Source organism: Monodelphis domestica, chromosome 5, assembly GCF_027887165.1.
Source record: "Monodelphis domestica isolate mMonDom1 chromosome 5, mMonDom1.pri, whole genome shotgun sequence".
Classification (NCBI taxonomy): Eukaryota; Metazoa; Chordata; class Mammalia; order Didelphimorphia; family Didelphidae; genus Monodelphis; species Monodelphis domestica.
Genome location: NC_077231.1, coordinates 243,214,883 through 243,359,061, shown reverse-complemented (window position 1 = coordinate 243,359,061; position 144,179 = coordinate 243,214,883).

Genomic DNA, 144,179 nt, shown 5'->3' with positions numbered 1-144,179 from the left:
CCTCCAGGTAACTTGCTTTATTGCATATTTTACTGAAAACATTAGCTGCCCCCCCAAATTAGACAATCAGAAGAAAAGAGTTACTTGCAATGGTGTCAGCATTTGAGACTTGACAATATTGCTTGGAGGGAGACCAGATTAGTATACGCAGAATATAAAAACCTGAAAATTCTGCAACACACAAGAAAATTAAACCAATGACAGTTAAGTCTCAGGTGGCTCCAACTTTCCCACTGTGTAAATTCCCTACTGAGGTAAAATGCACCTCTACACCTGTGTAAGTGATGCTGCAGCTGAGAAATTTTGTAATCTCCTTGTGGGTTTTAAAAGCAGATACCAAACAGCAACAACTATTAAAAAATAGGGGAAAGATGTACACAGACAGGAAAGAGTTATGTGAACACATAGTATTATATACACTAAAACTTCACCAGAGTATACTACCTCACACATGTATGAGATAATATAGTAGAGTGAAAAAGGATCCCAACTTGCAGTTACTGAGGACTTGGGTTCAATTTCCTAGTACGACATATTCTGGATATATGATTCAGAGCAAAACACTTAAACTTTCAATGCCCCAGACAATTCTCTAAGATTTTAAATTGCAGAGGAGGTTCCTGTCTACTTCAGTAAAGATTTTCTACATCAATTATTCTCTGTACTGACAAAATTGTGAATTTGAACCATAAGACACAGATATACATAAATATGTTTCAACATAGACACATATGTGTGTGCATATGCATGGATCATATATATATATATACATATATATATATATATATGTAAGCATGTGCAGGAGGTAGTGTATATCATACAGATTAAATCACCATGACCACTTTGAACATTACCTCTTACAAATCCTGATGCAGAAAGCACAAAATTCTAATCATAAGATCCTTCAATGTAGTGGTACCCAACCAAACAACTTGAATTGTTTCTAGGCCAGGTCCTACACCAATCAATGAAGGCCATTTTGGTAAAGTAGATCAATTTCCTCATCATCACAAATGCTGACCAACTGTCACCAACAAGAAGACAGGCAAAAGGATCCCCAAAGTGGTAGTAACAGCATGACCACTCCCTGTACTAATCCCACTTTAAGGTTACCCCTCACAACCATACTGGGAAACAATTTCCACAAAGAAGGAGCTAGCTACTTCACCAACTACAACCCACAAGCCAGTCAAGGCCACCTAGCTAAAGTGCCAAGCCACTAAGAAGGAGAAGAAGAAATCAGGTAGTGCAAGCAAGTCTACAACTACCATCATCACATTGACTATATTATCTCCCTTCATTCCCTAATGAAGACAGACTTGAGAGCCTTGTAAATGGTGATACTTTCACCTGAGCACCCTCCACCATAATCCTGGGATACTCCCTTAATAGAGATGAAGCTTAAAAGTTGCTTTTACAGGTACTACAGCCATGGCTACTGAGGCCTCAGAAATGATGGTTTTATCACTAAAGTCCTTGGCATTATTTATGGCTCAACAATAAAAACTGATAGCAATAAAAAATGGAGATATTTTAAAAGAGTCATTGACATCTGGTTTGCCAAAATATCCTAAAGTAATTAGACCTTTCCATATGACTTAAAATTGGAATCTTCCATATAGGTTGTCTCTCTAATTAAAATGTTAGCTCTTGTGTGAAAATTTGTTTTTCATACACTGTACTAATTCTTTTTATCAGGGCACAGGAGTAAAAGGTCTCTGTATATTAGAGAAAATTATTGTGTCAAAATCTTGGACCTCAGGCATCATCCAGTCTATAGATTTTTTCATTTTCTTTGTTCTTAGGAATATTTTTCTCTCACAAACTCCAGTTAATGGGAATATTTTACAATTATTATTTTCCTGTGTATGTGATAATCACCACCCCTCTTAACCATCAACATAGAAAAGGACTGAGAATTTGATAGACTAACAACCAATTAACTATTTAGATATATCTTGAGGGGTAGAGTCAAGATGGCGAAATAGAGGCAGTGAAAATTCAGACCTCTGAAAACCCTTCCTTACCAATTTCAAACTAATTTCTCCCAGGGGACTGAAAATCAAACCTAAAAACAAGACAGAACTGAGGAACCCTCCTGCTGGCCTCAATTTAAAAGTTACACACACCTCAAAAGCGGGAATTCAAGAACACTTGGGTTTAAGGGAGGTTTTGACCTCAGGGCATATCCAGACCAACCCAACAGGACTTAATCCCATCAACAGTCTTCAGAGGTCAGGGAAGCTCAAGTTCCGACACCCCTCCCTCAAAGACTGATGGACTTTAATCCATTCAAAGCCTCCAGAGCCCAGGGAAGCAAAAGCTCCAATACCATTACCCCACAGACTGCAATGAGAGACTTGCTGACAAAACTCCAAAAGGGAAGACTGACAGAAAAACCCAAACACACAGATTCAACACATAATTCAACACAGATTCAACACATAAAGGAGCAAGACTGCAGGCAACTAGAATAGTAAAAGAAGGGGAAAATATGAGCAAACAACAGAAAAAGAAAAAAAAAGAAATTACAATAGACAGCTTCTATATAGGCAACGAACAAAGAGCAAATGGAACAGAGCAGGAGGAAACACTAAACAATAAAAAAGAAATCCCAGCAAACTGTACACAGGCTTTGGAAGAAATCAAAATACAATTCAAAACCCAATTAAATGAGGTTGAAGACAATTGGGAAAATAACTTAAAAACTAAGATAAGTCATATGGAAACAAAGGCACTTGAACTAAAATGAGAAAATAGTGACCTGAAAGCCAAAATCAACCATCTTGACAATGTGGCAAAGGAGATGAAAGATGAGGCAAAGAAGATGAAAGAGGATCTCCAAATAAAATCAGACCAGAAAGAGAAAGATGACCAAAAAGCCTGGGATGAAATCCAGTCTTTAAGAACCAAAATAGAACAACTAGAATCAAGTGAAACAAAATTTAATGCATGAAAAAATTGAGGAAAATATGAAGCATGTCATTTACAAAACAAAAAATTTAGAAAATCATTCCAGGAGAGACAATTTAAGAATCATTGGTTTACCAGAAGACCATGGAATAAGGAAAATCCTGGACATCATACTACAGGAAATTAACCAAGAAAACTGCCCTCATATTCTAGAACAATAGGGAAAAATGTAGATTGAAAGAATCCACAGATCACTTCCTGTACTTAATCTCTAACTGACAACACCCAGGAATGTTATAGCCAAATTCAAGAACTATCAGACCAAGTCAAATATATTACAAGCTACTAAGAAGAAGTCATCCAGATGCCATGGGATAGCAGTGAGGATAACACAGGATCTGAGTGCATCTACACTGAAGGACCAAAAGGTATGGAATATGATATTCTGGGAAGCAAGGGAACTAGGTCTACAACCAAGAATCAACAAGCCAATAAAACTGACTATATTATTACAGGGGAAAGTATGGTCATTTAACAAAATAAAACAATTCCAAGCATTTGTAAAGAAAAGACCAGACCTGAAAAGAAATTTTGATATCCAACCACAGAATTCAAGAGAATCATCAAAAGGTAATTTAAAAAGAGGGAAAAATAAAAACAAAACAAAACAGAAAAAAAAAACTAAAAACTTTTATAAGAGACCCAATAAGATAAAATGATATGTATCCCTATAAGAAAAGAGATCATTGGTAACTCTTAAAAATTGTTATTGCCACATGGGCAGCTAGAAGAAATATACTTAGAGGGAATAGTGACGAACTATATAGAATGAAATGACAAGACATAAATATGTATATAGATATATTTATGTATAAATACATATATGTATATTTACATGTATATGTATATATGTGTACATATATATACATATATATATATACAATAGAGCTAAAAAAAGAGGTTAATACTAAAAGAAATGGGAAAAGAAACTGAAGGGAGTAAATTTATATGTCACAAACAAACACATGTTGGGGGGGCATCAATATACTGGAAGGGTAAAGAGGTTGGAGAGAGGAAATACTCAACTCTATGTGCATTGAAATTGACCCAAAGAGGGAAGAATAATCCAATCCATTAGGGCAGAGAATTGATTTGCGTCCTATAAGGAAATGGAAGGGTAACAAATGGACTGGTGGGGAGGGAAGCAGGACAAGGGTGGGAGAGGTTATGGGGTAGTTTAAAAGGACTATAAAGAAAATAAGAGGGGAATAAGAAAGGAGGGGTTAGAAAGGGAAGTAAAATAAGGGTGGGAATTAGGGGAAGTGATTAAAAAACAAAATATTGGTGTGGAAGGAAATAGTGACAGAAGAAAAGGCAGGACTAGGAGTAGAAATCAAAATGCTAGGAAATACACAGCTGGTACTCATAACTCTGAATATGAATGGAAATAACTCATTCATAAAATGCAAGCAAATAGCAGAATGGATTAGAATACAAAACCTTACCATATGCTGTCTACAAGAAACACACATGAGGAAGGTAGATATGCATAAGCCCATAGTAAGAGGATGGAGCCATATCTATTGGACATCAACTGATAAAAAGAAGGCAGGAATCTCAATCATGATATCTGACAAAGCCAAAGTAAAAATAGATCTCATTAAAAGGGATAGGGATGGTAATTACATCCTGATAAAAGACAGCATAGACAATGAGGAAATATCAGTATTCAACATGTATGCACCAAATGGCATAGCATCCAAATTTCTAAAGGAGAAACTAGTGGAGCTTAAGGATGAAATAGATAGAAAAACTATATTAGTGGGGGACCTGAACCTTTCTCTGTCTGAACTAGATAAATCAAATAAAAAAATAAATAAGAAAGAGGTAAGATAAGTGAATGAAATCTTTGAAAAATTAGAGTTAGTAGATATGTGGAGAAAAATAAATAGGGAAAAAAAGGAATACAGCTTCTTTACAGCAGCACATGGTACATTCACAAAAAAAATGACCATGTATTAGAACATAAAAGCATTGCAAACAAGTGCAATATAGCAGAAATAATAAATGCAACTTTCGCAGATCACAATGCAATGAAAATAATAATTAGTAAGGGTACATGGAGAGGCAAATAAAATTCAACTGGCAATTAAACAATATGATTCTCCAAAATCAATTAAAGAACAAATCATAGAAACAATTAATACTTTAATTGAAGAAAATGACAATGATGACCCCTTATTTCAAAACCTATGGGATGCAGCCAAAGCAGTTATTCAGGGGAAAATTTATATCCTTGAGTTCATATATTAAAAATTAGGGAGGGCAGAGGTCAATGAAATGGGCATGCAAATTAAAAAACTAGAAAGTGAACAAATTAAAAATCCTTGATGAAGCCCAAATTAGAAAATCTAAAAATCAAAGGAGAAATTAGTAAAATTGAAAGTCAAAGAACTATTGATTTAATAAATAAGACTAGAAGCTGGTACTTTGAAAAAAAAAACAAATAAAATAGACAAAGTACTGGTCAGTCTAATTAAAAAAAGGAAAGAATAAAACCAAATTGACAGTATCCAAGATGAAAAGGGAGACCTCACCTCTAATGAAGAGGAAATTAAGACAATCATTAAAAACTATTATTCCCAATTATATGGCAACAAATATGGCAATCTAGGTGATATGGATGAATATTTACTAAAATATAAATTGTCTCAACTAACAGAGGAGGAAATACTTTACTGTGAACTTTAAATTACTCCACCCTACATTAGATCTTACTTTATGATGAAGATAAAGTTGTAATCTCCTGATTGAACAATGAAGGTACTTAGTTGTTACTTCATAGTGAAGCTAGAAATCTAAGTTGTCTATTTTAGATCTTAATACAAAAAGACATTAAGTAACTATGAAGGGTAAATTAATCACAAAAAGGTCAAGTAACTAACAAAAGGTAAACTTAAAGAAATTTTAAGTAACTCAAAAGATATAATCTAATCAAAAAAGATGGGAACTAAATAATAGGCATTTAGAGGAGGGGACACAAGGGTAAAAGGTCTATATATTTGGCTCACTTCCTCTCTCCGGGACCTTTTGGAGGTGGAGATTTGGCTAGTGGCAGTGTGCTGGCCCTTTTGACATCTTGACATGGCTAAAAGGTATTGTCTGGTTCAGTGGTGAGTTTTTGGCTGAGATTTTTCTCCTTTACTTTCCAAACTTATCATCTTAGAAGCCTCTAATCTCCTTCAGAGACCTAGCAGCAGGAATCATGAACTCCCCCTGGCACAGGCCAGGCAGGAGAAATTCTATACCCTCTTCCCTCTTTCTCCTTAAATCCTTCCCTCGATATTAATTAAAATTACCATGAATTTCCAGGTATTTAAATTCAAGGTGATTATCCCCCTGGTGACCAATTAATTTAGATTTAAGAAATAACCCTAAAATTATCTTTACATTATGTAAACAAGCCCATATAAGAAAAAGAAATTGAACAAGCCATCAAAGAACTCCCTAAGAAAAAATCCCCAGGTCTATATGGATTCATAAATTAATTCTATCAAACATTCAAACAAAAACTACTCCAAATATTATACAAACTATTTGACAGAATAAGCATAGAAGGAGTTCTACCAAATTCCTTTTATGACACAAATATGGTTCTGATTCCATAGCCAGGCAGGTCAAAAACAGAGAAAGAAAATTATAGACCAATCTCCTTAATGTATATAAATGCAAAAATCTTGAATAGGATTCTAGCAAAAAGGCTCAAACAAGTGATCAGGATTCATTATGACCAGGTAGAATTCATACCAGGAATGCAAGGATGGATCAATACTAAGAAAACCATCCACATAATTGACAATATTAACAAGCAAACTAACAAAAGTCACATGTTTATCTCAATAGATGCAGAAAAAGCCTTCGACAAAATATAACATCCATTCCTATTGAAAACACTAGAAAGTATAGGAATAGAAGGGTCTTTCCTAAAAATAATAAAGAGTATATATCTAAAACCATCAGCAAACATCATCTGCAATGAGGATAAACTAGAAGCCTTCCCAATAAGATCAGGAGTAAAACAAGGATGTCCATTATGACCTCTATTATTTAACATTGTACTAGAAACACTAGCTGTAGCGATTAGAGAAGAAAAAGAAATTGAAGGTATCAAAATAGGCAATGAGGACACCAAGCTATCACTCTTTGCAGATGATATGATGTTCTACTTAGAGAGTCCTGGAGAATAAACCAAAAAAGCTGGTTGAAATAATCAACAACTTTAGCAAAGTTGTAGATACAAAATAAACCCACATAAGTCATCAACATTTCTATATATCTCCAACACATCTCCGCAGCAAGAATTAGAAAGAGAAATTCCATTTAAAATCACCCTAGACAAAATAAAATACTTAGGAATCTGTCTGCAGAGACAAACACAGAAACTATTTGAACACAAGTACAAAACTCTCTCCACACAATTAAAATTAGATCTAAACAATTGGAAAAACATTACACATTGGTAGGATGAGCTAACATAATAAAAATGACAATCCTTTCCAGATTTATTTACCTATTTAGTGCCATATACATTGAACTACCAAAAACCGTTTTTACTGAATTAGAAAAAAAACATAACAAAGTTCATTTGGAGGAACAAAAGATCGATGATATCCAGGGAAATCATGAAATAAAAATGCTAAGGAAGGAGGACTTGCAGTCCCAGATCTCAAACTATAATACAAAGCAATGGTCATCAAAACAATTTGGTACTATCTAAGAGACAGAAAGGAGGATCAGTGGAATAGACTTGGGGTAAATGACCTCAGCAAGGCATTCTATGATAAACCCAAAGATCCCAGCTTTTGGGACAAAAATCCACTATTTGATAAAAACTGCTGGTTTTTTGATAAAAAAAAAATTGGAAGACAGTGTGGGAGAGATTAGGTCTGGATCAACACCTCACACCCTACACCAAAATAAATTCAAAATGGGTGAATGACCTGAATATAAAGAAGGAAACTATAAGCAAATTAGGTGAACACAGAATAGTATACATGTCAGATCTTTGGGAAAGGAAAGACTTTAAAACTAAGCAAGAGTTAGAAAAAATCACAAAATATAAAATCAATAGTTTTGATTACACCAAATTAAAAGTTTTTATACACACAAAACTAATGCATCCAAAACTAGAATTGAATCAACAAACTGGAAAATGATCTTCAAAACAAAACCCTCTGACAAAGGTCTAATTGCTGAAATTTATAAAGAGCTAAATCAATTGTACAAAAAATCAAGTCATTCTCCAATTGGTAAATGGGAAGGTACATGAACAGGCAATTTTCAGTTAAAGAAATCAAAACTATTAATAAACACATGAAAAAAGTTCTAAATCTCTTGTAATCAGAGAAATGCAAGTCAAAACAACTCTGAGGTATCACCTCACACCTAGCAGATTGGCTAACATGACAGCAAAGGAAAGTAATGAATGCTAGAGGATATGTGGCAAAGTAGGGACATTAATTCATTGCTGGTGGAGTTGTGAATTGATCCAACCATTCTGGAGGGCAATTTGGAACTATGCCCAAAGGGCGATAAAAGACTGTCTGCCCTTTGACCCAGCCATAGCACTGCTGGGTTTGTACCCCAAAGAGATAAAAGAAAAAGACATGTACAAGAATATTCATACCTGTGCTCTTTGTGGTGGCAAATAATTGGAAAATAAGAGGATGCCCTTCAATTGGGTAATGGCTGAATAAATTGTAGTATATGTTGGTGATGGAATAGTATTGTGCTAAAAGGAATAATAAAGTGGAGGAATTCCATGGGAAGTGGAACAACCTCCAACAATTGATGCAGAGAGAGAGGAGCAGAACCAGGAGAACATTGTGCATAGAGACCAATACACTGTGGTACAATCAAATATAATGGACTTCTCCATTAGTGGTAATGCAGTGATCCTGAACAACTTGGAGGAATCTATGAGAAAAACCACTATTCACATTCAGAGGAAAAACTGTGGGAGTAGAAACAAAAAAGAAAAGCAACTGCTTGAATACATGGGTCAAGGGGATATGACTTGGGATGTAGACTCTAAATGAACATCCTAATGCAATCACCAACAACATGGAAATAGGTTCTGATTAAGGATACAGGTAATTCCCAATGAAATTGTGTGTTGGCTGAGAGAAAGAAGGGAGGGGGGGAAATGATGTGATTATTTTAACCAAGGAATAATGTTCTAAATTAACTAAATAAAAAAAAAAAGAAACATCTTGGCATATTCAAGGAAGGAACTGAATAATGAACTCCCAAAACTTGTATATTGGCTTAGGGATATCTAGGCTTTTCAGTGGATTGAGAGTTAGTCCTCGAGACTCGAGGCCCTGGGTTCATATCTGGTTGCAGAGACTTCCTGGATATGTGATACTGGGCAAGTCAAGTCACTTAAACCCCAAATCCTAGCCCTTACTGATCTTCTGCTTTGGAACCAATACATGGTATTGATTCTATATTGAAAGGTATGTGTTTTTAAAAAGTTCATTTAGGTATCTGATACAGGACCTTCAAACTCTGGTCAATGAGATGGCAAGTGACATTTCACTTTATTATGATGTTAACCTAATCAATAAACTGAATTCTTTTCTGAAATTCATAACAAATAGTTTTATTTTCCTATTTTCATCCCCAGCTCTTAGCATAGTGCTTTGTACACAAATGCTTATTTTTTTAATTCACTAATTCATATACAGCAACTATATAGTGTCTAGAAAGTTGGCCTCAGAAGAGGAGGAACTGAGTTAGTCTTACCTCTGAAACAAATTGTGTGAGAATTAGTAAGTCATTAAAGGACACAATATTATAAGTAGCTCCTAGAATCCAAGAAGGTAGTGACCTCCACTGGTAGACTGATAGACAGAATTTTGTCATTTGGAATTTCCTTATGTCATGTCTACTATTCACATGTGGCATCTTACATCTATCTTTTGCTATTAATCTTAGTTAAGAACTAAGAATTTTCATAAGTTTTTATGATGTACCACATAGATATAGCAAATGACACAGCGTTTGGAGATACATTAAAACTTTCATGGCTTTTAAAGTTGTAATATCTTAAATCTGAATTAAGACCTTAAAATTAGCATTTACAATGAAATTCCTCATTTACATTGGCATTTATCTTTTCTTTGCTAGTATTTGGTTTCTGATCCTTTTTTTTTAGAGCACTGAAATGACTTCGTTTTGGGTCTGACATCCTTTCACATTTTCCTTTGAGACTTCACATATTTTCATTTTTGTATGGCTGTCTTCTTCTGAGCTTGCATCTGGTCATCTCTGTTGCTGTGTTTTCCAGTGTAAGGCTTTTGTTCTGACTTCTACTCATTTGGAGGTCTTTTATGCAGATTCTGCCTATATGTTGAAACATAGCAACATTCCTGAGGTGGAGAGAGTAATGCCCTGAGTTTGTACTATGGTCTATTTTAATACTTGGGGTTGGCTCAGCTGTCTATTATCCTAGAATGACCATTCAGCAAAGGCAGCAGTGTTGGCCTGCTATGGGGTGGAGGGAATTGCAGCAATTGGGTCTATGTGGTGTTTGCACTGGATTGTATTGGATTCCATCCTCTTCTGATGTGGTTGGACTTTAATGGGCCAAGTTCCTCTGATTATACCTTTTTTTCAATATATATCTTAGTTGGAAAATATTTTCACTTTACTTGCCATAATTGCTTTTCCCCCCACAGAATCCTGGTGCCCAGGTGCTCTGTACCTTCTTTTTAATTCTTCAGATGACCAACAAATAGTTTCTATATATACTATTATGAGTAACATTTAGAGATAGCACCTGAACTTTGTACCCAATGCAATTGAGAAGATAAGGATGTAATACAAATTCATCTCAACTTTATAAGATTTCCAGCCAGATAGAGCCTTGGAGATGACCTAATCCAACCCTATTACTGCAACTAGGAAAGAGAGGCCAGGAATATAGGCAAGTTGTCTTCATGGTTAGAGTCATGAATATCTGAGGTATGGGGAAAGGCAAGAGACAGAGGCTTTGGAAACCTGAATCAAAGATCTGTTTCCAAAATCCAATTAGGGATGAACATTATTAGGAATATTGAATAGAGAATTTTAAATTATATATAACCTTATTTTCTCTTTCTCTTTCCTCTTTCTTTGTTTCTATTTTATTTCCTTTTTCCCTTCCTTCCTTTCTCTTGCTTGTCATTCTCTCTTTGCTTCTTTCTCCTTTTTTTTTCTCTTTTCTCAGTCATATTTTTTATCTGGGCACTCTTCTTGCCCTTTCTCCCAAGTCTAGTATGATTTTGGCATTATAAATTCATGTTCTCCCCATCCTAGTTTTTTATCTGTAATATTCCTAGAGATATTCCATGTTCAGGGACTTAATTTCTTATTTAGATATATGTGGGGAGAAAAGAAAGGAAAGTTCCTTCAAGGGGAATGCTGACAAGATGGCTATTTTTAGTAATAATAAAAATTTTAATTACATGAAATTGTGCAGTAAAATCTATGGAATCCATAAATCATTCAAATGTGACATTCCAAAATAACAGAAATAATCCACAAATTTAAAAAAATATATACTTTTGATATCTAACGCTTAATAAAATATCCAAACAAACATATTTACACACACACACAGAAGCACAAACTTCCAAAATCTATCAGGGATGTTACACAGAAACAATGTTATCACAGGGTTTCCTTGTTCCTATTTCTTTTAGTTGCACTCATCACAAGGAAGGAATACACTGCAAAAGCTACAATCACAAAGTAAAACTGATAGGTAACTTAGATTCTCAGTCTCTTTCTATGACTGAGTTTATTCTTCTTCTTCTGGAGTAGGCCACAGGGTTACGATTCTACCATTCTATTTATACACTTATATTATTGCTCTTGTCAGCCAAAGGCAAGATATTTATTTACTTCACTGCTTTCTATTTTTTCCTCATGTATCTTCCTCCAAAACCACACATGTTGTATTTCCTTTGGTTTTTATCCCTTTACTTTTTTTATTTGGGGGGGAGGGGTAGTTGGGAGGAAAATCTATATATATATTATCATCTTGATTATGCTATAGTATATATTAATAGCACATAAATGACCACAAAATTCATTTATTCATTTAACATATACTTATTGTGTGCCTATAACATGTAATTCTTTGGCATTTGTAAGACAGATATTTTGGTAGATTAGTGACCTTAATTATTCATTTGATTACTCCCTTAATCACAATACAGCCTATGCATTCCATCTTACTTATTGTCCATGTCCTTCCATAGATCTTCTATAAAGGAAGTAAAATATTAGAGCCATTCCTTTGGACTTTTAAATATCTTATACATAAATATGCTCCCTCAAGCTGCTTATCCTTTACTGACACTACAAGATTGCCTTTGTCTTTTTTTAGTTTTATGATTTCCTAATGTACTTTGCCATCACTTCTTTTACTTGTCTTCAATGACAACATGGTAGTCAACTTTTATCTATTGAGTGCTTTTCATTGCCCTTTGGGACAAATGAAGTTTTTATGAGTTGAAGGTTATATTATTTCTTAATTTGCCATTCCATAGCACACATGAAAAGATATTCCTCTAAAAATGATGATTTTTTCAAAAGGGAAGAGTTTAATTAAGCAAAAAATATGTATAATTATTCAAAGTATTCTGCCTTAATCTTTAACTTCACTCTGAACTCACATTCAATTTGGTGCTTAAACTTTTGTCCACTTTTAATGTCTCTTAAAACTATATCAACTTATATACTCAGTAGGTTATCTATTCGATTCAATGCTTAATTAGGGTATGGGAAGCAGTATGCCAATCATCTGCTTGCATGCAAGTATAGGTAATTTTTCTTTACAATGGCTGTTGTGGCTTTTCCAGGGGATGAAAACAACATTATTATGATAGGGTAAATGTACAGAGAGTCTAACTCTTGCTTCTCAGACCAATGTGAGCTTTGAAGGCTCTATCATAGATCAAAAGCAGAATGCCCATATGTTCATTTGGGATAGAGATGTCTCTAAAATTTCATATCTCAGGTTTCTTTTGGATTTTTTTCAATTCTTTACTCATGGATCACAGTGTCTTCTTTAAAAACAAGCAAGCAAACAAACAACACCTTTAACTTTCATCTTAGAATCAATATTATTATTATAATATATATATTATATAATATAATATATATAATATAATATAACTATTAGTTCCAGGGCAGAAGAGTGGTAAAGGGTATGCAATGGGGGTCAAATGACTTGCCCAGCCTTACACAGCTAGGAAGTATCTGAGACCAGATTTGAACCCAGCTTTCCATCTCTGATCTGGCTCTAAGCCAACTAGTTTCCCTTGCACAGTGCTTTCTTTGATGCAGGCATACCATGCTGGATACTCCTGTGACAATATCTCCCAAGTCTCACAATTGATTTCAAAGTTCTTCAGAGAGGTCTTCTGTGTATAGATTCTTCTGACCTCTCTATGAGCACTTGTTTTGTGTGAGTGCTCCATAAAATAGTATTTTAGGCAAATATATGTTCTATAATTCAAACCACATAACCAACCCATCACAATGAGATATTCTGCAATAGAGTTTGAATTTTTGTAGTTTAACTCCAGAAATGGCCCCCGCATTATTTACTTTTTTGCTACCACAAAGAGAGCTATAACTATATGTTTTTTGTACAAAGAGGTCCTTGCCAATTTTTTTTACATCACTTTGGGATATAAATACAGTAGAGATATTGCTGGATCAAAAGTTATGCATTCTTTTAAAGCCCTTTGGGCATAATTCTAAACTGAACTCCAAAATGGTACAATCAATTCACAAATCCACGAACAATGCATAAGTATCCCAGGTTTGCCACAACACATCCAACATTTATTATTTACCTATTCTATCATATTGGCCACTCTTATTAGGTAAGAGGTGGTGCCTCAGAGCTGTTTTGATCTGCATTTCTCTAATCATGAGGTATTCAAAACATTTTTTCATGTGATTATTGATAGTTTTGATTTTTTCATCTGAAAACTGCCTATTCATATCCTTTGTCCATTTTTCAATTGGAGAATGATTTGATTTCTTTATCTTTTAAAAATTATATAATAGGAGCATGCATGCCTATATATATATATATATATATATATATATATATAATCCCAGTGGTTAAGTTTTTTTTTCCTATTAGATTTAGTATTATTAACAACAAAAATATACCATGGCTATGATTTTCACTGAATTTGCTTAATTATAAATGTCAATTTTTATGGTGTTGGAGGATAGGAAATAAATATGAGAGTGTGGAAGGGCGTCTATTTTCATTTAGGAGGCTAAGCTCAAAATCAGGTACCAAAATGTAGTTCAGAAAAACTTTGCAAGTAATTATTGGAAGAAATGTGTTTCCTGGTTACACAATCCAAAAAAATAGCCAAAGTTCTGGGATTTCAGAAATATATAGGAACTCTTCTACTCACCTCATATCAGACCCATTTACTTGTTGATAATTAAGATATAAAATTACATATTTTTTGTCTAAAGACTTTCATTTTATTGGCATGCAGAATCTTCTGGGAGTCAAAGAAACTTTAAACTTATTATTTTTGTATTATAGTATTGATATACTACAGAGTAGACTTTCCTAGGAGAATAGAGCAATAGAACTAAACTCTTTATTTAAAAGTGTATAATTAGGATTTGCTCCACAAGACTCTAAATCCCGATTTCCCATGTTCCATCTGATGTTATATCCTCATGTTTTGGAGATAAAATTTTGTGGGACCTTGTCCCTCTCTCTTTTCCCATGAACATGGTTGGGAAAGATTGCTTTTACTCAGGTTTTTACTTTTGTTCTTGTATTTCTTTCTACTTCAAGTTAACATTAATAATATATATAATACTTGGAGTTATTGTATATTAATTTTATTTTTACAACAGGAAGAAAGACAAGGGAAAGGCTATGGTTAAGTAGTTCCTGAGAAAAGTAAGAAAACAAAACAATGTAGCTTAATAAACAATTTTTTCTCCTTTTGAAAAGTGGTACATGCACATTGTTTTGATCACCCCAAAAGAAAATCACTTCCAACAAATATCTAAACAATGTGAAGAAATAGATTTCTTTAATGCAGTTATCTTATAAATTATGCATTTTTCCTTTTGACTGAATGATGCTCACATTGACCCATTTCTATGTGTCACAGAAAATGAATCTCTTGTTCTGTCTGTCTCTTTCTCTGTTTCTGTCTGCCTCTCTCTCTTAGTGTCTTTGTCTCTCTGTCTCCCTTTCTTCCTCCCTCCCCTTCCCTCACTTTCTCCCTTACCACCTACACCCTCTCTGTCTCTGTCTCTCTCTGTCTCTCTGTCTCTCTGTCTTTCTCTGTCTCTCTGTCTCTCTGTCTCTGTCTCTCTCTGTCTCTGTGTCTGTCTGTCTGTCTGTCTGTCTGTCTGTCTGTCTGTCTCTCTCTCTCTCTCTCTGTCTATCCCCTTGATCAGACATCCTTGATAAGAAAAGCTAAGCTTTTGATTGTTTCATCTTTTTGGCAAATACTACTTTGCTTTAGTGAATTTCAGAGTATAAGGGTTACTTCCATACATAATAATATTTTAAACTGTATTCTCATAGTGTTATGCCTCTTTCTAAAAGGCTTGCACCAAGAATTGTTGTCAGGATTATACCAACATTTATAAAAGAATTTTAATATTTGAACATTAGCAATCAGTCTTCCAGACTTAAGAACTTATGTGTATATATGTATGTATTCCAGATTTTTAAGCTACCATCATTTCCCATTAGAAAATTTCCCTCACAATTTTTCTGATATTTTTGTCACAAATAGAAATAAACAAAATCAAATGACAAATATTCTATATGTTGAAAAAGATACAATATTCTTAACTAACAATTTTCTACTTCTCTTCCAACAAAAGAAGAATATATCATTATCTTTTCTTCTGGCTCAAGACAGTCACTAAAATTACCTTGATTTGCCATCTTTTCAAATTTTGATGGAATTAGAAACATTATATATGCTCTTTTTGATCTCAAAACCTAACTGAAAATGACATTAATCTCTTCAAGTTATTACCTTTGATAAACATCCAAAAAAGCCTAACCCAACCATGTCTTGGCTCTCTTGTTCCTGGTTTACAATGCTATTTTGGCAACACATAGCAATTGAAAACTCAGTGTTATGATGAACATTATTTCATGTTAGCAGAAAGGTTCATCACACAAACAACCTCAGAAATTTATGCAAATGATCCATCAGTGAGATAGTAAAGGCAGCTATTAATTTCTAGCCTCCTCAGTGTTGTACTGGGAAAACAAAAGGCAGCTGTCAGTCAGTGTGTAACATGATATACTCTGTCATCACTTCTATCCATCATCTGTCATAACCTTGGATAACAATTTCCCCTCTACATAATTCACAATGCAAAGGACAATTAAAAATAAGTATAAAGAATGGTATTTTAAAAGGCTTTGCCACAATCTTAAGCATCTTGCAAGAACAATTTTCATAGAAATTACAATGTATATTTATCAAGCATTGCAATTATGTAGGCCCCTTATTAAAGAAACAATTTGGGACTTTCCCCCTTGCTTTCTCAATCTAAACATGTAAAAATCTTCTTCAGGAATGATTAAACTTTAAGCATATAGTTTAGTATTACATTAGTGTTATGGGAATAGAAACTGATCACTTTTTAGATTGGGTTCAGAAGCTAGTTTAAAATTTATATCAGGAACATCAACTTTTTTCAATAAAATAGAGTAAGAATTAGAAGGAATCTCAGGGATCATTTAGTCCAATCTTCAACCAAGGAACATATCCTCTCTATGATATGCCTTATAAGAGAGCTTACCTGGCTTTTACTTAATGAAAGATAGGGAACTCCTTAACTGCATTCTTTATGAAGTAGTCCATTCCATTTGAGACTATCCCTAATGGTTTATTATATTAAAACTTAATTTTCCTCTAAAGAGTTTCTATCTATTGATAATTCTTTTGCCCTCATAATCAAACAAAATCAAGAGGACATTCTGTTCTTCGTATCAATGTCATGTTTATTATCTCAAATTTATCCTATATTTTGTTTGTACATAGTCATTTGGCTTGTTTGTGGCCAATGTAAAATATGGTAATAAGAATTAATTGTCATACTGCTGAGGTGGTACAACAAGGGGTGACTAGTTTTATTTTTATTATTCTTATTTCTATTGTTATTAATTTTATTATTTTAACTGAGATTACATTAGGAGTCTTGACTTCTACATCATATTGTTAATTCATTTCAAATTTACAGTTTATAAAGATTCTCAGATTTCACCACTTCCCTTATAGGCTCCTTTATATTAATGTTTGTGTCATATTTTATTGGTATAGGTAAATTTTTAAATTCAAGTTAGGCTATTATATTTATTCCTCTTATTTTAAAACTATTTATTATTAATATATTTTTAACATTTATTTTAAAATTAGATTTCAAATTTCTTTCTCTTGACCTAGAATATTCCCCAACTATTGAGAAGACAATGTGAGCATTTAATACTAGCCTGGGCCCTATTGTTTGGAACCTCAAGACCTGAGAATTAACTTTGGATTTTATTTATTTATTTTTTTTGACAATGACAAAATTTTATTTAATTTATTTGCTGGTCATTAGAAGTGGAGCTGTGGGAATCAGGAAGGTTGACTGAGAGATCCCTGAAAACTTTCAGCCATCTTGGAGTGGGAAATACCAAAGGCCATGAGCCCAGACTACTTATGAGAAAAAGTCTTAGCAGAGTATAAAGGAACTTCCAGGGGGCAGCAAGGTAGCTCAGTGGATTGAGAGCCAGGCCTAGAGAAGGGAGGTCCTAGTTTCAAATCTGGCCTCAGACACTTCCCAGCTGTGTAACCCTGGGCAAGTCACTTAACCCCCATCCCATTGCCTAGCCCTTACCACTCTTCTGCCTTGGAGCCAATACACAGTATTGACTCCAAGATGGAAGGTAGGTAAGGTTTTTTTTTTTTTTAATTTGATCATTTCCAAACATTATTCATTGGAGACAAAGATCATTCTCTTCTCCTCCCCCCCCCCCCACCTCTCCCATAGCTGACACACGATTCCACTGGCTATCACATGTGTTCTTGATTTGAACCCATTTCCATGTTGTTGGTATTTGCATTAGAGTGTTCCTTTAGTCTCTCCTCGGACATGTCCCCTCAACCCCTGTAGTCAAGCAGTTGCTTTTCCTTGGTGTTTTTACTCCCACAGTTCGTACTCTGCTTGTGGATAGTAACTTTGGATTTTAAAAAGGGAGTTTTGCTATTAAGTTTTAAATCACTCCTTGATTGGTTTAAGTTGTAACTTGACCCACCTTTTGAATGAATTAAGATGGTGGTTAGGGGATAGATAGAGGAGGAGGAAATGAACAGACATGTGCTCTGGGGGGTCAGACTGAAGATCTATTGACTCCTGGAATCCAGAAGACTCATGTCTCTTGTTCTTCATTATTCTCTGGCATCCAGAAGAACAGCCTCTTGTTCAGAGTAAGGTCTGAGTCCTCCAATAAAAGAGACCTTGAGAAAGGATGCCACAAAGAGCATATGTTTGAGTTGAGAGATGAATGAGGGCTCATTTGGCTAGGAATTGAGAGAGAGAAGGTATGCATGGTCTAATGACCTGGACTCAAGAGAGGTTTAATAAGGGAACTGCCAGCCACATGTGGCTAGAGGCCTTTTCTTTTTTTCTGATCCCCTTTTTTATTATTTAATAAATAATTTTGAGTTAAGATACATTGTCTCCAGAGAATTTTAATATTACCAGTGACCATGAAGGTGGTGGAATTATGAAATCATATGAAACATACACCCATATTAGCTTATTTTTGAGAAATAAAAATAAAAAGTATATTTCAATTCACATTCAGAATTTATCAGTTCTCTCTTCGGAAGTGGATAGCATTTTTCATCATGAGTCCTTCAGAACTATCTTTAAACATTATATTTTTCAGAGTGGTTAGTCACAATTGATCATCCTGTGTGTGAGATAAAACATGATGAGCACAAGTGCCCCCCCCCCAGTCACTCAAATAAACAAAACCTGGAATCAGAAGGTAGGAGTAAAAATGATGCAGTTGTTTATTCCCTTCATGAAAGAGAGCTCATTGATGATGGGCTAAGAAGTGCCGACTATATAGAAAACAAGCAGGCAATATGTACAGAAAGTTCCTCCCCTATCCCCTGTTAGCCACCCCTCTTTCTCCCGCTACACCAGGTCTTGACTTACAAATCAAAAAACCCTTGTTTCTAACCCGATTCAGGTGAGGTTAGGGGAGTAATTGAGCTGTTTGTTGCCATTTCCGTACTTCATCAGTCTGCCTTCTAAGCTTGTCTTGGAGTCCTCAATCAATGAAAGGTAATAAACTAGCCTTTGTAATCTGAATGGTCATTCTAAAACTAGCACACTCAATTCTGTCTCACACAGTCACCCCTTTTTATTTTCAGATATGTGTTATTCTCAAAGATGAGTGTGCGTCAATGGGGGAGTGGCAATGCAACAGGGGGAGGTGACCACTGGCAGTTGTAGTCACGATTCTGCACATAGGCGGACCATGGACCAGTGGTCGTTTGGCCCTATACCTGGGCAGCAGAGTCGTTTGGCAGCATCCTGGGCGACTGAGCAGCCCTCTCTAGGACAGCACTGCTCACCCTAATCAAGGGAGAGGACTAGAAAAGGTGTCCCAAACATTGCCTGCCCTACAAACACCTCGTCAGCACACCACGGCTGGCGGGTCATCCCTTTAAGTGGTCAAAACCAAAGAAAACATAATACAAGAAACTCCTACTAGGAGCATGAAACATCAGAACATTACTTGATAGAGTGACTACCCTAAGACCTGAGAGAACATCTCTAATCGGTAAAGAACTGGCATGATATAACATCGACATCGCAGCCCTAAGTGAAACACGCTTACCAGAAGAGGGATCACTCAGCGAACCCACTACTGGATACACCTTCTTCTGGAAAGGTAGAACCACAAGTGAAGACAGAATCCATGGTGTTGGCCTGGCTATCAAGACCAGTTTGCTCAAACAGCTGCCAGACTTGCCTGTGGGCATCAGCGAGAGGCTCATGAAGATCCATTTGCCTCTCAGCGAAAACCTTTATACCACAATCATCAGCGCATATGCCCCAACACTGACCAGCACAGAGGAGACCATTGAGCAGTTCTACTCTGACCTGAGTGCCATCCTGCACTCAGTGCCCACAAATGACAAGCTGATACTACTGGGAGACTTCAAAGCCCGCGTAGGCCAGGACCATGTAAGATGGAAAGGAGTGCTTGGCAAACACGGTGTGGGCAAAATGAACAACAACAGCCTACTGCTACTTAGCAAATGCTCAGAATTTGAAATCACCATCACGAACACTGTGTTCAGAATAGCAAACAAATAAAAAACAACGTGGATGCACCCATGATCAAAACGGTGGCATCTCATTGACTACATCATTGTAAGCTGGCAAGACATTCAGGATGGTACAGATCACCAGCGCCATGAGAGGAGCTGAATGCTGGACAGACCACCGATTGGTTAGAGTGACTCTTCAAATGTGCATTGCACCTCGCCATCCAAAACATGCCCAGACAGTTCATGCATCTTGCAATGTGTGTCGTCTCAGAGATCCACTTCATCTGCAAACATTCCAGGCCTGTATGGATGACAAACTGTCTGCCAAGGGACCACTCATTGGACGCCCAACCAAGAAATGGAATCAGTTCAGAGACTTGGTGACAGAAACATCAAAGGCAGTCCTAGGCCCCAAACAACGCAACCACCAGGACTGGTTCGAGGAGAACAACACTGCTATTGAAGACCTATTGAACAGAAAGAACAAAGCCTTTATGGAGTGGCAAAATAACCCAAACTCTGCTCCTAAAAAGGACAGATTCAAGTCTCTCCAAGCCATGGCGCAGTGTGAGATCAGGAAAATGTAAGACCAATGGTGGGGAAAAAAAGGCAGAAGAAATCCAGTGCTTTGCTGACACGAAAAACTATAAACAATTTTTCAGTGCCCCCAAGACTATCTATGGGCCATTAAAATCCACCACCTCCCCCTTGCTATCCTCTGACGGTGACACTCTCATAAAAGATAAAAAAGGCATCAATAATAGGTGGAAAGAATACTTCATCCAGCTCTTCAACCGACCCTCTTCAGTCAACCAAAGGGCCTGTGACCAGATCCCCCAAAACCACATCATCAAGCAACTTGATGTCCCTCCTTCATTAGAAGAAGTCCAAAAAGCCATTAAACAAATGAGTGCAGGCAAGGCACCCGGTAAAGACAGGATCCCAACCGAGGTGTACACGGCCTTAAATGGAAAGGCACTTCAGGCATTCCACATAGTGCTGACCAGCACATGGGAAGAGGAAGACATGCCCCCAGAACTCAGAGATGCCTCCATCGTAGCCCTATACAAGAACAAAGGTGCACGAGCAGCCTGTGACAACTACAAAGGCATCTCACTACTCTCCACTGCTGGAAAGATCCTCGCCCATGTTATACTCAACAGACTCCTGTCATCTGTTTCAGAGCAGAACCTGCCTGAATCACAATGTGGCTTCCGACCAGATCGCAGCACCATCGACATGGTCTTCACAGTGAGGCAAATGCAGGAAAAATGCCTTGAGCAGAACCTGAGTCTCTACATTGTCTTCATAGACCTGACAAAGGCGTTCGACACAATAGACAGGGATGCATTGTGGGTGATCCTTAGCAAGCTCAGTTGCCCAGCGAAATTCATCAAACTGATCCAGCTCTTTCATGTCGACATGACAGTGGAAGTCCTATCTGGTGGAGAGACTTCCGGCCCCTTCAACATCTCCAATGGTGTGAAACAAGGCTGCATTTTTGCTCTGGTGCTATTCAAGCTAATCTTCACCAAAGTATTACGACATGCCGTGATGGATCTAGACCTGGGCGTCTACATCAAATACAGACTGGATGGCTCACTATTCGACCTTCGCCGACTGACTGCAAAAACAAAGACAACAGAGAGACTCATCCTGGAAGCTCTCTTCGCAGATGACTGTGCTCTCATGGCCCACCAAGAAAATCATCTCCAAACCATTGTGGACAGGTTCTCCACTGCAACAAAACTGTTTGGCCTGAATATCAGCCTCAGCAAAACAGAGGTGCTGTTCCAACCTGCACCAGGGAAGCCAACTAACCAGCCGTGCATTACAATTGATGGCACTCAGCTTTCTAACGTGAACACTTTCAAGGACCTGGGCAGCACCATCGCCAACGATGGGTCCCTAGACCACGAGATTAATGCCAGCATCCAAAAGGCCAGCCAGTTGGAGCAATTCCACCAACGCTCTCTTCCAGTCAATCATGAGGATCCGATGGCAGGACCTTATCACCAACCAGGAAGTTCTTGACAGAGCCAACTCCACCAACATCGAAGTCATGGTCCTCCAAACCCAGCTACGATGGTCTGGACACGTCATCCGCATGGACCCACAGTGAATACCAAGACAGGTATTCTATGGTGAACTGTCAGCTGGACTCAGGAAACAAGTTCGACGAAAGAAAAGATTCAAGGATCAGCTAAAGTCAAACTTGAAGTGGTCTGGCATTACACCAAAGCAACTAGAACTTGCTGACTCTGACAGAAGCAGCTGGCGAACACATATTAGCCTTGCTGCAGCCACCTATGAAGATGAGCGACGTCGACGTCGACGTCTTGCCACTCCACATGAATGCTGACACCAGGCCACAACTGCACCTCCTGTAACAACTGGCGTTCCATGCCCCATGTGCCACAAACTCTGTGTCTCAGCTTTTGGACTTCAAAGCCATATGAGGGTACATCAATAGATGATAATGCACAAATAAAATAGTCATTCTCAGCTTCTGAGAGACTACTACTACTATATGTTATTCTCACTTGCCTCAGCTTCCCCTGCTCAGTTCAATATAACAAACGATACAAATTAATATGCCTTAAAGTTCAAAAATTCCCTGTCCAAATATAGTCAGTACAATCTCATCACCAGTCGCCAGTGTCTTTCTGAATGTCATCTTCAGGGCTGCCCCTCCAAAGCTTCAGCTGTCCAGGAGATAAGTGGAGCTTCTGGCCCTTTCACTTGGGTGCAATGAGTCCATCTTTTTTCAGCCATCTTCACAACTATGTCTGCTGCTAGGAGAATGTGGAAGGGCACCTCTCAAATTGGAGTTCAATCCATTGTCTTTATCAGGACCCAGTCCTCTAGCAAGAGAATCCCCTTCTTTTCACTAATAACTTCAACATTTTTCTGAAACCATCCTGATAATAATTTCTTATAGCACAATAAAGTTTTTTCACAGTTGTATAATGTAAATTGTACAGCCATTCCCCAATTGATGAGAATCCTCCCATTTTCCAGTTCTTTGCCACCACAAAAAGAGCTACTATAATTGTTTTGTACGTAAAAGTCCTTCTCCTTAAAACAATTTTTTTTCTTGGTTGTTGCTAGGTCATTTGTTTTTTATGTATACTCTTGCCATTGATAGTTATGGACAGCTGGTTAGTTGGCCTCCCTGTTGTGGGTTTGAGTTATCCTGAATTCATGTGTTATTGGGAATATTTAAGTCATTCATAGTCAATCATCATACATTACTGTTGTTATTTTGTACAAGTTTTCCTGGTTCTGCTCACTTTACTTTGCATCACTTCATTTAAATCATACCAGGTTTGATTTTTATTTTGGTGATCATTTATTTTTTATTTCTTATAATTCTCTTATACCTCTTTTTCAAAATAAAAGATTTTTGCTTTTCATATACTTTTAGTATTCCTTCATGGGTCATCCTCCAGAATTGGAATTTGTCATATGACTAATATGGACCTTATTCTACACTCCCTTTTAATTTCTTCCACTCTCTACCAATTCCCATCTGAATCATTGTAATAATTCATGTACATCTCTTTAAAAATATTTGACTATATTCAATTTTCACAAATCCAGGTGTAAAAATTAAATTATATCTCTACTAATAAAATATTATATTTTAGAGGTTTATTAAGAATTATGAGAAATCCAGGATACAAAATAAAAACCACATGCCCATGGCTGATTAGCCAATTCAGAATCCCCATACTTAGTTTATCACTAACTTCCTTCATCATTGCAATTGAAGAGAAGAGAGTGTGGGCTGTGTTACTGCCAGTTAAATACCAATTGTGATCTCGCCAATGTGGAGACTCAGAAGAGATTATAGGGAATTCTGGGAAATACCAAGGACTTCTGAGGATTGAAGTCTAGGGTTCAAAATCTCCATTTATACATATCACCCTATGATCCTATTGGGAAACCAGTTTCTCCAAAAGGATCATGGAAATATAATCAACTTAAAGATTATAATAATTTATGGATAAAAGGAAAAGAGAACAAAACCAATGATTACTAGGTGCTTTGACAAAAAGCCAGTAAAAGGGCAGTCCTCTTTGGCATAAGAGTATACATACAAAACAAATGCATTTAAACCCCACACAGTTCAAATCACCACAACCCAAAGTTCACTCTGGATCTTTTGGTGCAGTTTGTGGTCTGTGGAGGCATCTTCATGATGTCTTCTCCAAACAGTTCACTTTCTGGATTCGGAGAGGTATCATGTTTCTTAACCTAAAATTACTCTCAAAATGAATTTAAACTTCACAATTTAACTTAGCAAATAATAATATTTTATACATTCCCCCACTGAAGAGGGTGATTGAAAACCACAGGGGTAATTTAGGGATGCATAGCTGAGTTATGAGGTATATGAATCAATTGTCAAGAGAAATCAAAAACATCAAAAAAATAACATGTCTGTTGAAGGCCATCCTCCTAGATACTTAATCCTTGAGTATGGGTGCAGACATTATTGACCTTGTTAGTAGGGTGGAGCAATGAAGAATTCACAAGACATTCCTGATTCTGTTAGATCAAGTGTCTCCATAGTCAGGAGATTACAAATTTATCTTCCCATAAAGTATGGTCTGAGTAGGGTGGAGTAGTTTTCAAGTTCAAAATCCCCTCTGATGATCATTGGGAGACTAGTCTTCACATTGATCATTTAACATAATCATTTTGTAGTCCTAAAGCACTTCTAACTACATATGTATACAATATTCAATTTCTAAGAGGAAATAACAATAGTTAGATAAAAGAGGGAAATAGAAGAAAGACAGACAGGAGGATGGCCTTCAACAGACATGTGCAGAAAGAGCTGACAGACCCTGGGCTGGAATAACACAAGCTAAGCTACCATTAGTACAAATGAGATGCAGGAAGTGATGTAAAACCGTCTATATAGGGCGCTTCACTTCCTCTCTTCGGTCTATTTCCCCAGAGAGGTGAATAGTTCTGGTGATTTCCTGTGAGCAGGCCTGGGCACCAGTTTGATCCTGGAACTCAAATCTGGAGAAGCTCCCTCAGACAGCTTCCTTGAGATGGTCTTGTGGTGACTTATAAGACTGACTTCCCTTTCCTTTGGCTCTCAAGGGAGGCCCCATTGGCCAAGGTCTTTAAATCCTGCCTGGCTCAGCCTGAGCTAGAGCAGTTTAAATTAACCCTTTCCTCTCCCTCTCACTTCTCCTTATTTCCTTCTCTCTATATTAATTCAAACAATCATAATTTCCAGCTGACATGGGTATTTTAATATTTGGGGTATCCCATGGCGACCAATAAGTAATTTAGATTTTAAGTCACAATTATCCTTACACAGTTCATATGACAGTGAGGTTCTTACAGAGCTTGGTCCCCAGCTATTACTCCAGTTGGTGTTCTTATTATGCAACCTAACTATACAATCTATTAGTTTTTCTCTGTTCCTTTTCCTCGTTCTAGTATATGCCTTATTTCTTCTCTTTTCTTTTTTATTCCATCAAAATATAATAAAAAATTCTCCCAACCTTTTTGCCTTTCTTTCTTTATTAGCCCTGAACATATCAGTGCTTCCAGGGGATGATTACTTATTCTTTTCTAATTAAAATATAAACATTTTTATTAAACTGTTGCACATAAAATAACATACTCATTTACTTTTATACGTTTTCCCCTTGAATATTGAGCTTTCATTTTAAAGTACCCACTTAACCACAGTATCTTTATCAAGAGTAACTAGAAAACCTCTATTTTAATAAAGAACATATTACAATCATATTTATTGGGTAAGATTTGTTTGGTTGAAATACCTTTTATTTATTATTTGTTAAAACATTTACAACTCTCTGTTTTGTATGCTACTCCTATGTCATGAATTTCCATGACTATAGCTTATTGGTACTTGCACATTTTTTTCCCATTATTTTTTTCTTTAATCTGAAAGTTCTGGCTATGAAATCCTTGGTACTTTTAATTTATGGGTCACTTTTCGGCAGTGACCAGTACATTATGTCTATTTGCCTTGGAAACTAATAAATTTTAACATTTTTCATTCATTTTTTCTTTAAATATGTTATGCAACTTTTATGGTAGAGTTTTTTTCAGCTATTATTTTAGTCAGTTGTTTATAATAGCAATCTTGCATTTTCTGCTTGTTTTTTGGCCATATTTAGACTTTGTATCAATATTTTATGATGTCTTGAGAAATTATTTATCCCTTTTATATCTAATTTAATATTTCATGTTTGTGGTATTGGTAGATTGTTATGATATTTATAAAAGGACTTTCTGTGTCTATATTTTTTACAATTTTTGGTATAAATTAGTATTGTACTTTGTCACAGGACTTTTTTCTGTATGTATCAAAAGTAGCTTATAATTTTATATATTAAGGGTTTTAGTATTATTAACTGTCACTTGTTTTCCTAATGCTGAACCAGTCTTTTATCCTGCTATTAACCCAACTTTGTTATAATGACTGATTTCTGGGCTCCACTTGTCAAGATGATTTTAAGGTTGTGACTTAAAATCTAGATTTAATTGGTTGCCAAGGAAAATCCCAAATAAAATACCCATGTCAGTCTGGAAATTTATGTTAATTAAATTAATGTAGAGGGAAGGAATTTAAGGAGAAGGAAGGAAGAGGATATAGGATTACTCCTGCCTGGCCTGTGACAGGATAGTTTAAAATTCCCTCCTCTAGATCTCTGAAGAAAATTAGAGGCTTCTAAGGGGATAAAGTTAGAAAAGTAAAGGAGGAAACTCAGCCAGAAACTCACCACTGAACCGGACAAATAGTTTATAGCCACACTAAAATGCCAGAAGGTTCAGCACACTGCTCTCAGGTAACTCTCCACCGCCAATAAGGTGCCAGAGAGAGCAAAAATCCCAAATATATAGACCTTTCACCCTTGTGTCTCCTGCTCTAAATTTCCATGTCTACCAATCATATCAAAGGCTTTTCTCCAGGATTGTCCATACTTTTAGTTCTCATCTTCTTTGATTTGATTATATCTTTAGAGTTACTTAACACTTCTTTGTTAAGTTCACCTTTTGTGAGTTATTTGATATTTTTGTGATTAATTTAACCTTTATAGTTACTTAACACCTTTTTGTATTAAGATCTAAAAATAGACTTAGCTTAAAGTTCTAGCTTCACTATAAGGTGAGAACTAAGTACATTCATTGTTCAATCAGGAGATACAACTTTATCTTCCCCTGAAGTACAGTCTAAGTAGGGTGGAGTAATTTAGAGTTCCCAAGACATTCCTGATTTTGTTAAAATACGTATCTTCATTGTTACAAACAGAAAAGAGCTAAATCCAATATTTACACACTGCAGTCCATTCTGCAGTCTGCTTGACATGATTTTGTTTAAATTTTTCAATCAATATTCCTAAAGAATATTGGTCTATCCTTTTCCTTCTTTTTTATTGTTCCATGGTTTAAGCAGTAGGATTCCATTTGTCTAATACATATAGGAAGAGGTAGAGTATATTCTTTCTCAAATTTTGTGAATAGTATTTAAAATTTGGTTATTAATTATTCTTTAAAAGTTTGACATGAGTCTTCTGTGAATGTATTAGAATTAGGGTAGTTTTTTGGTATTTCCTTTGCAAGTTGATCTCTTTCCTTCCTTATAATGAGTTTAAGATCTCTAGGTGATCTTCAGAAATTTGGGATGTTTTATATTTTTGAAGTTATATTGCTATTTCTTTTCTGTTCTCAGTTTTGTTACTATTTGTTTGCATAAAAAGTGTGATGTTTCTTCACATTTCTTCTGGTTTGGTTGTGACATATCCCAGTTTCCTTTCATCATAAAACAGTTCCCCTTGGGCTGCATTTTGAGCAATATTTTTCTTTGAAAAACACTTTTCTATTCCTTCCTATATTTTCTGGTGGTTGTAAATTAAACTAGTATTATCTGAATTTCCTTATATGAAGATAATTTTCCTGGTTACTTTCAGAATTTGTTGCTTCTGATTTAAATTGTTAAATTGAACTAGTGTGTACTTGAGTTTATGTTCTTTTTATTTTTTATTTTTTCAAAGGCAATCTATAAATTCTTTCAGATAATATTTTGACTTGTGTCTTCAGGAATTCCAGACAGTTCTCAATCTTTTCTTGAACTGTGCTTTACAGGAGGATTTTTTTGGCAATTTTATTCCAGGAAACATATGATCCTTAGGAGTTCCTATGCATCCTAATATTAAGATATTTTTTGCTTAAATTGAGAGTATGTTTTTATTTAGTAGCATTTTGTTTTTGCTTCTTTTCTTTTAGACTGTCCTTCACTTGTATGTGCTTTCATTCTGAACCAATTGTCCTCTCTCGTGTTTCTGCTGTGAGACTTATCATCATATGTTTAAGTTTTTCTAATCTACAAATTATTTCTGCTAACAAGGCCATAAATTTTGTTCCTTAATTCTCTCAAACCCCTCAGGAACATTTTATTTTGGTCTTTGACATAGAATTCACATGTTATAACTATGTCTAGCAAAGCTGACTTTTGAGCTGACAAAACTGGATTTAAATGCATGATGGATGCTTTCTCTCAGTCTTAGTGTAGTACTGTAGTATCACATAATTACTGATCTATTGAATTTCTATATGTATATTTGTCAAGTCATTTATTTTTTGGAGAAGTTTGAGGATCATCAAAGATGGATAATTCTCTGCAATGTTGGTTATGTAACCTAGAAATCATATCTTATTCTTTTTTTTTTAATATAACACTATCTCTATTCCCTTTCTTGATATTTGTTTAAGATTTATCTTTTTTATATTGTATGGTCCACTTATTTGTTCATTGTGTTAGTGTTAATATATACTTTTACCACTGGAAAAAAAAACCCAAAACCTTACATGTATGAACCACTGGGTGTAAAGGACTAAAATGCTAAAAATTTCTACTTAGCTATTAGATGTTTTCAATTAAAGATCATTACTTAGGTTTACTTTGGATAGACTAGGAAGTTCATATTCTCAGCACTATAGGACAATATTTAACTTCATTTTGAGTTATAATAGACTTTTTAAACACCAAAAAGGCTCTAGGTATAACTTTTATGTATAGCTTTGGTCAGAAGATGTACTCATAGTGCTTTGTATCTCAGACAAAAGGTAGATACTCTTGTACCTATTGGACTTCCATGATATCAATTGTCTATTTCCTTCTGCTGCGTGCAGATGGGAGAAAATAGGGAAGGGTGTAGAAGGTTAGGATGAATGTGACATAACTATGTGACATGGAATCATCCTCATCCAAGCATTCTTTCTTGTAGATGAGGCATCTTGCCATCTTAATATTCAACATTTTCCCAGGAAAAAATATGAACACTTCCCTTTCCCTCTACCTCCCAGCCCATAGTTCCACTGCTGTCATAAGAGTATGGATTTTCAAACAGAAAGATACTTAAAGATCAATAAGTTCAGTGATGTTAAACTCAAATATTAACAAGTTCCAATAATTCCTGAATAAGGATCCTTGTGAATCTCATATTAACTTGCTTAGTCATATATTAATATGACCTATTATGAGCATTATTGTTTTGTTAAATGTTTTCCAATTACATTTAATGTGGTTACATTTAATCTGGTAGCACTAAGAGTCACTGATGAAGTGTTTGATACCTTTAATCTAGACCAAACTCCAACATCACTGCCACCTTCATTTTACATATAAAGAGATTGAGGTCTAGATATAACTAAGGTTCAAATTCAAATCATTATAAAGATTCAAATTCAAGTTATTTTATGTATCCACCCATAGGCTAATACCTAGGTCTTTCAGCTGATTTTGACTAAGCTGCATATTTCCTCTATGTAACTATTCATTTACATATCATTTCTCCCCATTGATGATCTTTAAATGAAGGGACTATTTTGTCCTTTCTAGCTACATTACTAAATACAGAGACTAGAACATAGTAAATGCTTACTTTTTGTTAACTAATCTATACAGTATTCTTTTTCTTTCTTCTAATGATAGATAAAAAGATCTCACCTTGGCTGTCTTGCTTATCTTTCTTGGACATGGCATAGAGAGTGGAGTGGTTAGAAAGTTGGCCTCAGCTTCAGTAGAATCTAGAGGTAAGTCTTGTTTATAATTTATGTCACTTTTGTGATCTTGACCATGGCCTTTATCCTCTCAGTTTCCAGGCAACTCTTGAAGGCCAATGATATAAAATAATTATCATTTTGAAATAATAGAGGGAGTTTCCTGACTTTGAATTCTCTTTGTCATTGAAATCACAAATCTATGCCAAAAAAAATTTCATAGAGTATCAGCCAAGAACTGGTTGGTCCGTGCTTCCATATACTGTTCATAGAAGACTTAGAATATATGAGAAAGTGATACTCTTTCCAGGGCCTTCAGGCAGCAGCTTTTCTCAGACCAATGAGATTAACTTAATTGTCTTCTTTCTGTTAGTAATTATGACTTCTGTTTCAGTTTTTATTTATAGATGATCCAGAAGACATGTATTCTTTAAGGATTTACTTAGCTCTTAAACTAATATTATATATATGCATATATATATATATATATATACAAATCAATATGCTAATAGTCAAATAGATTTTGCTACTGTAACAAATGTATATCTGTATGACTTACAAAAGTCAATGCAATATATTTAAAATTCATATTAAGAAAAGGCCAACTGCAGTAATTTGTAAAGGAAATAGGACTGAGCTTGGATGGGAAAGTTACAGGAATATATTAATTCCTTAAATCATTTCTAAATAATTTTAATTTTGTTTTTGATCTTTATCTTCTGTCTTAGAAGCAATACTGTGTATTGATTCCAAAGGAGAAGAACGGTAAGGACTAGGCAATGGGGGTTAATTTGATTTATCCAGTTTCCACAAAGAGCAGAAGCCCGGATGCTAGATTTGAACCCAGATCTTCCATTTAGCCACCTTTCTGCTCTCTCCATACAATTTTAAAATAACAACCCAAATTGAATTCTGAAGTGGCAGAACCAACAAAAGGAAGGAATGAAACAATTTTCTGACTAAAAACAGCTTCAAGAAGTTGGCAAGAAAGTTATATCTGACCTGGTGATTGTGGTTCCAGGAGTCCTGCATCGGTAGTGCCTTGGTTGAAGCTGCTCGAGCAGTGCAGCAGCTTCTAGAGAAGAGAATACAGAAGGAATAGAGGTCAGGCCAGTTTTCAGCAGGAGATTACAATGGAATCTTTACTGGAAGTGGATACAGGACCCTGTTGAATTATCCATGCACGGTTATGGGTCAACGTCCCTGGAATAGGAAAAGGAATACTCCCTCATTAGATCCTGAAGCCTCATGGGGCTGTGATCTTTGTTGCATAGTTCCCAGATAAAAGAAAAAAAAAATTACAAGGAGATAGAAAGAAATGATTCAAGTATTATAGAGTCAAAGAAAGGATATTAGAAAAATCATTTAGACATTTAAGGAAAGAAGAGAAGATGGATGAGTGGTGGGCAACCCTTGAACATTACTCTCATCAGACTTGGCTCAAAGAGGGAAAAACACATACTATTTGGTTATCAAAATCGTTTTTTTCCCCTTGCAGCGAAGTAGAAGAGGAAGGGAATAAAGAGAGGAATGGAAAATGGAATACAGAGGAGATGGCAGATTTATGGAGGCAGTAGTAAGAAGCAAAAACAACATTTGAAAAGTAATGTTAAAGAAATAAAAAACAAAGGGGAAAACAAGATGGAAAGAAATACATAATAAATGTGATTGAACTCACTCATCAAATGAAAAGAATAGATTAAAAACAAATTTCCACAATTTATTTATTTTATTTTTATTTTTAAAAATTTATCAATTAATTTAGAATATTTTTCCTGTGGTTACATGAATCACATTCTTTCCCTTACTTTCCCCCATCCCCTCTCATAGCAAGGAATGCAACTGGGTTTTACATGTGTTTTTGATCAAAACCTATTTCCACATAGACATTTGCATTTGGATAATCATTTAGAGTCTACATCCCCAATCATATTCCCAACTACCCATTTGGTCAAGCAGTTGTTTTTCTTCTGTGTTTTTATTCCCACAGTTTTTCCTCTGAATGAGGATAGTGTTCTTTCACATGAATCCCTCTGAATTGTTCTGGATCATTGCATTGCTAATAATAGAGAAATTCATTACATTTGATGTTACCACAGTGTATCAGTCTCTGTGCACAATGTTCTCTTGGTTCTGTCCTTTCACTCTGCATCAATTCCTGGAGGTTGTTCCAGTTCACATTGAATTTCTCCAGTTGATTATTCCTTTGAGCACAATAGTATTCCACCATCAATAGATACCATAATTTGTTCAGCTATTCCCCAATCAAAGGGCATCCTCTCATTTTCCTTTTTTTCTTTTGCCACCACAAAGAAAACAGCTATGAATATTTTGGTACAAGTCTTTTTCCTTATGATCTCTTTAGGGTACAAACCCAACAGTGAAATGGCTGGATCGAAGGGTAGGAAATCTTTTAGCACCCCTTGGGCATAGTTTCAAATTGTCATACAGAATGGGTGAATCAATTTACAACTCCACTGTTGTTGGTTGTCTCTCGAACTGAGGATGAAGATTGTCTTTGTGCTTTTTTTGTGCACAAAGACACCTGTGCATGAAGATTTAAGTGGAAAAGTTGATGCACAGAGACAGTCCCACTCTCTCAATGTATTAATGTCCCAATTTTATCACATCCCTACCAACATTTATTAATTTCCTTTGCTGTCATGTTAACCAACCTGCTAGGTGTGACGTGATACCTCAGAGTTGTTTTGATTTGCATTTTTCTGATTATAAGAGATTTAGAGCACTTTTTCATGTGTTTATTGATAGTTTTGGTTATCTGAAAATTGCCTATTCATGTCCCTTGCCCATTTATCAATTGGGGAATGGCTTCATTATTTTATACAATTGATTTAGCTCTTTATAAATTTGAGTAATTAGAACTTTGGTACAGTTTTTTGTTTTGAAGTTTTTCCTCCAATTTGTTACTTCCCTTCTACTTTTGGTTGAATTGGTTTTGTTTGTACAAAACCTTTTAAATTTAATGTAATCAAAATTATTTATTTTGCATTTTTTTAATTTTTTCTAACTATTGCTCTTGGTCTTAAAATCTGTTCTTTCCAAAAAAGATGACAACTATATTTTCCTGTGGTCACCTAATATACTTATAGTTTCCTTCTTTATATTCAAATCTTTCACTCATTCTCAATTTATCTTGGTGTGATAGGGTATGAGATGTTGACCTAAATGTAATCTCTCCCATACTGTTTTCCAATTTTCCCAGCAGTTTTTGACAAATAGTGGATTTTTGTCCAAAAAGCTGGGATCTTTGGGTGTATCATAGACTGTCTTACTGAGGTCACTTACCCAAAGTCTATTCCACTGATTCTCCTTTCTGTCTCTTAGCCACTACCATATTGTTTTGATGACCACTGCTTTATAGCATAGTTTGAGATCTGGTACTACTAGACCACCTTCCTTCACATTTTTTTTCATTATTTCCCTGGATATTATTGATCCTTTGTCTTCCAAATGAATTGCTTTTTTTATAATTCAGAAAAAAATATTTTTGCTAGTTCAATAGGTATGGCACTACATAAGTACATTAGTTTTGGTAGGATAGTCATTTTTATTATGTTAGCTCATCTTACCCATAAGCAATTAATGGGTTTTTTTTCCAATTATTTAGATATAGTTTTAATTGTGTGGAAAGTGTTTTGTAGTTGTGTTCAAATAGTTCCTGTGTTTGATTTGGCAGGTAGATCCCTAAGTATTTATATTGTCTAGGGTAATTTTAAATGGAATTTTTTTCATAAATTTTGCTGCTGAGATGGGTTGGAAATATACAGAAATGCTGATGACATTTCTGGGTTTATTTTGTATCCTATACCTTTGCTAAAGTTGTTGATTATTTCTACTGGCTTTTTGGTTGATTCTCTAGGATTCTTTAAGTAGACTATCACATCATCTGCAAAGAATCATAACTTGATCTCCTTATTACTTATTTTAATACCTTCAATTTATTTTTTTAATCTCTTAATTGCTACTGCTAGTGATTCTAGTACAATGTTAAATAATAGAGGTGACAATGGGCATCCTTGTTTCACTCCTGACCTTTTTGGGAAGGCTTCTACTTTATCCTCATTGCAGATGATGTTTACTGATGGTTTTAGATATATACTGTTTATTATTCTTAGGCAAGGTTCTTCTATTCCTATACTTTCTAGTGTTTTCAATAGAAATGGGTGTTGTCCTTTGTCAAAGGCTTTTTTCTGCATCTTCTGGGATAATCATGTGTTTATCTTTTTTTGGTTTGTTTCCTTTTTGATATGGTCAATCATGTGGATGGTTTTCCTAATATTCAACCATTCTTCCATTCCTGGTATAAATCCCACTTGATCATAATGAATAACTCTAGTGATCAGTTGCTGGAGGCTTTTTGCTAGTAGTATATTTAAGATTGTTGCATCTATGTTCATTAAGAAGATTGGTCTATAGTTTTCTTTCTCTGTTTTTGACCTGCCTGGCTCTGGAATCAGAACCACGTTTGTGTCATAAAAATATTTGTTAGAACTCCTTCTTTGCTTATTCTGTGAAATAGTTTTTATAATATTGGGATTAGTTGTTCTTTGAATGTTTGATAGATTTCACTTATGAATCCATCAGGCCCTGGGGATTTGTTCTTAGGGAGTTCTTTGATGTCTTGTTGAATTTTTTTCTGATACAGGATTATTTAAGTGTTCTATTTCTTCTTTTAATCTAGGTAGTTTATATATATTTTAAATATTCATCCATATCACTTTGATTGCCATATTTTTGCCATATAATTGAGCAAAATATTTAATGATCCCTTTTATTCCTCTTCATTAGAGGTAAGGTATCCCTTTTCATCTTTGATACTGTTAATTTGGTTTACTTATTTCCTTTTTTATTAGTTTGACCAGTACTTTGTCTATTTTATTTATTTTTTAAATACCAGGTTTTAGTCTTATTTATTAATTCAATAGTTTCAATTTTATTAATTTCTTCTTTAATTTTTAGGATCTCTAATTAATTTTTGATATGTTTACAAGAATCATTGAAACTGAGAGACATATATAGAGTAAACATAAAGAGCTGTAAGAGAATCAACTTTTATTCAGCTAAATTAAAAAAAAGCAATAGTAGCAATTGTAATCTCGGACAAAATAAAACCTAAAAAAGATATCTATTTTAAAAAGAAGCAAGGAAGCTAAATTTTACTAAAAGGAACCAGAGTGTGAGTCAATATTAAAATATATTGGAATAATATCCAAATTGTTCAGTATCTAAATTATATTTTTAAAAGTTCAATAAATTATAGGTGGAAATAGGAAAACAATATGAATGAGGATTGACTTTCCCCTGCTATATCTAGAAAAATCCAATAAAAAAATAAACCAGAAGTTAAGTAAATGTATAGAATTTTTGAAAACTTGGATATTATAGACTTCTGGGCAAAATTTATGAAATGGAATGAATGAAGTACTTGGAACAATTTATATCTCCAAATGGCTTCATTAATAAAATAGAGTAAGAACAAATCAATAAATTGGGAAAATATCTAAAACAGTTCTTAAAAGAATAATCCCAAATTAGATATCAAATTTGGAATCCTGAAAGTAAAAGGAAGTGTTAATAAAACATTGAATGTAAGAAAACAATTGAACTAATAAATGAATCTAGGAGCTAGTTTTTATTTAAAATATTTATTTCATTTTTTAATTTGATTTTTAAGAATGAAAGAAGAAAGCCAAATTACCAGTATTAAATATGGAAAGGGTGAATTCTTCACCAAAGAAAATGTAAATAGAGACATTATTAGGAAATATTTTGCCCATCTTTATGTTAATAAATTAAATAATGTAAGTAGTCAATCTAGATCAAAATGAATAAATATTTACAAAAATATAATTTCTCAGATTAATAGAAAATTAAATGGGATATGTAAATGGTCCTATGTTAGGGGAAAAAAGTGAACAAACCATAAATGAGCTTTTTAATTAAAAATCCCTAAAAACCAGTGGATATGAAAGTGAATTTTATCAAACATTTAAAGAACAATTCATTTTAATACTATATGAACAACTTAGAAAAACAGTAAAAGAACAATCCAAGTTTCTTCTATAACAAAATAATTGTGCTCACAACTAAAACAGGAATTTTTTTTAAAGAGAGAAATAAAATCCATTTTCCCCATTGAATACTTATACAATAATTTAAATAAAGCATTAAGAAGGAGATTATAGAAATATATCACCAAATCATACATATGACTAGGTAGGATATTTGCCAGATATGAAGCTGGTTCTGTATCTGGAAAACTATATGCATAGTTGAGCTTAGCAATAATGAGAGTATACCATCTGTTAACAGTGATAACTTTTGTTCTCTCATTGCATTCATTTTTTTTTCTTCTCTTTTTGTTCCAGCTAGCATTACTAGTACAATACTGAATAAGAATCATGATAATGGCCATCCTTGCTTCACCTCTGATCTTACTGGGAAGAATTCTAGCTCATCCCTATTAAAGAAAATGCTTATTGATAATTTTAGATAGATTCTATTTATTATTTTAGGGAAAGCTCCATTTATTCCTCTGGTTTCTAAAGTTTTTCTTTTTTAATAGAAATGAGTTTTGAAATTTATTAAAATATTTTTCTGCAACTGTTGAGATAATCATATGTTTTTTGTTGCTCTGGTTATTGCTATACTTGACTATACTAATAGTTTAAATAATTAACAACATAAGCATATTTGTAGGATATAAAATAAATGCACATAAATTATCCACATTTTTATATATTACCACCAGCTGGCAGGGGATTTTGGATTACTCCAAATTTTCTTTCATAAAGGCCTCATTTCTCAAATATATAGAAAATTGAATCAAATGTATGAAAATATATTATTTCTGAATAGATAAATGTTTAAGGGATTAGGAAAAGCAGTTTAAAAAAAGAAATCATATATCTATATGCATATAAAATATGCCCTAAGTTATTATTGATTAGAGATTCAAATTAAAATAATTCTTGAGGTACCACTTCATACCTATAAGATTAATATGATATTAAAGGAAAATGGTCCCACCTGGTAGTTCTAAGAAAAATAGAAGCCATCTCAGGTCCTCAACCAGAGCTCCTCCAAGGTCAAGTTGAAGATGACAGACCTAAAAGTCTCTTCACAAGAAGTTCTTGGCCTTTTTAAAGATCATTCCTTTCTGTCACTTCTTGTGTCTTCCTTCCATTTTATGTGTACCACTTACAGCTAAAGCTTTGCTTAGGACTGCCTAGGGGGCAGTCAGTCAATTCTGATTCATCACCCACTATCGAACACATAGGTCACAGACCTCCCCCATTCAAGTGTAAGTGGGGTGTTTACACTTCTTGTGATTAAATCTAAAAATGGGCAGGGGAGAGTTAATTTAATCTGCAGAATACAAAAATATTTAGATCAGTTCTTTTGGTTGTGGCAAATAATTGGAAATTAAGGGGTTACCCATTAATGTGGGAAAGTTTAAATGACATTATTATGATGGAAAACTATTTTGTTCAGGGGGAAAGAGTGGCAGACATCACCAATGAATTATAACCAGTTAAGTGCTATCAAACTATTTTTTTATAAAAGATATGGTAGTGACTTGCATATATATTCATAGATCACAGATCTATCCCATGAATGGTTTTGGAAAAACACACACACACATTTCATTCATTTCCCTAGTTTTAATATATGGGACATAGAAAACAACTTGTCCATGATCACATGGGCAAAAGTGGATTTGAATCCAGGTCCCTTGACTCTAGAGCCAATCTTTTTTCCATATTTCCTGAAACTATATTCTTAGGACTAGATTAATTCTACAATTACATCTAGGGCTCATTTTATGTTCAATCATGGTTCTTGGCCAAGGCACCTAATTTTAAAAGTTCACAATGTCAGAGGGGATAATACAATTCATCCATTATGATTCTGGTAATTTATTTTGGCATGTGATAAAAGACTGGCAGCTGGCTGGTCATAATAGAGTTACATTTGAATATGATATTTACATACTGAAATCACCCGAAACCATGACCCCTAGACTGAATGTGAAAATATCCCTACATGGCCCTAGCTACAAAGTTCTTTAAAAAAGTGGTCTTGATAATGAACATTTTAACCATACAGTGCATGCCACATGTGAGATATATGTACATGCACTGGAAGAGCCACATGAATTTGTGCCTTTATAAAAAGGAAATATTTAGAGTCCACAAGTAACCTTGAAATTTATAGTAGAGAATGGGAAGTATTGAAAACATATTCAAGGAGATCTTAACTCTGAAGTCAGAACTTTTTTTCAAATTCATCTTTCAGAATAGATGCTAAAACAAAATAATGATTCATGTACTTAATTTTCTTTTCTCCACCCCTTTCCCAGGCATTAAACTATAGTAACATCAGTTACAACATCACATCCAATCATGCAGCAACTTTTATCTAGATTTCTTCTTTAGTTTGAAAACATTGCAAAGGGGCATGGTACTAAGGGTTGGAGGCCAAAATAGGAATATACCCAATAAGCAACAATCAAAGCTAAAAGCCAAAAGATGATCTTTAATTCTAAAACAATTATTAGTCAGGCATTGGGCTTTTCATATCTATTAAATGATCATCATGGATAGAAGTCACATGCCATTTTACAGAGGAAGAAACTGGGATCAAAGGATAATTGACTTTGCTGTCAGAAAAAAGCTATTAAGCCACTAGAGCCAGGTTTAAATTTTGGTCTTCATAATTCCAAATCTAGTACCCTATACATTATATCATGCAATATAATTTTAAAAGAGTAACAGACATATAAATTACAATATATTTTTTAAATTTCTTATAACACTAATAAAAATGAATAACAACAAAATTATAGCCCTAGTCCAATAGTGTGCTCATTTCATTTTGTGTATCTAATTTGAAAGAACCCAGAATACCAATACAATGTGGACCATCCTTTGGTATTCTTTGTATTGAGATTTGACCTGAAGAATAAAATAAAATGTTGTTATAAAATGAACCATTTTCTTGTGGAAAAAAATATGTAATTTACTATCAGTGGATATACAGACTTGAATCCTGGCTCCTGGATATACTACTAGTGTGATCTTCATTGAGTAACAATCTTTCCGGGCCTCATGTTTCTTCCTCACAAATTAAATGGCTTAGAGATGACATATACAATCCCTCCCAGTTCTAAGCCTTTTGATTCTATGTCCCCAGATACAAGTACTATGTCAGATAATTCAGAGTAATTCTCTGCTCTTTTGTGAAGGAATGATTTAAAAAATATATTGTGAAGTAATTCCATTATAAGAAGTGCTGCTTACCTTGGCTAAATTAATTAGGAAGCAGTTTGTCTCCAAGAATTAAGAACTTTAGATTCTAAAACTACTGAAAAAGATCGAGGTCTTCATTTTCCATCAGTACAGCTCCACTTGAAACTTTTTTCCTGTAAAAAAAAATTGGGACTTTTCCATCATCTGATTTAGATTAGTAAGCCCAGAGTAAAATGAAATGACTATGCATTATAAGAATAGCTAATATTGACAGCCTCAATTGGGAATATATAATATACAAGGAAAATAAACTGTCTAAAACAATAGCTGAAGCAATTATGCCTACCAATAACCCTTTACCCACTAACACACCTGCTTTCCAAAGACTCTTATAAATGAGACTAATTTTAAAACAAGAGATAATAGAAAGCAAAATACCAAATAACATTTGGTACATACAAATATCAAAAGGGAAACAGTTCAGCTGGATTATCTGAACTTGAGACAAACCTCTAAAGTATGAGGCAGATGTTTGGAAAGTCTTACTACATGACAATAAGGAACCATTGGTTACATCCCCATAATGACATGGTATAGCATCATCTTTAAGGGAACTCTGGGAGAACAAAAGACTAAAAAAATAGAGTAACCCAATTCTCTTCCTAAATTTTCTCATTATAATATGAGAATATTTATTATTGACCCATTTTTTCCTTTACTCAGTCTTCAGAAGTGAGATGGATTTTCATGTGCATAGTTCTCTAATATCATACACCATCAGGCAGATTTAGCATCAACAGGAAACAGTGAAGCTTAACATTTCTTACAGAGCTCTTGTACCTTGCAGTCATTGTTAAAAGAGGAATGATGGCAACAAGAACATTTAACATGGCATCATTGTCTTTCATAATTCTGAAATGGACATGTTACCAACTTAATCAAACATTTCAACCAGAAGGATCACAAAGTTTCAGAAAGACTCACAGTGAGAATAGAATGTGGCCTAATGGTTTTATTTTGATTTGTATTTTCTTGGTAAGCATTCCACTAGTCTTATTGGGTGGGAAAATATTTAAAAGTTGTTTTTATATAAAGTACTCTGATCAATATAAACTCTCTAAAACAATTTACTAGGCTAAGATTTAAAAAAAAAACACAAAATTTGAGATAGGGTTTTTCTGGTACTTAACACATTGAAAATCAGTTATTTTACTAATTATACATGATTTGTTATGTGCATTTATGTGGATTCAAGAATCCCCCCATTCTCTCCCAACCCCCTGTAAAATGCCTTTGAACTCAATCTTTACATAGTATTGTAAAATTGATTTAGTAAGTTAAGTGATTGACTCACAACCATACATGTAGAAAATATCAGAGGCAGAATTTGAACAACTGAGGTCTTCTGACTCCAAAGCTTTTTCTTCATTATGCCATGCTGCCTTTCTTAGTTCCCTGAACGTTAATGAACTAACTCATTTAATTATATTGCGATTTATACTCTATATGCACTTATAACTAACTTTCATTTCCTTGATCTGTGTGCATGTGACATTTCTGCCTATTGGATTATGAGTTCTATGATGCAGATACTGCTTCTGCTTCAGATTTGTTGTCTGAGTGAACACATCTAAATAGAAAAGAACTGTCCTATATACAATAAACCAAGAACCCCAGGATACTCTTCTTAGTAATTTTCTGTATCTCTCTAGGTGGGAAAAATCACATACTCTGCATAACCTGAAAATTAAAATCCTTGAACTATCTCCTTCCAGTCTGCTATAACACATTCATTGACTTGCCCCTTTCTCGATCCATTCCTCGATCATTCCTCCATTTTCTAGACAAAATAATATTTTTCTTTGAATTTATTACTTCCATGCTTTAGCACAGGCTTTTGCCTATGCATAGAATATGCTGTCTGCCCCAAACTGTCATTTCAAATCCGTTGCTCACTCTATGTTGTCATGCATTGTAGGAAGCCCCACTTAATCCCCTTAGTTCTTATTTTCTACTCTGAAAACTATCAAAAATTTACTTTTCTATTTCTAACTTGTATTGCCACAATAGAATATAAGTTCCTTGAGGGCAGTAATTTTTTTATTAAACATTCTCAGAGTCTTACAGATTGCCTTGTATAAAGTGTACATTTAACAAATGATTGTTGTATTGGATTAAACAAGCAATTTGCTGAGAAGCAACAACCACCTACAATCTTCCACTTTTAACAAAACACAGATACAATAGATACACTTCTATATGAATTCATACTACCTTGCTATGATAAACCAGATGGACACTATTTTCTAGATGCATCCTATTTAATTCTGGAATATCATTTAGAGGCAAAAACTGGTATGTCAAAATACTTTGAAAGAAAAATTACAGTGGCACAAAGACACCTGATCTTTGATTTAAGCTAAGCACAATTAACAAAATGAACTCTAGATTTGCAATCAATCTAATTCAGAATAGATTTCAATTTTTGTGAAATATGCATAGTGTCAAAAAAAGGACTCCAGAGAAATTTTATGAGCAATTTACATAATTGATTCATTTATTTTTGATTTGTAAAAGTGTTAAATATTTTTACCCTAGAGAGCTGGCATTTCCTTGACTCAAATCTAGAATTCTTTATATTAATGTACAAAATTCTGCCTTTGCCATTCATTAGCTCTGTTACTTGGCATTCTGAGGTCCTGAAAAGTTGGTAACTAAGATATCTGTTGAATAGAAATTGAAGAGTTTGTACACATAAAGCCAGAGTAACTTAAGATGTTACCATATATCCTAGTTTCTGTTTTCCTCACTTAAGATATAGATTCCAGGGCAAAACTGAGCTCTATTCAAAAAAAATGCACCAAATGTTTCATCATTAATAACTACATATATATATATATACATACATATATATATTATTGGATGGAAAGAGCAATTGGTAGATATTTGATTTCTCAATGTTACTCATGTAAAAAAAAACAATGAAATTACATCTTGATCCAATTGTAAAAATATTGGGCCTTTGATAATTTTAACTTTATCTGTGCTAAATAGATGGAATAAAGATCAAATATCAACAAAATAAAAATTACTCTATACATTCAATAATTATAAAAGCAAAATCAGTATCATAATTATCTAATTATATGCTTGAGGCAAGAATATAAAATTGTGACCTCTCATATAGAAAAGATTGCATACTTATAACAGAAGTTAATCAATTTCATATATCTTCTGAGTTCTACTTTGCATATTTGAGCTAAATATGTCTCTTGGATCATAATTGTCATGGTTCTGTCATGGCATCTCAATATTCTCCTTTGATATTTTCTAAAGCTTTTGAAGGAAAGGTTCAAAATCCCTTTTTATCCCTTTCGATATGAAAATTGCTAGCAGAACCAAGATGACCAAAATGAGGGGATAGGGGATCTTAATAAAATTATACAGGATTATTTCATCATATATATATATAAATATATATACATATATGTATTTGTAGAAATAAGCCACAAATAATAAAAAAATCTTACAATAAGCTTAGGTAAATATTTCAGGATGTGGCTACCTTGGAAAATTCCCTACATAGCTTTGGCTATAATGTTCACAAACTTATTTGAACAATAAAATTTTGAGAAGGATTACTTTTGGTTTTTACTTGATGATTTGGCATTTGAAATAACAAGGATCATATTCAGGATACAATCCAGCAGATAATGGTAAGTTTTTTATACATACACAGAATGAATGCAACTCCTATACTACTTGGCAATACAGTGGGCCATCTTTATGATGAAATCAACTCCTACACTCCAAGAAGGGGACATTTCTACATTGAATTTTACTTCCTGATACTTAGTACAGTTAGTTAATTTTTCAGGTTATGTGATGGAATTAACCACTAAAAGCTATCTTTGCTATGTAATTAAAATATTAATGTTAAATGTATAATACAGTGAATCAAAATATGGGCTTAATGTTTTCCTTAAATTCTAAAAAGGTAAAAGATTGAGATCATGTGTCTCACATAAATCATTCATATTAAATTATTTATATTTTTAGTAATAAACAGTCCATATCCATAAATATTATGTTTAGATTGATTTATTTTTGTATTTCCACACAGTCTGTTCTTCAAGCTCCTGGACTTTTAATTAATCTGGATTTGGGGCATAAATTCTTTATGCCTTGATTAATACCAAGCAGGTTTTATTTAATTAAAGAGACAGACTGTTGAGAGACATTTTAATCAAAAATTTCATATGCATAACAGGACATCTGTATTTTTAATACAATTTCAAGCATATTAAAAATCATTCCTTCTCTCATATTTATTGTTTTAAGCAATTGAATATTTCTAGTTCATTCAAACTTTACTTTTATGTTGTATTTTCACTTCAATGACTATTATGTCACTGAAGGAAACTGATTAGCACAAGGAATATTCAGTTATTGAGACATCCAGGACAGATATCCAAGAAAAGGTTAAGAATGTTTCACCAGAAGAGAAAAGGCTTTTCAGTGTTTGGTTGACTTTCTTTCCTTAAATTAGGAATTCTTAACCTAGGGTCCATGTGTACCTAGTGGATTTATGAGTACACTGCAATGACTTCTAAATGTGAATGGGTGAAAATATTTTTTCATTAACACCTAAATGATATTTAGGACTTTACTGATTTAAATATTGTGCTCAGAAGGGGTCGATATGCTTCACAAAAGTGCCAAAGGGGTTCATTGTACAAAAAGTTAGGAAACTTTTCTTTAATTCAAGATTAATTAATTGAGGCAATTAACAATTTTGTTTAAGTGTTGAAGACATTTCTTTCCAGGAGGAATGGAGTATAATAAATATATTACTTGTACTTAGTTCTTTGGAGGAGTTGGTATTTGAAGACATATATCTTCCTATGTGACCTTGGAAAAGTAACTTTACTTCCTTGAGTATCAGCTTATTTTTTTTTTCTGAAATGTTGAATGGACTACATGAAATCCATGGTACCCCTTTCTCTAAACCATAGAGTTCTATGTAAACCAAGGATGAAAGTAACAGTTTATTCCTGAAATTTTAAATGTTTTACATCAAGTAGGTTTTGGAATTGCATTTATTTCACCATTATCATTATCATGAAGTTAAGAAAAATACATGAAAGCATAGTAAGGAGTGGATTGGAGAAAGTGGTAGGTATTTGTAAAGGATGTCAATAGAATGAGTGATGGAAATCACAAAAGGAAGAGCCAGTCATACATGAAGACCTGTTTTAGAAAATTGAAGAGAGTTGAAGATCAAGTCACATACCTTATCAGAAGGAATGTAATGAAGTCCCTCGGGGAATGGCTGTAAGAATTAAATTTTGAGATTGGCCTTAACAAATAATTTTATTAAATCAAAATTATTAGGAGGAAAAGGAGGGGAAAATAGGGGAGAGATATAAAAGTTATCCTAAGGCCAACATAATGGGTCTTTTAGCTAAACTCATGAACAGGTCCAATCAGATGTCTATTGACATTACAACACAAAAGCCAAGAGGCTGACTTCCCCCTTACCTCAGTTTATAAAATTTTTGCTCTGTCTACCAAATCTCCCATGTAACATCTCTAGAGCCAACAATAGCTCTTTTTTTTGCCTGCAACTCCTAGAGGGGGCAAACAAAGGGATTGTTCCTGCTCTCTATCCTGTGACCTCTGACTCTAGACTGCCTTTTTCTGGCTGCAATTCCATCCTCTGACCTAATTTACCCAATTATTTTTCTCACACAGTCCTGGCTCTCAGATCAAATCATCTGCAGGAGATGAGGGTAAGTATGAAAAATAAATTTCCTTCATACTTGGCCATATAAAAAGACATCACATACAGTATTTTTCTTCTTGCAAAATTGATTTTTAGCAGATTCTGTTTAATGAGATATCATACCAACTGATATTATTACAGTACTCCTCCCACAAAAGACCCTATGAGATATTATAGTCATAGGGTTTGGTTTTTTATCCCCATTTGATAGGAGAACCTGAAGCTCAGAAGTTTTTTACTTCCCCAGTGCCATACAACTAGCCCATATAAAGGCCTTTATTCAAACTCCAGTTTTCTGACACCAAATCTAAACCTTTTTTTTTTAACTTTCCCCAACATGGATCTAAAGGAATACTGGATTTTGGAAACCATGGTTTGGGTGTCAACTTTATCACTCCTTTCTGAATTTACTAACACCTGGAATTTACTTTTTCCCCACTGAAAAATGGAAGTAGTAATCACACTTTTATAATATTCTTCATAAGATTGTTATTAAAGAAACTATTTTATAGAGCCAAACTTTATAAGTGGAATTAATTGCTCATTATTGTACCTTTCCCCACCTATTAAGATCTTAAACCATGCTGTATTTTATAGCATTGGTAGACAATTATAACAGCAAAGAGATGAGCCATGCCACTCAGATTCAAGAATAGAGAGCCAAATCTATATTGGAAAAATATTAACAGCTCATATTTAGGCCTTCTCTTTAATAAAATGAAGTGAAATTCAAGTTAATATTGTCTCATAAATACATTACTATATGATCCCTTCATGTCATTTAAGTTCAGTGCTAACTTTAATGCTGACTGACATATTTTTATACATCTCTGATTAACTCCTTAACAAATTTGGTATAATGACCATTACAGTGCTTCTCATATCCTTTGACCAACTTGTCTTTCCAACTCGAACAATTGAACACACTGAAGTAAATCAATATGAAATTCTTTTCTAAGATTATTTCCTCCACATGTACACTATATACAGCTCCTCTTTTTCATCTATAACATTATGCATCAATCCCCTATTCTCTCCCTTACAGGCAAGTTTTTCCTCTGTTTAATTATCCCTCACTGATTAACCAGCATGAAAAGATCTAATATATCTTAAAATATCCTCCCATGTATTTTTTCACCCTTTAATCTCTATGTCTTCTTTGATTCATTATTAAAAACAAAACAAAATTTTACACAAAATAATTACAATTCACATCCTCCACTTAATCACTCCAAACTCAATGAAATCATCCATTAAAATGTTTCCATTAAGAATTGCTTGGGGTAAGTGACCTCATCTAGACAGTCTATGATAAGCCCAAAGATCCATCCTTTTGGGACCAAAATCCACTATTTGATAAAATCTGCTGGAAAAATTAGAAGGCAGTGTGAGAGAGATTAGGTTTGGATCAACATTTCACACCCTACACCAAGATAAACTCAGAATGGGTGAATGACTTGAATATAAAGAAGGAAACTATAAGTAAATTAGATGAACACAGAATAGTACACATGTCAGATCTTTGGGAAAGGAAAGATTTTAAAACCAAGCAAGAGTTAGAAAAAAATCACAAAATGTAAAATAAATAATTTTGATTACATCAAATTAAAAAAAATTGTATAAAGAAAACCAGTGCAACCAAAAGTAGAAGAGATGTAACAAATTGGGAAATAATCTTCATAACAAAAACCTCTGACAAAGGTATAATTACTCAAATTTATAAAGAGCTAAATCAATTGTACAAAAAATCAAGCCATTCCCCAATTGATAAATGGGCAAGGGACATGAATAGGCAATCTTCAGTTAAAGAAATCAAAACTATTAATAAGCACATGAAAAAGTTTTCTAAATCTCTTATAATCAGTGATGCGAATCAAAACAACTCCGAGGTACCACCTCACACCTAGGAGATTGGCTAACATGACAGCACAGAAAAGTCATGAATGCTGGAGGGTATGTGGAAAAGTACGGACATCAATGCATTGCTGGTGGAATTGTGAATTGATCCAACTATTCTGGAGGGAAATTTGGAACTATGCCTAAAGGGTGATAAAAGACTGTCTGCCCTTTGATCCAGCTATATCACTGCTGGGTTTGTACCCCAAAGAGATAATAAGGAAAAATGACTTGTTCAAGAATATTCATAGCGGTACTCTTTTTGGTGGCAAAAAAAATTGGAAAATGAGGGGATGCCCTTCAATTGGAGAATGACTGAATAAATTGTGGTATCTGTTGGTGATGGAATAGTAATGTGCTAAAATGAATAACTGGAGGAATTCCATGGGAACTGGAATGATCTCCAGGAATTGATGAAGAGAGAAAGGAGCAGAACCAGGCGAACATTGTACACAGAGACTGACACAGTGTGGTATAATCGAATATAATGGACTTCTCCCTTAGTGGTAATGCAGTGATACTGAATAACCCTGAGGGATCTAAGAGAAAGAACACCATCCACATTCAGAGGAAAAACTGTGGGAGTAGAAACACCAAAGAAAACAATTGCTTGACTAAGGATATAGAGACCCTAAATGAGCATCTTATCGAAAACATCAACAACATGGAAATAGGTTCTGATCAAGGACACATGTAATACCCAGTGGAATTGCATGTGGTCTACGGGAAGTGTGGGGGTTAGGGAAGGAGGGATAGAATATGGTTCTTGTAACCAAGAAATAATGTTTGAAATTGACTAAATAAAATTTTAAAAAATTAAAAATTGTCCGTTCTCTATTCTTCAGCTTTCCATCCTCCCTATTAATCAATATAAACTCCTTACCTAAATAGCCAACTCTCTAAAATCAAACTCCAGTTTAAATTTCCAGACAACCTTTCCAGATCCCACATTGCTCAACCTTCATGGATTCTATTATACATTCCAAATGACTGATTTCATCCTATATTCTTCCATTATTTACAAGCACTATCCTATACTATGAATACACCTTCATACCTCTGCTTATTAGAAATCTTCTTTTACTTCTAGTTCTAGTTCAGATATAATTATTTTGTCCCTGTAACATTCTGTAATTGACAAAGTTGTAATTCATCTTTTCCAACTTTCTCTAATGATTTAATCTGTATCTCTCCCTTTCCCTTATTTTTTCTCTTATTTTATCATATTTACTTGTATATATGTAGTATTTCCTATGTTAATTAGATTGCCCTCTTTGAGGGAAAGGGTTATATTATTTTTCACTTGTTTCCCAATGGCTAGAAAAAATTAAAAATTGTATTATATACATATATACAATGCAATACTTAGAGAAAGCTGAAAGGACAATCACCAATCATATAGTGAAATGCAAAATCAAGTATTGATCTTATTTTGACCCTAGCATTAATCATATCTGATGTTCAATTAATCAGTATCACTTATTTCTTATGAAAATGCAAGGTCATAAACATGTTCAACTCCACTTTCATATTTATAGACCCTTTCATGTCTTTCTATATCTTTTATTATTTTTTTTTCTGTTTTCAGTTTTTCATTTCTCTAATTTTATATTTCTTTTGGGTGGATTTAAAACTTACTTTTTTAATTAAATGAAATCATCTACCAATAATGGTAAAAAAATAATTATTTTTCTCCAGCCTGTAAATATATTTGGGCAAAGAAAACACTAACTTATTTGGTTACCCATACACCAAATAGAAAGAATGTGAAAGAAAGTAATACCTATTCTTTCCCATTGTAGAGGGCAAAGAATATTTAAGGTCACCCTCAAAAATATAACTTAATCCATTCCAATTATTTGCATGTTTAGATATAGCATTAAGGTCAGTTAGAAAAACACTAAAAGGAAACAATTACCAAAAACACATATGAAAGTAAAAATATCTGAATTAGCTACATTAAAAAGACATAGGAACACATTTTCTAATAACTGTTCCATGGACCTCATTTAAATCAGAAAATCAGATATTTTGAAAGATTATATATTAGCTGTTGATTGTGCTATATTGGTAGAAAGTGAAACTAACCTTTAAGAAAACTAATTATCTAAAAGCTATTTTTAAATCTCATTTATTTCTTCTCCTTTTCCTCCTCTTTCTTTTCCTCTTCTGCCTTATCTGTACTAATGTAATTGACTTGTAACTAGCTAGTTAGTGCAACTGCTGTAAGGGTCAGTGATCTCTCTAATGGTCCATCTTGTCTTGTCTATACCAGCACAAAATATGCACAAGCCACGCTTCTCCTATTCTCAGTTGCATTTTTCTATTCCTCCTTACAAACTTGCAATATTTGTCATCATGTTAGCCTTTGCTTTTCATTGAGCAAAATATTGCAAATTATCTTCTTCCCAGTCACTTTCTATTTTCATTCCCTTTAAAGCTGCTTCCCAGGGATAAATCCTGACATTTGTGTGCAGAGGACATCAAGGACTTATGGAGTATTTTGCAAATGTCATATGAATTGATTTCTATCACACCCTCTGTGGGTCAAGACAATTCTAAAAATACCAGTGTGTGTGTAATATTTGACCTAAGTATTAGGAAGAACTCAAAACTCCTAGGGCATATTGATATAATCTGCAAACCAACATGACAGTTCTTTTGGGGAAGAAACTGGTATGAGTGTGGTGGCAATAGGAATTTGGGGTTTGGGGCTGAGGGTGGGAAAAATAGAATATTGCCATATAAAACAGAGGCTTGCAAAGCCTCTGAAAAAGTAAAACAAAAAATAAACAAACTAACAAAAACACAGATTAAATGACTAGCCCTTGGATGCATGGAAGGATGAGTAAGATCCAATATTTAGCCAATACGGAAGCATTGTGAAGTTGTGTTTTGCAAAAACTGCTGTTCAAGACCCTAAGCTAAAAGGAGAGACAAAGGAGGTAAATTATTGAGCCAGAAGCAAGATAGGAGTTGTCAGAAATTTCCCAAAGCATCTAAGCATACACAGAAAACTTTCCCAAACAAAGAAGAGGCTTAAATCAACAGGATATTGTCTTCAGCTGATATAAGAAACAACCAGTGTAACTGGTGTCAGTAACTCATGGTCAAATAGCTTAAAGATGCAGCTGTCCTCCCTTATTCTTTGGTGCAAAAGTGACCAAAATTAATAGTACTTCTAAAACCAGCATATATCATTTGTCCCAAAATGACTACTTTGTTACTCTCAATTACAATAGACTATTTAAATGTTGATATGCACTAATTTATTCACATTCTGTACTAATAACTTTCGGTTTTGTATTTTTTTAAATTTCCAAACATATTCCTTCTCCTTTGTCCATCCAGAGAACCATACATTATAGTAAATAGTGAGTAAAGGACCAATACCATTTCTCAATTTCCTCTTCAGTAAAATGGGCATAATAGTGACATATTTATCTATTTCCCAGATAGCTTATGAATGTCAAATGTGATGATGGAAAGAGAGAGAGTGACAGACACAAGACTAATTGGCACTTACGAAAATTCAGGAGGAAATGGGAAATATGTTTTGAAGATCTGTGGGGCTCAGAATACAGGTCAGTTTGACTTTGAAAATTTGAGCTAAAACAAATATGCCAAATTATTGATATACAATAATACATAGCCACACATAATATTCATAGAAAGAAAACCAGCCTTAAAAAAGATTCTAAGACACTATAGACAACAGAAATGCAGGAATTGTAAACAAATAGAAGCAGTCAAGTAAAGCACTATATTGACAGTAAGCAAATCAGTGACATTTCTCTGTAAATGCACTCAGGAATCAGGGGTGAAAATATACATCAGTTGAAAATTATGGTGGGAATATTATGGACAGAACCTAATGGCATGGACAAAACTACAAGATGGGAGATACAAAAAAGGGAAGAGGGCATGAGAACAGAGGAAAGTATGTGATGTAACATGGACAAATCAAGTACTAGCAATGAGGGGAAGGTGACTTATGTGGCTTATCAGGAATAAAGGACCCTGAATGGGAGTGACTTAGGAGTTGGAAGAGAAGACTTTGTTTTGATGATGGAATTGGGAATATAATGAATATATCTTTGGGGGAAAGGAGGTGATCTGTGAAGGGAGATGGGGACACTGTGTTGGGTGATTTCTGTCATCATTTGGGGCTTAAAAAGTCTACTCTTATTGCTTTGGAATAGGGGAAGGAGGAGATTGGATAAGAAGGGTGGTTAGGTGGAGCGTTAAGATCAGTGATGGATTTATAAATGAGGACCTGAAAGATTCAGGAACTGCTATTTTACAGTGTACTGTTTCTTACCTGAAGGAAATAGCATTTTTCTTGGGGTGAAGAACAATGGAAAAGGGTGAATCATGGGGCAAGTTCTACAAGACAGTGGGAGAAAATGCTTAAAGGGGAGAGCCTAGAATGAAACTGTCAGATTTCAATTCTATTAGTTAGCCCAAAAATCTAAAGAGACTAGGTAATTTTAAAGGCCACAAAACAGAATGAAGGTCTAAAGTAGAAAGAAAGAAGGATAGATAATAAAGAGAATGAGGGAGAAAAATTCTCTATAAAAATGAAAGAGATAAAGAAAATGTACTAAGAAAAAAGGGACTAATAAATAGGATTAGTTAAAGAACAGAGGGTAATTGATCTCATTAATTGAAAGGGGAAAAAAGTAGAATTAAACAGCTAGATAAAAAAAAGGAAAGTAAAAGAAACTGATGAAGAAAATTCCCAAGACAAAGGGTTAACAATTGAAAAGAGAAATCAGTCCTAAGGGAATCAGGAGTCAGTGAAAATGGGGCTACCTTAAAAAAATTAAGCTTGAGTAGTTGAAGAAACATGGTGTAATATTTATAGTAGAATTTGTAGGGATCAGAGGGGATTCAAATAGGGAAACAGAAATTTAGACAATGGAAAATGAAACAAATTATGAATTTCTAGTTTTAAGAAAATAATTAAACCTCTGGATATTACTCTTAGGAGGAAATTTGACTATGGAAAATGCCATTCTCATTTCTCTATCTCTCTTGGCCATCTAGCCCCCACAATTTTTAAATCTTAGGGGCAACTTATACAGTTCAAAATAGTGAAAGTCATTGTGAATCCTATCCTTTTGCTCTTGGATTGTTGTTTATAGTCAAATTTATCAAATATGGCTACAAAGTATATTAAGAAAGGCACCTTAGCATCAATATTTAATATGTTAATTTTCCTTTATTAACTTAACTAATGAGGGCAAATAGTCATTTCAGAATTTCCTCCTTTGCCTCTATGTATGTTTAGCATTCACATATTTCACTTCTTAGGCACTATATATCATTATTTTTTGTCACAAGCAGCTATTATTCATCATTTCTCCACACACCTTGTTCCTATCTTATTTGGTATAAAACCAAGTCTTCTTTAAAAAGCTGACATCTACCAACCTGAAGTTGTGTGGAGCAAAGTGTTTTATAGTCTTAATAAAAATACAAGCTATTGTTATACACATGCATGAGGAATGTATTAGTATGCTAATTGAATTAAAGTTATGGAAATGGTAGAATGGATAGAGGGGTAGGGTATATGAGTAGTCTGGATAGAGTTCTGAACCTGAAATCACAAAAACTCATTTCCCTGACTTCAAATGTAACCTCAGACAAGTTGTATGACACTAGGAAAGGCACTTAGCCATTTGTATCTGAGTTTCCTCTCTTTTAAAAGGAGCTGGAAGTTGAAATGGACACAGTTCCACTACTTTTACCAATAAAACACTAAACAGAATTACAAAGAGCTGGACAAAATAGAAACAAAAAGTAGAAATGTCAAGGAAATTCCCAAGAAACAGATTAGAGCCTATTTTGTTTTATTTATCTCTATCAATTCATTTATCTATTGATAAGTTTTTATATTTTATTTTTAAATAAGTCTAGATAGACATATATTTATGATATATTGATTTTAGATAAATCTAGATAGATAGGTATATATAATCACTATAAGATAAATCAAAACTTATTTTGAGAGTCACATATGGTATTAAATGACTTGTTTAGTGTTGCAAAGCTAAAGATTTAATTCTTCATTCTAGGTCTTTCTGACTCGAATCCTAGCAAAGTCTACCCCAAATCTCATCTAGTCTCAGTTATAGTATTAAGAATATATGTCAATCTATTGGGAAAACCTATTTTCTGTCCTTCAACCTTATATAAATTATTAGGAAAAACACTTGAACACTGTGATTACCATTTAAGTAGCCATTATGAACTCAGTAGCATTATGGAATCAAAGTGAATGGGAAATGGAGAAGTGAGGTAGTTCACTGGATTGAGAGCAAATCCTAGAGATGGGAGGTCCTGGGTTCAAATCTGGCATCAGAAAATTCCTAACTATAGGACCTTGAGAAAGTCACTACCCCATCTCCTATACCTCATCACTCTTCTCTCTTGGAACAATATGTAATATTGATTTTAAGATAGAAGCTAAGGGTTTTTTAAAAGTTAATGAGAAGAACTTATTTAAAGCATTGGATGTAAGCATAAGACTAGTAAAAAATAAAATTTTCCAGAGGCACAAACTATGAGTCGACAGACTTTCAAAGTACTCAAGATAAACTTCCTTCAATATTAAGAAAACATAGAGCTAAGAGTTAGAGATTAATGCAAGTCTGTCAAAATATACAAACCAAGTTGATGCATCTTCTTGAACCACATGATTAGTAAAACACCATAAATATTTTTTAAAATAAGTAGGCAAGATGCTAAAAAAGCAATAAGAAAGATGTAACAACACTGATTTTTTTCCAACATAAATTAAAATGGATTGCCTCCAGGGGGATGGCAGAATCATGTGTATATGTTTCAGGAAAAAGAGGGATTTAAGATAGCAATTAAGGATCAGAACATTGTCATTAGAAGTTATAGAAAGGTTATTCTTAAGGAGCACATACAAAAGAGCACAGACAGTGTCCAAGGAAAAATTAGACAATAAAACATATAAATATAGACTGAAAGGGAAAAAAAAAGATGCTTGGATTTATTCATCTAACATTTTAAGAAAATATCCAAATGTCATCATATAATAATTCTACTCAGTAGTCAATAATTATAATAATATATAATAACAAATGTAAAATCTCCATATATAATTTCAATATTTATCTATTAATTGAAAATAATTAAAATATTAATAATTACATTTTAAAAAACAATTAAGAAATCAATATGTTATGACCTACTAATATAGTAAAAATAAAAGAACTTCATCATCCTTTATTTCTATTCACTTTGAGTATTATCTCACACTGATAGCCTATATATATATATATATATATATATATATATATATATATACATATATATATATATGTATATATATATATATCCTTATTCCGTCCAGTTGAGTCCTACACCATTAGTTTTCTCATGCGGTTGCCATAACTCTAGCCAATTTTTGATTTAAATAACACCAATTTAGTGTCCAGATCCATTCTTTTGAAGATTGGATTTAGCTATTTCCTGATCAATAACAATAGAAATATTTGGAATAATAGAATCAGGTTTTGGAAACTACATACTCTACCCTACTCAGTGTAACAAGATTGGGAAGGGCTGCAGCAAACTCAAGATTTAATTATTTGAGAATATGGCCTGCAACAAACATGTCCAAAAAAAGGACAGACCTCTGGGCGGTCCTAGGTCAAGCTAGAGCCACCATTGGCACATGTGAGATGCAGGAAGAGAGGTAGAGAACAGCCTCTGGAGTTCTCGAGACTTCCTGTGAGGAGGGCTAGATGGCAGTTCAAGGCTGGAGCTTGAGGTTGGAGGATCCCCACAGACTCTATTCCTTCAGATTGGCCATGTGAGTGATAAGGATTAATCCCTTTCCCTGCCTTGGCTCTCCAAGGCCTTAATGCCTGCTTTGGCTCAGCCTGAGCCAGAGTGTTTCTAAGTTAAAATTCTTTCCTTCTCTCTCTTCTTCCTTCTCTCTCTCTCTCTCTCTCTCTCTCTCTCTCTCTCTCTCTCTCTCTCTCTCTCTCTCTCTCTCTCTCTCTAATATTTTCTTCCTCCTGTTGTAATTAAAACACCATAAAAATTTGGCAGCTGACTTGGGTATTTTATTATTTGGGATTTCCCTTGGTGACTATTTAAATTTAGATTTTTTTCAGTCTCAACCATAATATTCACCCTTTACATAGTTAGCCCACTTCAATCTGAAATTCAACAAAATAAGAGAACTAGAATAATAATTCAATAGTAGCATCAGTATCCATACACACATATATAGACACTCAAATATAGATACAAATATAGACACAAAAAACACTATATATACATATAGAAACACACATATATGTTTATGTGTATATATCTATATAATTTTATGATTACATAGAATTATGGTAAAATATTTAAAGTTTCTCGGAGATAAGTAGGTAGAAAGCAGAAATATTATTTGTATACTGTATGTGTATACAATAATTAATTGAAAATTAGAGATTAAATGCCTTACCCAAAGACATACAGTGTTTAATGGAGAAAATGTATATGTTGTTATGTCAGAATCTACTCCTCTTTCTTTTACATGGTTCTGTCTCTTGAAATTTACAAGTAGCAGTGGTTCATGGGCATTAATGAGTTTATGGACTATCATCTTGTTATTGTATCAATTTCATTAATGGAATACTCCAAATTCATGAAAATTTCTGCACAACAAAACATTTAGTATATATTAGTATAATATAAGCCCAGAAATTCCAGAAAAAAATGTGGATATTTCCCTTTGAATAAATGACCTATAAGATTGAGTTATTCTGTACTGGTAAGAAATAAGGAAAGAAAACCCATTAGTTATGCTAAAAGGTTTGAAAAATAAAAGTCCTTGTGGCCATCATGATTTGTAGTGCTATTGGTATTTTCACATCATCGATGTGAAACAGCTATAGAGGTAGTATTTTTGGTACTATCCATATTAGCTGAACTTGATTATACATGTAAATATTTGTTCCCTATCTAAATACTGAAGCTATTACAGAAAGGATATAATCATGCAGTTGTTATATAATTTACATTATAAAGGCTAAGTGTATTTCTAGTTTAGTCATTGATTGTTCAAACAATTCTCTTCCAACCCTCCCCTTACCTCTGATATCTACTCCTACATCATTATATTCCCATAGATTTGAATTTACACAGAACAATTAAAACTTAAATTATGAGAAATTATTTGGATACTGCTACATTTTCCCCATAAATTAGATTTGATTCAAGGGAAATTGGAGTCACTGGGTTTTCCCAGATTTCAGAGGTCTTTCAGATTCATTAAGAATCATGAATAAGTACTTCCGGGTAATCATGGCTGCAATCTAGACGCCTCACGCTTCCTCTCCCTGGCACCGAACAAAATAGACTACATCAAAGGAGCATAAAATCACCTTTAGAGGAACAGAAGGACTCCCCAGTACCCCACAGAGGCAAAGGTACGTGGGGCTTGATCATTTCCACACTAAAATAAGAAGGAAAAGCTTGCACAGAAAAGTGAACTGAGCCGCCCTTCCCCCACCCCACCTCCCCCACTAAACCAGAGTGAGCTACCTGAGCACTCACCGGGACAGCGAGTGAGTGGGGAGCGTCTCTGTCTGGGGGGGCACTCCAGGGTCCTTGGGATCTGGGGACTGCCAGGAAAAAACATCTCAGGGCGCTTTCACTGGAGAACCCAGCGGAACTGTACTTGGGGCGGGCTGCGCTTAACAACGCGCTGATTATCTGGGCGGAGCTGAATACCTGGGCTCTGAGGCTGGGAAGAACTAGTCTGAAGCAACCTAAATTCACAGAAAAACCGCTCTTATAACCCAGACCCCAGACCAAAAAGGAAAGGGGAATAAAACCACCAAAGGGATGGCACACATGGCCCAAAATCAAGCCTCCAGGAAGAAAGGGAAAAAAGTGACTATTGAAAACTTTTATGGTGGAAGTACCCAAGGAAAAGAGGAGAATGAGGAGGAAATCCAAAAAAATTCAGAACACGCCTCCCAAAATGGAAACTATCAACAAGCTCTGGAAGATCTCAAACTGGAACTTATCCAAAAGATGGAAACCTTCTGGAAAGAAAAATGGGAGAAAGAGATCAGCTGTCTGACAGATAAGACTGCTCAATTGGAAAAAGAACTCGAAGCATCCAATAGAAGGGCAGACAAGGCTGAAAAGCAAAACCAGTCCCTATTGACCAGAATTAAGCACCTCGAAGAAAGTGAGATGATAAAACAGCAAGAATCAATAAAGCAAACCCAAATAATTAATGAATTGGAAGAAAACATAAAATATCTCACTGAGAAGGTCACGGACCTGGAGAACAGAGGAAGACGAGAAAATTTCCGTATCATCGGTCTCCCAGAAAAACCAGAGGTAAACAACAAATTGGATATTATTCTACAGGAGATTATAAAAGAAAATTGCCCTCACGTTCTGGAGCAAGGGAGCAAAATAGAAATAGAAAGGATTCATAGAACACCTTCTATACTAAATCCCCAAAAGACAACGCCTAGGAATATAATTGCCAAATTCAAGAGCTTCCAAGTAAAGGAGAAATCCTACAAGAAGCCAAGAAGAAGAGCTTCAGATATAAGGGGGCTCCCATAAGGATCACACACGACTTAGCGGCTAACACACTAAGAGACCGCAAAGCATGGAACATGATATTTAGAAAGGCAAGAAAGCTGGGTCTCCAACCAAGAATCAACTACCCAGCAAAACTGACTATATACTTCCAGGGGAAAGTATGGGCATTCAACAAAATAGAAGATTTCCAAGCATTTGCTAAGAAAAGACCAGAGCTCTGTGGAAAGTTCGATATCCAAGCACAGAAAGCAAGAGAAACATGAAAAGGTAAATATGAAAGAAAAGGAAAAGGAGATAAATCTTATCTTTCTCTTTAAGTCAAACTCTCTTCTATAAGGACTACGCTTACATCAAATTATATATATTAATATGTGGGGAAAATGTTTTGTGTAACTCTCATAAATTGTATCATCATAAGAGTAGTTAGAAGAAACATGCATAGGGAAAGATTGGGGAATTAAGAAGATTTGGGGAAAGTTGGGGCAAAAAAAGGAAAAGGGAGGGGGGAACCGTGATAATACTAAGATTAACTTCAAGAAATAGGGGGGGGATCAATAGAATAAACTTTCCCATATAAAGATACACATGGGAAGGGGAGGGGAAGAACTCTCATATGAGAAGGAGAGGAAGAGAGCGTGAAGTGGAATTACTTAAACCTTACTCTCAGTGAAATCAAATCTGAGAGGGAAGAACTTCTAGATCCAGTGGGATCCTGAATTCTATCTTATCCATTAGGGCAAGAAAGAAAGGAAAATTAAGGAGGGGGAGGGGGGAGGGAGTACAAAAAGGGAGGGAAGGAGAGGGGGGAGGGGAAGGGAGCATAAAAAGGGAGGGGCTAGAAAGGGAAGCATCTCAAGGGAGGGGACTAGGGGGACTGACCTAAAGTAAATCACTGGTTCAAAAGGAGAAAGCTAAAGAAGAAAGGTCAGAACTAGGGGAAGATATCAAAATGCCAGTGAATCCACAAATAACAATCATAACTTTAAACGTGAATGGGATGAACTCCCCATAAAACGCAGACAAATAACAGATTGGATTAGAACCCAAAACCCTACCATATGTTGTCTTCAAGAAACACATATGAGACGGGTTGACACTCACAAGGTTAGAATTAAAAGTTGGAGTAAGACCTTTTGGGCCTCAACCGATAGAAAGAAGGCAGGAGTTGCAATCATGATATCTGACAAAGCCAAAGTACAAATAGACCTGATCAAAAGGGACAGGGAAGGTAAATATATTCTGCTAAAAGGAAGTATAGACAATGAGGAAATATCACTAATCAACATGTATGCACCAAATGGTATAGCATCCAAATTTTTAATAGAGAAACTAGGAGAATTGAAGGAAATAGACAGTAAAACCATATTAGTGGGAGACTTGAACCAACCACTATCAAATTTAGATAAATCAAATCAAAAAATAAATAAGAAAGAGGTAAAAGAGGTGAATGAAATCTTAGAAAAATTAGAATTAATAGACATATGGAGAACAATAAATAGGGACAAAAAAGAATACACCTTCTTTTCAGCACCACATGGCACATTCACAAAAATAGATCATACACTAGGTCATAGAAACATGGCACTTAAATGCAGAAAAGCAGAAATATTAACTGCAGCCTTTTCAGATCACAAGGCAATTAAAATATTGATCGGCAAGGGTACATGGAGACCCAAATCAAAAATTAATTGGAAATTAAATAACATGATACTCCAAAATCGGATAGTTAGAGAAGAAATCATAGAAACAATTAACAATTTTGTTGAAGAAAATGACAACGGTGAAACATCCTTTCAAACCTTATGGGATGCAGCCAAGGCAGTACTTAGAGGAAAATTCATATCCCTGAGTGCATATATTAACAAATTAGGGAGGACAGAGACCAAGGAATTGGAAATGCAAATCAAAAAACTTGAGAATGAACAAATTAAAAACCCCCAGAAGAAAACCATACTAGAGATCCTAAAAATTAAGGGAGAAATTAATAAAATAGAAAGTGACAGAACTATTGAGCTAATAAACAAGACTAGAAGCTGGTACTTTGAAAAAACAGACAAAATAGACAAAATACTGGTTAATTTAATTAAAAAAGGAAAGAAGAAAGGCAAATTAATAGCATCAAGGATGAAAAGGGGGATCTCACCTCCAATGAAGAGGAAATTAAGGCAATCATTAAAAACTACTTTGCCCAACTATATGGCAATAAATATACCAACCTAGGTGATATGGATGAATATTTACAAAAATATAAGTTGCCTAGACTAACAGAAGAAGAAATAGTTTTCTTAAATAATCCCATATCAGAAAAAGAAATCCAACAGGCCATCACAGAACTTCCTAAGAAAAAATCCCCAGGGCCTGATGGATTCACCAGCGAATTCTATCAAACATTCAGAGAACAGTTAACCCCAATACTATACAAACTATTTGACACAAGCATGGTACTAATTCCAAAGCCAGGCAGGCCAAAAACAGAGAAAGAAAACTATAGGCCAATCTCCCTAATGAATATAGATGCAAAAATCTTAAATAGGATACTAGCAAAAAGACTCCAGCAAGTGATTAGAAGGGTCATCCACCATGATCAAGTAGGATTTATACCAGGGATGCAGGGCTGGTTCAACATTAGGAAAACTATCCACATAATTGACCACATCAACAAGCAAACCAACAAGAACCACATGATTATCTCAATAGATACAGAAAAAGCCTTTGATAAAATACAACACCCATTCCTACTAAAAACACTAGAAAGCATAGGAATAGAAGGGTCATTCCTAAAAATAATAAACAGTATATATCTAAAACCATCAGCTAATATCATCTGCAATGGGGATAAACTAAATCCATTCCCTTTAAGATCAGGAGTGAAACAAGGATGCCCATTATCACCTCTATTATTTGACATTGTATCAGAAACACTAGCAGTAGCAATTAGAGAAGAAAAAGAAATTGAATGCATCAAAATAGGCAAGGAGGAGACCAAATTATCACTCTTTGCAGATGACATGATGGTCTACTTAAAGAATCCTAGAGACTCAACCAAAAAGCTAATTGAAATAATCAACAACTTTAGCAAAGTTGCAGGATACAAAATAAACCCACATAAGTCATCAGCATTTCTATATAATTCCAACACAGCTCAGCAGCAAGAACTAGAAAGAGAAATCCCATTCAAAATTACCCAAGGCAAAATAAAATACTTAGGAATCTATCTCCCGAGACAAACACAGAAACTATATGAACACAACTACAAAACACTTTCCACACAACTAAAACTAGACTTGAACAATTGGAAGAACATTAACTGCTCATGGGTAGGACGAGCCAATATAATAAAAATGACCATCCTACCCAAACTCATCTATCTATTTAGTGCCATACCCATGGAACTTCCAAAAATTTTTTTTACTGATTTAGAAAAAAACATAACAAAGTTCATTTGGAAGAACAAAAGATCAAGGATATCCAGGTAATTAGTGAAAAAAAATACAAAGGAAGGGGGTCTTGCAGTCCCAGATCTCAGACTATATTATAAAGCAGCGGTCATTAAAACAATTTGGTACTGGCTAAGAGACAGAAAGGAGGATCAGTGGAATAGACTGGGGGCAAGCAACCTCAGCAAGACAGTATATGACAAACCCAAAGATCCCAGCTTTTGGGACAAAAATCCACTATTTCATAAAAACTGTTGGGAAAATTGGAGGACAGTATGGGAAAGATTAGGCTTAGATCAACACCTCACACCCTACACCAAGATAAATTCAAAATGGATGAATGACTTGAACATAAAGAAGGAAATTATAAGAAAATTAGGCAAACACAGAATAGTATACATGTCAGACCTTTGGGAAGGGAAATACTTCAAAACCAAGCAAGAATTAGAAAGAATTACAAAATGCAAAATAAATAATCTGGATTACATCAAATTAAAAAGTTTTTGTACAAACAAAACCAATGTAACCAAAATCAGAAGGGTAGCAACAAATTGGGAAACAATCTTCATAAAAACCTCTGACAAGGGTTTAATTACTAAAATTTATAAAGAACTAAATCAATTGTACAAAAAATCAAGCCATTCTCCAATTGACAAATGGGCAAGGGACATGAACAGGCAATTCTCAGCCAAAGAAATCAAAACTATTAATAAGCACATGAAAAAGTGCTCTACATCTCTTATAATCAGAGAGATGCAAATCAAAACAACTCTGAGGTATCATCTCACACCTAGCAGATTGGCTAACATGACAGCTATGCAAAGTAATGAATGCTGGAGGGGATGTGGCAAAGTGGGGACATTAATTCATTGCTGGTGGAGTTGTGAATTGATCCAACCATTCTGGAGGGCAATTTGGAACTATGTCCAAAGGGTGATAAAAGACCGTCTGCCCTTTGATCCAGCCATAGCACTGCTGGGCTTGTACCCCAAAGAGATAATGGACAAAAAGACTTGTACAAAAATATTCATAGCTGCGCTCTTTGTGGTGGCCAAAAATTGGAAAATGAGGGGATGCCCTTCAATTGGGGAATGGCTGAACAAATTGTGGTATATGTTGGTGATGGAATACTATTGTGCTAAAAGGAATAATAAAGTGGAGGAATTCCATGGAGACTGGAACAACCTCCAGGAAGTGATGCAGAGCGAAAGGAGCAGAACCAGGAAAACATTATACACAGAGACTGATACATTGTGGTACAATCGAAGGTGATGGACTTCTCCATTAGTATCAATGCAATTTCCCTGAACAATCTGCAGGAATCCAAAAAAAAATACTACCCACAAGCAGAGGATAAACTGTGGGAGTAAAAACACCGCTGAAAAGCAACTGCTTGACTACAGGGTTGGAGGAGATAAGACTGAGGAGAGACTCTAAATGAACACTATAATGCAAACTCCAACAACAGGGAAATGGGTTCGAGTCAAGAACACATGTGATAACCAGTGGAATCATGTGTCGCCTATGGGAGAGGGAAAGGTGGGGGGGGGGCGGGAGGGGAGGGGAGGAAAAGAAAACAATCTTTGTTTCCAGTGAATAATGTATGAAAACGACCAAATAAAATAATATTTAAAAAAAAAAGAATCATGAATAAGTGAATAAAGGTAAATGCTTATAAAGTTTATCTTGTGATTAAAGGCTATGCCAATTTTCTATTTTAAAATTTGTTTTATTTTTAATGCAATTCCTTCTTAAAACAGTTTCTAACATTTTTCATATAATATTGTTAATTCTTTCCCTCTCCCACTCCTTACCCCCAATTCACCATGAGCTGGTAAGCAATTACAATTTAAATTGTACATATGCAATCATGTAAAATATTTTTCCATATTAGTCCTTTTGGGGAAGGAAACTGTAAACCTTAAAATTACTTAGACTTCTGAATGTTGGAAATTTCCCCATTTCCAACATTAGGTAGGGAGGGTCCTTCTCCTCCCTACCTAAGATTAGTTTAGGACAGAAACCTTTTGCTGAACAATGGAAAGGGCTTTGACCTATGCTTAAGCATAGAACAGGAAGTTCTTTGAGTCATGATTGATTTTATAATTGATACAATAGAGATACTTAGAATGACAGAACCAGGTCTTGGAACTTCCAATCTCCACCCTGCTCAGGGTAACAGGATTTAGGAAGGGCTGCAGCAAAGGATCAAGATTTAATTGTTTGAGAATATGACCTTCAACAGACATGGGCAAAGCTACAGATCTCTGGGTGGTCCTGGGTTAAGCTAGAGCCACCATTGGCACAGGGAAGACATGGACAGTGATTGGTAGATGTGAGAACTGAGGGGAGGGAACTTGGATGGTTTCCTTAAAGATAGAGGGGTCTGAGGACTGAGGGGTGGTTGGTTGGAGAGGTTTTGCTCTGAGAGGTTGTTGTGCTCTGAAAAGCTGGCTCTGAAGGAAGCTGGAGGTGAAGGCCCCTGAGACTGTTTCTCCATTTTGGTCACATGAGTGATAGGAACTGATCTCTTTCCTTTGCCTCAGCTATATAAGGGCTTGGGCCTTTTGGCCCAGCCTAGGGGGTATTTAAGCCCTATTCTCTTCTCTTCTCTCTCTCTCTCTCTCTCTCTCTCTCTCTCTCTCTCTCTCTCTCTCTCTCTCTCTCTCTAATACTTTTCTTCCTCCTGTTTGTAATTAAACTCCATAAAAGGTTGACTGCTGTCTTGAATTTTCATTAAGGAATTACATAGCTGAATTCCTTGGCGACCTTAAATTAATATATATCAGTCTTTTAAAGTGATTTCCTTGTCACATTGTGGCTGACCACACGGGAGTCTAAAGAATTCTCTCAATAAACTTCTCAAATTCCTTGCCTTTTTACTCTACCGTCTCACCACTTAGTCCCTTTTAACAACAAACTTGGCTTAAAGACACAGCTGCTAGAACCCGTGAGTATAAAAAACTTTTTCTCTCTTCTCTTTTCTCCTTAAGTTAAATTGGAATCAGCAGTTTTTCTTCTTCTTCCCTTTAATCTTAAGGGACAGCTGGGTAGCTCAGTGGATTGAGAGCCAGGCCTAGAGACAGAAGGTCCTGGGTTCAAATCGGACTTCGGATACTTCCCAGCTGTGTGACTCTGATAGTTAGATAGAAAACAGCTTTTTTAAATCTCAGCAACAGGACCCTAGAGTCCTGGCTGGAAGAGCTGTTTCTAAATATCCTTTCCCTTAAGGAACAACTTCCTGGGTTAGAAAAAAAAACCCTCTGGAAAGTGTGTTGCTTTGCCCTGCTCCCCACGTGTTTTATGAAATTACAATATATATATATATATATATATATATATATAAATGAGTACTACATTCTTTGACAATTATATGGCAGCTGAAGAATTAGGGGCATTGAGGAATGCAGGATATCTCCAAATTTTTATATTAATAGGTAATGTCATTTTTGTACTCCTCAATACTATATTTAGAGATGCTAAAATAAAAAAAATTGAGGATAAAATAGAAAATATTGAGGATAAAATAGAAAATATTGAGGATAAAATAGAAAAAAATTGAGGATAAAATGCAAGCCCAATTAGAAGATCTAAAATGTTTCTTACAGGATCAATTGGCAAACACCCACTCTACCAGAAACAGACCTGTTTCTGAACCTTTGAATGAGGAAATTTCCTTCCCTGAAATAGAGATGGAAAATACCTTCCCTATAGCCCAGTTAACAGACTGCTTCTCTCATGCAGTGCAAATCTTGACTGAATTTAATCCCCAAAACCCTTCCCCTGCAATCCCAGTTTCTCATGTTCCCTCTCCTACAGAAAACCAAATTCCAACGCAAAGGAGATCTTGTCCTCCTAGAGAAACCTGTCCTTGTCAAACTGACCCAAGAAAAGTGTAAAAAGTTTGCTTTGATTAGTATTCAGACACTTTTAGTTCTTTTTCTCTGGAAGGAGAAGAAAATTTTTATCATGAATCCTTTGAATAATTTTGTTGGATAATTAACTGAGAATAGCTAAGTTATTCAAAATTTTTCATTATATAGTATTCCTGTCACTGTATACATTCTCCTGGTTCTTTTAATTTCACTTTGCTTTAGTTCAATTAAGTCTTTCATATGTAAAGATTAAAATTTAGGAATATGGGGAGACTGAGGCAGGTACAAATTAGTTTCTCTCTGCAAGAAATATTATATTTTTTAGAGGTTTATTAAAGGTTAAAGATTAAAGAATATTCAAGTAAGAAACATGTGCCTAGGCCAGAGGCCTAGACAAAATAACCTCACATTACGCAAGAGACGCGTCTGCTCCAAAACAGAAGTCCAAAAGAGTCAAGAGAGAGAGCTCTCAAAAGCCTTTGAATCAGCTTAAATACCTTCTAAATCTCGGCCCAGGTGAGATTACAAGGCATTCTGGGGAAGTGGAGCAAAGGCTCATGGGCATTGTAGCCCTGTATTCGAGTCTATCTTTTAAAATACCCCTATATGATCATTTTTGGAAAAATTAATTTTTCCCCAAAAGGATCATAAAAACATAATAAACTTAAAAGATTGCAATAGTGTGAGGATAAGAGAAAAAAGAATAAAACCAATAATTGCTGAACACATTGACAAAAAGCCATTAGGGGGCAGTCCCCTTTGGCATAAAAGTATACATACAAATAAATGTTCAATCAACCACACCCAAAGTTCAATTTTGTGCAACTTGTGGTCTGGAGGCTTCTTCATGGTGGCATCTCCAACAGTTCAGTTCTGGATTCAGAGAGGTAGCATCTTCTTTACCTAAAATTCTTCTCAAAAGGAATTTAAACTTTGCAATTTAAATAATGATATTTTTTTACACATATAAGTCTTTCCAGCTTTTCTGAGCTCCCTCAGCTTTTCTTTTCTTAAAGCACATTCATATTCTTTAACAATCATATATTATGATTGACTAAGTCAATCTCCAAGTTATGTATATCCCCCCACTTTCCAATTTTTTGCTCCCACAAAAAGAGGTGCTTTAAATATTTTTTGTATATATAGACCTTCCCTCCCTTTTTTATCTCTTTGGGATAAAGACTGTTAAGGTTAAAAATTAGGGTTGTTGACTGAATATATTATTTTAGTGGTCACCAGGGATTTAAATTCAATCCCAATTAAATACTCAAGTCAGTTGGAATTTTTATGGTGGTTTAATTACAATAGTAGGAAGAAATTAAGAAGAAGAGAGGGAAAGAGGAAAGGATATAAGATTTCTCCCGCCTAGCCTAAGCTAAAGGGAAGTTCCTAGACCTCAGCCAGGAGGCCTCCTCCAAGATTTAATCTAGCTTGACTTCCAGCCACAAGGCCTCCTCCAAGATGAGGGGTTTCTTTGGGGGTAGTGTTTTCAGGAGGTAAATTAAAGGAGGAATCAGCCTAACCATTCACCAGACTCACTCAGGGAAGACACCTCACCTAAACCATGCTACAGAGCAAAAACCCACAAGCACACCAAGAATGAAGCTATGAGCTCCCAACGCTGAACCATGAGAGCCCAATGTCACTGAGTGAGCCCAAGATCTCTGAGAGAGAGGGAGTAACATCCCTGAGGGAGAGCATTGCCACGAGATAGCCTGGAGAGAGAAATGATGCAAAATATATAGGCAGTTCTTAACATCACTTCCCGTGTCTCACATGTACCAATGGTAGCTTAAGATTGGCTTAGGACAGCCCAGGGATCTGTCAGCTTTTTTTTTTTTCTGATCTGTCACTTGCTAGCACATATTGGTCATAGGCCATCCTCCTTACAGTTAATCCTTAAGTGGGGATGTATACATTCCTGGTTGCTAGAGTGGCAGAGAGTAAGGAGGGTGGAGTCAATCTAAAATTCACAAAACCTAGTAATAGTATCATGGAGTCAATGGATAGGTATTGTTGTATAACCCTTTGGGTACAAATTGCTCCCTATAATGATTAAATCCATTTACAACTCCCACAAAAATGCATTCCTATCTCAATTTCCCTATATTTCCTACAAGTTTTTTCATTTTCCTTTTCGGTCATAAGAGCCAAATTAAGAGGTATGGGGTGGTACAACCTTAGAGTTTTTTTTTTTAATTTTTCATTTCTCTAATTAATACTGATTTATAGCATTTAATAATCCCCCTGATGATGACTGGGGGACTAGTATCCCCAGTTGATCATTAACATAATTATCCTGCACCTCTAAAACATCTAACTGGAGGTACATACAAAAGTTTCCCTTCTAAGAGGAAACTATAATAATTAGAGATAAGAGGGAAATAGAAGAGAGACAGCAAAGCCAATGTTTCTGCTGGGCATATTGATATTAGGGGGCAGTCCCCTTTTGGCATAAGAGTATACATTCAAAATAAATGTTCAATCAACCTTCAGTTCAATCACCACACCCCAAAGTTCATTCTGGATCTTCTTAAGGTAGTGTAGATTTTTTAGTCTCAATAGAAGATGTTCTCTTTACATGTAAGCAATGAATCCAAGATTACTTCTCTCCAATCTTTATAGATGTTGGAATAGTTAACAATATTTGGAATGGACCTTCCCAGGAAGGCTTAGTTGCTCCAGTATGCTGGAAGCTCTTTATATACACCTTGTCTCCTGAGTTCAGGTCTTTAAGTGAAAAATCTAGTGCTCTGGTTTGTACTGCAGCTCTAGATTCAAGGAGTTCACACAGTTTGTGCTGTAATTCCTGTATATAGGAAGCAATATAAGATGTATATGTAGGGGAGAAAGGCTTAGCCTGTATAGGAAGATATCCAAAAAGCACCTCAATAGTGAGATATGTAGGTCTTCTCTGGGCCTGCTTCTAAGATGAAATAGGGTAAGAGGGAGAATTTCAGGCCATTTTTAATGTGTCTCAGTGCATAATTTGCCAATCATAGTTTTAAGTTCTCTGTTCATTCTTTCAATTTGGCCTGAGCTCTGGGGATGATATGGTACATGAAATTTGGGAGTTATCCCCAAGAAGGAATATATCTGATTTACAAATGTAAAAGACTCCTCCATTAGTGGCAATGAAGTGATCATGAACAACCCAGAGGGATCTATGAGAAAGAACACAATCCACATTCAGGAGAAAAACTGTGGGAGTAGAAACACAGAAGAAAAAAAACTGATTCAATACATGGGTCAAGGGGATATGGTTGGGGATGTAGTTTCTAAATGAACATCCAAACACCAACAACATGGAAATAGGTTTTGGTCAATGACACATGTAATGCTCAATGAAATTGTGTGTCTGCTGTTGGAAGGGGAGGGGGTGAGGAGGGAGGGAAATAATATAATTCTTGTAACCAAGGAATAATGTTCTAAATTGACTAAATACATTAATTTAAATGAAAAAAAAGAATATATCTGATTTAGAACAGAATCAGTAAAATGACTTCCCCTATCTGAATCAATATATGCTGGCATAATACGTGCAGGAATAATCTCTATTAAAAGCACTTTAGCGATAAAAGTCACTGTGGCTTGGGCTGTAGGAAATGTTTCCAGCCATCTGGTCAGTTGGTCTACTATGATGAGACAAAATTTATAATGTCCAGCCTTTGCAATTGTTATGAAATCTATCTGTAGGTGTTCAAAAGTGTGTAAACCAGAGGATGCCCACCAAAAGCTTTGCCATGAAAGGCATGTTGATTATATGCTTGGCAGGCAGAGCAGGCTACACATTAGAGGCTATAGTAGTTATACCAGGGGTTATCCATACTTTTATTAAGAGTCCATGATGACCTGGGTAACAAAGTGACCATTTTTATGAACAAACTGGAAAATTTGGTGATAGAAACTTCTAGGGAGCAGGGGTTTTCCTTCAGATGACACCCATAGTTCATTAATCTGTTTTGCTTTAAAATTTTGCTTCCATTTTCTGCTCCCTCTTCATTATAGGAAACTGATAAATTTAAGCCATCAGTGGTTGTTGATGTTAAAATTAATTCAGGCCCTTCTATGGCTGCTGGATTTGCAGTGGTATCTCCTTGGTCATTTCCCCTCGAGACAGGGTCAGAACCACCTGTATGGGCAGAGCAATAATCTACAGCTAGGGCGTCAGGCAGCTGGAGAGCAGAAAAAACTTCATTAACAATTTCTGCATTAGGTATAGATTTCCCAGCTGAGGTTAAAAATCCTCTCTGGAGGATAGCATCTCAACTGAGTGACAGATGCCAAAAGCACATCTAGAATCTTTATATATCATTGTATATTTTTTTCTTGGCAAATATACAGGTGTGTTTCAGGGTTATGAGTTCTGCACCTTGAGCATTGACCTCAAGGGTAATGAATATGACCACTCAGTGGCAAATTCTGTGACTACAGCAGTTCCAGTGTAGAGTATGCCATCCCTAATAGAAGAAGAACCATCAGTAAATAAGATCATATCTGGGTTGTATAACGGAGTGTCCAAGAGATCATCTCAAGGCTTTTCTGCTATGGACACTATTGTTTCACAACTGTGTAAAGGTTCTCCTGAAGTTGTTAAATCTGGAAGCAAGGTGGTAAGGTTAAGATTTGTATAGGATTTCCAGCTGATGTTTTCATTGTTTAACAGGATTTATTTCATACCTTGTAATTTGTTGATCAGAAAATGCCTGTGTTCTATGCCTTAGCAACAATGCTTCTACTTCATGTGGGCACATTATTGTTAATGGGCAGCCCAAGACCAGATCAATAGTTTTTGTCACTAGTAAGGCTGTAGTAGCTATGCCTCTAAAACATGGTGGTGCTCCTGAAGCTACTTGGTCAGTTGGGCCAAATAATAAGCAATTGGACACTCAGAAGGTCCCAAAGGCTGAGTTAAAACTCCTGAAGCTACCCCTCTCCACTCATGTACATGCGAAGTAAATGGCTTGTTGTAATCTGGGATGCCTAGAGCAGGGGCAGATAGGGTAGCCTGGTTTAGATCTGATAGAGCTGACAGGTGTTCTGCCTATAATTTGAGGGGTGCAGTGACCGAATCCCTTGTTAGTGCTATAAGGGGTCTAGTAATTTCCCCATAGCAAGGGATCCATTGTCTACAAAACGCTGTTGCTCCTAAAATTGCTTTTAACTCTTTTTCATAGTAAAAGCTCTTAATATTTGAATATTTTCAATTTGTTTGGGAGAAATAAAACAGGCACCAGCAATCACGATGAAGCCCAAATATTCTACTTTGGGGAGACACCACTGAATTTTATTCTTTGAGATCTTATGCCCTCTTTTGTGCAGTTTCAAAAGAAGGTGTTTACTACCTTCCTGACCTGCTTCAGCATCTGTTGAAGTCAAGAGTAGATCATCTACATATTATTAATTTGCTGTTTTTAAATTTTATATTATCTGTGTCTTGGCTCAAAATTTGTGCAAATAAACTCAGGCTTTCCACACAACCCTGGGGCAAATAACTTCATGTATACTGATATCCCTTCCATGTTAAAGGAATCAAGTGGCTGGAATCCTCATGTATGGGTATGGAAAAGAAGGCTGAGTACAAGTCTATTACTGTAAAGTATGTAGCTAAGCTAGGAATAGGAGAAATGATCATATTTATGTTGGAAACTACTGAATGTCTCTTTATAATATAATATAATAACAGATATCAAATCCTGTATGAATCTATAGAGGTGCTTACCATTGGGACCCAATTTTGGTTTTTTAATGGGCAGGATGAATGTGTTGTATTCAGATTTACAGGGAATTATGATGCCCTGGTCAATTATGGAGTTTATTACCAGAGTAATACTCTCAATTGCCTCCTTTGAGAGAGGATACAGAGGAATGGAAAGAGGTGGGCTAGATTTAGTTTTTATCTACACAGGAACAGCCAACTTAAGTAAGCCTGCATTGGAAGAAGATGTGACCCAAAGAGACTCTGGTATATCTGCAGGTATTACAAAGGTGGGATGCTTTTTCCCCTCCTGGCTCTCTGAGAGAAGTACAGGGAGTAAATTTAAAGATTCCTCTGGTATTTCCAATGATAAGGAACCATCTAGGAAGCAAAATATTGTGGCTTTGAGTTTGCATAGAAGGACCCTCCTCATAAAATTTAAAGGGGAGTCAGGCATCAAGAGGAAAGAATGTTGTACTTCTAGGGGTTCTACAGACACCATCCTAGGGGAAAGCTTTTTAATTCTTTGGGATATTCCTGACACTCCCATTACATTCTCTGAGCCAATGTAATAGCAATGTAAATCAGGTATACACTTTAATACAGATCTGGAAGCTCCAGTGTCCAAAAGATCATCATAATAGGTGTTATTCACCTTTAAGGTAACATGGGGCTCCTCAGTATAGGGGATCAATGAATAAGGACAATGGGTAGTAAGATATCAGGATCAAGAAAATCAAAAGTTGTATCCTTTGATTCCTGTGCCCTGCAGCCCCCAAACACCTTCATAGTACTTGAGAAGTTCCTTGTACACCTCCTGAGGGATGTTGACACCCCAAGTATTTTTTGGACAAGCTCCAGCTATGCTATATTTTTGTTGGGTCATTTGGTTTGAGTTATCATTTCCCCAATTTCTATTCCTATTGTTATCATTCCTAAAGTGGTTTGTATTATCATTATTATAGTTATTGCTATAATAATTATTTCTGTAGTTGTTATTAAACTGTACATTATTTCTGATTGCCTTAAATAAATTTCTATACTCCATCATTCTGTGGCCCTTCTCTTCACAGAATTGGCATGTAATGGATCAATAGTTACATTCTTGGAGAAGGGCAAGTGTCATTTGTTGTTTATCATGCCCTTTTTCCTGTTTATCAATCTTATCTCTGAAATATTTTAATTCTTTCCCCATTGTCTCTATGAGACCATTAGTCTCTTCCTCTTTTTCTTTCTTTCCCTTTGAAACATATATAGCAGTTTTTCTCAAATCATCAAGATCCATTTCAGTCTACCTTGGGCAATGAGTTCTAAAACAATCCCTGATTACTTTGCCAGAATTTTGTTTAGAGAGGTCAAAATCTATGTATTGACCCCCACCCCAACTCAGTTATTCTATCCATCAATATGGAGGGTGTCTCATTAACATTTTCCTTATTTTTCCAAATTCCATCCATTTATTTGTGCTCTCAGAGCACTATCTCAGAACAGTTAAAATGGCCTCCCTACAACAATATGTTTGTAAATAATCCTCAGAGTTGTTATAGTCCCATTCAGGATCCTGAGATGGCCATTATGCTGTATTGCACACCCAGACTTAATTAACAAGAGAAATTATTTTATTTTTCTCACGTTCCATTAAGAAAGCCTGGAGTAAGATTTTTTTACATCTTTGTAAGATGGATTATACTGAAAAAAACTATGTCTGTCATCTTTTTTGTTACCATAAAAGAATCTTGTTCATATGTGGGAACATTTCATGTGAATTCATTTATTTCTTGGGGAGTAATGGTATATGGCACCTTAGAGCCACCACATACCCACTGCATCCTATTTTGGGTACTTCTCTTTGAGGAAAAAGGCCTCTAGTTGAACTTTGGACATGTGAGTCAGTTAGTCTAGAAATAGTTTCTTTAGAAGGACAAGATTTCTTTGGGGCTGGAATTTTTTTCAGGGGTGGGAAAGAGAATAGGAGAAACTAGGATTTCAGAAGTTGGGATTTCAGGAGAAGGGTCTTGGGAAGTAAGTTCAGTCAAGATTTGCAGACCACAAGAGAAGCAGTCCGGTAGCTGAGCTATAGGAGAGGTCAGTATTTGCCACTTGACCCTGTGAGAAGTATTTATGCAATTGGTTTAATATGTTTTTCTGAAATTTTAGCTTCAAATTTTCTCAAGGTAGCATTTCTTGTCACAATTTTTAGGAGTATAAAAGTGAAAGGAGCTAAAAACATTAGAAATAGGAGACATTCTGAAATATTTAATGTCCCTAATTTTTCAAACACCATGAAATTTTCATAGAATATAGCATTCATTATATATATATAATTATTTATAATTCTGGTTTTAGTTAGTAGATGTCACTTCTGGCTAGGGGTTAAAGTCAGGGAATGAAAACAAAAGATATGGGTGAAGTGTCATTTTTAAGAGCCTTTTAATCCAATCAACTCCTGTAGGCCAAAAAAGAACAGAAAACAAAGCCTTTTGCCTGAGTCTAAGGCTGAGGTTTCTTTAATTTGGGAGGGGTCACAAGCCTCCACTCCTTCAGGGTAAAACTGTTTCTTTCTTTCTTTGAGCCAACCCTCTGCTTTTCCTACCTGGCCTCACCAAGTTTTTTTTTTTAATTTTCACTCAATTAAAAAACAAAAACAAAACAAAACTAGAGAAACATGGGGAGTTGGACAAGGCCAAAACTTCCTCCAGGTTTTCGTCACTATTAGTTAAGAGTAATTAATCAAGCTAGTATCATCAGTGAGGGTTGGCTAATTTAGTTGTTTCTTCCCGCAGGGGAAGGAGATTTGGAAAAAGCTTCCCTTGCTAAGACCTCAGGGTCTTGCAACTTAAGGTTAAAAAAAAAGGCTGTGTTAAATTCAAATTAAGGAGAGAAGAGAAAAGAAAATGTTTTATACACACCTGATCTCACAGCTGTGTTATGAACTACTGAGTTGGATGCTTAAAAGACTTACTTGAGCAGGTAATAAAGAGACAGAGGAAAGAAAGGTTTCACAGGAATTTGAGGGTACTTGTCACAACTTTTGTAAATTAACCAGACTTTTAAGGGTGAAAATTATATTAAAATTAAATTTAAAAAATATATTATTTTAGTGGTCCCCAGGAATTTAAATTCAATACCAATAAAATACTCAAGTCAGTTAAAAGGGAGTATAGACAATGAGGAAATATGACTAATCAACACATATGCACCAAATGGTGTAGCATCCAAATTTCTAAAGGAGAAACTAGTGGAATTGAAGGAATAAATAGAGAGTAAAACTATGCTAGTGGGAGACCTGAATCTACCACTATAAAATTTAGATTAATCAAATAAAAAATAAATAAGAAAGAGGTAAAAGATATGAATGAAGTCTTAGAAAATATATGGAGAAAAATAAATAGGGACAAAAAGGAATACACCCTCTTTTCAGCAGCACATGGTACATTGACAAATATTGAGCATGTACTAGGTCATAAAAAACATGGCAAACAAATGTAGAAAAGCAGAAATAATTACTGCAACCTTTTCTGATCATAATGCTATAAAAATATTGATCAGTAAGGGTACAGGGAGAACCAAATCAAAAATTAATTGAAAATTAAATAATATGATTTTCCAAAATTGTTTAGTTAGAGAAAAAATTATAGAAACAATGAATGATTTCATTGAAGAAAATGACAATGATGAGACATCCTTTCAAAATATATGGGATGCTGCCAAAGCAGTACTCAGGGGAAAATTTATATCCTTTAGTTCATATATTAACATATTAAGGAGGGTAGAGGTCAATGAATTGGACATGCAAAAACTTGAAAGAGAAAAAATTTAAAACCTCCAGAAAAAAACTAAACGAGAGATCCTAAAAATTAAGAGAGAAATTAGTAAAATCAAAAGTGAAAGAACTATTGAACTAATAAATAAGACTATAAGCTGGTATATTAAAAAAAACAAACAGAATAGATACAGTACTTGTAAATCTAACAAAAAAAGGAAAGACGAAAACGAAATTATCAGTATCATAGATAAAAGGGAGACCTCACCTGCAAAGAAGTGGAAATTAAGGCAATCATTAAAAACTATTTTGCCCCATTATGTGGCAATAAATATGCCAATCTAGGTGATATAGATGAATATTTACAAAAATATCAATTGCCTAAATAACAGAAGAAGAAATAGAATTCTTAAATAATCCCCTATCAGAAAAAGAAATTGAACATGCCATCAAAGAACTCCCTAAGTAAAAATCCACGAGACCTGATGGATTCAAAAGTGAATTATATCAAACATTCAAAGAACAGCTAATCCCAATATTAACAAACTATTTGATATAATAAACAAAGAGGGAGTTCTACCAAATTTCTTTCATGGCACAAATATGGATACTAATCCCAAAGCTAGGAAGGTCAAAAACAGAGAAAGAAAACAACACACCAATCTCCTTAATGAATATAGATGCAAAAATCTTTAATAGGATACTTGCAAAAAAGACTCCAACAAGTCATCACAATGATTATTCACTCTGATCAGGCAGGATTTATACAAGGAGGGTAAAGATGGTTCAATATTAGGAAAGCCATGCACACAATTGACCATATCAACAAGCAAACCAACAAAATTCACATGATTATCTCAATTAATGCAGGAAAAGTCTTTGAAAAAATAAACACTCATTCCAACTGAAAACACTATAAAGTATAGGAATAGAAGTGTCTTTTCTAAAAATACTGAACAATTCTTATCTAAAACCATCAGCCAATATCATCTGCAATGGGGATAAACTAGATGCATTCCCAATAAGATCAGGTGTGAAACAAGGATGCCCATTATCACTGATATTATTAAACATTGTACTAAAAACACTAGCAGTAGCATTTAGAGAAGAAAAAGCAATTGAAGGTACTAAATTTGGTTATGAAGAGGCTCTTTGTGGAGGATATGATGGGCTACTTAAAGAATCCTAGACAATCAACTAAAAAGCTAGTGGAAAGAATCAACAACTTTAGCAAAGTTGCAGGATATAAAATAAACCCAAATACTTCATTAGCATTTCTATGTATCTCCAACACATCCCAGCAACAAGAATTAGAAAGAGAAATTCAATTTAAAATCACTCTAGACAATATAAAATACTTCGGAATCTATCTGCTGAGACAAACACAAGAGCTATATGAACACAACTACAAAACACTTTCCACACAATTAAAACTACATCTAAACAATTGGAAAAACATTAACTGCTCATGGATAGGACAAGCTAACATAATAAACATAACAATCCTACCCAAACTTATTAACTTATTTAGTGTGCCATACCCATTGAACTGCCAAAATTTTTTTAATGAATTAGAAAAAAATCATAACAAAGATCATTTGGAAGAAAAAAAGATCAAGGATATCCAGGGAAATCATGAAGAAAATTGCAAAGGAATGTGGTCTTGCAGATCTCAACTCAAACTATACTATAAAACAGTAGTCATCAAAACAATATGGTACTGGCTAAGAGACAGAAAGGAGGATCAGTGGAATAGACTTGTACTAAGTAACCTCAGAGAGACAGTATATGACAAGCCCAAAGATCCCAGCTTTTGGGACAAAAATCCATTATTTGATAAAAACTGCTGGGAAAATTGGAAGACAGTGTAGGAGAGATTAGGTTTGGATCAACACCTCACAGCCTACACCAAAATAAATTCAAAATGGGTGAATGACCTGAATATAAAGAAGGAAACTATAAGCAAATTAGGTGAACACAGAATAGTATACATGTCAGATCTTTAGGAAGGGAAAGATTTCAAAACCAAGCAAGACTTAGAAAGAGTCAAAAATGTAAAATAAATAATTTTGATTATATCAAATTAATTTTTTTTGTATAAACAAAACCAATGTAACCAAAATTAGAAGAGAAATAACAAATTGGGAAACAATCTTCATAACAAAAACCTCTGACAAATGTCTAATTACTCAAATTTACAAATAGCTAAATCAATTGTACAAAAAAAATCAAGACATTCTCCAATTGAAAAATGGCCAAGGGACATGAATAGGCAATTTTCAGATAAAGAAATCAAATTAGCACATAAAACAGTGTTCTAAATCTCTTATAATCAGAGAAATGCAAATGAAAACAACTCTGAGGTACCACCTCACACCTAGCAGATGGGCTAACATGACAGCAAAGGAAAGTAATGAATGCTGGAGGGGATATGGCAAAGTAGGGACATTAACTCATTATGGTGGGCTTGTGAATTGATCCAACCATTCTTGAGGGCAATTTGGAACTATGCCCAAAGGGCGATAAAAGACTGTCTGCCCTTTGATCCAGTCACAGAACTGTTTATACCCCAAAGAGATAATAAGGAAAAAGATTCATAGAAGAATATTTATAGCTGTGCTCTTTGTGGTAGCAAAAATATTGGAAAATGTGGGGATACCCTTCAATTGGGGAATGACTGAATTGTGTTATATCTTGCTGATGGAATACTATTTTGCTCAAAGGAACAATAAAATGAAGGAATTCAATGGGAACTTGAACAACCTCTAGGAAGTGATGCAGAGCTAAAGGAGCAGAACCAGGAGAACATTGTACACAGAGAATAATAATCTGTGGTGCAATTGAATATAATGGACTTCCCCATTAGTGGCAATGCAGTGTTCATGAATATCCTGGAGGGATATATGAGAAAGAACACTATCCACATTCAGAGGAAAAACTGTGGGTGTATAAATACAGAATTAAAATAACTGCTTGATTACATGGGTTGAGGGGATATGGCTGGGGATATAGACCCTAAATGAACATCCTAGTGCAAATACCAACCACATGGAAATAGGTTCTGTTCAAGGGCACATGTAATATGCAGTGGAATTGACTGTCGGCTATGGGATTGGTGGGGTGAGAGGAGGAAGGAAGGGAATATGATTTTTTTACCAAAGAATAATGTTTGAAATTGACCAAATAAAATAAAAAATAAATAAAAACAATCAATTTGAAATATTTGTCATTAAATATTCTATATGTTATTAATGAGGTTAATGGACTCCATCCATCATCTATGTGATAATTAACAAAGCCAAAATTGAAAAAAAGTTATTTCATGGGCTTATACAATGATATTTTCTTTAGTATAGGGGAAAGGTAAAAGAATATATCTAATAGTTAAAACATAGTAGATTAAAATGACTCAGTTCAACAGAATAGTATTAATCAGATTAATATATGAACTTATAAACAACCAAATTAAATTGTAAACAAAATAATCACAAAATACAATATAATACAGAGGTTTTCATAAAATAATGTATTCTTAAAAGGCTTAAAATTTCACCTCCAATATCTTTAAAGTTCATTCTATATCCATTCAGATTCATTTTGTCAGGGTTGTGGGATCTCCCATAGATACGGAGGACATGATTCTGAGGAATCATAAAATGGATGAATCCTAGAGCCTGGGCAGACCTAAATGGCAAAGGATGGTAGGGAGATAAATTTCTCCCCTGACTCTCAGGCAAGATCATTGAAAGGATAAGTGCACCCAGGAATGGTAGAAAGAAAAAAAAACATCATAAAATAGGAAGCTGTTTTTAATACGCAAGGTACTGTTCTTTCATAGAGTATGAGTATGCATTGGGATTTTTGTTTTTATCCCTTTCCCCCTTGAGATAAAATTCTAGGGATCAGTTTGTTTCCTCTGCCATGTGGACAGGGATTTTGAAGGCTAATTGTTGCTTAAGGAAAATACAACTTGGTTTTTACCAGTTGCCCAGAGAATGGCTCCATAGACTCCAAGGTTCTTGGTGGCAGCAATAAGCAGCCCATTAGGATCAGCAACAGGGGTTGGGGGTCAAGCTGTATCAGGAACAGAATCACGATCACATTGGCAGCATCTCTCAAGAGAGGCAGCAAAGAGGAACACTAGAACATGGGCTCAAGTAGATCTGCAAAAGAAGCATATTTTCTCTTCTCTGCCAAGAGTACCTCAAACTAAAAAAAGTGAGCGGGTAGGGAGGGTGACCAGGCAAAAAATAGGGAAAGAAAAACAAAAACAAAAAACAAAACAAAACGATAGGAGCAGGAGCAGCCGCTCCAAAGAAATGGTGGTGGTGGTGGTGGTGGTGGGAGGGCGAAAGTCATGGCAGGAGAAACATAGCTTAAAAATTTACATAAGTTATCTTAAAAAGATTGAGAATTCCTTCTCCAACTTCTGGTTGCCATCAATGTAAAAATCAAAATTAAATCTCAGTTATAAAAATATTATATTTTAGGATATGTATCAATGATCATTAGAAATAAAAGAATAAAAGGGATATAAAATGGCTATTAGCCAGCTCAAACCCTCACATGCCACCATCATGTTTGTGAAATCAAGCCAAAGAGAGAGAAAGTAGGGTTGCCCACTCAATTTATTCCCTGTTTACATGAAGTAGGTATTCATAGGAAGTCAGTGGGTTCCTGGGAAATGTAGTTCTTTTTTTTTAGGGTAATAGATTTTCAATTATACAATGTTATTGAGTGAAATTTTTTTGCTTCCATTTTTCATTTAGTGAATTCTACTTCAAAAAGAAAGTTTTGTTGTTGTTTTTTCCTCAGTGAACTTGTGCACCTCTTTTTCCATATGGCCAATTCTACCTTTCAAGAAATTCTTCTCTTCAGTTCATTTTTGAACAATTTTTCCTTTTGACCAATCCTACTTTTAAAAAAGTCCTTCTCTTCCTTAGATTTTTCTACCTCTTTTACCAATTTACCTATTCTAATTTTTAAAGTATTAATTTCTTCAGTATTTTTATGGCTCCTTTACCAAGCTGTTGAATCTTTTTTTTTAAATGATTTTTCTTTTTCACTTATTTTTTACTCAGTTTTCTTTGGTTTTTGAAAAATATTTTGGAAACTTCTATTATTCCTTTTTGGCATTGAGAGCAGTTCAATGTTTATATGAAGTAGCAATGACTTTATTGTTTTCTTTTGAGTTTGTGTTTTGATATTTCCTTTCTCCAAAATAGCATTCTATGTTGAGTTTCTTTTTTTTCATCGTTGTTTGTTCATTTTCTGCTTTTTTCCTTTCTTTTCATGAAAAAAAACTATTAATTCTGTTCTCTGCACCTGTGGTGAAGGGAACATTGTTCCAAGCTTCAATTTCTTTGTGCAAGTACCATCAGGGCTTGCACTGGGGACCTATATAGTTTCAATTCTTCAAATGTGGTATGACATAAGGAGAGATGTGTTTAGTGATCACCCAGCCCAAACTCTGATGTGTGAGTTACTGCAAGAACAGTCTTACCCTTATGAATTGTAACCAGGATCCCTTCTTCTCTGTAGCCACAAGTGCTAGCTTCTGCTAGCTTCTTCGTCTTGAAACCCAGTCCCAGAACTGCTCCCTGGATCTTCATATGGGCAATGCATTAAGCATTTTATATCCGGAGCTAGCAAAGGGGCCCTGAAATCTTCTGAGCTATTGTCTGATTCCCCTTAATGTCTGTGGCTGAGAGCTCCAGAAGCTTTTGCTGCAGCTTCAGCTGTTCCCAGGACCTGTTGCCATGATGCACTACTACTTTGAGCTCCATTTTCACCCTGGCACACTATATCCTTTGCTCTAGCCTTTTCTATTGTTTTGGGTTGAAAAATTACTTTACTCCATCATTTTGTTGATTATGCTTTTTCAGAATTCATTATGAGTTGTGATCGTATAGATTTTGGGGGGGAGTTTAATTTGGTAGACATAAGATGGGTCTATGTACTTTCTCTACCCTTTTGGCTCCAATTATGCCAACTTTTTTGAGGGACAATATTAACTGCCAATTGTAGTAAAGCATCAAGAAATTCTTATTTGCTTATTTCCATTGAATACCCTGATTTTATGAATTTAATTATTAATGCAACTATTGCAGGCATTTAACATCACAGCACTATATATATATTTATTTTTCCTATCTTGAAATTGTCTGTGTCATATTAAAAATGAAAGAGATAGGAGAAATAAGTGGTAGGATGGATTTGACATGCTTCATTTGCTAGAAATAATAAATTTCATTAATTATTTTGATAACAAAAAGTCTTAGGGAAACTTTTCAATGTAACTATAATGATTCATTAAGTAATTGCTGATCTTATTGAACAAATTTTCATGGAAAAATTGCACAATGTTTATTTGAAGCTTTCTAACATCAACACTTTCAAGTACCTGGGCAGCACCATCACCAACGTCGGGTCCCTAGACTATGAGATTAATGCCAGGATCCAAAAGGCCAGCCAGGCACTCGGGTGGCTGCACTCCAAAGTCCTCCAACACAGCGGTCCCAACGAAGCTCAAAGTGTACAATGCAGTGGTCCTCAGCTCGCTCCTGTATGGTTGTGAGACATGGACACTGTACTGGAAGCACATGAAGCAGTTGGAGCAATTCCACCAACGCTCTCTCCAGTCAATCATGAGGATCCGATGGCAGGACAGAATCACCAACCAGGAAGTCCTCAACAGAGCCAACTCCACCAGCATTGAAGTCATGGTCCTCAAAACCCAGCTACGATCGTCTGGACATGTCATCCGCATGGACCCACAGCGAATACCAAGACAGGTATTCTATGGTGAACTGTCAGCTGGACTCAGGAAACAAGGCCGACCAAAGAGAAGATACAAGGATCAGCTAAAGTCAAACTTGAAGTGGGCTGGCATTACACCAAAGCAACTAGAACTCGCTGCCTCTAACAGAAGCAGCTGGTGAACCCACATTAACCATGCCGCCACCACCTTTGAAGATGAGCGTCATCGACGTCTTGCCGTTGTGCATGAACACTGCACCAGGCCACAACCGCACCTCCCATAACAACTGGAGTTCCATGCCCCATGTGCCACAAACTTTGTGCCTCAGCCTTTGGACTTCAAAACCACATGAGGGTACACCGTAGATGAAACTGCAGAAAGACAATAGTCATTTTCGGTCACCAGGAGACTACCACTAACACTAACTAATCATCAAAATGATGTACTAAAATATTTTTTCAACTCAAAACTATGGAAAAGGCTAGTTCTATTAAAATTCCAAGATATCTGCCTCCCTTCCTCACCTCCCCAAATTAGAGAAGAAAATATCTGACCCCCCAAAAATGTTTCTATTTATCTGTTCTTTCTTTGGAGTTTAACATCCACAAGTTGATTATCTAAAGTTAATTGTGTAGCTGTATATAATATTCTCTGGGATATAATTGTTTCATTTTTTATAATTTTATGGATATCTTTCCATGTTTTTTTCTAATTAACAGGCTCATATTTTCTTAAAGTGCAGTAGTATTTAATCACATTCATATGCTACGACTTGTTCAGTCATATCCCAAGTGATTGACATCCCCTCCACTTCTAATTCCTGTCACCACAAGTAAAGCTACAATAAATATTTTAGAACAGTTAGGTTATTTTTTTTCCCTGATGAATTGGACAAATGGACTCAAGAATAGTATTCTTGGGTATAAAGGTATGCAGAGTTTTATAACTCTGGACATAATGCAAATTTTATCTCCAAAATTGTTGGTCAGTTCACATTTCTACCAACAGTGTATGTGTCCCCATTTTTCCATATCCATTTGGGATTTCCCTGACAATGATATGGGAATGGTTTCTCATTTTCTTCTATAGCTCCTTTTACAGATGAACAAACTCAAGGAGAATTAAATGACTTGCCCAGGGTCACACAACACAGCTAGTATGAATGTGAGGACAGATTTGAACTCAGAAACTGTCTTGCTGACACCAGGTCCTATTCTCTATCCACTTGGCCCAGTACTTGTTGCTTTTTGGTAGAATAAAGTAGTATATAAATGCTAGATGCCTACCTATATTGATATTACTATTATTACTACTAATATTTATTATTTATTCTAGTCCAAGTTCCTTAACTTCTACTACTATTACTTTATAAGGCAGCAATTATATAGTGATTAGAGTTATGTACCCTGAGTCAGAAAGACCTATATTCAAATTCAGGCCCATGTATTTACTGCTTGTGAGATCCTGGGCATATAATTTACTATATCTAGGCCTCCTTTTAAACATTTATAAAATAGGGGAGATGAATTTAATGATCCTAGAAATATCTTTTGACACAAATTTATAATCTTGTATTTTTGATACTTTATTTTCTTCTTGGTGAAATGCATTAGATTGGTTTTCATATTAATAGCAAAGTGGTTCGGGATAGGGTGGTATGGCTAGAGTCCATGAGAGCTGAGTTTAATCCCAGCATCACATTCTTACTTGCTGAGTGATGCAACAGGGTAAGATGTTTAACTATCATAACAACAGTTTTCTTAACTAAAATGAAGATGGCAAGTTCTGCTCCTTCCTGTCAAGGTGGTTGTAGGAATCAAATGAGATAATATTTATAAAGAACTTAGCATAATGCCTGTCACATAGTAGGTATTATAAAAATAATACTTATTATTGTTGGGCAGCTAGGTATCCTAGTGGGTAGAATACTAGGTATGAGGAAGAAATTAGTTCAAATCTAGCCTCAGATACTGACTAATTGTGTGATTGTAGGCAACTCACTTAACCCTATTTGCCTTAGTTAGATAATTTGTAAAAGGAGCTGAGGAAGGAAATGGATAACTAATTCAGTATCTTTTCCAAGAAAACCTTAAGAAAGTTATGAAGAGTTGGACATTATTAAACAAATATTATTATTATTTTTTTATTAATGTGGTTGTTGTTATGTTCAATCTAACATTGAACAATTAACTTTGTCAAGTCTAGCAAGCTGTTTATTTTTAAATTGTTATTCTCCCTGTTCTTTCAAATTCAAGAAACCTGTACTAAGTGTAGAAAAATCAAAATAATAACTGCATCCAGCTACTGCATTCCTCTGAAAATTTTTACTTGTTTTCTGAAGGTTAATTAGGTGATTTTACAACAATTGTTTATGAAATATTGGAACTATTTTGCATTTTTAACCACATTACTTTGTACTCTATTTCCATCTGTCATGAATCTGAATGATCTTGATTTTCCCACAGCTGCTACAATGACTTTTAACATTAATAGAACTACACCATTTTTGTACATTGACTTGTTCCATTCTTAAAAATCAAAGAATTAAAAGCATGGACAAAAATGAAATAAGTGTATAGAATGAATTTGTGCACTTACCTGATAGAAAGATAAAGTTAGAGAAACCAGATAATGCCCATTTAAACTCATTAATATCAAATTTAAGGGAGGATTCTCAGAGTCATGACAACTTTTGCTGTTTTAATATGTATTTATCTCACAATTAGTGTAGGCAGCTAGGTGACCCAAAGGGTAGAATGCTGAGCCTGGTCTTACTGGATGTCTGATTCTTGCCAACTCACATAATCCTTTTCATCTCAATAATTCATTTATAAAAAGAACTGGAGGAAGAAATAGCAAATCATTCCAATGTCTCTGATGATAAAACTCCAAATGGAGTTGCAAAGAAATGGACATGAATAAAATGACTGAATAGTATCAGGATAATATTATTTTAGTGATTTTAGATTTTTTCATATATTTTGTCATTGATAAGCTAGAATTGAGGGAGCAATCCCTCCTGATTTCATTCATTGTTAAAAATTTCCAAAAAATATAAATACTGCCAATTAACCCCACTATTTTTTGATTCAAAAAGAGGGCACACCATTATCATGGACAAAGGTTCAGGGGTCCATTTCTACATTTTAAATTATATTAATAGATTTATAATTATACATATATGCATATGTGTAAGTGTGTATACATATTTGAAAATATGTTTTAAAAACTGCTCATTTCATTTTCTTCTCGATTTCTTCTCCTGAAAATTATCTGTCCATTTCCTTTGACTATTTAGCAATTGGAGAAATCTTAACATACTAAAAACCGGGCTGAATACCCTATTAACAAATGTTTGAAGCTCTATCATGAATCAAAGCTGTAGAAAACATTACATAGATTGATTCATGGAAGGACCAAGTCTATTCAGATTGTAAAAGATATTAATTTCAAAAGTAGTCATCCTATTTTCATTATCAAATTAGCAGTTAAGTTGGAAAAGAGTAAGTCTTGGTTAAGTTCTCTCTCTACCTCTTTCACCAATGTTTGAAGTATCCAAATCAAATTGAAAAACATTCTAAAAAGTATAAAGATGTCATTTACTGAAATAAAATAGGAAACCTAATCCATATTTATATTATAATATAAAGTGAATGACAAAATGAATTGATTTTAAAGAAATAATAGTGCAATTTATCAGATAGAGAAATACAAAAATACGTTTGGCTAATTATTGCTTTTCATTCATAGGTACGTATTTATTAGGGCAAGAAGAAGCCTGAAATATGTTTGGTATATACATATACATATTATATATATATATATATATATATATATATAATGTTTGTTTTTGGCATGTATATGAATGTAGCTTGATACGCTTGTGTATATGTGTTTATTTAGATATACATATATAACCTTGTAAATGTATATACATTGTAAATTCATACACATAGAGAAACATGTTTATTATGTATATATTTCTACAAGTATATATGTCTGAACACACCCAGAAATGTGTGTATGTATGTATACATATGTATGTATATATATATATGAATATTTTCTACAACTCCACTGAAGTAGTAATTCAATAATTTTGAAAACTGATGGTGATCATTTATTCCAAATTACCTGATTTTAAACATAAGAATACTGAATTCCACTGATGAAACAGTTGTGAAACTCACATAGAAAGTATTGGAAATCGGATTTTAATATCAGTTCACTGATTCTATGTCTACTAAATAGGTCATTATACTCCATTCATACACATTTTCACAGGACTATGCCATCACCTCATGTACTTTTATGTGATATGGCAGGTCCTAGGTTCAAATTTGACCTCAGACACTTACTAGCTGTGGAACCCTAGGCAAGTCCTTTAACCTCTATTGCCTACCCCTCACCACTCTTCTGCCTTGGAACCAACACATAGCTTTGATTCTAAGATGGAAGGTAACGGTTTAAAAAAATACTTGAATAATGATTCAACCATTCAACTAGACTAGATTTACTTCAAGCTGATCACATTTGACTCTACATTCCACCTCATTATGATATTAGGAGGAGAGTTTAATTCAGATTTTTTAATTTATTATGTATATTAAATTATAGACCTATTAATATATTTTAATAGTAGACATGGACCACATGGATATTTGTTAAGTACTAGCAGAATGCCAGTGAGAAAAGAGTACCTGTTTTATGAATCACACAAAGTGGGGTTAATTGGGAAGTATTATACTCACTGGAATTTTTCAACCGAGAGCATAACCAAGAAGGATTACTCCCTCTATCCTAGTGTGTTTATTGCTTTATTCCCCTCATTTCTCCTTTCTGGTGAATAATAGTGTGCATAATTAATTGAAGTGGACTTACTAGCTAATATATAACATATTGTCACCTCCTCTGAGCTCAGATGGTTTGGAAGGAGACATTGTACAGATGTAGTGTTTTATAATATTTTATGGATTCTTATTATAAGTGTCTATCTGCAAATGGCACAGAGGTGTACATTCACCCATAACAAAGTTGTTTTAGTGACTTTTGAGTTAATTTCACAGTGTTTCTTTAGCTTCTGGCCACCTAGAATTTTATAGTGACTACTTAGGCTAGAGCTCCACTATTCTCTAGGACATTATAAGAGAGGCTGTCTAAAGATCAGTGAATAGAATTCCTAAAAGCAGGTATTTAAAGAGCAAATTTTCTGAGATTTCATTACCACTACTAGGTTCTGAGGAGGTTGCATTTTATGGGGGAGAACAACTTATACAGCATATGGATTAATGAATGCAAAATGAACATAAAATAATATAAATAAAGGTTGGAATAAGGGAATACTAAAAACTTTCCTTCTATATATGTATATATTGCTTTTGGAACTCTAATTAATATCCACTATAACCCTTCTGAGATTTGATCAAAGGTTAAATATAATTGTTATGTTGATTTCATAATTATTTTTGTTTGTTTGTACCTCTCCTGGACCAAAATATCTATCTTGAAGAAATAGGAAGGGACAAAGGATTATAAAGCATGCACACACACACAAAATGAACTGTTCAGGATTTTTCAATTAATTGAGTGTGAAAAAGAAAGATTCAGAACTTATATATCAACTTCAAATATCAGAATGACATTTACCAAAATTGACACAAACGTTCAATCTTGCAGAATAAAAACTAGAGATTGTCTCAGCTTGAGACCATTGCCATTTTTGCCAATGGGTGGTATACCCTATCTTCAATATCCCAAGCATGTGTGCAGCTTGCAAAGAAATCTCAAACACTTTAGCACCACTTTGTATCACTTTTTTTATTCTCTTCTCATATATTTAGATAGAAAAAGGAGATATTGATGAGGAGCAGTGTGAGAGAGATGAAAGGTACAAAAAAGTCAACCTTACAAAGCTTTCGGAATGTACTGAAAGCAGACAAATTATCTGATAACACCAAAGAGACTCAGGCAATCCTGATTTTATCAATAAGAAACAATAATTTTTCCCCCTCTCAAAAGTGAAGACAGTTATTTTGAAGTTGCTTGAACATAGACTTTTCATTTAAATTTATACTATTCCAATTGAAGATGTTTTAAAGAAATAGACATTTTGTGTGAGTTTCACATTTTATAGATTTAATTATCTTTTCTTGTTAAAAAATGAAATGTAGTTTAGTAGCATATATCAATTTTATATTATGTTTATTTTTATATGATAGAAGTCATTTCTAAATCAGTGGTAGAATTAAGTCATTATTTTGTTAAAGCAAAGATGAAAAGCCACAATAGGTTAGAAAAGAGGATAAAAAAGATTTGTTCATGTAAATAAAGTGGCTGGTAGAATGACCTACTGAAATAAGTTAGACACACTTGAACTCTCAGCCCCAAATTGTAAATGGACAAATCATTAGAAATTAACACAGACTATCATCATTCTTTATAGGATTTTAATTGATTAAAATGATCTCATTTGTAATCTTATCAATGTATATTCTCTATCAGTGTACTAGAGAATATAAGCATTGTATTCTTATCCTGTGTATTCTTTGTTCATGATCTTCCATGGATTTGGCATAATGAATCTACCCAAAATATTAAAGGTCTCCCTCTAGATTAAAATTCTATTCTATAATAATTAATGGAAAAATGTGCCTGACCATCTGGTATTTTTGACTCGACCAAGAACCTACAAACTTAGTTTTATTATCAGATATTTCCTCAAATATCTATATCTCTTCTTGTGCATGTCATCACTAAAAATTTTATAACCTGTTTTGGAATTAACTAAGTAATAAGTTTGGAATATGCAATAATTTTCAAACTCTGAAGAAATGGACAAAGCATCTGAAAACACAGAATTTATAACCAATGTTTATAAAATAAACAAAAGGGTTGGAAGCAAAAACTGCCCAAAACATGGCATGAGTCATAGGAGCCATATGATTTCAAAATATTCATGTCTGAATTTGGCAAGATGATAACAATAGATATACAAAGGTAGAAATCTGTCAGTGTTTATGAAACAGAGGAGAATCATCACCATATTCATATTCTAATACTCCAATCTTGGTATGGCATGCAAATAACATGGGAAGATAAATTCAGGAGCAACCCTAAAGCAGAATAAAAATACACTTCAGTAACCTTTGTTGGATGTAACAACGTATGTAAAATACTAAACAATGATGACAAGATACCTGAAAGAAGGAAAGATAAAGTATTTTTAAGTCCTGAATATTAATATCTAAAACTTCCAATAATCATTAGTCCATATGTCCACATTATCTTATATGTGACCAATATTTACAAATGAAAAGATCCTGAAGCATGATATAAGGGAAAGAGTTTGCAGAAAACTTGGCAATATTAAAAAAAAAACCTTGAAGATGAAACTGAAAAGACAACAAGCAAAATCATGAAAGATTTATGATTTTTAATCCAATTTTTTCTTTAAAAATAATAGTGGAACCATACTAGCTGAATTTCTAACATAGGACATATCGTAACGTATGAAAAAATAGAAATCTCACTCCTAAAGCAATTGGGTCAGGTGAAGTACAATATGATATATCAGAGCTAGAATTACTTATGAGTGACCCAGTTTTAACAGCATTTATAGATCCAAGAATATGAAAGGGTAAAAGATACCAAGTATCAGGAGAAAATAATAAACATAATTATCATTAAAGAATAATCCAGAAGAAGCAAATATGTACAAACCCTGATGCCTGCTTTTTCACCACTATGAGTACTTTATGAGAATAAATTTCATATGCATCTTGGCCATCTTCAATGAAAATATTAGATGGCAATAATAGATAGGCTTTCTTAAATAATATTCAGTAAGAGGCTACATCTTCATCATCATCATCATACGATACATCACAGCTGTAGGGAATACAAGATACCATTATAACTAATGTTTTTTACAACTACTTTAATTCAATAGAGAAAAAAAACATAATTGAAACCTCTTTTCCAAAAACTTATGATTTTATTTATATTTATTAAATTTATCTATTTAGAATTATATCAATTTTATAATTGTATACATTAAATATATAATGACCACATATAATTCTTTTAAATATACAAAAAAGAAAGCATTTTTATTCTTATCCTCTATTATTAATATCAAGTAAAGCATGGTTTTTGAAAGTAATGGCTATTAGTACTACAGGAAATATTTCTCAAAGAATTTTTTTAAAATCAGGGATTTCCTATAAATGTTAAAATCTTTAGGATGTTTGTGTAGACACATAAAATCACACAGATTCCAGACCCTTTTATTTAAATTTTTATTGTCATGCAAAACACATTTCCATATTGGTCATTTTTGTCAGAGGACACTCATATAAAGCCAAAACCCCCAAATACAACCAAAGATACACTGATATTAAAAATGACTCCAACAGTCCTTTCTCTGGAGGTAATAACTCTCTCCATCATAAGTCTTTCACAATTGTCCCATATCATTGCATTACTGAAAGTAGACAAGTTTTCACATATAATCATCCTCCAATATTTGCAGAGCCTTTTAGATGAGACTAACAAACACTTAAAATGTTTGCCCCAACCATTAAAACATGAAAAATAAAGTTAGGAACTATCTATATGGTTCAGATTGTGTTATTTCATGTATAGAGTTGCCATTAATTTTTCCAATACTACTTTTCTTAGACAGACATTGTAATATATCAATGGATTTTAAAGAAATGAATAAGATGAGGATATCAGACTAGTTTGCATTCTGTAAACTCTACCATATATAAGAATGGTCTCATGCATTCATCTTCAGCAAAACCCATTTTTGCTACCAGTATTTTTTAAGTAATATTATGAAGAAACTAGGAAACTTATTTAGATCTTGTTGTGTTCCAGGGAATGTGTTATGCTCTTTGAAAATATCATCTTTTTCAGTTGTCATAACAACCCTGGGAGGTAAATGCTATTATTTTCATCATTTTACATTTGAAGAAACAAACAGAAAAGTTAAATGACTTTCCCAGGGTCACTTTGCTACTAAATGACTAAGGTCATTTTTAAATTTTATTTTCCTGACTCTAAGCTTAGAGCTCTATCCACTCTGCAACATAGTGGCCTCATAGAATACCAATGTTTCTAAAGAATCAAAATTGTTGGGCATCCAAAAATAATTCTGGGATGTTTGTTGATTATACAAAAACTGCAGTATGTTACAATTTACATGCAAAAAAGCATAAGAAATAAATAAAAATATTTATGTCAAAAATGTATACTTAATATTTAGTGAGTGTGAGGAAAAACTAATAGATATTTGGATATTGTAGTAGTACCCTATAATTTTAAGAAATATGAGGGCAGAAGACCTGAAGAGTCTTGGAATGTTCGGAGTGTTGGGTGACTGACAGTGACAGACAGTTGGAGTTGAAGCAAAGGAGCTTAGGATAGGACCCAGAGAGGAGGGGGGCTTTTGGTCTGGGATCTTCAGGGAGAGAGGAGGATCACTCACCCACTCAGGATGGACCAAAAGCCAGCCCAAAGGGATTACCCTGAACCCTTTATCTTAAACCCTGGTATTACCTGACAGCCTTTACCAATCATAAGAAGAAAGATTCTGGTCCCTTTGGATCTGAGGGGCCAAGGACTCAGAAGGCCTCCAAGCTAGACCCCAGAAGACCTCTGCCCTGTCTTCCTTACTTCCATTCCTGTCATAACTTGATACCATAGTTTAGATTAAGATAAGAATTAGGGGAAGGGAAGGTGAATCCCTGATTTGGCCTTTGGGGTCAGCCAGACCTTTGGGGTTGGAATTAGGGGCACCTCATACACCTTTACCCACTCCCCACCTTTTGTTACCTTATCATCATTAAACTTTCACTCAACTGCAGTCAGATAAAGGAAGACTTTTATGGGGGGGGGAGAGGAGGGACATAGAGGGAGCAGGAACCAAGAGAAAACTGCTCAGCCACCCCATGCCGTGCCACTTTGATCCAGGGGGGAGACTTTTGCCCCAGAGGGATGTGTGCTTATCCACTCTGAGGTATGCTTAACATCATTCAGTAGGGAAGACCCCCCTCCCTGGCTACCATCACTGGCCCATTCTCTGGAAGCCATCTTTTTCTGGAGAATTACCCTCTTGTCCCAGTTCCAGTGAGGCAAGGAAAGAGAGGTCCTGGCAGACATAATCACACAAGTCTGTTATCATAATACACCCTGACATCTCTCTTATATACACTCACTAGGACAAAGATAAGTTACTTATTATAAGTTGGAACAAGTAACCATTACAGAAATGTAGAGAAAAGTCCTTGGCATAAGTGTTAAATATCTTGATGATTTATGACAAGAATCATAACCATATCCCCTTCAAAAGGAAAAAAATAGTGTGAAATGTCACTTAGACCTAAGTGACCCCTTTCATCTTCTACAGTGCTGGTGAAAATTTTAAAAAGGACAAAAGGTTAAAAGGGTCTCAGAATCATAGACATGCTGGGGGTTTCTAGTCTGAACCACACAAGAAAGGAGTTCCTATTATAACAACTGTTTTGCAATCTATTCTGTTAAAGTAATATATAGATAAAACCAAACCTAATTGTTTTTGAATTTCATTGAACTCTAGTACAAATAAATTATTATGATTAGCTTTCCCAAGGCCTCACATCTAAATCTGTTTTATAAATAATTGTACCTAAACAATATCTATTACTATTTTAAATACCTTTATTTGGAAAAAAAGAATGCATCTCTTCTTTCTCTTTCTGCATGACACTCTGTTGTCCACTTCCTCTTTCTTTTAAATTTTAAAAAAATTTATTTTCTCCAATTATACATAAAAACTTAACTATTTTTTTAAAATTCCAGATTTTCTTCTTCTATTTCTCTCTCCCTCCCTGAGAAGGCAACCATTTGAAATAGACTATGTTTGTACATTCATGCAAAACATATTTTCATATTAGCTATATGGCAAAAAAGAACATGGACCAAAACATAAATTTAAAGTTTACGAAGTATGCTTGCAACTTCGTTAAGACTCCACTGGGGCAGCTAGATAGCTCAGTGGATAGAAATCCAGCTTTAGAGATGGGAAGACATAAGTTAAAATCAAGCATCAAACACTTCCTAGCTGTGTTACCCTTGGCAAATCATTTAATCCTAATTTAATAACCCTTATAGCATCAATTCTAATATAGAAAGTGAGGTATTTTTATTTGTTTAAAAACTCTATTGGTCTTTTCTCTAGAGGTGGTGTCCATATTATTCTTCAATAAACAAAGGTTAAACAACAATTGTAATATAATCACATACCACAACTTGTTCAGGTATTCCCCAATTGATATACTTCCCCTCAATTTCCAATTTTTGCCATTACAAAAAGAGCTATTGTAAATGTTTTTGTTCCTATAAATCCTTTTCCTTTTATTAAATCTCTTTGAGAAACAGATATTATTTGAGACAGTATTATTGTAAAGTCAAACGGTATGCACAGTTTTGTAGCCATTTAAATACAGTTCCAAATTGCACTCCAGAATGGTTGGATCAGTTCACAAATCCACCAACAGTGCACTGGTGTTCCAATTTTTCCCACATTTTCTACAACATTTCTCATTTCCTATTTCTATCAGACTAGACAATGTCATCGGTATTGAGTGGTACCTTAGAGTTGTTGGGTAATTAATTAATTTTTTTCAGGTTGCATGCCAGTACAATTTTCAATAATAATTTTCTGACATTCTGTAAATCATGTTGCCTCCTTACCACCCAATGTTTCCCTTCCCAAACCTGGCAGATAATATAATATAGGCTGTACATATGTTACTATACAATATATATTTTATCATATTGATAATGAGGGCACATATAACCAACAATAGAGAAAAATTCATAAAGGAAATAAAATGAAGAATTACATACTTAAATCTACCTTCAGATTTCATTGGGTCCTTTTTAGTAGTAGATAGTGTTTTTTATCATGAATCTCTTTTGGCATTGTCCTGGATCCTTGCATTGATGATAGTTAAATCATTCACAGTTGATCATCAGACCTTATTTTTGTTACTATCTACATCATGCTTCTGGTTCTATTCACTTCTCTTCGTATCATTACATATAAGTTTTTAAAGGTATCTTTTCAGTATGGGGTATCATCTTCTTCATTTCTTATGGTATAATTGCATTCCAATGCAATCATCTACTGAACTGACTTCCAGTAACTACAAAGGGGGAATAAGAAATACTTAGAACCCAACAAGCACCCTCCAAACAATCACCAAAAAAAAAACACCTCCAAATGGATTCTGGAGGATCAGAAGTAACAGAAGAAGGGGTGAAGAAATAATATTGCACAGAAAAATGTTGACAGACAGCAAGGAGTACTCATATCATTAGAGTACAATGAGATAGTGCTGAAGAAGCTTCAACAGAACCCTGACATGATATAGCACAAGCTGTAGGGGAAAGAGCAAAACCTGTTTAGTTCACCCTCAGCAGAGTAAGAGCAGATACCAATGTAATACAGAAAAGGGAGCAGTGGGAAGAAAGTGGCCCACCATAGTTCAGCTGTATCAGAGACTGGGTGCTATTCAGCACAGGCATCAGTATGAGTAACTCAGTCCAACAAGGTATAGCCTTGTCAACCCAACTGAATTGAACAGCTATAAATTCCATATAAGAGACCAAAGAGCCTTCCCCAGCATAGGGCTCAATCTGAGACCCAGATAAGCTTTAGAATATAGACAAGATTAAGGAAAAAAAGTAACTCCAAATTATCAAAAGGCAGAAAATATTCCCAATGCTAGAAATAAATTTCAACACTATAGATGTCCAAAATGTAAATGTTGAAGACAGAAATACAAAATTAAAAATATGAATCCTCAAAGGAAAATGTGAAAGGATATCAACCCAAAATGAACTTCTGGTAAAGCGCTGAAAAGGATGAAAAAAAAAGGAACAAGAGATTTAGGAGAAAAAATATAAAAGAAGATATCAACACCACCATAGACTAAAAAATAAAGAAAATTTAGGAAGAGGTGTTTTTTTTTAATTCCAAGTCCAGTACTCTATTCACCTAGCTACCCTATATTATATGTCTATATTGATTTATAAAAATGTAGCTTTACAGAGTTATACATTTTGAGAGCTTAGCCCACAGTCTCCCAGAGTGAAGGGTCCCTTTGACTAGGTGGAGCAGTCAGGTGAATAAGAGATGAGAGACAACTGAGTGATCATACCTGTGCTTAGGCATCACTCAGTGTTCTGCCATTGCACGGGGTTTGCATTTATTTTATAGCTTCAGTGATTACATGCCTTTCTGGTACACAATTTTTTTCTCAACATACACGTTTCCATACAACCTAACAACAGACATGAAGCCTAAGGAGATAGTCAATAAAACATTGTTGCTAAGTGCAAGGTCAAAGGGTAGAATCAACATGACTCAGATTTTGGTTGTGGAATTGAGAGCAGAGATTTGTCAGAAGTTTTTATGCCTAGAAAAGAGGGTACTATCTAAGTGGGTATAAAAGAATTCTTAGGTTTAATTTTGTAAGTGGGATCTCCTAGTAATATTCTGGGGGGAACAGAGCAGGACATCTGTATTAATCCTGCCAGCATGTTGCTCTCATCTATTTTTCCTGGGGCTAAGTAAGAATAATAATCACATCAATTCCAATAATAAGGGTATTTTAATAAGGAAAGTCACTTAGGAATATTTCAGTGGATGTTCCCATCCTTCCTGGGGGTTGCTTTGCAGTCCCTGGTTTCCATGTGTGACCATGTCAAACAGCATTGTGTTTGATGACTCCTGGCATATACATATATAAGCTGTGATTTTAAAGTTACTGAGAGCTTTTCATAAGGAAACTAGTAAGTTTGAAATATAATAGTTATTTTTAAATTTATCTAAAAGTACTAATATAAATAAATGTCAAGTTAATCAACTGCTGGATTTAGAACCCTAAGATTAGTTACTCAAGAATAATTTTATAAAACACATACCTCATGTATTCCCTCTCTTTGTTATCATGTCTATTTAGTAAAGCTAAAAAAGCTAAAAAGAAAAGCTAAAAGCTTTTCTGATTTATGTTCTTTAGCAATTATATTTGTAGTCAAACTCAAAAACAGTATCTTACTATTTAAACAACATATAACTCTTTCCCATATTTTATAACTTTCTTTTAAATGGTTTTTATTTTTATTTATGCATGCCAGCCTTTTTTTTAAACCCTTACCTTCTGCTTCCAAGGCAGAAGAGAGGTAAGGGCTAGAAAATGGGGATTAAGGGACTTGTCCAAGTTTACATAGCTGGAAAGTGTCCAAGGGTTATGGAAGTGTCTGAAGTCACATTCAAACATAGGACCTCCCACACTAGGCCTGTATTTCAATCCACTGAGCTACCCAGCTGCCCCCTGTGCATGCTAGTCTTGAATAAGATTTTCCTATTGTGAATTTTAGATTCTGCTCCACCCTGCTTAGTCTTTAGAATTTTAGCAACCAGGAATGTATACACCCCTACTTAAGGATTAAGTGCTGGGGAGGAAGGTCTATAACCCAAATGTGCTAGCAAGTGACAAATCAGAAACAACTGATGGACCCCTTGGGCTGTCCAAAGCCAAGTTTAAGCCCCCATTGATATATGTAAGAAACAGGAAGGGATGTAAAGAACTGCCTTTATATTTTACATCACTTCCTGTGAAAGGGATTTGGTGGTGGTACTGGACTGTGGAGGAGCTCGAGTATGACACAGCAGACTACTTTCCATAGACTGTCATTAGGTGAGTGCAAGGCTTACCCTCCTTTCCTTGGCTTTTATGGAGGCAACAGCATCTGGAAAGGCCCCTTGACTGAGGCATCTTAACTCCTTCTGAGTTCAGAACAGACTAGGGAAGCTATCCTTTCCTTTTTCCTCTCTCTCTCATTTATATTTCTTCCTTCTATTGTAAATCAACCACCATAAAATTCTGTTCTAACTTGAGTATTTCATTGGGATTTAGAATTTAAATCCCTGACAGCCAAATAAAAATACATATTCAGTCCAACCATAAAAGTTACCCCTAACACTATTTCAAAAAATATCATATGGACAGTTACTTGCATTTGATGTATACACGATAAATGGAATAAATTTTTTTGTCTTCATTCCAAATTTTGGAAAATGGGAAAATAATTTAAGCTGAATTTCTTATAGAATGAGACATAGTGTGGTCTATAGAAAATACAATTCAGAGTAATTTCTGGGTCAGAATAAATTGGTGAGTGTAATGTGTTTGTCTATACTGAAAGAGAATTAAAAGTGAAATGACGTAATTTTGTCAAGGTTTCATGCTCATTGTTCACTGAAACATAAGGCAAGTTATGTCTTTGGCTATAAAGTAAAATAATAAGGCTATATATCCCACATCTTTCTCATAGATTATAAACTCAACATCAGAGGTATATACCTGTAACGAATATACAGTACTGATCAGTTAAATTCTAATGGTACTTGAAAATAATGAGATAAACACACCCTGGTGTGCTAGGAAAAAAAATATATATGTATATATATATTTGTCTCAAGTTCAGGGAAAAAGGAAATGTCTCTTTACTATCAGATTCTGTTCAGACACAAAAACTACATACAGAATCATCACTCTAGCTTTAGTCTTGACTATTCAGGGAAAGGCCCAAGAGTGTCTGAAGAAAAGTATGACCAGAAAACTTCATCATTCCAATGTTAAAAAGAAATGGAATTCCAGGGGGAGGGTCAAGGAGTGAACCAGAGCTGCTTCATGATACCATAAGAATCCTCTCTAAGATAAAAATATCACCACAAAATGAGTAAAGGAGAGAAGGAACCAGCAAAGAGACAGTGAAATTTCTTTCAAGAAAAGAAAAACCCAAAAGCTCAAGGAGGAACTAACTCCAAGACAGGAAGACAGGACAATCAAGGATGTGCCTGATTGGATCAAGTATACAGCAAGACCAAAAACTTGAGACTAAGTCTGGGGCTAGAAATTGATCAGCCCCTCACCTGAAAGGTCAGAGTGAAGCTTATGTCCAAGCCTGAGGCAAGCCTTTAAGCCATTATCATCGCAAGGGTCAATTGAATCAGCAGGAGGAGTGGGTTCTCAGAGTTCTCAACCTTTAGACCCAGAAAATAAGCTGATATTAACATCAAGTAAGGACTGAAGTTTAAAAGGGTACTCCAACTTCCCAGAAAACAGAGTCAAACTATAATTAGATAGGAAAAATGAGAGAACTACCAAAAAAGCACCTAACTATAAAGAATTTTGATGGAGACAAAGAGCAAGGTTCAGACACAGAGGGGGTCAGTATAAAGAAAGGAAACACACAAATTCCAAAAGAAAAATATATATTTGACACAAATTTTGAAAGAATTGAAAAGATACTTCAAAAACCAATTAAGAGAGGAAAAGGAAAAATGGGGTCAAAAAGTGAAAGTGATACAAGAAAAAATGAAAGTGATGCAAAATAAATGGGTACATTGAAAAAGAAAAACCAAAAACTAACAGAGAAAAATCAGGCCTTAAAATCAGAACTGACCATTTAGAAACTACTGATTTCTTGAGAAATCAAGAAACAATAAAGGAGAATCAAAGGAATGAAAAAACAGAGGAAAACATGAAATATCTTATTGAAAATAAAAGAATTTTTATAACCAAAAATCATTGCTTATCTTTAATTAATTAATAGTAGACTAACCACTAAATTATATGCCAAGTAATCCTAGTATTTATTATTTTGTATTCAATTTATATTTGTTATGAATATATATTATGAAGATTAAATTTAACTCCCTCATAATAACAATGAATTTAATTAACTCTCCCCTGATTGTGAAGATTAAATTGTAACTCCTGACTATTTTTAGAGCACCCTACTTAAAGTTGAATATGAATATCTTCCCATTTTAATGTCTAATCACCAAAAGTGTAAACATCCCATTTAATCATTGAGTGGGAGGTCTGTGACCCATGGGTGATGAATTAGAATTGACTGACTGCTTTCTGGGCAGTCCTAGCACACAGCATCAACTGTGATTAGTAGATATAAAAGTAGGGAATGACACAGGAAGTGACACAAGAGAAAATGTCTTTAAAAGGGAGTGACAATTTCTTGAAGGAATTCAGTTCAATTTTTCATGCTTTTGAATTGAGGCTGGTGAAGAGGGGCAGAAGGATCTGTCGACTGGACCTGATACCCTGTTCCTTTGGACTGACACATGGTGAGTGAAAAGCTGACAATTAACTGCTGGATATTCAGAAGACATAACCTCAGGAGAGACCTATCCACTTAAGAGAGATTCCCTGCATCCCCAGGGCCTCAGCTACAAGGGCCAAGGCCCCTCTGGTTAAGAACTAACTCTCCCTGTCCAAGTGCTGGGAGTGAATTACTTAGTGTTTAGGCTAAGTATCTTACCTTATTCTCTCTCTGATTTCTTACTTCACTCTTTCTACAATTTGTAAATAAATTGTAATTAAAATATCTTTGGAATTAATTAAATTCCTGGTGATGCCACTCTTAAATAATAAAGTCCAACCCTTTTAAAATTAACTCCATATCCCCTTTACTATACATATACATATTCATATATAATAAAATATCTAGCATTTATGTCACACTTTAAAATTTGCAAAATTATTTTCATGTTATCTAATTTATCCTCAATATAACCTATTTATGTTAGGTTATTATCATTCTAATTTTACAGATGAAACTCAGACTGAGAGCCATTAAGTGACTTATACAAGATCTTATGTCTAATGAAATTCAAAGTCTAGATATGAACTCATTTTCCTGACTTTAAGACCAATGCTTATCTATTGTGCTCCACAACTTTTGATATACTAAAAATAGAAAATTATTGTTAATATAGTTAATTATAAAATAATTGTCTTATGCATTTTTATACTCATAAATAATATAATAATGATTTTTATCAGTACCAACTCCTGATCTGTTTTGCTAGAGTAGAGCTATTCAGGATATACATGAAGTTGAGTAGAAGTTGAGGGAGAGTGAAGATGAATGAAAGTGAATTTGAGGCTGTGATGTGAATGAATGAGTAAGAAAATGGATAGATGGATAGAAAGTTGGTTGCTTGTTTATTTGACAATTTTGATTGTATAACTATTCAAAGTAACTGTTAGAGGTATCAACATGGAATTTAGGAATCCCAAACTTGTGGCCTAGTGGGATCTGATGAACCCCAATTTTAGATGTAGCTTGTAGATTGTAGACCCCCAAAACGTGTCCTTGTTCCCCATTCCCTTGAGAATCTACCCTGAAGGGAAATGATAATCCTGGTTGGGTGAGATAAGCATATGCTAAGGACATTCTTTGTTTTAGGTAGTGTCCCCTATTGTATTAAAACCTTTCTCAGGAAGGTCAGATGAGGGCATGAACCATCCTTTAGTAACCTTTGTAAGCAGAGTCCTTCTCTTGCACCCTAGCTTCTAGCTATGATTATATCTTGTCACTGTAGTTTGAACACTTCCATTTTCCTTATAGCCATAGTGATGTTAATCATCTTTCCCTGCCCCTCCAAAGGGTATATAGGTTCCCCATGTTCTTTTGTTCTCTGGAGTCCATCCTGAGTCAGTGGCACTCCCAGGGGCTAGTGACCAGGGCATCTTGACTCCGTGCAGTCATGGGAAGAAGCTCTGTTATCGTATTAGTAGCACTAACCCCTTTTCCCTTGCTTAAAGAGTGATTTTGACTATTTAATAGTTCTGCATTTTTTCTAGTTGACAGAGGCAAAAACCATTTATTTTGTTGAGATAATTTGGCCTTGATGTTGACCATATGATTTGTTCTCTTTTATCTCCAGTTTGGTTTCACCCCTTCTCCAGGTCAGGGAAGACTTCCAAAACTGAAATAATGCTATAAATTGGGCAGTAATGGAAAATTAATAAAAATATATTTAAAATGATTTTTCTCCAAAACGCTTCTCTTCCATCTTAGAATAAATTATGTATATTGGTTCTAAGGAAGAAGAGTGGTAAGGGCTAGGCAATAAGGGTTAAATGATTGCCCAGGGTAACAAAGTTGGGAAGTGACTGAGGCCAAATTTGAGCCCAGGACATCCCATCTTTGGGTCTGGCTCTCAATTCACTGAACCACCTAGATGCCCCAAGATGATTTTTATAAGACTCTTTATTTGTAGGAAACTTTTCAGTTTACCATTTGTGGATGGAGATCCTTATAAAATATCATATTTTTGAGTGTCGAGCAGTCTGGAGCCTGGGTTTTGTGAATCTTGAAATTTCTCAGACTTGTGAATGTTAAAAGATTCTCAGACTCTACCTTAGAACATTTGGTTAAGATCATTCCCCATTTTAAACAATGAAGCTACTTAGATCTAAAATGTGAGAACTCTATTTAGATCAGAAATGGGAAGACTTCTACTCCACCCGTACTTAAGACTGCTTTAGGGAAAAAAACTCCTTGCAGAACAATGAAAAGTACTGAAACCCATACTTAAGCCATGCCTATTTTTAGAATTATTACAAAGGGGTGCTAAGTACATATACAGGTCAGGCAACTTGTGAACTTAAAAGGAGCAAAGAGGAAAAAACTTACACAGAGATTCTAACCTACTCAGGTGTGGATTACTAAAAGGATTAATCTACTCAGGTGTGAATTCAGAATGGGCTGTCCTTTGGAAAACATCTACTGTGATTGGTAGATGGAAGAACTTAGGTGAGGTGACATAGGAGAAAACCCCCTATATATGAAAAAGGACAGGCTGTTGAAAGGGACAGTCAGCTGGGAAAGGCTGTTTTGAAGGGTCTCTCTGGAGACTCTCTTGGAGACATTCAGATTCAGAGGATTGAGCTGGTGAAGTCAGCTGAGATGGAGCTGGCCTGGTGTCACTAGAATCCTTGCTTGGACAGATCTTGTGGTGAGTGATTAAGGACTGACTGATCTTTTCTCAAAAAGCTTAGGCCTGGGTTAGCCCGGATTGGCCATGGGCCGGCTTATCCCTTTCTCATTATTCCCTCTTTTTCTCTCTTTCCTTCTTTGATTCCTCATTGTATTATTAATTAAATTCTCTATAAAACCCAGTTAACTTGGATATATTAATAATTGGGAATATTTCCCTGGTGACCACCTTATATATTGATTTTAAAAACAAGACACTGGGGACTTCCGGTCAAGATGACAGCTTAGAAAAAGCTAAAGTTTGGAGCTCCAAAAACCCTTCCTTACCAATCTCAAACAGAATGCTCCTAGGGCATCGAAATTCAAAACAAACAGCAGAATAGACCCCAGAAACACTCCTCCTGGACCTGGATCAAAAGGTAAGGCCCCCAAAAAGTCAGAGCCTGAGATCACTCGGATCTAAGGGGAAGGCAAAGGGAAGGTCCCAGGACCCATCCCCCACAACCCAGAGTGCTGAGTCCCAGGCAGCAGCAGGAACCTCAGGGCAGGCAGTGGGGCCTCTAGAGCTGGCTGTTCTGAGGGCCTCCCCCTGAAAACTACCTGATCCAACTGCAGGGGCACCCAGACAGCAGGGAGGCAGAGAGAGATGGGGGGAGACTGTAGCCCCCTGACCAGAACCTTCCATCTGAGTCTCACTGAAGGTCCTTGCTGGAGGGCATACTCAGTCTGAGGTTAATCCTATCACCAGGCCTCAGAGCTCCTGGAAGCCACAGCACCTCCCCCCTCAGAGTGCTGGCTGAGGCACAGAAAGAAGGGCGAAGCCATAGAATGGACAATCTGCCAAGGGCTAAAACCTCTGAATGCCAGACAGAGATAAGAAAAGCTAATCCTCCCCACTCAGAGAGAGATGGCAAACTCCACTGAAGCACAAAAAAACCCAAAATTCCAAAAAAAAAAAAAGAAGAAGGGGCAACTTTGGACACATTTTATGGAGCAAAAATACAAAACTCAGAGGAGATAGAAGAGGAAACACAAGCAAATGCTCCGAAACCTTCCAAAGGAAAAGGAAACTCTCCACAAACCCATGAAGAATATGCATCAGAAATGATCAAAAAGATGGAAACCTTCTGGGAGGAAAAATGGGAAATAATGCAAAAGAAATTCACGCATCTACAAAACCAAACTGAAAAGGAAAACCAGGCTTTAAAGCAAGAATTAATAAAGCAAAGCCAAAACACCAAGAAATTAGAAGAGAACATAAAATATCTCACTGACAAGGTGACAGATTTGGAAAATAGAGGGAGAAGAGATAATTTAAGAATAATTGGACTTCCAGGAAAGCCAGAAATAAACAGCAAACCCGACATCATAATACAAGAGATAATCAATGAAAATTGCCCAGAGATTCTAGAACAAGGGGGCAATACAGCCACTGACAGAGCTCACAGAACACCTTCTACAATAAACCCCCAAAAGACAACTCTCAGGCATGTAATTGCCAAATTCCAAAGCTATCAAACAAAAGAAAAAATCCTGCAGGAAGCCAGAAAAAGACAATTTAGATATAAAGAAAAGCCAATCAGGGTCACACAAGACCTTGCAGTTTCTACTCTGAATGATCGTAGGGCATGGAACATGATCTTCCGAAAGGCAAGAGAGCTGGGTCTTCAACCAAGAATCAGCTATCCAGCAAAACTGACTATATACTTCCAAGGGAAAGTATGGGCATTCAACAAAATAGAAGATTTCCAAGTTTTTGCAAAGAAAAGCCCAGAGCTCCTTGGAAAGTTCGACACCAAAAAACAGAGAGCATGGAATACCTGAAAAGGTAAATATGAAGGAAAGGGAAAAGGAGAAAAATGTTATCTGTTTCTTTTTCTCAAACTCTCTTCTATAAGGACTACATTTATATCATTCTATGTATACTAACATGTGGGGAAAATGTAATGTATAAATAGGGGGAAAAGAAAGACAAAATAGAATAATCTTTCTCACACAAAGATTCACATGGGAAGGGAAGGGGAAGAAAACTCCTATAAGAAGGAGAGGAAGAGAATTTTTACTTAAACCTTAATCTCAGGGAAATCAACTCTGAGAGGGAAAAACACCCAGATCCATGTGGATCTTGAATTCTATCTTACCCAACAAGGGTAGGGAGAAGGGAAAACCAAGGGGGGGGTAGAAACAAAAGGGGAGGGAAAGAGAGGAGGGAGGGGGAGGGAACAAAAAGGGATGGACTAAAAAAGGAAACATATCAAGGGAGGGGACAAGGGGGACTGATTTAAAGTAAATCACTGGACTAAAAGTTAGAGCTGAAGAAGAAAATGTTAGAATTAGGGAAGGATATCATAATGCCAGGGAATCCACAAATGACAGTAATAACTTTGAACATGAATGGGATGAACTCACCCATAAAATGTAGACAAATAGAAGAATGGATTAGAATCCAAAACCCTACCATATGTTGTCTTCAAGGAACAAACATGAGGCAGGTTGATACCCACAAGGTCAGAAGTAAAGGATGGAGTAAGACCTTCTGGGCCTCAACTGACAGAAAGAAGGCAGGAGTGGTAATCATGATATCTGATAAAGCCAAAGCAAAAATAGACCTGATCAAAAGGGATAGGGAAGGTAATTATATTTTGCTAAAAGGGACTTTAGATAATGAGAAAATATCACTAATCAACATGTATGCACCAAATAATATAGCACACAAATTTCTAATGGAGAAACTAGGAGAATTGAAGGAAGAAATAGACAGTAAAACCATATGAGTGGGAGACTTAAACCAACCATTATCAAATTTAGATAAATCAAATCAAAAAATAAATAAGAAAGAGGTAAAAGAAGTGAATGAAATTTTAGAAAAATTAGAATTAATAGACATATGAAGAAAAATAAATAGGGATAAAAAGGAATACACCTTCTTCTCAGCACCACATGACACATTCACAAAGATTGACTATACATTAGGTCACAGAAATATGGCACACAAATGCAGAAAAGCAGAAATAATAAATGCAGCCTTTTCAGATCACAAGGCAATGAAAATAATGTTCAGTAATGGTACATGGAAAACCAAATCAAAAACTAATTGGAAATTACACAATATGATACTCCAAAATCGTTTAGTTAGAGAAGAAATCATAGAAACAATGAACAATTTCATCGAGGAAAATGACAATGGCGAGATATCCTTTCAAACCTTTTGGGATGCAGCCAAAGTGGTTATCAGAGGTAAATTCATATCCCTGAGTCCATATATCAACAAACTAGGGAGAGCAGAGATCAATCAATTGGAAATGCAAATAAAAAAACTCAAAAACGATCAAATTAAAAACCCCCAGCAGAAAACCAAATTAGAAATCCTAAAAATTAAGGGATAAATTAATATAATTGAAAGTGATATAACTATGGATTTAATAAATAAGACAAGAAGCTGGTACTTTGAAAAAACAAACAAAATAGACAAAGTACTGGTCAATCTAATTAAAAAAAGGAAGGAACAAAAGCAAATTAACAGCATCAAAGATGAAAAGGGGGACAGCACCTCCGGTGAAGAGGAAATTTAGGCAATCATTAAAAATTACTTTGCCCAATTATATGGCAATAAATACACCAATTTAGGTGATATGGAAGAATATATACAAAAATACAAACTGCGTAGACTAACAGAAGAGGAAATAGAATTCTTAAATAATCGCATATCAGAAAATGAAATCCAACAGGCCATCAAAGAACTTCCTAAGAAAAAATCCCCAAGGCCTGATGGATTCACCAGTGAATTCTATCAAACATTCAGAGAACAGTTAATCCCAATACTATACAAACTATTTGACATAATAAGCAAAGAGTGAGTTCTACGAAACTCCTTTTATGACACAAATATGGTACTGATTCCAAAACCAGGCAGGTCAAAAACAGAGAAAGAAAACTATAGACCAATCTCCCTAATGAATATAGATGCAAAAATCTTAAATAGGATACTAGCAAAAAGACTCCAGCAAGTGATAAGAAGGGTCATCCAGCATGATCAAGTAGGATTTATACCAGGGATGCAGAGCTGGTTCAATATTAGGAAAACCATCCACATAATTGACCACATCAACAAGCAAACCAACAAGAACCACATGATTATCTCAATAGACAGAGAAAAAGCCTTTGATGAAATACAACACCCATTCCTAATAAAAACACTAGAAAGCATAGGAATAGAAGGGTCATTCCTAAAAATAATAAACAGTATATATCTAAAACCATCAGCTAATATCATCTGCAATGGGGATAAACTAGATGCATTCCCAATAAGAGCTGGAGTGAAACAAGGATGCCCATTGTCACCTCTACTATTTGACATTGTACTAGAAACACTAGCAGTAGCAATTAGAGAAGAAAAAGAAATTGAAGGCATCAAAATAGGCAAGGAGGAGACTAAGTTATCACTCTTTGCAGATGACATGATGGTCTACTTAAAGAATCCTAGAGATTCAACCAAAAAGCTAGTTGAAATAATCAACAACTTTAGCAAAGTTGCAGGATACAAAATAAACCCACATAAGTCATCAACATTTCTGTACATCTCCAACACAGCTCAGCAGGAAAAACTAGAAAGAGAAATCCCATTCAAAATCACCTTAGACACAATAAAATACCCAGGAATCTATCTCCCGAGACAAACACAGGAACTATATGAACACAACTACAAAACACTCTCTACACAACTAAAACTAGACTTGAGCAATTGGAAAAACATTAACTGCTCATGAATAGGATGAGCCAATATAATAAAAATGATAATCCTACCCAAATTAATTTACTTACTTAGTGCCATACCCATTGAACTCCCCAAATATTTCTTCAATGATTTAGAAAAAAACCATAACAAAATTCATCTGAAATAACAAAAGATCAAGGATATCCAGGGAAATAATGAAAAAAAAAAACACATGATGGGGGCCTTGCAGTCCCAGACCTTAAACTATATTACAAAGCAGCAGTCATGAAAACAATTTGGTACTGGCTAAGAGACAGAAAGGAAGATCAGTGGAATAGACTGGGGGAAAGCGACCTCAGCAAGACAGTATACGATAAACCCAAAGATCCCAGCTTTTGGGACAAAAATCCACTATTCGATAAAAACTGCTGGGAAAACTTGAAGACTGTTTGGGAGATATTAGGTTTGGATCAACACCTCACACCCTACACCAAGATAAATTCAAAATGTGTGAATGATTTAAACATAAAGAAGGAAACCATAAGTAAATTGGGTAAACACAGAATAGTATATATGTCAGACTTTTGGGAGGGCAAAGACTTTAAAACCAAGCAAGACATAGAAAGAATCACAAAATGTAAAATAAATAATTTTGACTACATCAAATTAAAAAGCTTTAGTACAAACAAAACCAATGTAACTAAAATCAGAAGGAAAACAACAAATTGGGAAAAAAATCTTCATAGAAACCTCTGACAAAGGTTTAATTACTCAAATTTATAAAGAGCTAAATGAATTGTACAAAAAAATCAAGCCATTATCCAATTGAAATTTGGGCAAGGGACATGGATAGGCAGTTCTCAGATAAAGAAATCAAAACTATTAATAAGCACATTAAGAAGTGTTCTAAATCTCTTATAATCAGAGAGTTGCAAATCAAAACAGCTCTGAGGTATCACCTCACACCAAGCATATTGACAAACATGATAGCAAAGGAAAGTAATGCATGCTGGAGGGGATGTGGCAAAGTAGGGACATTAATTCATTGCTGGTGGAGTTGTTAACTGATCCAACCATTCTGGAGGGCAATTTGGAACTATGCCCAAAGGACGATAAAAGACTGTCTTCCCTTTGATCCAGCCATAGCACTGCTGGGATTGTACCCCAAAGAGATAATAAAGAAAACAACTTTTACAAAAATATTCATAGCTGCGCTCTTTGTGGTGGCCAAAAACTGGAAAACGAGGGGATGCCCTTCAATTGGGGAATGGCTTAGCAAATTGTGGTATATGTTGGTGATGGAATACTATTGTGCTGAAAGAAATAATAAAGTGGAGGAATTCCATGTAAACTGGAACGACCTCCTGGAAGTGATGCAGAGCGAGTGGAGCAGAACCAGGAGAACATTGTACACAGAAACTAATACACTGTGGTATAATCAAACGTAATGGACTTCTCCATTAGTGTCAGTGTAATATCCCTGACCAATCTGCAGGGATCTAGCAGAAAAAACACCATTCATAAGCAGAGGATAAATTGTGGGAGTAGAAATACCAAGGAAATGCAACTGCCTGACTACAGCGGTTGAGGGGACATGACAGAGGAGAGACTCTAAAGGAAACCCTAATGCAAATATTAACAACATAGCAATGGGTTTGAATCAAGAACACATGTAATACTCAGTGGAATCACGCATTGGCTACGGGGGGTGGGGAGAAGGAAAAGAAAATGATCTTTGTCTTTAATGAATAATACTTGGAAATGATCAAATAAAATATTATAAAATTTAAAAAAATTGCACCAGGGTGTTGGCAGTGTCAGAGGAGGGAGGTGGACATATAGGAGAGATGTTTTCTAAGGTAAAATCAACAGATATTGGTGACAGATTGGAAATTGAATGGGAAAGAGAGTGAAGAATGCAGGATAGCATCTGGATTGTGAGTCTGGATGACTGGGAGGATTGTGGAACCCTCATCACTGTTAGGGAAGTTGGATAGGGTAGGATTTGGGCCAAAAAGAAAAAGATTATGAGTGGCCCATTGGATAGAGAGCCAAACCTGGAGACTGTAGTTCCTGGGTTCAAATTTGGCCTTAGGGGGCAGCTGGATAGCTCAGTGAATTGAAAGTCAGGCCTAGAGATGGGAGATCCTGGGTTCAAATCTAGCCTCAGACACATCCCAGCTGTGTGACCCTGGCAAGTCACTTGACCCCCATTGCCTAGCAGTCTTCTGCCTTGGAACCAATACACAGCATTGATTCCAAGATGGAAGGTAAGGGTTTAAAAAAAATTGACCTCTGACACTTCCTAGCTGTGTGACCATGGGCAAGTCATTTACTCCCCCTTACTTAGTGTTCTTAGTATCAATTCAAAGGAGGAAGGTAAGAATTTAACAATAAAATAAAAAAAGATTATGATTTAAAAAAAAAAGACACTGTAGTGAAAACATATTTTCGGCAGTCACAATTTACTCACCCACTCTTATATCTACTACAAAATATATTCCACTATTTTAAGCACTACAGTTTACAACCTCAACCATTTTAACTCTTACAGTTTAAGGTATCCACTATTTTAAATGTTACAGTTTATGGCTCCCACTCTTTTAAATGCCACAGTTTATGTCTACCATTTATTTTGACCCTGAATTATAAGGAAATGTCCCTTCCAAAGCATTCATAAAAGTTCAGACTCCTAGAATCTGTCAGCCATCTCATCTGGATGATAATCCAGTACCAAGGGGAAGAAAGGGTTTTCTAACAGGAGTTTAGGGGTCAAAGGAAGGAAAGGAGCCTGGTACTGCAACACACAAAATCTCTTCAGTTTTTTTTCTACATTCTTTCCCCTTTGTTATTGGCTGTTGCAAAACCTACTAACTCCAGGATCAGGAGATGGAGGAGAAAAAGGAAGGACAAACTTTTATCATCTTTCTCAGATAATAGGTCAGGATCCAAGTCCACCCACATTTGTTAAGTATCCTAGAATATTAAGACTTGCAATTTAAAATGGGCAAATTTCCATGAGGAATCAATTTTCTTAGTCTCTTCCTCTATAACTCCCAATCCTTTGAATAACAGAATACTCTGGGTCCTAATTTGAGCAGAAAAAAAGAGTTTCATTTTAAGGAATGATAAAAGAGGTATTTTCACCATATTGGATGTCTATCACTGACTCACTTTAAATGAAAAAGACTAAAATTAGTGACTATACCCAAAGATCAAGAATCTTCAAAGTTTAACAGAAAAATGTGAAACAGTAAAGTTTCATGTAAGCATTTTTATCATATCTTTATAAAAATAAATCTTATTCTACTATATTCCTTATCATTTCTTTATTTTGTACTATCATTGATGCATCTTTGATCTTGTAGTTCTTGCATACCAAAATATACTTTGAGGCAAACTCTTGTCAGTCTTTATCACCAGTATCCACAGACTTTTTTCTCTGTTTCCTTGTGAAGATTTGGATGGGAAATAAAACATTTTTCTATTAGTATTTTGATGTATTTTCTAGATATTTATTAAACTATGCCTTCTATCATAGAATCAATACTGCGTATTAGTTTCAAGGCAGAAGAGAGCTGAGGACTAGGTAAGGGTTAAGTGACTTATCTGTGGGATAACACAAATAGAAAGTGATTGAGGCCATACGTGAACTCAGGACCTCCTGTCTCAAGAATTGACTCTCTATCCTCTGAGCCATCTAGCAGCTCATAATTTTCTAAATCTTTGAGTAGTAGTTGTGTTGAAAGAGTTGACTTTATTCCTCTCCACTATTGACTATATTCTTTCTACCTCCTTGCTTGACTACTGAAAAGTTTTTAAATTGATTTCCTTAGCTTGATTCTATATCTCTTTATGGAGGAGAGCAGAAAAATCACAAGAATATCTATGAATCATTTTTTTCTATTTTTATTTACATTCCAATAACCTAGTATTTATTTTTAAGTTAGTAGTCTGTAGTTAATACTTTTTTGAAATGTAGACATTTTTATTTACAAATAATCATTTACAAAAATAGTCACTTTCTTCCACTTGCATTCGTAGATTCTATGTAATACAAATTTAGGAACAGTTTAGAAGAAACTATTAAATGGTTCAAAATTATTTTTAGCCATACTCCCCAAAAAGAACAATGATCATCAATATTAGTATCCTATTTGCATTTCATCCTGAGACCCTATTTTCAGCTATGCATGTGCTCTTTAATCATTCTACTGAAAGTTTCATATAAATATAATAACTTTGAGATTATACATATAATCAGAATTTTACAAGATCAGTGATGTAAACATCACAAGTTACTTTAGAGATAATATAATTAAAGCTTTTTATTTTATAAAAGATAGTACTGTGGTTCAAAGAAATTAAAGGAGTTCTGTCAACTATGTCAATAACTGTTGCACTTGTCAACTATGGGAGTTGAAATTTGACCACAAGTCTTAGAATTAGAAATAAAATTTTGTACTGAGAAACCCATGAATGAACCTCCTGCACAATATAAATAATGTGAGAATTTTTCCCAAGGTACTTAAACTTTTACTTATTTTTGTGATATTTTCATAATAAGAAAAGTTTTTTTTTCTAGTTATAATGTTCATAAAGAGCATAGCAGACTTAAGGGATGGGAAGAAGAAAGGGAGTATGCTATAGGGAGGAATGGGACTAAAGAAATAGCTAAGAAAAAAATATTATGGATTCATTAGACAAATGCATGTCACCAATTTCCATGCTTTTGTATGTGTATTCTTGGTCTCCTGGCACTTCTCTCCAGTTCTGGACCCAGAATAAAATTAACAATGGAAAAAATTATTAGAAAGAGGGTATCAATATGTTACATGTCTCTTCTTACTATCTCTGTAACTTTACAAATCAATCTCAACCACACCAAACACTTACTATATATGTTTTCTTCCTAGTACCATGGAAATAGGTACTTTTTTCACTTTCATAAGGGAATCCTCAGCAGTTAGCAAAGTATTTATTAGATATTTCTTGACAAATCATTTCCATTCATTGTTTATTTCACATGTATATAGCCTTTTGCAGTTACAAACGTGCTTTTGTATGTTATCTCTTTTAATCCTGAGAGCAACCCTTTTAAATTAGTTTAAAAACTTTCTTCAGTTTTGAAGATGAAGAAACAAAGAGAGCTTAAGTTATTTGGGCAAACACAGACAGCTATCATATGAAAAAGTCAGCACTAAACCCAAGTCTTCTATCTCCCTGTCCAAAGTGCTTAGCAGCTGACATTGTCATCATGTTCTGGGGTTTTCAAAACACCTTTTTACATTATCCCATATAATCAACTCAACAACTATGAAGCATAAGTGCTATTTTTTTATCAATCTGAAGAACAATGTAAACCTCAAAATTCCTTAGACTTATAAATGTTGGAATTTTCACCATTGGGATATTTGATACTTGGAAAATTTCTTACTGATAGTCTATTGGAATGGGAACCCCATTGGCATGGGAGGTTCCTTCTCTTCCCTTCTTAAGATTACTTTAGGACAGAAACCTTTTGCTGAACAATGGAAAGGACTTTGACCTATGCTTAAGCATAGAACAGGAATTTCTTTGAGTCATGATTGATTTTAGAATTGATACAATGGAGATACTTGGAATCAATCTCCACCCTATTCAGTCCTAACAGGATTGAGTAAGGGCTGCAGCCTAGATCAAAATTTAATTATTCCAATCTCTACCCTACTCAGGTTAACAGGATTTAGAAAGGGCTGTAGCAAAGGAGCAAAGATTTAATCATTTGAAAATATGACCTTCAACAGACATGTGCAAAGCCTCTGGGTGGTCCTAGGTTAAGCTAGAGCCTCCATTGGCACAGGGAAATGGATGGACAGTGATTGGTAGATGTGAGAACTGAGGGGAGGCAACTTGGAGGGTTTCCTTAAAGATCAGGGGGGTCTGAAGACTCGAGGTGGTTGAGGAGTTGATCGGAGTGGTGGCAGTGTACTCTGAGAAGCTTGCTCTGAAGGAAGCTGAAGGTGGGGGCCTCTGAGACTGTTTCTCCATTTTGGTCACGTGAGTAATAGGGACTGATCTCCTTTCTTTGCCCCAGCTATCTAAGGGCTTGGGCCTTTTGGCCCAGCCTAAACAGAAGGGGTATTTAAGCCCTATTCCTTTCTCTCCCTTTTTCTCTCTCTCTATCTCTAATTCCTTTCTTCCTCCTATTGTAATTAAACTCTATAAAAGGCTGACGGCTGACTTGAGTTTTCATTTAGGAATTACATAGCTGAATTCCTTGGTGACCTTAAATTAATATATATCAGTCTTTTAAAGTGATTCCCTTGTAACAACAAGAAACTATAACTCACAGAATTAAACAGTTTTCAAAGTATCACAAGGGGTTCCCTATTTTGATGATCCAAAGACAGTGTCCTTTTTGTCTTCAAATATGCACAAAATCCTTTATATCCCTTGGCTCTTGGCCACAGTCCTCAACTTTTATGATGTCATGGATCATTTTGTCAATCTGGTGAGGTTTATGAACCCCTTCTTAAAACATTTTTAATAACTGAAGAAAATGTTAAATTTCATTTAAAAGCTATTGAAAACAAATTTTTTTGTTTATTTTTTCTCACCCACATTCTTGGATTCTCTAAAATCTATCTATGTTTCCACTTAGAGACCATGGAATCCAGATTAAAAACCATTGTTCTTTTTTCTCTCTTCAAAGTTTTACCAGACAAGTTTTAGAAATGTATTCACTCAAAGAAATCATATTTCTTCCCCTTGCCACTTTCATATGTTCTGAAGAATTTAATCCATTTTCTACCTTTCTTCAGAGATAGTAGAATTCAGAGGGTAAGCAATTGAGGAGAGATACCCTTATTTTCAAGGTCCAAGTAGGATTATAACTGTCAACTACCAGTAATAAAGATGGAATGTTTTATTTTGCTAGAATCACTGGAATTTATTTAATATTTGGGCCTGATTTGCAGCCCTGTATTCTAGGACACAGAGTATCAATCTCTGTGGCCCACTACAACTGTTTCTTTTCCTTAAGGGCCCTATAAACATATAAATCTTCAGTGAATCAGAGTTCTATCAACTTATGTTTCAAAAGGTTCATTGTAGCTTTACAGAACAGTTACACACTCCACTGATTTTATACTCCACTCCAAATATATTCTGGGTATTGTACTCAAAATCAGCCAACTGAGTGTCAATGATGTGCACATATCAAATTGCTTACAGGGACAATATCTTGTCTTGATACTTTAAATCCCATAGAATGGTGACACCATTATTCAGTGTTGAAAAAAAAAAACAATAGTAAGAGTCTGAGATATAACACATGAGGCACTTCTCCCAAGTACTAGAGATGATGAACAGCATGCTCCTGCAAAGGTCTTCTTAAATCACCAGCTGCTGAAAAAAAATCATTGAGTGTTGGTTATTAGTTTTGATACTGAATACTAAAAAGGAGACAAAAACACCTTGTGAATGAAAATCAGAATACTGGGTACGGGAAAATTCCATAAAATTGGTGGAGTAGTGCAGTTGTTAATTGTTTTTGTCAGTAATCATTTAGGATCCATCAAAAGTAAATTAATTTTGAGGTGCACATAAAAGAATGGAATGGAAAAGAAATGTCTACATATAATCTGTCATAGATCAGTAACTCCTTAAGATAAATCACCTCTGCATTTTGAAAAGATTGGAGTATCCCTATGGGAAGTATAATGAATAATTTTGATAACATGAAACTAAAAATATTTTCAACAGGCAAAACTAATGCAAATAAAATTAGAAAGAAAGGAAACCTGGGGAGGAGGAATTTAAAAAATTCCTCTGATAGTAGTCTCATTTATCAAATATATAGGGAACTGATTCAAATTTATAAAAATAAAAGTCATTCTCCACTTGGTAATCAAAGTATAAAGGAAATTTCCAGAAGAAGATTCCAAACTATCTATAATCCTATATGAAAAAAAGTTCCAAAATACTATTAATTAGAGAAATGCAAATTATCCACATCTATTAGGTTGGCTAAAAAAAAACACAAAAGGAAAATAACAATGCACATAAAAGAGGCATGAAATGGAAGGAAAGATGGGGAAGGTGAGAGGGAAACACATGAACCTTACTCATCAGAATTGGCTCAATGGGAGATCTTATGCAATCAATTGGGTATAGAATTTATATTACTTTATAAGAAAGTAGAAAGGGAAAAAATAAGAGAAGATGGTGGGACTGATGGAAAAGAGGACAAATTGGAGTAGCTGGTCATCAGAAACTAAATGGGGGAGAATGTATGGTGAGTAAGACATAGTAATAATGATGTCACTAATTTAAAAAATACCTGTAATAAAGGCCTAATTTCTCAAATATATAGAGAAATGTGTGGAATAAATAAGAATGCTAGTCATTCCCCCAATTGACAAATGGTAAATGAATATGAACAGGCAGTTCTCAGACAAAATACTTAAAGGCTTCTATAATTGTGCATAAATACTCTAAATCTTTTTTAATTACATAAATGCAAATTAAAACAACTCTTAAGTACCATTCCCTACCTATCACATAGACTATTTTGGCATAAAAGAACTATGACAAAACTTAAAGGGAATGTGGGGAAATTGAGACACTAATGCACTTTTAGGAGAGTTGTGAACTGATTCAATCATTCTGGAGATCAATTTGGATGATGTCCACAGGGCTATAAAACAGTATTTAACCTTTGATGTGGAAGTCCCATTACTATATTTCTGTCCCAAAGAGACTAAAAGAAGGAGAAAGACCCATATGTACAAAATATTTAAAGCAGATAATTTTTGTGCAGGCAAAGAATTGGGAAGGGGATATCTATATCTATCAAATGAGGAATAGCTGAATAAGCTATAATATATTGTGGTAATGAAATAATAGTGTCCTATAAGAAATAATGAATAGAAGAAAATCAGAAAAACTTGGAAAGACTGATAGGAACTAAAACAGAGTGAAACAAGCAGAACCAGAAGAACATTGTACACAATTTCAGGAATACTGTACAGTGAACAACTTTAAATGACAGCTATTCTCTCCATTAAAATGGTGCAAAATAATCCCAAAGGACTCATGATGAAAAATGTCATCTGCTTCCTGAGGAAAAGAAGTTATAAAGTCTAAATCCAGATCAAAACACTCTTTTTCACTTTCTTTCTTAATAATTTTTCTAGTTTCCTTCCACAAAAAGGCTAATATTGAAAGATGCTTTACATTATTACATGCATAACATCTGTATGAAACTTTTTTCTATCCTGGGGGCTTGTAAGGAGAGGAAGAGAATTTGAGACTCAGTTTTTTTCAAATGTTGGAAATGTTTTTTACATATACTTGGGGAAAATATAATTAAATTAATAATAAGAAATATAAAACTAAGCATATCTTTTGATTGACTAAGTCTGTATCCAAAGAGATGAAAGAAAAGGAAAAGGGGCCTTTTGGACAAGACTATTTATAAAACCATTTTTGTGGTGGTGAATTGACACTTGAAGCGATGCCTGTCAATTGGGATATGGCTAAACAAGTTGTGATATATATGATTCTTATATATGATTCTAATAAAATATTACTGTGCTATATGAAATGGCATGGTGGACAGTTTCAGGAAAATATGGGAAGACATATAAATTAATTCACAATGAATTAAGCAGAACAAGGACATAATTGTATATAATAACAGCAACATTCTAATAATGATTGGACACTCTGATTAATCTGATGATCCCAGACAATTCTGAGTCATAATGTTATCAATGTCCAGAGAGAGAACAGATGAATTCTAAGAACATATTGAAGTATGATTTTTTTTTGCTTTTTTCATTTTTCTTGCCTCTTTTTACAACTCATATGAAAATATGCTTTACATTATTTCACTTGTATAATTGATATCCTATTACTTGCCTTCTTCATTGGTGTGGGAGGAATATTTTTAGCATCCAAAATATTGAAAATATGAATGTTAACAACAATTAATCTTAATAGAGCAGTGTATTTCCAATGAAGTTTCATTATGGGCCTCATTCTCTTCATGTAATATTTATTACTTTATGCTTTCACTTAATAGTTGATGCCATTAAAACCAAGGATTGAGAACTCACTTCAAAACACAATGATAAAAAGAAATGCCTGTGTAGGAGGTGGAACTTGACTTGAGTGATAAGTGGAGATATAGAGATATGTATTGGGGAGAAATATAAGAAGGGAGGGCATTGCAAAGATGAGAGGTTGTGAAAAGAAAGATTTAGGAGATGGTGTGCCTAGTATTAGGGATTACAAGTAGTTCATTTTGGCTGGAACATAAAGTGTTGTGAGCAAGAGTAATGTTTGAAAAATTTGGAAAAAATCAAAGACAGACTGAATTGAAATGGAAAACAATATTTTCTAATTTTCAAGAATGTGCACAAATGCAATATGAAGACATGATACCTCTGTATTAATTCATCACAATGTCTCTATAAGCTACCTAGCAGGATGACAGTTATTTCTACTCTAATGTTCCTGTTGTTATGTTTAGGATTTATTCAGTTCTTAATGAATGAATAAGTTTTAAGATCATAGAAAGAATTTTTTCCACTTTATGCTGTCCCCTTTAAGAAACTAAGCAGATAGGTTCTTATGCTGGCCCTTTAGGAAATTGCATAAAAGGAGACAGAGAGAATCCTGGGTTCCATTTTCTCTGACAGTCTGGGAGAACAGGGGTGGCTATTGTAAGCTATTGATCTGAAAGACATTTGGTGGCAATTGGAAAGGAAGAAAAAGAGATTTAAGAAAGTTGGAGAAGAAAACTTACCATTGGTGATAAAAAGCTGCAAAGACTGAGAATTTTTTCCTTCTCAGCACTCTTAGGGAAGAGGTCTAACCTTGAGTCCTATTCATGAGAGGAACTCCAGGAGTGTAAGAGAGCTGGTCTATGAAAAACTGTCACAGGCAGCAGTATTCTTTGAACTTGAATGAGAGAGAGATGTTGCATTTAGTTTTCTTTATAAATTACTTCATGAGATCATTATAAATTAAGGTTCATTAGCTTAGGATAAGGTAGTAAGTCAGGCCTGTTTACAGGCAAGAAGCTTCCTGAGAAGCAGTTGGTGGGGGTACTGTTATTTAGAAATCTTAGTGTTAAAGTTAAGATTCTTATTATATTTCTAAATTCTGTTTCCTGTCACTGCCTTTCATCATAGATATAAATAAATTAGGTTGGATCAAACTGCATTTGGCCTTCAATACACTGCCTGAAACCAGCTTGGTCCTGACAGCTATACCTGATTACAATAACTGGCAATTATCATATTATTATTAATAATATCAACCCTCTATCAGCCACTAGTAATTAGTTTAATTATAAAACATTTAATATACCCATTACTATTTCTCAACCTATAAGATTTGTTTTTATCATTACAATTGGTTATACTTATAACAGCTTGGCCCCGTATCAGCTTTAGCTATATACCTAGCAGCTTAAATTTCATCATTACAGTTGACCACTTTTAATTTAATCATTGCACTACATTATAATACTTATTTTTTAAATGAAAAGAGAAGAGAGGGAACAAAAGTTGCGATGAATGAAGCAGCTAAATTTCTATTAACTGAAATTAATAGTCTGATCCAAGTCCATAATGCAGGTCTTGCTTTGTGCACTTAAGTTCATTTTGAAAGTCGTATTGTTGATAATATTTTCCCCTTTATGAAAGAAGTACACTTCTGTCTTTCTCCTTGTAACATTCCATAATAGAGTATTTGAATATAAAGGTCACACTCTGCCATCAAATTATATGTATCATTCTTAGACTATAAGTATTTAACTTTAGCCACATGAAATATGCCTCTTTACATCTTCTCTTCTCCAAAATAATCAGCTCCTACTACTTTAACCAGTATTTATGTAGCATACTTTTTACCAAATGCAATTGTCTTCCTCTGTATATGACCAGGAAATTATAGTATCCATAGATATCAAGTTCTATTAATATAGTGCACCCACTACAATAATAGCTACCATTTATGTAATGCTATATAATTTACAAAGTGCTTTACAAATACTATCTAATTGTTTCCTCACAAAAATCCTAGGAGGGATGTATTATAATGTTCATCTTATGGGCGAGAAAATTGAGGCAAACAGGTTAAACAGACAACTTTACCCAGATCATATAGCTAAGTAAGTGTCTGAGACTAAATCTGAATGCAGATTTTCCTGAATACAGATCTAAATTTTCTATGCACTGCATCAACCACCTAATTCAAAGCTAGGTACCTACACTACGAAAAACCCATTCATTACCACATATTCTAAGAGTGCCATCTTGTAGGACTAGTTGAACTATACCATTTTATTTTTCTCCAAGGCTGGAATAAGCCATGAAGGAAAACTGTATTCAATGTTCCTCATTTCTAGGAATGTGTCCAAACTGTGTTAAAAGGATAATATTATTATTAACATTTAAGGTTTAAAAGCACTGTATATCCATTATGTTTATTTTTTAATTCATGGTCTTTGAACAAATACTAAGGTAGGTGCTATCTCATTTCCCCAATCTTAAAGATAAAATATTGAGGTTAAGAAATTCTAAACAATTTGCCCATCATCAAATACAGTCAGAGTTAAGATCCAAAACATTGTCTCTCCTGACACAAGACCTCCATTGCTCATCCAATTCCCCTATACCAGGAAGTTCTAAAGATAAGTCAATCAAATCACCAAACTTTTCTAAAGAAAAGGAATATGTCTGCTGATCCCTTACATACTTATCTGAAATGATGTCTAAAAGTACTGCTGCATGATCTTTGAGATTTACTTTTTTTAGAAAGAGCTAAAGCTGTTACATTTTTACCTCAGAATGGTGCTATTTTAATTATTGTCATAGTTGGTGTCTACCCATGTGGAAAAATCTCTAAAATACAGACTTAAAAATTCATTTTACTTTTTGCTTTGCTATATGGGTATCTTCCCATCATGCCTCTAAATGCAGTTTCCTCATTCCATTTTGATAGCTCTTTTCTCAGCACAACTGCTTCATTGTTTCAATGGCAGCAAGTTATTACCAGGCTTAAATTTAATAAAATTTTTATGATAGCTTGCATTGCAAGCACCTGTCAAATAAATTTTTCCTTCTTCTTCAGCTGTGAAGTAATTCCTAAAACTATCCAAGAAATCCTGATATGATATTTATGTCAAATACAGCAACAGGGCTGGATGATAACCTTGTGATTACAAAACAAGGGGCTTAATATTGGGCCCACAGGTAGAAGTAGGAATTCCAAAGTACTTCTGTTATCCTTGCAATTTAATTGCTGCTGTCACCTAATCATATTTCTTCATGTTTTTTCTTCATGGAAAGAGAATAATTGTTTGGGATTCATGTGCCCAAACAGTGGAAATTTTGCTTATTCTCATTGATTTTTGCCTAAAACATCTGTGCAAGAGCATATCTTTTCATATGGATTTAATTATCACCTTTATACAGATGCCTCATATCCACTTGCTTTTTACCAAATTTTTTTTTCTGATTCATAATATCACATCTCCCCACTCACCAAAGAGTATGGTCTAGATCTGCCATGGAAATCTCAAACTCAACATTTCCAACATTTCCATTATCTTTTCCCTCCCATCCTTCTTTTCTTTTAACATTCCTTTTACTACCAATGTTATCACCACCCTCCCAGTAACATAGGTTCAAAACAGAGTTGTCATCATCAACTCCTCACTCTCCATATACAATCATCTGTAAAATGCTATGTATTTCTTCTATATATTGCTGGCTTTCCACTGCCACAACTCTGTTGCAGCCTTTCACCACCTCATTCCTGCACTAACACCATAGACTACTGGTTGTTTTCCCTGATTCATGTCTATTCCTACTCTAGTCTATCCTTCATTCAACTAACTCTCATAAAATGCAGGTCTGAACATTCCTCCATGTTTCCTTGTAGTTGGCATAAGCTTGCTCTTATTTCTAATAGTAAATGTGAAGCTTTTCTTAACTTACATTCTGTCTACCTTTGCACTCCTCAATGAATTTGGCATTCCAATTACATGAGCTTCCATGCTGTCCCTCCAACATGCCATCATTTCTCATAACTGGGAATTTTCACTGTTTCTCTCCCATACCAGGATTTTTCTATCCCCCTCTTCTTTGCCTCATGACTTCCTTGGTTTCCTTCATGTCTCAGCTAAAATTTTGACAAGACTAAAGGCTTTTCCTAATCTTCTTCCTAATTTCTTCCCTCTGAGATTAATTAATCAACTAACATTTATTAAACATTTATCATGTATCAGTCATTGTTATAAATACCAGGAATATAAAAAAGCAAAAATATAGCTCCTGACATCAAGGACAAATGACTGATATGCTGAATTCTCTCAAAGAATAGTGATATTCTCAAGAGAAGGAAATACTTTTCATTCCTTTTTGTCATTGTTGCTTTTGAATTTCTGCGCTTAGAACTAAGCACATTTCTTTGAAGTTAGTAAGTTTTTAGTAAATATTTCTGAATTCATCTGGTTATTTACTAGCTTTTCTTAATTTATGATTTCAAGATAATTAGAGCTTTTGTAGTTTCAGTCAATAAGCATTTAAGGAGAACTTTCTTCAAGCATAACACTAGAGTAGTTTCTTGAGGGGGCAATAGAAAATAAACCTGCCCTGCCTTTTAAGGTCAACAATATCATAGATTTAGAGTTTACTAGGTGTCTTAGAGACCCCTCATTCCAATTTATAGATGAGAAAACTGAGACATATAAAAGCTGTGACTTTTGTAGAAACAAGGGTAGAAGAACAGTGTTCAGTGTCCAATTTAAAATTCTAATTCTAATGAAGAATAGAAGCCATTCGTGGGGTCAGGTTGGTCTCACCTGTTGCCTTCATTCCTAGTTTTCTTAGAATTTCATTTCTAATAGTAATTCTGACATGTATTTTCTCTTGATTTTTTCAGCTCTTAGTGCTTTCTTACCCAAATTATTTTGCCTGTATATTTTATATTAGGACAAATACTTGAACATGTTATTTTGTCTCCCCTGATAAACTGAAGGGAATGGCCTTTATCCTTTCTTTTTTGTAGCCTCATATCCCACTATAGAGCCTTAGAACAGATTTGAAGACTAAGAATTCCTTGCTAAATGAGTGTTATAACTGCTGATGAAATATCCAGTTTTAGGTTCATTGTTCCATAGTAGATCCTTATAATCACTCTTATTACCATTGTGGAAATAATACCAGTTTTTGAAAGGCTCTCATTGAAGAATAACAACAACAACAAAAAAAACATGCTATGTCCATATCATTTGGAAAGCCTTTCATTATATGTGCCAAACAATGGACTAATTCTCTAGGTATCCCTTGTTCAAGGAAAATTCTAAATAAATTCAGAACAACTTTTTACCATAACATTGTCTGCCAAGTAATAGCATTTCTAGGCCTCAGTTCCTCATGAAACATTCTCTAGAGGTATTGAGACATTAGGTCAGGAGTTAGTAAAAAAGGTAAGTATCCATTTACACAAGAAATATAGACAAACAGATTTATAGGTAGAAAGAAAGAAGAAAGAGGAATGAGGAAAGAAAATTCTAGATGAAGATATATTTAAGAAATTCTTAGCAATGTGGCATTTTACGGATATAGCTTTTCACAAATTGAATAAAGTTGATATGTCAGGATGGAATTTTTCAGTGATGGGATGAAACAGAGGTTATGGCAGTGATGATACCATACATTTGTACAACATACCATTTTCAAAATTTTTTTCTCAGATAGTATTTTACCCTCAGTGTAATCAACTATCATATCATGAGATCATAGATTCAGAGATGGAAGAGATTTTAGAGTACATTAAGTACAAGAATCTTATTTTAAAGATGATGAAACTAAAGTACCAAGATTTTAGGTGATTTTTTGAAGTATCACAACAGCTATTATCTGACACAGGATATGAAATTATGATACATTGGCTCTAGGTTGAGTACTCAACAACTCAGTGGTGACTTTATATCCTATGTAATTCTTTTACATACTCCTCTTTAAAGATCTATAAAAATATCTATCCAAAATAATAAATTTCCTTGAAGCTAGAAATGCTTGAGAATTCTCTTAGTTATTTACCTCATAGAAATTTAGGAATAAAATAAATTATATGAAAGAAAAGTTAATTTTAATTGAATGATCATTGAATATTGACTTAGTGAACTTAAATGATCAGTGATATTGTTAAATAATCTTCAGAAATGTGCTAGGTTTGGAGAAAGACTACTATAGCTATCAACATTTTCCTATACCCAGAAGGGATAGTCCAGTGATGGTAAACCTTTTAGAGATTGAGTGCCCAAACTACAACTCTCACTCTTCATGTAAGCTTAACCCTTACTCCAGACAGGGAAGGGAGGGAGCATTCCCATTGGGCTGCTGGGCAGAGGAGCAGGTGATATGCAAAATGTCCTCAAGCATGGTGGAGAGTGGGGAGGGGAACACTTCTTCTTGTCCCCATGCCATAGGTTTGTTAACACAAGAGACCCTGCCTGAGTATCTTCTTTGGTTTAATCCTTGACAAAAGCATATAACCAATAGATCTTTTACTATTGGGACAGTCAAGAGCCTTGATCCACTGAGCAATACTGTCTTTCTAAGATCACAGAAAGAAACAAGGTCATGTATAAGTTCAATGAAAGAATTATGCTAAAATGAAAGAACTCAAAATGTCAATGACACATGGAGTGAAAGTCGAAATTGATTTACAGAGAAGGGTTACTTGAATTTTATCCATCTTAAAATAGTCATTCATTCTTACCAACTCTGGGAAGCAAAAATGAGAATTAAGCCTGTAGTCACCTGAAATTAATTTGTGAAAGAATTATTAATTATTTGTATTGTTCAATGGAGAATATTCCCACACAATCTATGATTTGAACATGAGGACTTAAGTGTGAATCATAATCCTGCAACTTTGTCACCAATGTGACCTTGAGCAATCCATTCAACCTTTCTGGAACTTAATTTCCTCATCTGTAAAGTGAGGGGCTTAGACTAAATGTCTTCTAATGTCTTTATCTCTGTCTTGGTAATTATTCATATTCCTCATCCATACAGAGAAAAAGAAAAACACTTTAGAATTGTTTTGAATGAATGTGCTAACAATTAAATCTGTATATATACCTTCCTCCTGAAGGGAATGCTATATTTATAGGTTGCATAATGGGCTACCTTTATGGCTTTTCCTGTAGCTGTCTGTTCAGACACTACATTTTAAGGGTTCTTGAAGCTTCATTGCCTGAAAAAAGGGCCAAATATTCATATGCCTGACAACTCATAGTTTCTCCAAAGGAGAAATACAGCTGGTTGATTCTCATTTAAGTCTCCAAACTATCCTAAACATTTCAATCAACCATAAAATTGCTTAAACATTTAAATAACAACTAAGCTTTATTACTGTCGATGGAAATAGTTGAAGTTCTAAGTCAGTTGCAGTAAATATAGATTCAAATCCCTTAAAGTAGGAATGCATTAAAGTTTAGGGCTGCACTCTACCCTGACAAATTTATTACTTTTCATGCAAAAGAGAGGAATCATCTGAAACCCCTAGGAGACCAATAGCCATATGTAAAATGGTCAACTGGCAGCATGGATAAATTTTCATCACAATGCTCCCAAATTTTAATGCTCTTAAATTCTAGCACATCACAATGAAAGTTCACCCTTATATGCATTTAAGGCAATATAAACTTAACAGGATACCAAAAAAGAAGAAAATAAAGCAACCATATTATAGCATCCCTGATGATTAACTATAAAGATGAATACTTACGAGCTGGGATTTGCCTTATCACATTGAAACCAGATGCAAGAATCTTTCACTTCAAGAACTTGGAAATGCAGAATTCTCTATGAGAAACATTTTAGTGAACTAATATTAAACAATATGTAATTACATATCACCTTTTATCTAAGGGCTTACCAAACATGGCCTGAGAGTTACTACTGCTACAGTGATCATACTGTTGGTTTTATTTATATATGTGAAAAAGAACAGTAATTTCTTGCCCATATAAGACCACTCCTGGGGAGGGAAAGGAGGATGCAGAAATTGGTTATCATTGTTCAGGGAGAGTCTAATGAATAATTAGCTTAACCACATTGATATGGTACTATGGGAATTTCTCATTCTGATGGGGGGATATATAGAATTCCTGAGAATGTTTTGCTATACTTTAGCTAATATGAATGAGAACATATATAAAGAACTTCACAAAACTTAAAATTCTATATACATTTAATTATTATTATTTCTGTATCCCTAAGCATATTGTTTGAAAGCTTCCATTGACTGTAAATCAGCTACACAATTAAAAGCTTAGTATATCCTATTGATCTCTCCCTTTTTCTGAATTTGTATATATCTCTAATGGTCCATAGCACAACACTCTGAGTTTGTATGTGCTAGGATTAATCTTGGGATCTTGTCCCCAAAATCAAATAAAGTAACATTTATCAAAAGTACTTAGCCCAATGCCTGCAACATGTTAGGCACTATATGAATGTTTATTACTTTACATTACCTTTCCCCTCTCCCAGAAATCATGATCCTGACTCATTTGCTCCCCTTGGAGTTCCTTCAGCAAACAGTTTTTGGAGCCAAATATCTTTAGCTCACATGTTTACAAGTCACAAAACTAAATGCAAGACTTTTTATTTCACCCTGTAGTAAAGGAAAGACAACAAAAAGGCAGGGAAGTAGGAAGATTAGGAGCATTTATTTAATGCTTAATATGTGCCAGGCACTCTGATAAGCACAGAGGCTATAATTTTATAAAATCAGCCCTCCCCTCAAGGAACTTGAATTCCAATGGGAGAAGATAGCCTACAAAAAAATGAGAAAAGACAGGATACGAGAAAGTGGGAGAGGACAGTGCTCATGTGGGGGTGTTTTTGAAGGCATGAAAGTCAAACACATATGGAGGTGGAGTGAAATTTTAGGATCCCAGACTCCTTTCTCAAATGGATCCCCTTGGAAAGTACTCATTGATAAGAGAAGGGAGCCAGTACGACAAATGGATATTTCAAGATGAGGGGCCTAAGGGCCTTTATTTATATTTTTAATCAGAGTCATCCTGCTGAAATCCAGAAATGCAGCTGCAAAATATACAGAGTAGTTTACAAATAATGCCAATTCACAAAGCACAGAAGAAATCATAGGATCAAAACGATCAAGTCATTTAATGCCTTGACTCTACTAATTATCATTTCATCTTCAGAGACTGTGATGGACTTCAGGGCAGCATTACTGCCTATGATGATTTGGACCCACTCTGAAGGGAAGTGAGTTTCTGACAAACTCATTTCTAATCTGATTGGCACTACTTTAATAATTCATGGTCATAGCAAAAGAAAAATTCCCATCGTTGCTATAATTTATTGTGTCTAAATATGACCCTGGATAATTAATCCAATATAGCCAAGATCAAAATCAAATATGTAAGAGTATAAGTTAGAAGAAAATGACAATCTGCATATCAAAACAAATGAAGTAACGAGACTACTTCTAACTCCAGAGTCATATTGGTAATCTTATTCACTCCAAGAGTATGTCACTGTCCTTCAACTCTCTCCTTCACAGCTCAAAAGGTTGGATGAGATTCCCTGTCCTTTCACAAAATCTGTGTCCACATTCTCTTAGTATTATTTTATCTTTTATTATTATCTTACCTTGTACCTCATGGTGGAAAATAGGTGCAATTGCATATATCTTTCCATCACAGTCTCATCATTGCTTGTATAGAATGAAATGCAGATTGTCCCTAAAGAATTTTCTGATGTATATGTTTCTAGTACCAAAATTGACTCTAATGCCCCTGGTATTCTCTCTGAATTCAACAATATCTGTTTTGTTTAATTATACTAATAGATCTATTAGATTGAGGCAGATAAAAACACTGTGACTTAAGTCACTCATATGTGGAAAGTTAATATTTAATTGTGAAATTATGTGAAATCATTTCCCCCTTAAGCATCCTAAGGTCAGACTGATACAACATGATGCCAACTTAGATTATGTCCCAAGTTTTTACCCAGGCTATCAAACTGGGTTGGGACCTTGCTTCTTTTGTTAATATCTTTAAAAGATTATTGGCAGGAAATGATCAGTGAGGATGAACTTTGTCCCATTTTGAAGTTTTCTTGGCCAGTCATGTGTCTGGTGAGCTGGTGTCTTCTGACACCTCTTCTGTGAGAAAGTAATGAGGGAAGAGTTGAGTTTTCTAAACCCATCACTACTTTGAATTATCCACCAACGGGGACAGTAAGGTAAAATCCAAAGGTTGAAATGCCAGGCCAATCAGAAAGAGGTTACAGTTCCCTTTATAAGCAAGAGGCAGGACCCACTGGGTCTCCTTTTTTTCATGGAAGGAAGCTAACACAATGGGTCCAATCTTTGTTCATGGGAATTGCATGCCACCTTTAATAAACAATGAAATTCCTTAAAGAAAGGATCTCAGATTCTTTATTGCTTAAATTTGAACACTATATGTTTGTTGACATGCAAATGAGTTAGCAATTACTAATGCACCCTCAAACTGATGACCTTAGTTATCTAACCTGCTTAATTGTCAAGGGATATATCAATGTTTTTCAGTGAGATGCTAAACAAGTCTTATTATATATAGTACAGTAGAAAGATAGCTAGCCTGTCTTGGAAAACTCTGAGTTCAATACTACTTGTGTCACCCTGATTAAGTCATTTACCTTTCTTAGGCCTCAATACTCTCTTTTATAAAATGAGACACTAATATATGAGGACTTCTAAGGTGCCTCCCACGACTAAGTTTATTATCCTATGATTTCAATCAATTCATAGATTTTGACACAATCACCTCCTATGGATTTTTCTACTTATCTTAAGTATAGCCATAGTCTTAGTAGCATAATCAGTGTTCTAAACAATGACTTCATCTTTTTAATCAAATAAATTTGATTAGGATCCTATGATCAGTTGACTACCTATAAAATAGAGTATATGTTACTCATTTTGGAAGCTAAGTCAGGAATTCATTGAAATTATGTTTCATATATACTCTTAATAACGCAATAGGGACAGGATGTATGATTTCAATCACATAGGAGACTTCTTGCTTGAAATAATTTTCTCTACTCATGCATGGTGGCCTCTCCTTCACAAGTTAATCTTAAGGAGTTACTTAGAGTACTGAGATACAAAGTGACTTATCTGGGGTATCATAGAAAATATATGTAAGAAAGTATGCAATTCAAATGTTTCTGGAGCTGATGCTATATCTCTATCAACTATGATCTGTTATTACTTTTACTTTATGAAACTGAAAATTATTATTAAACTTATTTCATCTTATTTTATTTTAATTAATAAAACAAAATAGAATTAATTAATTAAATCTCATAGTTGTTTTGTTTTTACATTTTCTACAGCACTCAGATTCAATGAATTTATGTAATTGGTGTTCAATAAATAATAATTTAATTGTATTACATTAGTCAATAAAAAAGATTATCTCAGGAAATATCTGAGAAGGAAAAAAAGAAAACGTGGAATTTAAAGAAAATGGATTAACAGCCTCCTTAAAACTAAATTTTTCACTGTAAATACATGTAAATAGCCTGACATCTCTTAAGTTCATTTTCTTCTATTTAGGGGAGAGTGAAAATGCAAAAAAACACATTTCTGTTAGTATACTGAAAGGAATTTGTACCAGGAAGAGAAATTACACTTCATTTCCACTACCCTGAGAAATATTAGATCAAGTCATTTTTCATCAGAATTATTCATCTATAAGGGCAAAGTGTTCTGTTTTATGTGGCAGAAGACACTATAACAGTTTGGGAAATTATATTATCAGGAAGTATTCTTTACTTTTCCCCTTGAAATCAGAAGTTCTGATTATCATTGATTGAAGTCATATGTTTTTATCAGCCTCTTGCAATGTCTTGGTCATAATATAAGAACATAGAGTTGCCCTGTTAATTAGTCACCTCCATTCATTAGAGTGAAGTGGCTTAAGTGTAGTCAGCTTTGGCAGTCAGATTGTTCTGAACAGGAGGGGAATTAGTCCAGCTGACAGAGATTTTCATGTTTAACTTGCAAGCTTAGTATAGAATCTCTGATCTCTCATCTTAGTGAGACATGTCTATTTAAAAAAAAAAACACTTTTAATAATCAGTCACTTAACCAATGAAATGTGTTCGGAAGATAACACTCTGCATACCCTTTTACCCAGCAATACCACTACTGGGTCTATATCACATAGAGCTCAGAAATAAATGAAAGGGACATACCTGTACCAAAATACTTTTAGCAGATTTTATTGTGGTGTCAAAGAATTGGAAACTATGATTAGTTGAATAGATACTGAAAAATTTCAGACAAATACCATACCCATTCATATTAAAAGCACTAAAAAGCATAGGAATAAATGGGCCATTCTTTAAAATGATATCTAAAATCACCAGCAAGTATCATCTGCAATTGGGATAAGTAAGAAGCCTTTCCAATTAGATCGGGGTGAAGTCAGAATACCTATCAACACCACTGTTATTTAAAATTTTATTAGAAATATTTACTTTAGAAATAAGAGTAGAGAAAGAAATTGAAGGAGTTTAAGTAGGCAATGGGGAAATTAAACTATACCTTTTTGTAGATGATATTTTGTTATGCTTAAAGAATCCTAGAGAACAAAGTAAAAAACTAGTTAAAATAATTCTTAATTTTAGCAAAGTTGCAGAATAAAAAATAGACCCATAGCTTTTCTGTGTATCACCAACAAAGTTCAATAACAAGAAATAGAAAGAGAAATTCCATTTGAAATAACCCTAGACAATATAAAATATCTCGGAATATAATTGCCAAGAAAAACAAGCATTATATGAGCATTATTACAAAACTCTTTTCATAAAAGTTGTCAGATCTAAATAATTGGAAAATTATTAATTGCTTATAGTTATGCCAAAATAATTTTATACAAATGAGAATTTGATCAATATTAATTTACTTATGCAGTGCCATAACAATTGAACAACCAAATAATTATTTTGTAGAACTAAAAAATATTAACAAAATTCATCTGAAGGAATAAAAGGTCAAGAATATCAAGGGAACTAATGAAAAAAAGAATGTGAAGGAAGGTGAACTAGTAATACCAAATCCCAAACTATACTATAAATCAGTAATCATCAAAATAGTCTCTTGCTGGCTAAGAAATAGAATGGTACATCAATGGAATGTATTACATACACAGTATACAGGAGTAAATGACCTTAGCAACCCTGTGTTAGATAAAACCAAAGATCTCAGCTTTGGGGATAAGAAACTACTATTTAATAAAAACCTCTGGAAAATTAGAAAACAGTATGGCAGAAACTAGATACAGACCAAAATCTGACATTCTATAACAATATATGTACAAAATGGATATATTGATATAAAGAGTAATACAATAAGTAAGTTAGTGGAACATGGAATAATTTACCTGGCAGATCTATATGGAAGTGAAGAATTTCTGACTGAACTAGAGATAGAGTATTATAAAATGTAAAACAAATAATTTTGATTATATTAAAAGACTTTTGTACAAACAAAACCAATATAAACCAGATTAGAAAGGAAATAACAAATTGGGAAAAAAATTTTACAACGAATTTTTTTCTGATAAAAGCCTCAGATTTGTAGAGAACTAAATCAAATTATAAGAATGCAATTTATTCCCCAATTGAAAAATAGTTAAAGGATATGAATAAGCAATTTTCAGATAAAGAAATCAAAGCTTTCAATAATCATGTGGAGAAAAGAATGTTCTAAATCCTCTTGATTAGAAAAAAATCAAATTAAAAGACCTTTGAGGTTTCATCTTACACCTAATAGATTGGCCAATATAACAGCAAATGAAAATAATGAATGTTGGAAGGAATGTGCAAAATAGGGACACAAATGCTTTGTTGGTAGAGTTGTGAATTGATTCACCCATTCTGGAGGGCAATTTGGAACTATGTCCAACAGGTTATGAAAGAATGCATACTTTCTAATCCATCAATACCACTATTAGGACTTTATACATGAGAAAAAAAAATGAGAAAAGACCTGTTTATACCAAAATATTTATAGCTGATCTATTTGTGTATGCCAAAGAATTGGTAACTAATGGGATGGCCCCCAGTTGGGGAATAGCTGAACAAACTGTAGTGATGATGTTGGAATACTATTGTGCTATAAGAAATGATGAACAGGATGATTTCAGAAAGAACTGGGAAGACCTTCATGAACTGATACTCAGTGAAATAAGCAGAACCAGGAGAACATTATACATAGTAACTGAAATATTTGGGACAATCAAATGTTATAACTTTGCTATTAAAAGCAATACAATGATCCAGTACAACTTTGAGAAACTTATGAAAAAGAATATTATCCACCTCTAGAGAAAGAACTGTTGTAGTATAAATTCAGATGAAAATATATGACTTATATCAGGTTTATTTGGGAATATGATTTTGGCTTTTGTTTTTATAAGATTATTCACTTACAAAAATGCATAATATGGAAATATATATTTACATGATAATACATGTATAACAAAAATTGAATTGCTTGTCAACCCAGGGAGGAGGAAGGGAAGAAGGAAGGGAGACAAAATGAATCATATAACTTTGGAAAACATTGGAGATAAGTTATTAAAATAAAATAAAGATAAAACATAAAGTCATTTAATTTTTTAAAATTCAATTGCTTTGTAAAATGAATACAATATCACATGTAGTTTATACATTATTCTGTTATTAGACTCAATGAAACAAAGTATGAAAAGTACTTTGCAAATTGTGAACTGTAATTTAATGGCTTGGAGAAGAAATGATGGAAGAAATGGAAGGGGAAAGGAAGGAAGGAAAGAGGGGAGGGAGCAAATGATAGAAGAAGGAAATGAAAGAAGGAAAGAAAAAGATGGAAGTGAGAGAAAGAAAAGAAAAGATGGAGGGAGATATGAGAAAAGGAGGGGGAAGAGAAGGAGGAAGGAAAAGTAGCCAAAAATGTCCCTAAAAGGCAATAAAAATAGTAGATGAATACTTGGAAGGATTTGAAGGACAAGTTTTCAATTCAAATTTAGTTTCAGCTGCACACATTTATTAAGCACCTACTATGTAGGAGGCTTCTTACAGGGTACAGTGCTAGATGCTCAGGATGCAAAGACAAAAAATAAATAGTCCTTGACCTAAATCACTTTTTGCTCTACTTTTAATTTCTCATTACATTTGACTCAGAAGTAAGCAGAGGCCACATTAAAAGAAATCCTTGTTGAACTTGGAGTCTAATATCAGCTGTACACTGATGGTACTCAGTTTCAACAAAACCTACAGGATTTTTCCCTAAATCCCCTTAGGATTGTGGTATTTGAGTATGTTTATATGCAGGTGAGTGTGAATGTGTTGTTGCAAAATTACAGTAATTCTAATTAATTTTTTTCTGGAGCATATTTATACATAGAATGTAAAGTTTCCCTAAGCAGTTACTATAGGTGAGATGGTTGGAATTAATTATTCCAAAAGCATTTATTAAATACTTAGCATATGCTAGGTGAGAAGACATGCTTTAAACACACCTTAATTTTCTAATTAAATCTAAAGCATGACAGTATTTCTATGTATTGCAGGATGGAGAATCCAAGCAGACCAAATGAACTTCCATCTGTCAGGAACAGCAAGGGTAGAATGCCAGCAAATAGGGAATGCAACAGAATTATTGCATCTGTTTTTCTAAGTGCCCACTCAGGAACTGCTGATTTTCTGTAAGCAGAAAGGTGTATGGTATTGTGAAACAGGAATCTTCTATATCTGAGATTAAATGAGGAAACAAGAAAGTCTTTGCCAATCTCATTTCTTCTCCACTGATTTCATACGTAACTTGCTAGCAATAAGTGAGGTTATTAAAAGTTCAGGACAACTTTGATCAAACTTTTATTTGCTTCATTAACATTTATGCCCCCACCACATGAGGGGAGAAATAGGATTTCTTTCAAATTATAAAGTGTTTTGTTGAATTGTCTGCCAAAGAATGTGCTCATTTGGGAGGAGATTTTTAACTATGCTATCTATTATCTCAAAGACAGGAACCATTTAAAGTCTCATCCTCCATCTGTAAAAGAATTGTCCTCTTTTGCACATTTATGATTTAACTGATGTGTGGAAGCATTTTAATCCATAAAATAGGCAATATACATGACTCAATGTAAATGCTAACCTTCTCTCTAGCACGACAAGTTTTATACTTACCAGATTCATTTAAAGCTGCTCAAAAATATGCCATATTCACTTTTTTTAACCTTGTCAGAAATAAGTTTTGCTATTCTTATATTTGTTTCACTTCTATTTTTAATGACTTAGTTCTTCAACGATAAAAGCCAAATTATCTTCAGATCTACCTTGAAAATATTATTTAAGGAATATATTTTCTAAAGGAAGAATTTTGTTTATTTGAGCTATTCTAAACCTAACCTTTCTTAGGAAGGGATTTTTCAATTATAAAAATCAATGTCATGCCAGGAAAATGGAAGAGGTAAAGAAATGTCTGGCTAAACAAATTGCGATATATGAAGAAAAGAGAAGACTATTGATTTTCAGGAAAAATAATAAAGAAGGAAATCACAAAAACTGGGAAGAGCTATATGAACTAAGGCAGTGATAAAAGCTGAACCAGGAAAATGATAGTTACCCTCATATTTCTTACATGTAAATGAGCAAATGTGCAATGATTTCTAGAAATGTGATAGCAGTCTATAAACACAAAGCAGCTAGTTCAAATACCTCTAAATTTTTTTCAACTGTCAGCTTGAAATCATAATTGAATATGGTCAAATAGAGTCAGTGAAAGAATTGAAGAAAAAAGAAAACAGAACTAAATTTGAATTCTAAACCAACTACCTCACCTAGAAGGAGAACATATAGTGAAAGAGAAGACATTTAGAATGAGTTGCCTGGTGAAAGACACACAAAATTGTATAAATCTGATAGCATTATCCTTACACACGAAGAAGACTATGTGTCAAAAATTATATATGCTCTGAACAAAGCAAGAGCAGTGACTCAATGGAAATCCCTTTAAGTCCAAATACTGATACTATTATATTAAATTAAAGTTCAGATGATTGTTTCAGAGCAATTCAGTGTTGAGTTTGAAGTTCAGTCTATTGATTCAGAAGATTATAATCATAATGAAGGACAAGAAAGTACAAATGAAGATGATGAGATATTGTTTTTTTGTTTTTTGTGGCTCGGTCTTTCCCTACTCTTTGTGAACCCATACACAATATTGTCTCCAACGCAGAAGAATGGTACGGGCCAGGCAAAGGGGGTCAAGTGACTTGCCCAGGGTCACACAGGTGGGAAATGTCTGAGGTCAAATTTGAGCCTAGGACCTCCTGTCTCTAGACCTGACACTCAATCCACTAAGCCACCCAGCTGCCCCCTGGGTTTTCTTTGTAAAGACATTGGAGTGATTTGTCTTCTTCTCTAGTTCAATTTGTAAATGAGGAAATGAAGGCAAGTATGATTAAGTGATTTGCTTAAAGCTACATAGGTGGTAAGTGTCTGAGCCCTAATATAAACTCAGGTCTTTATTAACTCCAGATCTAGTGTATTTCTACTGTACCACTTAGCTACCAGGATGAGGGATACTAGGCAAGACAGCAAATTTACACTGATTCATTTGATGAAGACCCTGAAAGATCCTGTGTTGTATTAAAAAGTCAGACCATATGTATGAAATGTTTAAAAATTTTCACACATGGTCTATGAAATTTGTAAAGAAGTTTGTATTTGTATGTTTTCCCAAAAAAATAATCTTTTAATGTATTATAGTTGTCTACTTCAATTTGTTTTATTTTTTTGTAAAGAAGATTGTTTTTAAAATCATCTTGCTTTAGGAAAGAACCCAATCTAGCTATTATTTTTTACATTTTGTAATTTAAAAAATTAATTTTCAGTTATGTTACTCATAAAGACAGTAGGGTCGAGGGGATATAATACTACTCTGGAAGATCTATGTTCAGATAATGCATTGGGCATTTCAAACTCATTTGACATGGGACAAATCATTCAAGTTCTGTCTTGGTCAATTCCTAAGGCTCTTCTACTAAGTTAGATAAGTTGGGTGAGGTTATAAACCTTTGTAAGGAAGTGATGAAACTATAGTTCAATTAATATTTGAATGCACTAAGAATTACTGGTTATTTTGAAGACTATTTCTATGGCATGTGTGTTTTTTAATAATTTCTGCTTTCTCTATTTGGAGAAAGTAGTTTTTTTATCTGTAAATATTAAATGTTCTAAATAGCAGTTAAATTTTCAAGTGCTTTCAACTTGAAATCTTCTACTTGTCTGGGGAGAAATGAGAACTGATGACTTGGTGCTAAGCCCAAATTTAATATTAATACTTAGGTAGTCACCCAGTTTTCCATCATTCTCTTTTCTTTGCAGCTTGGAAGAGGCAAAACTATTTGGAGCTGACTCTAAGAGCCTGATGACAATATTACCTAATCCATCCTCATATCCTGATGCCATGGAATACAGATATCTTTGGGGTTCCCTATTATTTCCATTTTGCTCCTACATCTGATAGAATTTTAGATTGTATCTCTGATTTCCCAAACTCACAGGTTACTGTCTGGACACATCCAAGTCAATATTGTTGATTTATCATTTAATAAGAAAAGCAGCTGCTGCCACTGCCAAATGAAAGAATACATGGAGGCTGCCTTTCATCCCAACTTAGTTGTCAGAGGAAGCTCAAAATAGTCCAGGCTACTTAAAACAATAAAAAAATAAAATAAAGGGTGGGTTGCACTTTTGGAATGCATATTTGGGCTCAGTTCCACAACTGTGCAATTAGGTTTTCCAGTTTCATAGACAATTTCATAGTCTTTTGCCAGTTCACGCTCCTTATTCAAGTATTGCTAAAAATCAGTTTCCTCTTATTCCAAATTCTGACTTCCCAGTAGCTCCCTTGGACTAAAACATTATGGGAAATGTCTTTATGTGCTTCAAGGACTGGCCTCCCTTTGGTCATTTGACTCCTAGTATGCATATATTTTCTATTACCCATAGCAATTATTTGCATTATAAACTAATCAAGGAATCATATAACAAATGTATTTCCAATAAAGAATAAAAATATTCAATCAACTCAGGCTTTCATCAGAAACTGAAAGACTATTTAAATTATGGTTCAAAGGAGGAAACTTATGATAAGCAAACCTATTGACAAATGGCCAAATGGCCCATGTGCAAATTAAAGAAAGACAGAGGATTCCAGGAAGGAACATAGAAGAGCTGAGGAGAAATTGCCAAATCACCTCACTTCTCTTTGGGAGCTCTCCTGGAGTGGTTGGTCTGAGAGAAACCTCTGAGACAGAAGACCTTTCTGAGCATTGAGCACCTCTCAATGAACTCAAACCCCCTTGAATGGAGCTGAAAATAAAAGGAGTGGATGGAACTTTGTTGGAAAGTCATTCACCCAAAGAATTCTCTCTATTCCCTAAAATTTCTCCTTTGAACTTCAAGCCACAATTAGACTAGATAGAAAGAAGGACAAGTCTCACAATTGACCAAGGAGGGTCAGGCAGATAATCTGAATCTTCAGGATTTGGGGAGGGGGTCAGTTGTTAGCTCATAAGAATTTCCTATTTCCCACTTTCCTTACTCAACAACCCCACTCTCTCTGTCTTGTGTGCCCCTTAGAATAAAAGAGTTATTCCTCTTAGATTCAATCTGCATGTCTCATAGCATCCAGAAAGGGAACTGAAGCTTGGTGGAGAGCTATATGTTTCTCCACAAGGTGGGGAGAGCCAGGTCCAATCTTTAACTTCTATATTCAAGTCAGTCTTGAAAGGAACACATTCTGTCCTTCTAAAAGACAATTTGTGCTGTCTTCCCTAGGGGAAGAGAGGGGAGGACTATTCTCTCCCTTCTCTCCATCTATTTGACTATTTCATACCTCTCTCTCTAGTCCCCAAAGTAAATGTAGGTGACCCCATTCTGGTTATCTGTTACAATCATTTTTATTTATTTATTATTTATTATATTACTTTGGCCCATTGATGGCAAACCTTTTAGAGATCAAGTACCCTAACTGCAACCCTCACATGGCATATAAGCCACCCTATCTATAAGCCTCCACAAAGAGAAGGGAAGAAACATTGCCATTGGGCTACAGGCCAGAGGGGCAGGTGATGTGAAAATTGTCCTCAGTCATGCTTGGAGAGAGGGGTGGGAGCACCCCCTTGTAGCACACTCCAGTGGGTGCCATGGGTTCACTAATATGGCTTTAGCCTACTGATGGCAAACCTATGGCATGTGTGCCATAGATGTGCCAAAGATGGCACACATAGTGCTCTCTCTGGGTACATGACCACTCTTCCCTCTATCCTCCCCCACAGAGTTCTTTACTAGAAAGGCAGCGGGACTCAGGCAGATATGCTCCCTTCCCCCTCTCCACTGTGTCTGATGACATTTTTTTCACATCACCCATCCCTCTGCTCAGTAGCCCAATGGGAACTCAGAGGGGGTAAGTTGTGTGGCTCACAGATGGCAGAGTTGGAGGTGAGCAGAGTGCTCTGGCCACTCTGTACACTCATTGAGGACACTCCTCACTTCACTGGCCCCTCTTACCAGCAGCCCAATGGGAGTGCTTTCTCCATCCCCTATGTGAATTAAGGAAGGGGCACACCTGACACTCATTGAAGGGATAGGGCATAGCATTCAGTCTCTGGTGGGAAGCAGAAAGGGCACTTGGTTTGGTATTGTGAAGGGGCAGGCCCTAGTGCTCTGACTTTAAAAGATTTGTCTTCACTGCATTAGCCTATCCATCAGCAATTAATATTTATTCCTGTTTTTAGGTTTGTTTTTATTTGCATGAAAAAAGATTTGTAACTGTGTTCATAAATTTGCTTGGTTTCTCTTGGTAATTTTATCCATAGATATTTTATATTTTCAGCAGTTATTTTAAATAAAGTTTCCTTTTTTGCCTCTTGATGTTGAACTTTGTTGTTGGTAAATAGGAATGCTGACGATTTATGTTGTTTTATTTTGTATCCTGAAACTTTTCTGAAGCCATTAATTGTTGCTATTTTGCTTTTGCTTGATTCTCTGTCGTTCTTAATGTATACCATCATACTCTCTGGAAAGTGATAGTTTTGTTTCCTCATTATCTATTCTAGTTCCCTCAATTTCTTTCTCTGTTATTATTGATATTGCTAGCATTTCTAGTACAATAATAAATAGTAGTAGTGATAATGGGTGTCCTTATTTTACTCATGATTCTATTAGGAAAGGTTGTAGTTAATCCCCAATACAGATAATGCTTGCTGAAGTTTTAGACAGATGTTGTTTATTCTTTAAGAAAAATGATGTGATGCTTTAGATCTTTTTTTAAATAGAATAAGTGTATTTTATCAAATAATATTTATGCATCTATTGAGATAATTGTATATCTTCTGTTGATTTTATTATGAATATAGTCAATTATCATATCTCAGCTCCCTATCTGTGAAAGGAAAACAGGTTTCCCTCACTGGGCCAATAATGCATAAAACCCTAAAGACAATGTTATAGGGAGAAATGGTAGCTACTTTATTGTAGATCAAGGTTAGTAAGTGAGGATTAGGAAAAAAGGGTTTCCCTATCTGTAATTTTTATTAACTCACACCCACCACACTAAGTTCATCACAAGATGAATGCTTCTAGTGTTGGGGCTCCCGATCAGCTCCCTATTAAAGACTAAATGTCCTCGAAATCTGACTATTTATCTGATTATAATCCTCAGACTCTGATTCAGTTATTGCTCCCAAAGTTGTCTCAAAATTGTGTTGAGTGAATTAAAGATGACTAAGATGACCCAGCTGGATCTGAACTCTGATGAAAATCCTCAGAGCCTAAGGATCATATTTTCAAGGTAAGTTGACACACACATCAGGGATAAATAATTCTTCTCCAGGATGTTCACCAGATAGACAGATGACCTCAGGAAAATGATTTGAAGGTTTCCCTTCATCCATCAAAGGTTTGAGGGAGGAAAGCTCAGAGAAGCAGTTCTTCCTCTCCCAGCTTGGACAGGAAGTATTCCCTTGCTCCTCCAGCCACTTCCTCCTCAGCTGTCTGCATTTCAGAATCTTCTTCAGGGTTCCAGGCATAAGTTTGCATTAGCTGTTTGAAGACAACTTCCAATTTCTCCTAAACATACTCTTATCCAAATGCATCTCTATAATTTCACTATTACAAAGTCCAACAGATTATGATGTATGATCCTTGTGACATAATTCTGTAATCTTCTTGATGATATTTTATTTTTTTTAATTTTGCATCAATATTCATAAGGGGAATATTTTATAATTTTCTTTTTCTGTTGTAACTATTCCTGGTTTAGTTATCAGTACTATATTTGCATTGTAAAAGAGTTTGAAACTATTTTTCCAAATAATTTATGTAGTATTGGAGTAAATCTTTCTTTTAAATGATGGAATTCACTTGTGAATCCATCTGACCCTGGACCCTTTTCCTTAGGGAATTATTTGATAGTTTGTCCAATTTCTTTTTTCTGTGACAGGTTTAAGTGTTCTCTTTCCTCTTTTGCAATTCTGGGCAGTTTTTAATTTTGTAAACATCCATATATTTCCACTTAAATTGACATGTTTATTGGCATATAAATGGACAAAATGACTCATAATAATTGTTTTAATTTCTTCATTGATTGCAATTTCACAATTTTCATATTTGATATTTATAATTTGTTGTTCTTTTTAAAAATTAACCAAACAATATATTTTTATTAATTTTCTCCTTAAAATTAGTTCCTTGTATTATTTATTTGTCCAAAGGTCTTCTTATTTTCAATTTTATTTATCTCTCCTTTAATTTTCAGGATTTCCAATTTGGTGTTTATTAGAGATGGTTAAATAGACTTATGAAGAGAGAGTCAAAAATATGAACAATAGAAAAATTCAAGAGGGAGGATCAATGCACATTCAGTAAATGCAATCATGAATGTGTTTGCGATTAATTCATCCATGAATCCAATACTGATAGCATAATTGATTAGAAACCAGAATCCAATCATTAAATGTTATTTACAGGAGATACATGAAACAGAGAGAAACACACAGAGTTAAAATAAAGGTCTGGAAAAGAATCTATTATGCTTCAAATAAGGTTAAAAAGGGGAAGGGGAATAGTAATCATGATCTCAGAGAATGCAAAAGCAAAAATAGACTGGAAGCTAAAATTTCCAAAAAGGTATCATAGACAGTGGAATAATGAAAATTTTATAGCATGTTTCTCTGATAAAGACCTCATTTCACATTTCTCACTTCATGCCATATACCAAGGTAAAGTCAAAATGTAAAGGGTGATATCACAAACAATTAGAGGAACATGGAATTATTTAATTGTCATCTCTATGGATGAGAGAAGAACTTGTGTCCAAAGAAGAGATAGAGAGCATCATTTTATGAAGAAGAGATAATTTTGACATATTACATTAAAAAGTTTGTGTGTACATGAAAACAATGCAAACAAAATTAGAGGACAAATCACAAACTGGAATTTTTTTTCCTCAAAGCAAATATCTCTTACAAAGGCCTCGTTTCTCAAATATATAGAGAATTGAGTCAAATTTATAAGGACACAATTAATTTATTTTATTGGAAAATTAAAACTCTCTTTACTCATAGGAATAAATGTTCCAAATACCTTTCAGTTAGAAAAATAAAAATTATAACCTTTATTATGTACCACCACAAACCTATCAGACTGCTAACATGACAAAAAGGAAATTAAATGTTGGAGGGGATATGGAAAAATTAGGATGAAAATACACTGTTGTTGGAGATGTGAACTCATACAACCATTCTGGAAGGTATGACGAAGGTACATCAAACTGTGCATACCTTTGACCCTTAAAGGACACTAGGATCCCAAAGAGATGAAAAGAAATTAGAAAGCATCTGTTTGTACTAAAATATTGTGGAGGCAAAGAATTTGAAAATAAAGGGATGTCCCTTAATTGGGGAATGGCTGAACAAACTATGGTATATGATAGTGATGAAATAGTACTGTGCTATAAGGAATGATGTAAAGAATTATTTCAGAAAGAACTGGAAAGACCTACATAACCTGATGCAAGGTAAAATAAGCAGAACCAGGAGAACATTATACACAGTAAGTGAAATATTGTGAGATGATCAAATTAGACTTTGCCACTAATGGCAATTTAATGATTCAGGACAATTCTGAGGTACTTAGGAAAAATAAAATGTAGATGAAAACATTTGGTTTATCACTTGTTTATTTGGGTATATGGTTTTGGGATAGGTATAAAAGATTATTCATTTACAAAAATGAATACTATGGTAATGTGTTTTGTGTGATAAGACATGTACAACCCAAATTGAATTGCTTACCAATTCCAGAGGGTGGAAGGAAGAATAAAGGGAGATATCATGAATCATATAACTGGTGAAAAAATAAAATAATACGTGCCTCAAAAAAAGTGCCAAAAATTAGAAGAGAAAGAAAGCATATCTACAACAAGAGAAACAGTAGAGTCATCTTTTAACAAGTCAATAGGAGGGGGCCAATTTGAGGAGCAAAAAAGGTCTGAGTCCTCTTTATCTCTTTGGCAAATCACTTACTTCTGCCTCAGTTTCCTAATCTGTTAAATGGAGATAATATAACATCTACCTACCAGAGTAGTTGCAAAGATAAAGTGAAATAATATTTGTAATGTGCAAACTTTGAAGCACTATACATGTTTATTTTTATTCGCTAAGCATCCAAAGATTAAAAACATTTCTCTTACTTATACATTGCCCAAGATAGAGAATAGTCATTTTTAAGTGCATACTCTAGAAATCAATGAAAAGTTCCTCTATACAGTGCAGTTAAGAAGACTGGGAAGGATAACATTTTTGGAATGCGCAAAAATGAAAAAAACAGACCTTTCTATTTGACAACATAAACAAGATCATGAAAATTAACACATAGATGATTCAGAGTGTGCTGTGCCTGCTCCAAAGTGATCACTTCTAATGATATAAGGTTTATAATGACTTAGCAGATAAGGAGATTAAAAGAAACAGAATTGAGAATTTGTATAACAGGCACAGGACTATGACATTTACATACATTAAATGAACATGTGATAATAATTATTATAGTGATAACACATAGCACTTATCTAGCTTTTGAAGGTTCTTAAAGTTGTTTATATATACATTATATCTTTTAATTATAAAGGGAATAATCAATAATTAATGCCTTAAATTTATTTAGATTAAAATGATAAGATGTAACAGGAGTAAGAACATAGTCCCAGGCAAAAGTCTGTGTATGTAATGGATTAAGATTATAGAACCAGGGTACTATCTGAGTAATAATCTTAAGGGTGTGTTACTATATTAATCAACAGTGTATGATTATGCATTATATGGTTCTTTATAATAAATTGATTCATGCCAGAGAACTGAAAGACCATACCTTGAAGGGACTCAAAAGCCAGAAGACACCAGTGAAACCCAGAGGTCCCTAAGAGGAAGTGCTTACCCCATGAGATCTCCAAAACAAAGGACTCAAAGACCAAATATTTCTGAAGAGGTAAACATGTGAAACAATACAAGTGTGTGCTTTGTAACTCAGGGTCTCAGACCATGTTGGATACATTTGTAGACTACTGTCTTGCTTACTTACAATAAACTCAGATCTTTACCCAGAAGGGTTTCCTAATCTTTTCTTTCAGAATCCTCATAACAACCCTGGAAGACTGACTATAGATATTATCTCTTTGAATCCTTATGACAATCTTGGGAGGTTGGTGCAATTACTAGTGTAATTTTATAAGTGTGGAAACTGAGACATACAGAGATTATTAAGCCATTTGCTCAGGATCATATAATTAGTAAGCATCTGAGGCTAGATTTGAATTCAGATCTTCTGGAGCTTAAGTGCTTGCTATGTGCTATGTACTATGCTCAATATGTAACATTATCTAGTGAATTGTTATCATTTTCATGACTGATTAAAATAATTCAGACATAAGCAAACTTCATCTAGATAGTGTCCATAATGTGAACTTTCAGAGGAGAGATGAAACTTCACAGCCACGTGAGTAGAAACTAAGTTGTGATCCATTCTGGACCATGATGGGGCAAAAGATAAGGGCAAGTAGAACTGTTTTATTTCCTTTGGAGACAATTCATTCCAGAGGTTTCTTTAGGAGGCATATAATGTCTTTGCCCTTCTGTTCACTTTTGTTCTGAAGAGATAAGTCACTGACTGATGTAAAATATGGCAGAGCCCTTTTTTTTTGAGAATTCCCAGAGAAGGACTTGAATCAGTGTCCTCTGACCTAAACTAAACATTCAAGAGCTCTTGAGGGGCAGAACAATAGTGAGGAGTTTGGCATTGAAAAGATGCCAAAGGAATGTTAATAGCCTTTTAGGAGTGAAGTGATGAGAGATTTATTTAGTGTCATTGAAGAGTACCAGAGAAAAAGAGATATCCTTGAGCTGGTGACATGCCATTATTAACCCACTTTAAGAGAAAAAGAAGAAAAGAATGGGGTTAGGGAAAGAGGGAAAGGAGGAAAACAGGGAGGGATAAAAAAGGAGAAGCAGAGGGACAGAGAGGTGGAGAAAGAAAGGAAGAAGAAAGTAGAGAGAGAATGAGAGACAGAGAGAAAAGGAGATATGAAAATGTGCATTTTAATTAGAATCTAATATTTTTCTTCTGTTTTTTTTTTTTATGTGGTATGTACGGTGGGACATTTTTTTTAAATTCATTCCCCAAAGAGTTGTCAAGTACAATGTAATAGGTAATGGGCCCCATTGTGCATGCTGTACAATCCTTTGATATCCCCAAAAGATCAACTTCAGATAGCATCTTTTTAATGAAAGATATAGCCTTTTCAAAATGGTTTAATGGCATACTGGCTTGATCTCCCTGTATCAAAAGTAGGCTTTAGATAATGGTTATCTTTTTTTAATCCCTAAGGGCATGCTTTGGGGGCTTCAATTTTCTTCTTTGTAATAAACATTTTTCTTTTCTATACCACTTAAAGGTCTACTATATAAATGACTAATTTCTCATTTTTCTGTTAGAGAGGTAGAGGACAGGACACTCTGGATATTGGTTTAAAATTATAGCTTTTATTGTCCTAAACCTGTGGAAGCCATAGAAAATGTTTGTGATCTCAGATACAATCTGTATGGAATGTTCATCTATACTAACTAAATTTATTAGAAAGTTGTCTCAGCTCTTTGCTTCTTTTTGACTATGTTAAATGTATGCAAATGGAAGATATACATTTTTATATATTGTTCCCCTAGCTATGCTTTCTTCTTTCTATATCATTTTATATAACTTTCTGTGTTTCTCTTAGTATATTTGACTTTTCAAAAAGAGCAATAATATTTCATTATTTTCATGTAGCAAATTTTCCTTTTGTAGTCATTCCCAAAATTTTATATTAAGTTAATAAAATCTTATATACATATACATGAGCATATTCCCAAATATCGCTCTCTCTTTCTCTCTCTCTCCTATGCACACATTCATATACATGTTCATGAATATATGCAAATATATGTACATGTTTATAGTATATGTATATGTATTGCATTGGTATATAAATAAAAATATGGTATGTCAAATATTCTTAGGTATGTAGCTCTCACTATATATCGAGTAACTATATCCTACATATAAAATTATGTGTATGTTATGTTTTTAAAATCTTATAAATAGATAAATACATGCATGTGTATGTGAAAACACATGTAGAAAAATACACATGTGTAAATATGTATAAACATATATAATTTAATATGTATCACAAAAAGAACTGTCCCTATGAATATTTTGTTTTCTAGAGCCTTTCTAAGGTATTGTGAAATTAATATTATTGATTCACTGACAGGCAATCTAATGCAGATAGTTTTTATTAGATAACTGACAGTTTAGGATAAAATTAATCTATACACCCAACAGCTTTAGATCCCAAAATGCTGTACCTACTAGTCAGAAAGGAGAGCCTGATGAACAAGGACCAATGAGTGGAAGATGGGATGCCC